The sequence below is a fragment of the Lactuca virosa genome, chromosome 2 (assembly GCF_052849685.1).
Source record: "Lactuca virosa cultivar CGN04683 chromosome 2, Lactuca_virosa_CGN04683_v6, whole genome shotgun sequence".
Taxonomy (NCBI): Eukaryota; Viridiplantae; Streptophyta; class Magnoliopsida; order Asterales; family Asteraceae; genus Lactuca; species Lactuca virosa.
This window is the reverse complement of record NC_136427.1, coordinates 145,523,753-145,667,931: the sequence shown is the minus strand read 5'-3', so window position 1 is coordinate 145,667,931 and position 144,179 is coordinate 145,523,753.

Here is a 144,179-nt window from a genome sequence, read left to right as displayed (position 1 = left end):
TTCCTAACATATTGCTTTGATGAATGCAACCCAAATGGACCATACTACTATCGGGTCAAGTACATACCAATTATAGTTATGGGCTTAGACACCTTTTCCAACAGTCTCCCACTTGGATAAGTCTAATAACTGTAATTGCCAATGTAACTTAAAATCCGATTAGCAATCGTAGCTCTCAAAAAGCCGTTGTCGAATTTTCTGACGCGTCCATTAGATAAGTGATCATATAATCCTCTGTTCTACAAGACATCATGCGGACAAATACATGGAACATAGTCATACTTATTGTCCTGCAGTTTGTTTCCCGATTTCCGATTTGTTTGACATAGAACTTAATTGAACACATTAATAGAGTTCTGACAGGGCCCGACACATAAGTCAAAACAAAATCATCGACGGGCCCAATATATCGCTTTTAATCCTCATAGGATAAAAGGAACAGATAAACTTCAACTTATATGCTTGTACTGACTATTCATTGAATCATACATAACAACATGTTTTATAACATCGAGTTACTGATGCGTTTTGGCATTATTAATGTACAATCAAGAAATAATCGCCAACTCATATATCTTGGTTTGAATATTATACAATATTATCGTCTCACAATCACCCATGATAAATTCCATGAAGTGATATGTGAGTGTGGGTTTAGTCCAATACTCAAATCTTATTTATATTTTGCTATGTCTAACACCTTAGACAATCATACAAAAACCCATTCATGACAGTCTTCTTTCATAACCTACTTCCAAAGTATGATCGACTGTGGATAGTTTGAATAATCTTATTATTCTGGAAGTCAAAACACGCAAAATGAAACAATAGTAAATAATTGACACAAGACAGTAACATTACTTATAAATAAAAAAAAACCTTTTATTCAATCATCAAATGTCAATTACATTTTAACTATTACAAGTTTCTAAAATTATATCTAATCACTAAAACTAATATCGTCCTTCAGCCCGACACTACTAGCATGCCGCAAGTGCTTAACCCTACTCAGTCCCTTCGTAAGTGGTTATGCTGGATTTTCTTCTGAAGATACCCTCTTAACCACGAGGAGTCCCTCTTCTACTTGATGTCTTATGAAGTGATATTTTCTGTTGATGTGTCTTGATCTGCTATGATCTATTGGTTCCTTGGATAAGGCAATTGCACTATCGCTATCACAGAAAATCTCCATGGGCTCCTTTATAGCTGGTACAACTCCAAGGTCTCCAATGAAGTTCTTCAGCCATATCGCCTCCTTTTATGCTTCACTCGCTGCTATATACTCTGATTCATACGTTGAATCAGCTACAGTCTCCTATTTGGAACTTTTCCAAGTTATTGGTCCTTCATTTAGGGTAAATATCCAGCCCGACTGAGAATGAGAACGTAAATTATCTTTGTCCGTCTGAAAGCTGGCATCACTATACCCTACCACTCTTAAGTCATCACTCCCACCAAGGGTAAAGACCCAGTCCTTAGTCCTTCGCAGGTACTTAAGAATGTTCTTTACCGTACTCCAGTGAGCTTTACCAGGATTCCCTTGATATCTGCTAACCATTCTCAATGCAAAGGCTACATCAGGGCGAGTACAGGTCATAGCATACATGATCGAACCAAATGCATAAGCATATGGTATTCGACTCATTTATGGTATTTCAGCATCAGTACTCGGACTTTGAGTCCTACTTAGTCTGGCATTGCTTTGGATAGGTAATTCTCCTCTCTTGGAATCCTGCATGCTGAAACGTTTCAACACCTTGTCCAAGTAGGTACTTTGACTAAGTCCTATTTGTATTTTACTCCTGTTTCTCAATATCCTTATCCCTAGAATGTAAGCAGCTTCTCCGAGGTCCTTCATAGCGAAACACTTCCCAAGCCAGGACTTAACCTCCTGTAAGGTTGGGATGTTATTTCCTATGAGCAGTATGTCATCCACATACAACACGAGAAAGCTAACTATACTCCCACTAGCTTTAACATACACACATGACTCATCCTCACTTCTCGAAAAGCCAAACTCTTTGACTTTCTCATCGAAACAAAGATTCCATCTGCGAGATGCTTGTTTTAATCCGTAAATGGATTTTTCAAGCTTACACACTCTATTAGGGTACTTTGCATCGACAAAACCCTCTGGCTGATTCATGTAAACATCCTCAGCCAACTTCCTATTAAGGAAAGCGGTTTTGACATCCATTTGCCATATTTCATAATCATGAAATGCAGCTATGACTAGTATAACCCTTATAGATTTAATTTTGGCCACTGGTGAAAAGGTCTCATCATAGTCAACTCCAGGAGTTTGAGTAAAGCCCTTTGCAACCAATCGCACCTTATAAGTGTGTACTTTCCCATCCATGTTCGTCTTCTTCTTGACTATCCATTTGCACCCGACTGTCTTACGGCCTGGTACATTGTCAACCAAGTTCCAAACTTGATTGTCATACATGGACTGAATCTCGCTGTCCATTGCCTCTTTCCATTTAGCAGACTCGGGGCCTGCCATGGCTTCCTTGTAGTTGTTAGGTTCATACAAATTTACCAGTGTACTATCACTAATAAATGTATCATCCTCAAAAGTAATATGGAAACCTTAAAACTCAGGTGTCCGTCTAACTCTACTGGAACGTCTCAGAGGTAAGGACTCATCAATTGGTTCAACTGTAGTTTCCTCCTCAGGTTGAGCACTAGTGTTTGAGGTTCCTTCATCACTTCAATTTTGAAGCTCTTCAAGGTCAATTTGCCCCCCACTGTCCTTCTGGCATATGATCTCTCTCTCGCGAAAGACTCCTCTCCTCACAACGAAGACAACATTGTCACTCGGTATATAGAAGAGATATCCAAAGGATTTATGTGGGTAGCCGATGAAAATACATCGCTCACTTCGAGGTTCGAGCTTGTCGAGGGTTTATTTTCTCACAAAAGCCTTGCAACCCCAAACTTTGATGTGTGCTAACGAGGGAACCATCCCTGTCCACATCTCGTGAGGTGTTTTGGAAACCTTTTTAGTTGGGACTAGATTAAGGATATGGGCGGAAATCTCTAAGGCATACCCCCCAGAATAAGATAGGTAGCGAAGCTCGACTCATCATAGAACGAACCATGTCTAGCAAGGTTCGATTGCACCTCTCAGCTACATCATTAACCTGTGGTGTCCTAGGTGGCGTCACATTCCTTAAGATAGTCGTGGAACTCGATACTAAGATACTCTGCTCTTCGATTGGATCGAAGCATCTTTATCTTCCTGTCCAATTGATTCTCTACTTCTTGCTTAAACTCTTTGAACTTTTGAAAGGTTTCTGACTTATGATTGATTAAGTAGATATAGCCATATCTGCTGTAATAATCAGTAAAAGTCACATAGAAGTGGTTAGCATCCCTTTGTGGTGGTTGTGAAGGGTCCACACACATCTGAGTGTATGAGATCCAACAGACCCTCACCCCTTGCACAAGTGCCAGTGAAGGGTGACTTTCTCATCTTTCCAAGTAAACAATATTAACAAGTGTCGTCTGACTCCAAAACTCCATCCTTTTGGAGTTGGGCTATGCGCTTCTTGTTAACATGTCTAAGACGACAATTCCATAAGGATGCTTTATCTAAATCATTGGAAGAATCAATATGCAACACATTATTTCCTAAGTTATGCCATTGCAAGGTAATGCTTCAAAATAAAATACACCATTGTAATAAACATTAATACTACCAATTTCATTATTAAAAGAAAAGGTAAAACCTTGTTCATACAATCTGTGAAAGGAAATAATATTCCCCGCCATATCAGACGAGTAGCAACAATTATTCAAATCTAATTTTAAACCATTACTAAGTAATAAAGAATAAACTCCAATCTTGGTGACAGGTGACTTTCCCCTATTCCCCATGATTAAGTTCATCTTCCCGTGCTCCACATCCCTACTTCCTTTTAGTCCCTACAAATCAGAACAAATGTGTAAGCCACATCCTGTATCAAGGACCCAAGAATTAGCATGTGATGAGTTATTAGATAGAATAGTATAAATACCTGTAAAAGAGGGTTTGATCTTGCCATCCTTTATGTCCTGCAAGTATTTCGGGAAGCTTCGTCTCCAGTGCCCTTTTTCATGGCAATGGAAGCACTCGGCTTCCTTTGGGTTGGAAGAGGGTGTGACATAACCAACTTTGGTTCCACTGGAAGAGGATCCAACATGGGACTTTCCCTTATAACTCTTGGAAGGAGTCTTCCTCTTCTTTCCCTTTCCATGTCCAATTGCCAAGACAGGGGCAGTTGCAGTAGGATTAAGTACAACAGATTTGCCTTTCAAACTGCTTTCAGCAGTTCTCAAGAGACCTTGAAGCTTGCTTAGTGTCACCTCCTGCTTGTTCATATGATAAGTCATACGAAACTAATCATAACATGGAGGTAAGGAGTGAAGAATAATGTTAATTTCCAATTCTTCATCGAAATTTACATTCAGCTTTAACAAGTGGTCCACAACCTTTGCATCTTTTGCAAGTGGGCTGTGATGGACTCTCCATCCTTCATTTTGGTCGTGATCATGGAGGCAATGATCTCATACCTCTCTTGCCGAGCACTTTGATGGTACCTTTCCATCAAATCCTGGTGCATTTCATAAGGCCAAAAGTCCTCATAAGACTTTTGAAGCTCAGCAGTCACGGTTGCGATCATTATACACGACACTTTGGTCGCGTCCCTCTCATGAGTTTTGTACTCAGCAATCCATTTGGGAGTAGCAGTTGATTCATCAATCTCCTTAAGCTCTTTATCAAGGACATATTATTTGTCCTCATAACGAATTTCCATTCTGATGTTTCGAATCCAATCATTGAAATTCGATCCATCGAAGATGACCCTCCCACATAAGTTCATGAGGGAGAAAGAGCCGGAAAGGATTGGGTTGGAAGCATTGTTTGAAGTAGACATCTGAAAAGAAAGACAAAGTTTAGATTAGATAAGGATCCTTAATATAACACCGAAAATGGAATATTATGGCTAGGACCAAACACAATATTCTATAATTCGGAAGAGGGATGCCGTAATCCAATTGAAAAATATTTGAAGGTAGGTAAATGACGATTTACCAATTTCCAAGAAAGCTTACCTTGTGTAGTAGCTTGAATAACTTGGCCTCAAGAAAGCTTAGCACCCCAAGTGTGATGCCTCAAATGGAATCACAAAACACTAAGAGCAACTTAGGATGAATATGGAGAGATTATGGAGACTAAAAATCGGATTCTCCTTCTTGAAAAGAAAGTGGTAACCGATTTTAGCTTTTATATATATATATATATATATATATATATATATATATATATATATATATATATATATATGTAGAATGTCAAGGGTCATGTGTAACCCTAATCCATACACATTATCCCATTACTCATCCATTTGATTTGGATAAATACTTCATGGATCAACCCATAAGCCCATCACAAATCAAACCATGGATCTTTAGCCCAACTCATATGTATCATTTTAATTAGTCTCTTTTGATCACTAAATTAATTCTTGACCAACACTAATTAAATAATATATTATACTTATAATATATTAATAAATCATAAATAACCTCTTACTAAAATATCCTTCCTAACATATTGCTTTGATGAATGCAACCCAAATGGACCATGCTACTATTGCGTCAAGTATATACCAATTATAGTTATGGGCTTAGACACATTTCCAATAGTAAGGACAAGATCCAAAAGATGGAATCCAACTTCTAGAACCATTCCATGGTCGAAGCCGATGTGGAAAGCTATACTATGTGTTTCCATGAACTGGCTGAGCTAGTACCGCACATGGTCAGCCCTGAGAGTAAGAGGATTGACCGATACATTTGGGGTTTATCACCAGAGATCTGACGCATGGTTACTTCGAAAAAGTCTGCCACAATTCATAATGCTATAGACTTGGCGCACCGTCTCACAAATGATAAGGTGAGGGCCGAAATATTGTCCATGAGCAACACTGGTAACAAAATAAAATCAGAGGACCGGTCAGGAAGGAAGAAGAGGGACAACTTAGACAAGAACGGGAAAAGATCAAGGAAGTTTGGGGTTAAAACAGAGGAACATGTTCAGTACTGAGTACCTAAACCTAAGTGTGAGAAATGCAACTATCATCATGATGGTGCCTACCCTGTCTGCCACAAGTGCAACCGAGTGGGACATTTCGCTAAGTATTGCAAGATAAACAAGGATCGTAAGGATGGTAAATTCACGTGTTATGAGTGCGGGAGTCTGGACCAATTTAGAAATGCTTTCCCGAACCTAAATAAAGGCCCCGACAACAACAATAACACCAGGAACCGGCTTGGGCCCTCAACCCACGAAAATCAAGGAGTTCAGGTTCGTGGGCGTGCATTTGTGATTAAGACAGAAGAAAATTAGAGGACCGGTCAGGAAGGAAGAAGAGTGACAACTTAGTCAAGAACAGGAAAATAGCAAGGAACTTTGGGGTTAAAATAGAGGAACATGTTCAATACTGAGTACCTAAACCTAAATGTGAGAAATGCAACTTTCAGCATGAGGGTGCGTACCCCGTCTGCCACAAGTGCAACCAATCGGGACATTTCGCTAAGTATTACAAGAAAAACAAGGATCGTAAGGATGGTAAAATGGCATGTTATGAGAGTGGGAGTCTGGACCAATTTAGAAATGCTTGCCCCGACCTGAATAGGGGCCCCAATAACAACAATAACAACAGGACCCGGGCTGGGCCCTCAACCCACAAAAATCAAGGAGTTCAGGTTCGTGGGCAAGCATTTGTGATTAAGGCGGAAGAAGCACGCCATGACCAGGAGGTGGTGATAGGTACGATCCTCCTAAACAACCACTATGCATCAGTATTATTTGACATGCTTGCGTGGTTGAAATTTCTAACGAACATGAAATTAAGGCTATGGAGATAGTTCCTGATTGTACCTTGAACCTAGCTGATAAACTGTTTAGTATTGATCTTATACCAATAGAATTGAGAAGTTTTGACATAGTGGTTGGAATGAAATGGCTGTCCAAGAACCGAGTAGATATAGGATGCTTCTAGAAAGTTATCCGAATAACCCTTCAAAACAACTAAAACCCTTGTTATTTACGGAGAGAAACCAGGCAAGAACTTAAAAATGGACTTGTGCATGAAAATTTACAAATACCTAAGGGAGAAGTACCTTGTGTATTTGGCTCGTGTAGTGGAGAAGAACCCAAACGAGAAGCATGTTCAAGACATCCTGGTGGTACAGGATTATCCTGAAGTATTTCCAGAAGATTTTCATGGACTTCCCCCACTGAGACAAGTCGAGTTTAAAATTGACTTAATTAATGGAGCGACACTTGTATCTAAACCACCATATTGCTTGGCACCTTCAGAGTTGTCTGGAAAACTCCAAGAACTCCTGATAAAAGGATTTATTCATCCAAGTTCCTCACCATGGGTTGCACCCATCTTATTTGTAAAGAATAAGGATGGGTCGATGCAAATGTGCATCGATTATAGAGAGTTGAACAAACTGATAATCAAAAACCAATACCCCTTCCACAAATCGATGATTTGTTTGATCAACTCCAAGGCGCCTCGTACTTCTCAAAGATTGACCTTCGATCAAGATACCACCAATTAAGAGTACATCTCGAAGATTTTCCTAAAACCGCATTTAGGACTCATTACGGACACTATGAGTTCCTAGTTATGCCCTTCAGACTAACTAATGCGCCAGCTGCCTTCATGGATCTTATAAAAAGAATTTGTAGGCCGGACCTTGAAAAATTTGTGATCGTTTCCATTGACGTCATACTGGTCTAATCCCCAAGTAAAGAAGATCATGAGCGACACCTCAGACTAGTGTTGGAACTGTTGAAAGACCAGAAATTATTGGCCAAGTTCCATAAACACAAATTTTGGATTAGGGAGGTACGATTTCTTGGTTATATGGTTGGAGAAAAAGGAATACATATGGATCCCACCAAAGTCGAAGTTGTTATGAAATGGGAAACCCCAAGAACCCCAACATACTTTCGATAATTTCTAGGATTGGCAGGTTATTATAGGTGTTTTATTGAGAACTTCTCTAAACTTGCACAACCATTGACTATCCTGACCCAAAAAGATAGTAAATATGTTTGGGGAGAACCCCAGGAAGATACCTTCCAATTGCTAAAACATAAGATGTGTAATGCGCCAATTTTGACTCTGCCAGAAGGTGTTGACAACTTGACAGTGCATTGTGATGCGTTGCACGAAGGCCAGGGTTGCATACTAATGCAGAAGGACAAGTTCATTGCATATGCGTCAAGGAATTGAAAATTCTTGAGAAAAATTACACAACACACAACCTAAATTTAGGAGCAGTAATATTCGCTCTTAATATCTAGAGACACTACTTGTATAGAACCAAGTGCACTATCTATATCGATCTTAAAAACCCACAACACATCTTGGATCAGAAGACGCTTAACATGAGGCAGAGGCGATGAATGGAATTAATCAATGACTATGATTATGAAACTAAATACCATACAAGAAAGGCCAATGTTGTAGCAGATCCATGAAGCATGAAGGAAAGGGTGAAGCCCTCACGAGCACATGCTTTTGGAACCCTTGTTCTGACTAGTTTGAAGTCACGGATCCTTACTGATCAAGGTGAAGCATTAAAAAACGAGAAATTAAAACATGATACTCTGCACGGCCTAGAGCAACGACTTGAAACAAGATCGGATGGAGTACAATACTTCAATAATAGAGTTTGGATACCAAAGGTAGACAAATTACGAGAGATGATCTTGAAGGAAGCCCATAATTATCGGTACTCAATCCATGTAGGAGACAAAAAAATATACTCGAATCTAAGGAAGTATTATTGGTGGCTTGGGATGAAGAAATACATTTCCTTGTAGATCAGGAAATGTATGACTTGTTCAAAAGTCAAGGCCGAATACCAAAATCCCTCTAGTTTCTTCAACAAATAAAAATACCCCAATTAAAATGGGAGCAAATATCCATGGATTTCATTACTAAATTACCAAGGACCGCGAAGGGGCATGATTCTATTTAGGTGGTGGTAGATAGACTAATATAATCCACACACTTCCTTCCCATCCAAGAAGATTAACGAATTGAAAGGCTTTCTCGAATTTACATAGAAGAAATCGTGGTACGTCACGGAGTACCCCTTTCCATCATCTTGGATAGAGATAGTCGCTTTACATCTCGATTTTGGCAGTCACCTCAGAAATCCTTGGGAACACGTTAAGACTTAAGTGTTGCCTATCATCCCCAGATGGATGGTCAGAGTGAACGAACCATCCAAGCCTTAGAAGATATGCTCTGAGCCTGTGTGATTAACTTCAGAGGAGGTTGGGATGCTCACTTGTCACTAGTTGAGTTCTCCTATAACAATAGACACCACACCAACATTCAATGTGCCCCTACAAAGCTCTGTACGGGGGTGGTGTTCCATGCTTTGTTGGTCGGAAGTCAGTGACACGTAGTTAACGAGACTGAATTTAGTTCAAGAGACCATTGACAAGATCACGATGATACTCAATAGACTAAAATCTGCCTGTGGTAGCCAAAAGAGTAATGCTGATAAGCATAGGAAACCTTTGGAGTTCCAAGTTGGTGACAAAGTGCTTCTCAATGTATCACCTTGGAAAAGGTGGTATTTTTTGGAAAGAAAGGAAAACTAAGTCCCAATTACGTCAGACCATTTGAGATCATTGAAAGGATCGGTCTGGTAGCATATAAACTCAAGTTAGATCAAGAGTTGAGCGCTATTCATGACACATTTCACGTCGCAAACCTCGAGAAGTGTTTAGATGATGAGACACTCGTAGTACCTCTGGAGGTAGTGTTAATCAACGATAAATTGAATTTCGTCGAGGAACCGGTAACAATCCTTGATAGAAATTTGAAACAACTTAACCGAACTAAGATTTCTATTGCGAAAGTTCACTAAAAATCGAAACACGAGCCAGAGTACACTTGGTAATGTGAGGACTTCATTAAGGAAAAATATCTTCAACTCTTTTCGCATGCTAACAAATAATGACATTAACTGAATTTCATGACATAATTCTTTCGAGTGGGGGATAGTATGACAACTGTCAAATTCAGATTATTCTTTGACTCGAGCATATTTGCATTTCATCATGTAGACACATCATACACTTGATCTAGTATAGTAGAAATTATGTCAAACTCATGTAGGAACTTAAGTCAAAGTTGAAACTAGGACTAGTATACTTGATTCTTCAATTTCACTTGAATCTCAAAACCACTACATAGAATGCCAATAATTCGAAAAAATGAATTAAAAACATTATTTATAACTGCAAAAGAGCCATGAAACCCTGAAATAATTTTTTGCTTCAAAAATTCAATTTATTTTGATATCCAAAGTTTTTCAAAATCCTAAAACCCTAAAAAGCTAAATTTATAAAGTTTTCCATTTAAAATTCCATAAAAATTGTTATGAACTTTATAATATGAATTTAGAATAATTAAAATTTGGAAATACAATCAAGGAAAACATAATTTAAAATATCAACATTTAACCCTAAGTTATGTGATAAAAACCAAGTTTATAAACCCATTTTAATTTAATGAGCATATTTTATAAAAATTTGAAAATGTATAAAAATTTAAAATGGATTTATTAAAAGTAATAGAAGAGATAGAGAACTTCTCTCCTCCTATAAATTTTCAGCTATACATCTCTGAAGAGAACCCTTCCCCAAAACACTAATCATTTTAATCACTCATACACACTTCTAGTTCTTCATTCTCTCTCTCATTTTCCATTCTCCACCTTCTCTCTCCCCCACCCATAAATTTTTACAGCCAAGAATACCCCTCAATCACTCAATCTTCTTCATCTAGTGTTGTTCTTCAAGGTAAAACCAATTTTACTTCACATTTCTTTCATTTTTCATGATTTGCTTACTTTTCTTCTTCTTCTACACCTTCTTCATGCCAAAATTGTGCGCATGAACACATGCACTTCGGATTTGATGATGATGGTGGTAGGATTTCACACAAAAACATCATGCATGTTGCTAGATGGTGAAGTCTCATGACCTAAACCTATATCAAATCCAAGAACTTGAGTTTTTATAAGTTTTAATGGTCATCAACGACAAACACTCGAGTTTTCTTATTAAAAACATCATTTTGAACAATCAAATCTATGCACGGTCTTCAAACCATGATGCATGTGATGAAGTCAAGCTTAAATAGTTGATATTCAAAGTTCATTGGTGAAAAGCTTTCAAATATATTCATAAACGATTTTATACACTATATATATATATATATATATATATATATATATATATATATATATTTATAACTTCATTTCTATCCAAACATGATTTTCCGCAGAATCTTAGTGATATAACACGATGATCTGGAAATTTCTAAGTATTAATTTATTTTGATTGATTTATTGTAACTTGTTTCAAGAAAATAATAAATGAAATTATGCTTGATAAAAATACTAAGAGGTTATTACGAAATGTGTGATAGCTAGCGAAATAAATTTTTTGAAGCATTATCGGTAGGATCTCGCTCAATGCAACTTGTTGTTTTGTACAACATTGTCGGTTTAAAGAAGTTACAGTTCTATTCAAATACTAGACCATTTTACGCTCTATAATATATTAAGATGAATTTACAAAAAGTATAATAACTAAGATAACAAATCGTTTGAAGGTTCGTTATTGGCCTAATCTATTTGTGTTGTGATTCGTTCTTATCCACAAAAGTGTTGGTTTTTTGGGAAAAAGAAGTTACAGTTATATTTAAATACTAGATTGAATTACGCTTTATGGAAAATTATTCATAATTGAAAACTCACGGCCTAATGCGTCTGACGAAGAGTTTGCGGTTTTGTTATTTCGATTACAGGTCGCGTGCTATTGTTTAATTGTTCCTTTTCTCGAATGGTCATAACTTTCGCATACGAACTTCATTTTCGATGTTCTTTATGTGCATGGTTTCGTAATTACATGTACTCTTTGTTTAGTGTATCATCTATGCATAATAATATTTAATACATATATCTATTTCAATTATATGTATCAAATCATTACTTGTGTATAATGAAAAAATGTTTGTTCGTCAACGATCTACACCAATCGAAGATTTAAATGATATTTCAGATGCATCTCCAAGTATAATACGCTAGTTGAGTTAAAATGATTGGAATATATTACATTAGGTCTATTACATGTGTTTTCATAGTAATTGTGTTTGACGAATGCTGATCTAATTTTCACAGTTGCCACGTTCTCCCTCCCCCTTACTAATAATTATGTTCTTAAATTTAGCTTGAACTGCTCATAGCCGAGGAACTATTGAACAGTTGGGGGGGGGGGGTATCTGTGTTTTATCTGATCCTCGTGTTCCCAAGTAAACTCTGGTCCTCGTTTAGATTTCCATCGGACTTTCACTATGGAGATGCGGCTTTATTTTAAACTTTGGATTGCTCGATCCATGATTTCCAATAGTTCTTCTATGCAATGGAGTTTAGAGTTGATTTGGATTTCATCAAGAGGAATAACAAGAGTGTCATTGGAAAAACACTTCTTATGGTTTGATATGTGAAATGTATCATGTACGTTATTGAGTTCCTGAGGCAACTTGACTCTATAGGTTATAGGACCAATTCTTGCTAGAATTTATAAGGGTCCTATATATCGTACGTTTAGCTTGCCTCGATTTTTCCAAGGAGATACTTTCAACATAAGATGGTCTCCGACTGGAATTCCAAAGGCTTACATCTTTGGTCTGTGTAACTTTTCTAACAATCACGTGCAACCTTAATTCTATCTCGTATCTGGACGATCTTATCAGTTGTCTTGTGTATGATCTCGGGGCTTATAAGCAACATATCCCTCACATGTTTCTTAGCTATTTGGGTATCACCTACTTCTACCCAACATATCGTTGATCGACATATGCGTTCATAAAGATCCTCGAAAGGTGCAACTTTAATGTTGGTGTCATAACTCTTATTGTAGGAAAACTCAACCAAAGCTAGATGAGTATTCCTTTCATTTCCAAAGTTTATCACATAAACGTGGATCATGTCTTCTAGAGCCTGAATGGTTCTTTCATTTTGACCATCTGTTTGTGGATGGTAATTCGTGCTCATATCCTGGCGCCTTCCCAAGGACTTTTGAAATGATTGCCAAAAAAGCGAAAGGTGAATCTACTATATTTATCAAAGATGATAGATATTGGTACCCCGTATAATTTGATGATTTCCTTCAGATAGGTCATGGTCAGCCTTTCCATATTATCAGTTTCTTTTATTGGTAGGAAGTGATGGAGATTAGTGCGCATATCCATAACAAACTCGATAATATTACAATAAATAGCAGTGTCCTTTTGGCTTACACACATGAGCAAGATAAAGCAGAACTTAAAAGATATTTATATTTTGGACCTGTTTTTTTAATTGATTAAAAGTTTAATAAATTAATTAGAAAATAAAGGAATATGGAATATTCCAAAAACATTTGAAATATCTAGATAACTGTAAATATATTTATAATTATTTTTAGGGTTTCAAATCACATCCCTATATAAATAGAGCTCAAAACCTGATTTTGGTAGATGTGAAAAATACCCTTCAGTCACCAAATTTTTGAATCCTCAAAACCCTAGAATTCCCGAAGGGCGGTTCCCTTGTTGTGGCCTTCTGTTCACCATGTTGTGGTTCTCCGTATATTCGAGTTATTAATTCTTGTAGCTGCTCGTTTTCGAGGATTGTTAAGATCTGCTAGTGTTTTGTGTCTTGGGTGCAATTATAGGGGAGGAACTCTCAGTTGGATTCTCTATTCCAATCAATTGGATAAAAAAGCAAGAAAACCACCAAGAAAGCAAAGGTAGGATTCGTTCTTTTATGTTCTTTAAGTTGAATAGATTTGTTTGAAATTGATCTGCTTTTTTTGAGTCGCTAGATCAGAATTTGTTGTTGTTTCCATTGACCTTGTTTTTGGTCTTTGACTAGGCTCCAAACATATTACTGGTATCAAGACGTAGGTTAACTCAAGTTTATTTCACTTATAATTTGTCTTGGATAGTATGTTAGGGTTTGTATGTTTCGGATTTCTGGTATAAATTGTTTTAAAGTGTCTAGAATTTCCATTTTAAAATCGAATCTGAAAAACGATGTTTGAATCTTTCTGGCTCTTCGCCACGTCGTGGTTGGTCCTCCACCACGTCGTGGTATTTGCTGTATGCTGAAGTGGATCATGACTGCCTCGTTGCCACCTCGTGGATACATCGTGGTGAGCTGTTGGAAACTAAAATTAATATTTTATAATTAGTCTCGTGTTTGGGTTCCCCATTATGTGGTTGCTCATTCCCCATGTTGTGGAACCCGCTTTCTCATAAATGTAAAATTCGTTTCTCGTTGCTTTATTTTATTGTCGATTTTAATATACATACAAACTAGCCTTTATAGTAAAAGATAAAGTTAATTTGATTTAATTATAAGATTAATTAAAAGATAAAAGATTATGACTTTAGAAGTAAAAGCCATATAAACCCCAAATGTGTATATATATTAAAATTGTATTTATATGTGTAACACTAAAACAAACATTGCTTTCTCGCGTGTTTCTTAAATGTGCATTGTTAGTCTTACCACGACTAGGTTGATCTACTTTATTGCTATCAAAGAGGTTTAAGGTAGGTCACTTTGATTCCTAATTAGGTTGGCTATTAAGTGGCATTTATTGCTCGCCACCCTCACCGCCTTCTTGCTTTTGAAGTAGAGTTATGAAAGGGTTTGATAGAAAAAGTGTGCAAAGTTCAAAGTTGTAAATTTATAAGTAGTAAAACAAAATCTTGTTTTATAATAATAATGTGAATCTTATGCTTCTCATGGAAATTACGCCTTGTTGTATATTCTATTTGATGTAAGCATGTGTGCTTTACCGGCTCGTCATGTGGAGAATATAGTCAAAGAAAGATATATGGTGATCGTGATTCTCAAGTGTTACTTGAGTCGCATCCCATTGTAATTTCGCATGGTCGATTCACCGTTTGGATTCATGATCCTCATCTAATCTAGTTATGATTGTTAAATGAGAACTAAAATAGATTAACATGCTATTGACATAAGTCAATAAATCTCGTTTTATAGGAATCTCATAGAGATTGAGAACGTCAATAGTTTGTCCACCTAAATAACTTCATTGTGTAATATTGGCTAATCCACTTTACATTGTAAATCCAAATATAGATCCTAGCCATTTGATTAATAATTTGATATTAAGTAATTATTTTAAAAGGAATTCTTGATTAAACTAATTATGCTTATTTTTCTTAATAGATGACTCCTGGTTCAGGTGCTACTCCTCCTCCTGCACTGAACACTTCATGAAACTTCTCACTACTCCAAATTCTTTCTCAAGATAAGCTGACAGGTCCTAACTACCTTGATTGGATTCGCAACCTAAGGATTGCTCTGAGGTACGAAAAGAAGGAGTATGTTTTGGACGAGCATCTAGAAGAGGAGCTCCTGACGTTGTTACTTAATAAGAAGTAGCCGTACATGAAAAGAATCGTTATCACTCTATAGAGGTCTTGTGTATAATGTTGGTGACCATGTATAATGAAATCCAAAAAAGTTGTGAGAACCTTGGGAATACGAAATGAACGAGCAGTTCAAAGATATGTTTCAAGAGCAAGCTTGAATTGAGAGATTCAAGGTGATGCAATTAATTCTAGGTTGCTAGCTACATGCGAATGGTTTTGTGAGTACCCATGTGCTAAAGGTAAAAGGGTACTTTGACAAACTTGAATGTCTTGGCTTCCCATTCACTCAAGAGCTGGATATTAATGTCATTCTTAACTCTTTAACTAGTGAATACAAGAAATTCACCATGACCTACTATATGAATGGTTTAGAGAAGAGTATCATGGAGCTACATGTGATTCTCAAGACAGCTGAAGAAAGCATCATTCCACCAAGGAACACAAGTTCAACCATTATTGTTCTGGCTATTAGGGAAGGTGGTGTCAAGAGAAAAAGGTTATATTATCCCAATGTGTGACACCATTCAAATTTTGGTCAAAAATAAATTGATCAATAATCGTAATTGGGATGAACAAAGTGGTAGAGTTTGTAACAAGGTTTCCAAAAACATAAAGAACACTGAAATCCGAGTTATAACGAAGAAGTTATGACCAATCGAAAATCCGCGGTAAAACCGGCAAAACACTGTTCAGTGTAAAAAGTGAATTTTCGATAAAAGGATTTTTAGCCTTAACAATCTAAATGAAACTTGTAGAATATGTTAAACTGAGAACGTTCATAAAAAGAACGTGAAAATCCGACTTCGTATGAGGAAGTTATGATTTTTCGAAGTTTCGGTTTAGCAGTAGACAGCTAAAAATTCGAAATGTAAATCGATCGATATTTAGCCGACGCAACTTAAACGAGAATCGAAGGTCTCGTTAAAAGTAGCACAACGGTAAAAATACAGGCGAAAACGGATGTCGGATGAAGAAGTTATGAATTTTTAACCGATTCCCGTCCCGGTCTGTTTAAAATAATAATATTAAAAATAAACTCAAAATCAGCCGACGAAGTCTAAACGAAAGTCGTAGAGTATGATTTTACCTACGCGTGCATATAAAGAACGTCAAAAACGGAGCTCGTATGCGAAAGTTATGAATTTCACAAGTTTTTGGCACGAAAATCGAGAAATTGTGGATAACCGAGAAATTTCGCAGGTCACTCTTCGGACACGTCATCAGCACGTGCGAACTGCCACGTGTCACCTTCGGGTTGGACCACAAATCGCCGTGTCAACATAGGATTGGGCCGCAGCCGCGGTCTAGTAGCGAGCCCACACCTTCGCATCGGACACCCCAGAGACACCCCTTCGTATGCGTGCCTTCTCCCTATTGGACCGAAGCTTGACCAATCAGAAGCCGCCAGATCCGAACCCTCGCACGTGGCTTCGCTGCTGACCGACGCGTGGCTGCTGACTCACCTCTCGCTTCGCCACCTGTCCTCCTCGGCCGAACCCTTGCACCCCTATATAAAGGGTGCGAGCCTTCTCGGATGGAAGGGTTTTTCACCTCATTTTTGGCCCTTTTTCACTCCTCTCTCTTCCATAACTTCACAAACAACCCCCAAAGCCCCGGTAACGCGTCTAAAACCCGAAGCAAGCCCCAGAGCCCCGGAATTCTCGAGAATTCATCCTCTCTCCTATCGAAACTCTGCCCGATTGGAGCCGGTTTTTCGTCAAACAAACTCTTTTCCAGGAAACGAAACGCTGCCCGAATCACCGCTTATCAAAGTGAGTTCATACCCCTATAATTTACCTTTTCAATGGTTTTTAAATTCTTTTAGGGGGGGAATACAAGTTTAACACAATATTAAATTGTGTTAATAACCGTGTGTGATAATAATCACACAGAAAGTTTCCGTATACTTTTAGGGGGGAAAGTTTCCCGCACTCAGGCTGCTAGCTACAGTTAATGAGTGACAATTGTTATCACCAGTGTAAACGCTAACAAAGCGTTTTTTTCAGGCCATCCGTCATAGTAAGGTTATAATAAAAACTACTCATTAAAAAGGTATTAACAATACTTTAGTGTCTAAACAAATAAACGAAAGTACACCTTCAAAGTACCAGTTTATAGAATACAACAACACAATGGTTTAATACAGTTTTCATTAACACCTGGTGGAGCCAGGCACACTCTCAGTTTCAAGTTTTCATAAAGGAATACAAATACAAAACAGTAATACAAAGAGAACGGTTTATGGGATTAAACCACTTATCCAATAGAACTTAGTCACTCAATCTCGGTAAACTAGTATAACATAAAAGACCTTTAGTGGTTAATTCTATAATTCCTTAGTTGCTACATCAGAGTTGTACATAAGTAAGGTTCGATTGATAGTGAAATGTGTGACTTCCGCCTTACTTCCTGTTCCTTGTTTGGTTATGGGCTTAGGGCAGATACACCCATTTAACTGTCAATTCGATATTGTGTTATGTATAATCAGTATAAACTAGGTAATTACAGAGGGAAACTATTGAGGTTATCAGCTAATCACCTCAGGAGATATAGGATTTCCTGGAGAAACCAGTGAACTTATTCAAAGAACTTAGGGTATACTTAACAGAACAAAAATACTTATGAACTCACCAGCTTAAATGCTGATCTACTCTTTTCAAATAACTTGTATTCTCAGGAATCCAGTAGGCAGGTACACTCCCGAAGCTTTTGAGAAGACTACCTAGTACCGTACCGCGACTCTTGTCTTCTGCTGTACCTACTTTAGTGTTTGAATATGTAATGTTTAAACACTTATGTAAAACTTATACTTATTAATACAGTGGTTGTTTGTACTTTGATTACTATATTGCATGTGTTGTGATACTTACCTAAAGTCCTCCGCCCCCGAATGTTTCCGCCATTCTGGTTTGGGGGTGCGACAGATTGGTATCAGAGCAGTGTTTATAGTGAACTCGGTATATCAGTCATAAAAGATATACAACTATAAACCCATTGGGATAAAAACACTCTGACCAAGAGTTATACTTTAAAAATATATTAATATTTTATAAAAGTATAAGTACATGCAGAGTATATATACCAGAATGAGTATCACAAGAAGAACAAAACTAAAGTATTTAGATGTTGGACATTGCAGCTAAACCTAGACAGTGATGTAATCATATCTGGGATCAATATAGCCTGATCAACTATATTCATCCGAGATATGACCACCATGTGTTTAGGGGAGTGATTGTAGTGTTGCGACTGGTCTAAAACTTACCTAAGTACCAGAAGAATTCTAGAACCAAACATAAAGACTAAAATACTATGGGAGTATTTTAGGATGCTATAACAAGAAAACTGAGAACTTGTTAAGTTCTTGTATCTAGAAGTCCAAGAATCAAACTCATAACTAAAATAACATGGAGGTATGTTTCATACCTTTGGGAAAATGTTAAAAAGATTTTTTCTGATAGGTCTATAATTAATAAGTGGATGCGTTAAGGTTATATATAGCCAAGATTTTATAGACTTAGAATATGTGATTTTCACTCTACTTCCTTTTCCTTGTTTGGATGTGGTTTTAGAGTAAGATTACTTATTCAAAGGTCTATTTAATTTGGATTATATATAATCGGTACACACCATGTGATTATAGAAGGACCAGAAAGAATCACCTTCGTAAAAATTCAAACTTTTCTCATAGATTCTTTAGACATTCCCATTCTCGTATACACCCGTTAGATAAACATAGTTACTCCAGCAATCAATAGAAGAGTCAAGGAGGATCCAACAGAATTTCATTAGGAGAATTCCAAGGAAAGAAACAGATAAACTATAGAAATCATTTAGTGCCTTTACCCTATTAAGGACACCCTATAGATACCAGGGGAGAACAAATCATTACCATCCAGAATAGAACAAAGAACAAAGGAAAACCACGCATGATTCATATGAAGTGTTCGAGCACCTTTTCAAATAAGTAATAACTAGTAAATCCATTCAACCTAGTGAGTTAGTGATTTCATTACTCACATTAGGTTTAGAGCTTATCCTCTTTTCCTGTCACAGCTAATAACAATAAATCAGATCACGGAATCTTAATTGATAGTGATTACTTCTCAAATTCATAAGTGTATTCTATGTAGACACCGTTATGAATTGTTTTCGAATATTTTCGAAAATTGGGAAACGATATCCAACAAACAAAGGTAACTTAGTTCGGATGATACTCGGTTCCTAACCATTCTAGAAACTTATTCCTGTTCCTTACCATGAGTGCATCATAGGGATCCAGGTCGAATCATTGAGAACAATATAGCAAAACAAAAGATTAATACATAAATACAAATGTTTAGAATACATCTAAAGACACGATAGTCGCTCACGAAATCATTTTCTTATCATGTAACAGAATCATGCCTCCAAAGAAGTGTAACCAACCCACCAGCCAAATACCAATCCTTCATATAGATGCGGCTACGTTTCAAGCTGCGGTCACAGCAGCTGTAACAGCTGTCATGGCACACCTTAATGCTAACAAAGCAAATGTTAGTAGTAATGCTATCGGTAACCCCGATCGTGGTGATGGCCAAGTACAGCCACAAGCACCTACCTGTAAGAACACCTCGAACCTTAAGCCTAATATCCTTAAACGAAAGTTCGAGAACAAGGAAGGGAATTTTTCAACTCAAGAACCTAGCAGAGGGCAACGAACTGGGGCAGTCGATACCCCCATCATCCCTGTTATTCTAGCACCTACCAAGCCGTACTTAGGAAACCTCCCACACTGCAGCAAGTGCAACTACCATCATCATGGAGTTTGCTGAGAGCTGCATTGCAATAGATGCAACATGAAGGGGCATACCGCCCGCATCTGTAGAACTCTGGTTGAGTTCATCACTTCAACTACCGATGTTGGAACCATTCCCATATGTCACCTTTGTGGTGAAATAGGACATTATAAGAGGGACTGTCCAACAGAGAAGAACGACGGGGGAGCAGGAGGATTTTAATCCCAATACATAGGAAAGCATCAAAGAACCCTGCTATAATTTGGTACGTTTCCAAACCCCGATAATTATCTATAATTATGATTACTCTTCCGTTCAAATTAAATCATAACACTTATATAAAAATTTGAAACCCTAACAGGTAAGCTATGATGACTTAGTGTACACTTAAGGGTCATTTATAATTAAGATTTGTAGACTTAGAGTGAGTAATCCTGCCTCATTTCCTGTTCCTTGTTTGGTTGTGGATTTAAGGTAGGGTTGCTCAGTCAAAGGTCTTACTAATCTTAATTATACATGACTTGTATACACCAAGCGATTATAGAGAGACCTAGTAAGGATCGTTTCATGAAAGTTCATAATTTCAAATTATCAGGACTCTCGTATTGGTAGTACCCGCCAAGTTCGAATCAAAAGGGGTTCGTAGTGATAATAACAGAATAAAACCAGAAGCGCTGAAAACTTAGGTACATAGGATATCACTCTAGTAATCATTCGTCCCAGAATGACTTAATATCTAGTTCGTCGTGAAAATTCTGACATCCTCATTCGACATGGTTTGGCCTGGCCCTTACCATGTGAAAATTCTTATGCTGTATAAGAAAACTTTTCCTTAATCAGCCCTAAGATGAAATTCTTTCAATCCATAACACAAAACCCTTAGGTTTTCTCTCGTTTCAAAACTTCAGAAGTACCCATGCGAAGAGTACCCCGCCATTCTAGCCTACTCAATAGACAGGAAACTTCAAACGAAAAGCACCGAAGTAGTCTTGGAAGTCAGTAACTACCGAAGTACCTCAATAGATCTCATAGGAAAATCATTGTACCGCAGGTCAAGTTCAAGAATAGAGACTAAGAACTCATTAAGCAAATCTATCGCTTCTAAGTATATACACAAGAGTGGTATATAAGTTAGACTTAACAAGATTAAGGATGTGTGATTCCGCCCTATCTCCTGTTCCTTGTTTGGTTGTGGACCTGGGGCAGAGTCACCCATCTGAACGTTTTGTGAAATCTAAATTATATACGACTTGTATACAGGAGGTGATGGTAGATGAGCCAAGTATGAGTCTTATCATGAACTTCAGAGCAAAAGCCTGCATTATGTATTCTACCAGGTGGAATTCAACATGAGACCACAACAATGGGTCGAGCTACTAAATGACTACGAATTTGAAATTCGTTATCATCTCGACAAAACCAATACAGTAGCTAACACCCTAAGTCAGAAAGAGTACCCAGATCATAGTGCCACTCATGGACTATGATAACCCTTTCAAATCTCTCCACACAAAGTAAGGAGGCTCAATAGGAAGCCTTGAAACCTGAAAATGTGGCAAGTAGAGAAGATAACTAGAACGTGTGAGTGCACGATATGCCAATATCTGTTATCTCCACTGAGATAATAGAATCATCTCCCAGTTCAGGCCGTCACTCAAAAACCTCTAGGAACCAGAGTAGTCATGATTCTATGGGATCGGCTATAGTAAAGAATGGGATATCCATTTACCAATTAGTCGAGTCCTTTAACACGCTAGCATTTAAGTTGTTCCATTCGAAACCTTCTGTGGTCATAAGTACAAATTCTATCTGCACTGGACTAAAGTAGGTAATACGCAACTAGCTAGAGATCCAATTTCCACACAGCACCCTCGCTGATCAGGAAATTACCCGAGAAACTACCAAAATCAAAATATGAATCAGGAAATGCCATAAAGCTTCCAGAGTTAACCAAAGAAGCTACGGCTTCGATAAAAGAAAACCCTTGGAATTCCAGGATTGATGACCTTGTCATATGAAGGTCTCACTCAGGAAGGACAAGATGCGCTTGAGAAAGCATGAAATACAAAACTCAAAGTACATAGGACCATTTGAGGTTCTTACCAGAATCGGTCTTGTACTTTTAAACTTAAACTACCACAAAAACTTAATAACATTCATCCCATCTTTCACATATCAAATCTAAAGAGGTGTCTATCCGATAAAACACTTGTTATTTCACTCGATGAAATCAAGTTAAATAAAAGTCTACACTCTGTAGAAGAACCAATAAAACCCATGGATAGGGAAATCTGAAGAACCACGCTAAGTCTTATCCCGTTAGTGAAGGTTCGCTGGATTACAAACCAGAGACCTGGATTCACTTGGGAAGGAAAGATTAGACCTAGTCCATGAGTATCACTTTAGCCTTAATTTCGGGACGAAATTCTCTCTAATGGGGGGATAATGTGACACCAGTCAAATTTTGGTCAAAAATAAATTGATCAATAATCGTAATTGGGATGAACCAAGTGGTAGAGTTTGTAACAAAGTTTCCAAAAACATAAAGAACACTGAAATCCAAGTTATAACGAAGAAGTTATGACCAATCGAAAATCCGCGGTAAAACCGGCAAAACACTGTTCAGTGTAAAAAGCGAATTTTCGATAAAAGGATTTTTAGCCTTAACAATCTAAATGAAACTTGTAGAATATGTTAAACCGAGAACGTTCATAAAAAGAACGTGAAAATCCGACTTCGTATGAGGAAGTTATGATTTTTCGAAGTTTCGGTTTAGCAGTAGACAGCTAAAAATTAGAAATATAAATCGATCGATATTTAGCCGACGCAACTTAAACGAGAATCGAAGGTCTCGTTAAAAGTAGCACAACGTTAAAAAGACAGGCGAAAACGGACGTCGGATGAAGAAGTTATGAATTTTTAACGGATTCCCGTCCCGGTCTGTTTAAAATAATAATATTAAAAATAAATTCAAAATCAGCCGACGAAGTCTAAACGAAAGTCGTAGAGTATGATTTTACCTACGCGTGCATATAAAGAACGTCAAAAACGGAGCACGTATGCGAAAGTTATGAATTTCGCAAGTTTTTGGCACGAAAATCGAGAAATTATGGATAACCGAGAAAATTCGCAGGTCACTCTTCGGACACGTCATCAGCACGTGCGAACTGCCACGTGTCACCTTCGGGTTGGACCGCAAATCGCCGTGTCAACATCGGATTGGACCGCAGCCGCGGTCTAGTAGCGAGCCCACACCTTCGCAGCGGACACCCCGGAGACACCCCTTCGCATGCGTGCCTTCTCCCTATTGGACCGAAGCTTGACCAATCAGAAGCCGCCAGATCCGAACCCTCGCACGTGGCTTCGCTGATGACCAACGCGTGGCTGCTGACTCGCCTCTCGCCTCGCCACCTGTCATCCTCGGTCGAACCCTCGCACCCCTATATAAAGGGTGCGAGCCTTCTCGGATGGAAGGGTTTTTCACCCCATTTTTGGCCCTTTTTCACTCCTCTCTCTTCCATAACTTCACAAACAACCCCCAAAGCCCCGGTAACGCGTCTAAAACCCGAAGCAAGCCCCGGAGCCCCGGAATTCTCGAGAATTCATCCTCTCTCCTATCGAAACTCTGCCCGATTGGAGCCGGTTTTTCGTCAAACAAACTCTTTTCCGAGAAACAAAACGCTGCCCCGAATCACCGCTTATCAAAGTGAGTTCATACCCCTATAATTTACCTTTTCAATGGTTTTTAAATGCTTTTAGGGGGGAATACAAGTTTAACACAATATTAAATTGTGTTAATAACTGTGTGTGATAATAATCACACAGAAAGTTTCCGTATACTTTTAAGAATTACCAAATACTTCCAAAATAACGTAAAGCCATGTTAAATTCTTTGAAAAATGTTTTATAAACTATTTCAAAATATAAATGCCAAAGTCATGTTTATATATGTATAAATATATAAATAAGACTTGAAGGGCTTAGGACTAATGAATTATCCTATATCTTTTTCCTTATTTGGATGTGGAATTAGGGTTGTATTATTTGTCCGAAGGTCGTTTCCTTCTTAATTATATATATATTATACATATATGAGTCTAAAATGTTACTCCTTTTAGTATCATTAACTTTGTATCAGGCTGAGGAAAGGTCATATTCCATGAGAATTCATGCTAATGAGATAGAACATATAAATTATAATAGGTATAATTTATGATTCAAAACTAAATATACAAGTATGATTCATGACTGTATACTTTCCAAGGAAATTATCAAATACATGTTTGGAAACTAAAAATATATTGTCAATCATTATTTCAGAATGATTGAGTTTTAATTCAAGAATATACTGTCAATCATTATTTCAGAATGATTGGGTTTTAATTCAAGAATATACTGTCAATCATTATTTCCGAATGATTGGGTTTTCAAAACTAATATACATGAACATTTAATATGCTTTTTATGAGACTCTGTAATCAGGTTGTTTAATTCATTTTAGACAACATAGGAAGTCCTGACATTATAACCAGAATCTCCAGCCGGGGATCGAAACAAGTGTGTGTAGATCTATATCGGGAATTGACAACCCCGCACTCAGGCTGCTAGCTACAGTTTGATGAGTGACAATTGTTATCACCAGTTTAAACGCCCACAAAACGTTTGTTTCAGGCCATCCGTCATAGTAAGGTTATAATAAAAACTACTCATTAAAAAGGTATTAACAATACGTTAGTGTATAAACAAATAAACGAAAGTACACCTTCAAAGTACCAGTTTATAGAATACAAAAACACAATGGTTTAATATAGTTTTCATTAACACCTGGTGGAGCCAGGCACACTCTCAGTTTCAAGTTTTCATAAAGGAATACAAATACAAAACAGTAATACAAAGAGAATGGTTTATGGGATTAAACCACTTATCCAATGGAACTTAGTCACTCAATCTCGGTAAACTAGTATAACATAAAAGACCTTTAGTGGTTAATTCTATAATTCCTTAGTTGCTACATCAGAGTTGTACATAAGTAAGGTTCGATTGACAGTGAAATGTGTGACTTCCGCCTTACTTCATGTTCCTTGTTTGGTTGTGGGCTTAGGGCAGATACACCCATTTAACTGTCAATTCGATATTGTGTTATGTATAATCAGTATAAACTAGGTAATTACAGAGGGAAACTATTGAGGTTATCAGCTAATCACCTCAGGAGATATAGGATTTCCTGGAGAAACCAGTGAACTTATTCAAAGAACTTAGGGTATACTTAACAGAACAAAAATACTTATGAACTCACCAACTTAAATGCTGATCTACTCTTTTCAAATAACTTGTATTCTCAGGAATCCAGTAGGCAGGTACACTCCCGAAGCTTTTGAGAAGACTACCTAGTACCGTACCGCGACTCTTGTCTTCTGCTGTACCTACTTTAGTGTTTGAATATGTAATGTTTAAACACTTATGTAAAAATTATACTTATTAATACAGTGGTTGTTTGTACTTTGATTACTATATTGCATGTGTTGTGATACTTACCTAAAGTCCTCCGCCCCCGAATGTTTCCGCCATTCTAGTTTGGGGGTGCGACACAATGCCAAGAGAAAAGAGAAAAGGAAAGTTGGTGCTCCTAATTCAAACGCTAAGAAAAACGTTTCTTACATACCACCCGTGAATGACCCTAAAGAAGGTATTTGCTCCTACTGAGAAGAAAAGGGCCATTAGAAACATAGGTCCCCTAAGTATCTGGAGGATCTTAAGAAGAACAAGGCCGAGGGTGTTGGCACTTCTGGTATGTTTACAATTGAATTACATTCAACCTCTACTTCTAATAATTGGATACTTGACATAGGATATGGAACCCACATTTGTTCTGATGTGCAAGGACTAACACGAATTTAGAAGCTAAGGCATGAAGAGTTTGATCGAATCATGGGGAACAAAAGCATGGTAGTTGTTGCCAACATTTGATATTACGAGCTTTCATTACCTTCTAGTTTTTCAATTAGTTTAGTAGATTGTATCTATTCGCCTTACCTGGCAAGAAACATCATTTCATTTTAGGCATTGTGGTTTGACGGTTTTACTTTTTGATTTGATAAAGATAATTCTAGTATTTTGGTTTACAAAGATAATACTCTTTATTTTAAAGCAAATCCTTAAAATGGCATAAATGAATCTGTGACTGGTGTAAGTAGAAATGATAACTTAATCTTAAATGTTAGTTCATCTACTTTGGATAAATCATGTTTATGGCATTTCTTCTTGGCCTTATAAACAAGAAGAGAATTTCCATTAGATGGAATCTTGGAACCGTTTAACCTATATTTCAATGGAGATGGACAGATCTGTTGGACATCATCCACCCGGATGTATATGGTCCATTCAGACACACCACTAGACACGGTGAAACATACTTTGTCACATTTACTGATCATTTCAGTAGATATGGATATGTTTATCAGATTAAACATAAGTACGGGAAATTTCAAGTATTTAAGAATTTACAGAGAGAAGTACAGAACCAGTTGGGCAAGAAAATCAAGATACTTTGTTCTGATAAGGGCTGATAGTATACATATATGTTTATCTGATTAAACATAAGTTCGAGACATTTGAAGTATTTAAGAAGTTCCAAAGAGAAATAGAGAACCAACTGGAAAAGAAATTTAAGTATTTTGTTTTGATAGGGGTGGATAGTATCTTAGTCATGAATTCTACGATCATCTTATAAGTTGTGGGAAAGTCTCACAACTAGCTCCACCAAGAACACCACAACACAATGGTGAGTCTGAGAGAAGAAATCGAACCTTGCTAGACATGGTTCATTCTGTGATGACTCGTGCTATACTTCCAATTAGTTTCTGGTGTTATGTCCTAGAAATTGACGCTTATATTCTAAATCTTGTACAAACTAAGAAGGTTGAAAAGAAACCATTCGAAATATAGAAATGGACTCGTCCCTCTCTTGCACAGATTAAGGTGTGGGGCTGTGAGGCTATTGTTCATCGAGAAGTGCTCAACAAACTTTAGCCTAGATCTAAAAGGTGTTACTTCATTGTTTATCCCAAATATTCTTTTGGATACTTGTTTTACAAGCCTACTGAGAACAAGATCTTTGTTGCTCGTAAGGAAGATTTCCGTGAAAGCGAGATGATATTTCAAGAAACTAGTGGGAGCCCAATTAATAGTGATGAGATTCAAGAACCAACCAATGAGGAACCTGAAGTTGACACTAGACCCCAACAAGAAGTTGAGCAACATATTGATGGATTTAATATACTTCCACCTTCACCTCGCATATCTGATAAAGAACGTAGTCCACCAGAGTTTAACTAATTCTAGATTAAGAAAGAAGATGGCAACCTATTGGACGATAACCAAGTATAGAACTTGGTTGATCCTACTAAAGGCCTTAAAACCGTTGGGTGTAGATGGGTCTTCAAGAAACATACTGACATGGATGGGAACATACAGACTTATAAAGCTTGACTAGTTGTGAAAGGTTATACTCATACCCAAGGAATTGATTATGAGGAAACATTCTCACAAGTAACAATGATTAAGTCTATTAGGATACTAATTTCCATCATGATTATGAAATATAAAAAATGGATCCAAAAAATGATTTCCTTAATGGGAAATTGATTGAGGATATTTACATGGCTCAGCTAGAAGGTTTTGTACAGTCCAAGTCTCCTAATATGATATGAAAGCTTTAAAAGTCTATTTATAGACTAAAACAACAACCTCGTATGTGGAACATCTGTATCGATGACAAAATCAAGGAGTTTGGTTATTTAAGAAATGAAGATGCAGAGTCTTGCTCTCCTTCATTTCTACCTTCGACTCCTCTCTCATTCCTTTCACAGATGAAGAATTTCCCTTGAATTCGTTGTTGCTTTTGTACTTAGGATTATAAGGCTTCTTGAAGAACTTCTTCACTTTGTTGTTGAAATAATACACCACAACCACATCCTTCGAATTCACAGGAAAACCTTTGTCTTCTAAATCAACCTTCTAAGCTACTTCGATCTCAGCTTCTTTTGTAGACACCTTCGACATCAAGGCAAGAGGGCCTCCCAGATTCATCTTCCTTTCTTCAGCTATCTCATTGATTTCATTCTCATGAGCTTTGAGAACATTGTAAAGATCTCCCAATGAGTAGCCATCGAAGATTTGTTGTGCTTTGATCATTAAGTTGATGTTTCTCCATTCCATTCAAACTCCCATCAAGAATGTGATATTGTATTCAAGTGTGGAACGTGTGACTCCATAACGATTGCATTTGAAGATCAACTCATTGAGACGATCATAGTAGAGCTTGATGGTTTCACCTTCCTTTTGCTTGAATTCTCCAAGTTCTAACAAACACTGCTTCACTGAGCTCTTTTTCGTCTTCTCACTCCCTTGATACTTTTCCTTCAAGGTATCCCAGATCTCTTTAGCCATCTTCCAATATCGGACAAAATTGTAAACGACTGGTGGAAGAGCACCACGAAGTTTGCGTAAACACTTTTTATCATTAGTTATTTGTTTATCGGCTTGCATTGCAACATCACTTGAAGAAGCAACTGTTCCATTTTGTTCCAACCTTCATGGACGGTATTTACCACTCGTAACACATCCCTATAGATCCTCGTCAATACCGTTGAGGTAGTCCTCTATGCGATCTGACCATTGCTCATAGTACTCTGGGATAAGCATTAGAATATTAGTAGAAGATCCAAGCAGATGAGAATAGCTAGACATTGTGTTCATGTTGAAATTTGTCATTGTTGTACGGACTGAAATAATGAAATGATTCAGAAAACGAAATCTAATGGATGATTCTTTCAGAAAAAGATCAGATTACACTCGATTTGTCAAACAAAACGCATAATCGAAACAAATCAGTTGATTAGATCAGTTTTTCTTAATCAAAAGTGCAGAAATCTTTTGAATCGGAAATAGCGATTCAAAACTTTTGAAAAAGACGAGAAAACCAAAAAACGACTTAATGAATCCTGCTCTGATACCAAATGTAGTTCGTTTGAATCGCGTATATAGAACGAAATCAAGAACATAATGCGATTAGAACAAAGATGTAAATAGAATCTGTTTGGCTCATTGAATTCATCTGAATGAACACACGAATACAAAAAAAGAGTAAAGTGTTCACACTCTCAAAGTTCACGAAAAATTCCTCTCGACTCCTATACTTTCCCTATTTATAGGGGCATACAGACGCATACAAAAAAACATAAGGCATAGACTTGAAAGCTTCGACTTCTACAAAATACCTTATGTGATACATACATTCGAAATACCACACGATTGTTGGGTTTTGTATACTTCAACATCCTATGGTGCACATACAACCCTAAATGCCTTGGATCTATGTTTTCTCTAATTATATATGTAATGGTATTTCCAAAGCATTAAGCCTATAACTAGCATGCAATTGACATAAACAATATGAAATACTAGTTAGGATGACATACCTTTTATGTAGCTTGAAACCTTCTTGTATTTGGCCTCAAGAGCTTAGCACCAAAAGTATGAATGCCTCAAATGGCTCACAACTCACCTAGGACAAAGGTGGCTCTTGAGAGAGAATCTCCATGCACCAAAAATACCTCCAAGAACTCCAAGATCTACAAGTGGGCGTTTTTAGACTATGGAATATGTATTTATATGTAGGATTCCAAGAGTCATGGGTATAACCTACATCCATACCCATGGGTTTTATGATCCATGGTTCATGTGGCCCAACTCTTTATGTATCCATACATAAACTTGGTCCAACATGGATCATAAGCCCAACACATATAAATATAACTAATTATCATAATTAGTCCCCATAGATTTAATTAGTCTCTTTTGATCACAAAATTAATTCCAAATTAATTCTTGATCAATACTAATTAAAACATATGATTTCATATTAATATATTAGAACTTATAATATATTAATAAATCATATATAACCTTCTCTAAAGATTCCATCCTAACAAATTTTTCTGGTGTTATGCAACCCAAATGGACCATGCTACTCTCGGGTCGACTGCATACCAATAATAGTTATGGGCTTAGACACCTAATCCAACAACTATGACTTCAAAACTAACCAGGCCTAACTCTACTTCGACACCTCATTATATACTTCGAATCTTACAGTACGGTACATTAAGATGTACACATTTGATTGGTGGGATGATAGAATGATTGGTGTAATTCCTCAATTTTTCCTATCGTCTAGCGTTTCCACCACTAATCGATTTGAAGAAGAATTGTTGTTGAAGATACGCATCGAAGAATTCCTGGTGGAGTCTAGGGAAAATTTTAAGATTATTTGGACACATTCGTATGTGTTATATCGTTTTATAATTTTAGGAAAAAAAGAACTTTGGGGAATGCGATGCAATTCTTGGGACAAGTATGAGTAGGTCTGAAAGGTAGTAAAGGATTATACTAGTGGAAGCATAGGACTTGCACTTGGATCATGGAAAGTCGCAAGGTTACCAAGGCGCTAGTAATTGATTCCATTTTATTCATGTTTGTCGTTACCATAATTTCGGTAATAACTAAGAAGATGATTGTTATTCCGACCCTAGTGGTCATATCAAATCGATTTTGGCTAAGATAAGTATGTTACATGGTTCAGATAACCAAGTTCGATGTAGCATCCGTCTTAAGCCAGAACATTGAAGTAAAAGATAATCGAAGCGATCAATAGAAGTACCACGATCGACGTTAAAGTAAGAAGTTTGTATCTAGAAGTGCTACATGATAGAATGTGATTATATCACATTAGAACATGAAGGAAGGTATCTTCCGTTCTAGAATCCGATTAAAAAAGACCTGAGTCTAAACGTTGCATCATATGATGAGAGGTCATCAGAACATGACCCATCAGTCTCTTATGATAATCGAAGTAAAGACCTTATCTTAAGTTAAGTATGTTTAAGTAGAAGCAGGAGTCTCCAATAAGGATTGAGTTTGTAACTCGAAGGTTACGATTGAAAGTCCATCATATGATAAAGAGCGGGTGCAAGATTGTACACCGCCAGCAGTCAAGAAGTCCAAGAGTTAGATACTCATTTGAAAGGACATAAGAATTACGTTTATTACCTTGGATGAAAAGAAAACGTGCGGAGTCATTATACAAGCCATGTTTTGTTGATGATTCTGGGACGTAATCATCCTAAGGGGGGGAGGGGGATAATTGTAACGCCCGCAGATTCGGGCTAGTCAATTTAGAGACAATAAGCATTAAAAATGAATTTTTGATAGAAGATTATTTAGGATAAATAATCTTAACAAAAGTTATAGTATATCTCACAAATATTTAATACATATAAAGAACGCTGAAATCCGAATTATAACGAAGAAGTTATGACTCGTTGAATTTCATGAATAAACCGACACGATTATGTGTATCGTAAAAAGTAAATTTTTGATAAATTACTTTTTATCCTTAGTAATCTAAAGGAATGTCGTATTAGTCGCTAAACCGAGAGCATGCATACAAAGACAGTCAAAATCTAACTTCATTTGAGGAAGTTATGATTTTTCTAAGATTTAGCGTAGCAGTGTACAACTCAGAAATAGAATTCTAGATCGGTCAAATTTTAGCCAAAAGGATCTAAACAAGAATTGAATATCTCATTAATAGGAGTTAAAAAATAAAAAGAAATTTAAAAACGGAGCTCGTATGCGAAAGATATGGACGAAACTTGGTCCCTACTCTTCGAACACGGCGAATTCGATACAGATTTGTAAATTTGAGATAAATGAGAATTAGGCGATAGAGTCTAAACGAAATTTATAGCACTCGGAAATACCAACACGTGGATATAAAGAACGTAGAGAATAGAGCTTGTATGTTAAAGATATAGACGAAACTTAGTCCCTACTCTTCGAGCGCGATAAATTCAATATAGATTTGTAAATCTGAGATAGAATGAGAATTAGACGATGGAGTCTAAATGAAAGTTGTAGCACTCAGAGATAACAACACGTGGATATAAAGAACATCAGAAATTGAGCTCGTACGTGAAAGATACCGACGAAACGTAGGGCCTAATCTATGATCAGACCCCTATAAATAGAGGATGAATTTTTCATATTTCCTTACTCAATTCCTCTAAAAAATCTCTAGAATTTTTCTTTCTTTCTTGTTCGATTTCTCCTTTTTTAGGGTGTGATATAGAAACTCTGAGTTGTCAAAAATCCGAAGAAAAGAAGTTTTTAGAGTCGGAGTTTTCCCTGCACTATTTCCCGGTTTTCGTTAAAAGCCCTGTAAGTTAAGCTACACTATTATACTTTCAGTGTAATTTATATTTATAGTCATAAGTCGTTATTATGAACCAATACATAAGATTTATCAGTAATTCCAATTCATTATACTGATTGATCTACTTACAGGAGAGGCGTCTAGAATGGTCAAGTTGTCTTGGTTGTTGGATTTCAGAAAAGCTATATGCCGAAATGATCCTGCCTCCCAACTATCCTGCCTGGCTGATCCTTACTTGATAGATCTTGACGTAGACGTTGAAATTAATGATGAATCTAGACTAATAATTATTCTCAATAAATATTAGACTAAGACTTAGTGATAATGATATTACGTTATGTCAAAGGAAAAGACAGTTGCTAGAAGCGAAGCGCTGTCCGAATTTCGAGTCGTCACTTTAACAAGTGAGTGCATAGTTACTTTCATCTTACACATAGATATGAAATATTTAATATAAATACATGCTATATGTGCCTATTATCTATGTTCCTGATATCTATGCTAGATGAACAATTTTTACATGTTTTACTCGATTTAAATTGTATATATATTTTTATACCTACAAATATATTGGGTAAAGATGGTAGATGAAAGATGATATAGATGATAAGAGATGAAAGATGCTATTATATGATGACAGATAGGATGACAAAAGACGTAGGCAATGATAAAATGCCACGACTTCGGAATTGTTATTTTACCAACGATGTAGTCACTTAGCAAAGTATAAGTGACAACTACCGAGCTAATTGATGATAATCCCGTAGAGCACTGGCAACTATGGACGTAGTGCCTATTAGATATATATTGACAGCTATGGACTTAGTGCCTGATAGATGAATATTGGAAGCTATGGACTTTGTTCCTGATAGATGAACATTGGCAGCTATGGACTTAGTTCCCTATAGATGAACATTGGCATCTATAGACTTAGTGCCTAATAGATAAACACTTGCAGCTATTGACTTAGTGCCTATTAGATAAACCCTGGTAGCGAAGGACTTCGTACCTATTCCTTAGGTCAAATCCTTAGGAATAAATATAAAAGAAAAACCTATTGAAACGTATCATGGAGGAATCCCTTAACTGGTACTATCACTATAGTTGATCCTTAGGGGGGATCCTTATGAATAATAGAAGATAGTGGGGATTGGGAAATTTGTTTAATTTTTTGATGATTAAACATATTGATTATAATATTGTGGGTTGAAAACCCTATGTACTCACCAGGTTTCCCAACCTGACCTACTCAGTTTATTGTATCACATGTAGCGATATTAAAGATACATTCCGTTGAGTGATTCAAGGAGATGTAGATCATTAGTTTAAATTAATGTAAGGTCTGTTTATGCTTATGTTTCTATATTAACGATAACATCCAAATGTTTTAATATAAATAAAATACATTTATTTGGAAACGCTTCAATAATATCATTATCATGTTTTCTGGGAACAAATTCCACAATGTTATTCCTCCAAAAAAGGATACTCTGATTTTTAAATAAGCATAAAAAATCGCTCTTTTCTTGTCGAGAAATTGGGGATGCGACAGTATATATGCAAAAGCCACCCGAATTTTGGGACTCATGTTTTCCTGACCATGTTTGTTTATTGGAGAAATTTTCTTATGGCGTCAAATAGGCACCCATAGCCTAGTATCATCGATTTGTTCAACATGCTACCTATATTGGTTTTCAAAAAACCCGCATAGATCCCTCTCTATTTATCCTGCAAACTACCATTGCAACAACATATATTCTACTCTATGTTTATGACATTATTCTGGACTCATCCACCACAAATCTTAGCCATATCATCTCTCAGTTCAGCTACGAGTTTTCCATGACTGACCTTGGTGACCTGAACTACTTTCTCGACATTTCAGCTATTCGATCTAACTTTGGTTTGTTTCTTTGTAAAAAAAAGTATGCTACAAAATCTTGGAGCGCACAAAAATGATGAAATGCAATCCATGTCACACCCCAGCTAAACTAGCTCATAAACTAGACTCATCAGTACCTCCAGTTATTGACCCCACTTTTTATCGCAATCTTGTCGGTGCTCTTCAATACATGACTTTCACAAGACTCGATATTATTTTTGACGTTCAACAAATTTGTCTCTACATCCATGACCCCAGGGAGCAACATATTCATGCCCTCAAACTTATAATTGTGGTACATTCACGACACCCTTAACCATGGTGTAAAGATTTATGTGTCCCTCACTACCAATCTTGTGGCATATTCAAATGCAAATTGGTGGATGTGGATGTTCAACATCATGCAAATCTACGTCTGGATACTATAATTTTCTAGTAGACAACCTCATATCATGGTCTTTTAAACGTCAAGGGATTGTCTTGATATCTAGTGAAGATGCCTAATACAGAGGAGTTACAAGTATAGTCGCCGAAACTAGTTGGATATGTAATCTGCTTTGCGAACTGCGTTGCCCTAAAAAATGTAACGATTGTCTACTGTAAGTGTCATACACGTGTCTGTGAACCCAGTCCAACATCAACGAACCAAAAACATATAAATTGACATTCACTGCGGTCGAGATCAAGTTGCTAGAGGCCAAATTCGCGTTTTACATGTTCCCTCCACTGCTCAATTTTGCCGACATCTTCAAGAAAGGGCTGTCTACTTCTATTTTTAATGAGTTTCGATCTAGCTTAAGAATTCGCCTCCCTTATCATGTTTAAACTGCAGGGAGATGTTAGTAAACGTGTATGTATGTATGTATTTGTCAGCCCATGTATTATTACACATTAGCTTAGCCCCATTCGTGTATATGTGTTTGTATATATTCTCTGTAATATCTCAATTGTTAATCAAGAGATGTCATTGCACAATAATGTTTTTTTTATTTTATGGGTAAATTGAAAATATGATTATTAGTTGAATATTTGCTTAGGAGGCCAAATACAATTGAGGTTGATTATTTGTATTTCCTACTTATTTATTCGGGTGAATTTTATATATCTTTGTAAACTTTCATAACCACATATACATTCTTGTGAAAATTCACATTACGTATATCATTGCCACTGGTAGTGGTAGGGGAGAGGGGCTTGTGCACACGGCCTATTTTTTAAGCGATCAATTTTTGTTTTACTATATTCAATTTCAGCCTAAATCTTAATGCAAAGATTGTCCATTTTTTTACTATATTCAATTTCAGCCTAAATCTTAATAAGAAATAGTTTATGTATTTTCGTTACACATTAAGGTTAAGGGCTATTTTTTTCGGCTCGCCCTGGACATTTAAATCCCCAAGACCAACCCTGACGTGTATATCCTTGTAAAACCTATAAATTCACATATATATCTAAATACATAATTTAATCATATTTGAAATATCAAAAAAATAAAAACACCATTTTTATATTGATTTTTTGTTACTAAAAAATAATTAATTTGTAAAATTACAATATTATGTGTGACAACCTGAAATTTCTATCTTGAAAAGCCATTCAATTCAATCAAAGGTCACACTAGTTTCTGTTACCTTTTAGCCTTGCTAAGGGTTATTCTAGAAGTTTTTAAGCCTTGTGCACATAGGAATTAATGCTATGTATTGTGAGTAAGGAATTTATGGGTTTCAAATTGAGCCAAGTTCATCCATCAAGGGATGTTTACAGCCCAAAGTAGGTTTACGACCGAAAACCCAAGCTTGGCCGTAAACCTGTAACACCCATACAATTCAAACCAATTCAAAACATTTTAACCCATTCAAAAACTATTAAGTTATTACAACTTGTTTTCAAAATAGTTTAAACATCAGAGTATCCCCAGAACCAAATCACAAAATCATGAAATATGAGGAGCGGTACGATCACGCCTTTGCCTTGCCACGATCACCTGATGTACCTGAAACAATAAACTGAAACCGTAAGCTCGAAATCTTAGTGAGTTCCCCCAAAATACTCGTACACACATAACCATACACATACAACAATGAACAACATACTATGGGTCCAATCAACCGTCAGGTTGGAATACCCCAGGCCCTCAACCGCTGGGTTGGAATGCCAACATACTACGAGTCCAATCATCATCGGGATGGAATACTCTCGGCCCACAACCATCGGGTTGGAATGCCCACACACCTATACATACAATAACTACTATGGGTCCAATCATCCCTCGGGAGGGAATACCCCAGGCCCTCAACCATCAGGTTCGAATGCCCACCTACTATGAGTCCAAACATCCTACCGGGATGGAATACTCCTGGCCCTCAACCATCGAGTTGGAATGCCCACCTAATATAATTACAATAACTACTATGGGTCCAATTATCCCTCGGGATGGAATACCCTAGGCCCTCAACCATCAGGTTGGAATGCCCACCTACTATGAGTCCGATCATCCTACCAGGATGGAATACTCCTGGCCCTCAACCATCGGGTTGGAATGCCCACATACTATCAAACATGTGCACCTATCAAATAACCATATAACAGTCTACAAGACAACATACTAGGGCCCTATCATCCTACCGGGATGGAATACCCTCTACTACTACTCAACACGTGCACATATAACAGGTAATCTCCTACCAGCATACAGACAGTCAGACCAACTACAGGTCACTAAGCATAGCCACATCCAATCTACCGGAATACCGATCTAACAGAGCATACCATCATATAGTCATCCTATCTACCAGGATGCCAACTACCATATCACAACAGTAACTAACTCAAATAACAAATCAAAGGGCCGACCTTGGTGCCTTAGACCCTTGGGTATAGTGAGGATAACTCACCTTGCAACTGCCGAACGGAACCACGAAAGCACAATCCCGAAGCACTACCCCAAACTCCAACACGTATAGCCATCAATGATCCATTGACATAATTATCCAAATTACCATAATACCCTTAAAGGTCAAACTGGTCAAAGTCAAACTCCTGGCCAAAGTCAACCTTCCTGATTGACCCTACTCGCCGAGTCAACCCACTGACTCGCCGAGTTCCTAAACTTCAGAAAACTCTTATATCACGACTCGACTCGCCCAGTCACCCCATGACTCGTTGAGTTCAACAATCTCTGAGTCCTATCATGTCCAACTCACTGAGTCACCACTCAACTCACTGATCTGAGTCTTAACCAGAAGAGGTTGGGGTTTTGCGTTCTGACTCGCCGAGTCCAAGAACAGACTCGCCGAGTCCACGACAATCTTCAACAGACTCGCCGAGTTGTTCCTCCAACTCGTCGAGTTCATGGCTATCTTCATATGACTCGTCGAGTCCAAGAACAGACTCTGCGAGTCTCTACAGTCCTTTATTCATACAGAGGCTTTTCGAGTCATGCAGGGGCTCCAAAGTGTAGATCCACTCTTCTAGGGCATGAATCTCATGTAAAGTTGCAAACTTTACGTGGAAACAAAGAGCTATAGGCCCAAATCAATCTAGGGCTAAGGTTTAAGACAAGGATGTTTCACCAACAAACCAAGGGCTGATACTTTGTGAGTTTCTGGACCAAGACAAGTCTAGATCTGAAGTAGCAACCTCAGATCTAGACCCCTAACCCGAAATAGATCCATAACATGCCAAAATGGCCCCAAATCTCATTCTTGAATAGATATAAATGCAATCGAGTCAAGGTAACATCTTATTACCTCCAAAATGTGCCCAAGCTGAAGTAGATTCTAGATCTACACCAATCCCTTGATGCTAGCCTTTTGATCTTCAAGCTCCCTTCTCAATATTCCTCCTCCAAAGCTCAAATCTCTTTAACAATGGAAACTCACACGATTTTAGGGTTTACTGACTCTCAAGGGCAATAAGGAGGCTGAAGAGAGGACATATGGTCCTTTAAATAGGATGCAACCCTTAAGATTAGGGTTTTCTCTTTTCAGCACCAACTCGTCCAGTCCAGCTACCGACTCGGCGAGTTGGTCGCTTAACTCGCGACCAGAACCCGCTCCGACTCGACGAGTAAGCATACCTACTCGTCGAGTACCGTCTTCAATTTACACTTAAGTCCTTCAATCATACTTCTAAATTTTGGGATGTTACAACTCTCCTCCACTTAAATTAGGCTTCGTCCTCGAAGCCTACTGCAGTATACGATTCTGAATATACCTCTTGCACTGCAGACTCCGATTTCCCAATCAACTCAGGTCCTTCCAAACCCTACCACTGTACCCCTTTTTAAATAACTTCTTCTCGTGTGGTATCCTTGCCAATACTCCCGGCCGACCACCGGCATTTTCTACTTAATGTCAGAACACATCAATCCTGTATCACCCGATGATACTGCCACCTTCCTGATATGAACACACCTTCGAGACTTACGAAAGTTAGACACCATAATAATCCACTGAGATCTGCTATAACACTAATCCACCTTTCCTTCGCCCAAAAGCGACAACCTGGATAACCTGCAATAGGGAACGAATCTTGTTCCCATCCTGAATCTATTGCCTTTTTACCTTGACAGGATACTGCATCCTACAGCTTCTAGCAACTCCCATGAATCAACCAGCTATATCACATAATCATTCGTACCTAGCTCAATCAGCCTCGGGCTGGAATGCCAGGTACGCCTATAACGGGTCCCGTCATCCCAAGGATGGTATACCCTCGCATTCCCACGTATGTTTGGCCTAATCAACCCTCGGGTTGGAATACCAAACACACCAGGTCCAATCAATCATAGGGTCCGGTTATCCTTATTATGGAATACCCTAGATTGGAATACCACTACTCACATAACCCATGCCTACAACCATACTTGAAGCCCAAGGATCCAACCTTGCAGCTCCCTCAATCTACTCTGATTCGACACAACCGAGTGTAACTCACCTAAATCTCGACATCACGTCTACTCCAAACGTACCATGACAGGGAACATTACTCTCGCGATCTCTAGGTCTACGACCTACGACTGGAATATCCTCACACGGTTCTCAGCCCGGTCTAGACTGCTCCTGAGTCTATAAACTCTGCTATCTCTAGCTCCTCTGTCCAAATCTCCAATTTGGAGCTACTCACCTTCTCCTCATCCAAGGAGACCTGAACCATGACTTCGCATCATCAGTCGGTGCCGAAATGTCGGAACCTCACTCTACATCATCCACTTGTGGAGCACGTCGCTATCCCATAACACGTATATATACTCAGAAACTGATTGCACAACGTACAATCCATAAAGAGTCTTCCGCATGCCCCTCAACATTTACGACACTTGGGAACAACCCCACTGATTGTTATTGCATAGCAGTATCCTCACTGCTCGCTCAAAGATCCACCATAGAGACAGGGTTCTTACCATAACTGGAATGCCTCATCGCACCACTTCCCGTAACCAACATCCAAACTGCGTCAGGCGACATCCTTCCAAACCACGCCCCATCCGAGAATTTCCAATTCTCCCCCACTTAGAGCACTAACTATTGTCTACCGGCGGCGAAGCTGGTATGCGACTCAATCGTCCCAATCAGAGACAACGAACTTCAAGGGATCCGAGTTCCCGGTGATGATTCTGAATCTCTGGATCATGACCTTCCTCTCTCTTGAATGCATCACCAGATACTACCCTCTATAATTTCTCAATAATAACTTCTCACTATCATCTACTATGCTCTAATAACTTATGCAGGAAACAAACAACTCATAATAACATGAACAAGATATAGAAGGAAAAGACATACCGGTTGTCACCTCTGGCGCTGTCCCGATCTCCTCAGCCACAAGCTGATAAGCACGCCCTGGAGCCTTCGGAGGCTCTGCTTGACCCTAACCCCCGTCAGTAAGTCTCAACGTGGCTGGTTCTGGGACTTGCACTGGCCTGGTAGCCAAGAGAGGACACTGGGCCTTCATATGGCCCACCTGATCACAATGATAACAAAGTCGGACTCCGGCAGCTGGAGCCTGCTGCCTGCAATCCCTGGCTATGTGGCCCTCCTTGCCACACTTGTGGCACCCAGAAGAAGATCGACAAACTCCATCATGTACCTTACCGCACTTCCCACAAGTGCGACTCCTCTGGCTTTCCTGACGATAATCAGCAGCCCTCATCCGTTTCGGCGCAGGCTGCGACTTCACCGGGGCCTGCCTCTGCTCCCTCAGCTGGAGCTCAATCTCTAGCTCGCACCGCCTGGCGGCCTCCTGCAGCTCCAACAAAGTATCACATCTCTGTGTGGACACAAACTGTATGATGTCCCTCTTGACCATGCTCAGATACCGGGTCATCTGAGCCTGCTCCGAAGCAAACTCAGGGCAGAACATTGCCCTTTCTGTAAACATCCTGGTGATCTCCGTCACCGACTCTGAATCCTGTCTAAGTTCCAAAAACTCCTGAGCCAATCTCTCCCGCTCTACCCGCGGAACATAACGAGTACTAAACATATCCCGAAACTGATCCCAAGTCACCGCAGCTCGCTGCGCGTCAGAGTATGATCCCGTAGTCAACCACCACCAATCTTTCGCCCCGAGCCTCAAAAGGTTCAGAGCACACCTCACCCTCTGCTCAGCAGGGCACGAACACGTGAAGAAACATCCCTCCACGTCCGACAACCATCTCATCGCAACAATCGGATCCTGAACTTCGTCAAAGGTAGGGGGCTTCGTATTATCGAAGTTCCGATACTGGAAGCCCCGACCGGCTCCTCCCCCTGCCGCTACTACAGCCGTTGTAGCTGCCGCGGCAACCGTCTTAGTAAGAGCTGCATAACGATCATCGAAATACTCCCTCGTAGCGGACTTAATAGTCCCAAACAACTCCAGAATCTGACCCCGGACAATCTCGACCACCTCCTCGCGGATGATCTCCCTGACCCGATCCTCTGTCAACATTGGCCCCTCCTGACCGATAATCTCAGGTGCCACTGGGGCCCCCTGATCACCCTGACCTGATCCTGATCCAGTCACGACACGCCTCATAACCACCATACTGAAAATAGAAGAGGAAAAAATATCAGACAATCCGGCTAGATAACTGGGGACCAACTGCCTTCTAAACCCTAGGGGTTGTGACTTCCTTGCTACACGTATGGGTCCTGCGCTTTCAGTAGTACGGGCCCATACTACCTTCCACACCCACCCATATTTTTCTCAAGTATCACCACAACACCCTAATAATATACATAACATAACGAATGATCAATCCTCACTCCTAGAGGAATGCTAACTATCTAATAATTGGCCTCCCGGCCTCACACAACCCGCCCATCCATGAAACTTCCACCAACCCTGGAGCACTAGTGTATGCTAGCCATACATAACGCTGGACCCCATAGACTTTCGAATACTCGATCCTACCCTAAGCCCTAACCAATAAAAATAGAACATATTGCCGAATTTAAACATTCTCAGGCTATAAGATCTTAATTATATACAGTCGTGATGCATACACAAGTAACTACAGTAATGATGTCAATCTCATACAAGGAAAACCCTAGGCTAGCAGGCATCATGAAATCAGGCAATTCTATCATGCAATTCCTGAAGATCCCTAGCCTAGTACTAGCATGATGTTCTAATCATACCACATAATCAAATAACTTGTATGGTATTTTGGGGTCTACTTACTGGCTCCGGCTGATCATACCCTCTGCATCCCCATTTACTTATTTTGAAACCATTTGAAAATCATTCCTTGATTTAAGACTGGATTCACACGCATGTTCCTCCAATTCACTCAAACCAAGGCTCTGATACCAACTTGTAACACCCATACAATTCAAGCCAATTCAAAACATTTTAACCCATTCAAAAACCATTAAGTTATTACAACTTGTTTTCAAAATAGTTTAAACATCAGAGTATCCCCAGAACCAAATCACAAAATCATGAAATATGAGGAGCGGTACGATCACGCCTTTGCCTTGCCACGATCACCTAATGTACCTGAAACAATAAACTGAAACCGTAAGCTCGAAAGCTTAGTGAGTTCCCCCAAAATACCCGTACACACATAACCATACACATACAGCAATGAACAGAATACTATGGGTCCAATCAACCGTCAGGTTGGAATACCCCAGGCCCTCAACCGCCGGGTTGGAATGCCAACATACTACGAGTCCAATCATCCTCGGGATGGAATACTCTCAGCCTACAACCACCGGGTTAGAATGCCCACACACCTATACATACAATAACTACTATGGGTCCAATCATCCCTCGGGATGGAATACCCCAAGCCCTCAACCATCAGGTTCGAATGCCCACCTACTATGAGTCCAAACATCCTATCGGGATGGAATACTCCTAGCCCTCAACCATCGGGTTGGAATGCCCACCTACTATACATACAATAACTACTATGGGTCCAATCATCCCTCGGGATGGAATACCCCAGGCCTCAACCATCAGGTTGGAATGCCCACCTACTATGAGTCCAATCATTCTACAGGGATGGAATACTCCTGGCCCTCAACCATCAGGTTGGAATGCCCACATACTATCAAACATGTGCACCTATTAAATAACCATATAACAGTCTACAAGACAACATACTAGGGCCCTATCATCCTACTGGAATGGAATACCCTCTACTACTGCTCAACACATGCACAAATAACAGGTAATCTCCTACCAGCATACAGACAGTCAGACCAACTACAGGTCACTAAGCATAGCCACATCCAATCTACCGGAATACCGATCTAACAGAGCATACCATCATATAGTCATCCTATCTACCAGGATGCCAACTAACATATCACATAAGTAACTAACTCAAATAACAAATCAAAGGGCCATCCTTGGTGCCTTAGACCCTTGGGTATAGTGATGATAACTCACCTTGCAACTGCCGAACCGAACCACGAAAGCACAATCCCGAAGCACTGCCCCAAACTCCAACATGTATAGCCATCAATGATCCATTGACATAAATAACCAAATTACCATACTACCCTTGAAGGTCAAACTGGTCAAAGTCAAAGTCCTGGCCAAAGTCAACCTTCCTGATTGACCCTACTCGCCGAGTCAATCCACTGACTCGCCGAGTTCCTAAACTTCAGAAAACTCTTATATCACGACTCGACTTGCCGAGTCACCCCATGACTCGTCGAGTTCAACAATCTCCGAGTCCTATCATGTCCAACTCACTGAGTCACCACTAAACTCACTGATCTGAGTCTTAACCAGAAGAGGTTGGGGTTTTGCGTTCTGACTCGCCGAGTCCAAGAACAGACTCGCCGAGTCCAAGAACAGACTCGCCGAGTCCACGACAATCTTCAACAGACTCGCCGAGTTGTTCCTCCAACTCGTCGAGTTCATGCCTATCTTCATATGACTCGTCGAGTCCAAGAACAGACTCGCTGAGTCTCTGCAGTCCTTTATTCATACAGAGGCTTTTCGAGTCATGCAGGGGCTCCAAACTGTAGATCCACTCTTCTAGGGCATGACTCTCACGTAAAGTTGCAAACTTTACGTGGAAACAAAGAGCTATAGGCCCAAATCAATCTAGGGCTAACGTTTAAGACAAGGATGCTTCACCAACAAACCAAGGGCTGATAATTTATGAGTTTCTGGACCAAGACAAGTCTAGATCTGAAGTAGCAACCTCAGATCTAGACCCCTAACCCGAAATAGATCCTTATCATGCCAAAATGGCCCCAAATCTCATTCTTGAATAGATATAAATGCAATAGAGTCAAGGTAACAGCTTGTTACCTCCAAAATGTGCCCAAGCTGAAGTATATTCTAGATCTACACCAATCCCTTGATGCTAGCCTCTTGATCTTCAAGCTCCATAGTCAATATTCCTCCTCCAAAGCTCAAATCTCTTTAACAGTGAAAGCTCACACGATTTTAGGGTTTACTGACTCTCAAGGGCAATAAGGAGGCTGAAGGGAGGACATATGGTCCTTTAAATAATGTGCAACCCTTAAGATTAGGGTTTTCTCTTTTCAGCACCAACTCGTCGAGTACAGCTCCCGACTCGGCGAGTTGGTTACTTAACTCTCGACCAGAACCCGCTCCGACTCGACGAGTAAGCATACCTACTCGTCGAGTACCTTCTTCAATTTACACTTAAGTCCTTCAATCATACTTCTAAATTTTAGGATGTTACAAAACCCCTTCCTTCTAGTATAGGATTCCTTCATTTCTTCCTCATTTCTCACATCTTCAAGGCTGAAAACTCATTTCTATCTCAAGTATCATCAAGAACACTTCCATTTCTCTTCAAAGTTGTAAGTGATTCTTCCATTCTTTCTTGGTATCCTTCTTATTCAAGTGAAACCCTATGATTTCATCCGTGAATTCATCTCTTTTGGGTTTAGATCTTCAAATCCCCAAGAACACACACTTGTTCTTTGGGCCGAAATCACCCTTTAAGCTTCCAAAATGTAAGTATCTCTTCCATATACTTGTTATCCATTAGAAGCACTTGATTAACAACCAAGAAACAACCATTTTATGCTTGATCTTCAAGAGTTTATGGCCGTAAACCCTTCATAAGATCATGGTAGCCGTGAACCCTTCAACCCATGGCCGTAAATCCTTCAAGTTCATGTGTTGGCCGTAAACTCCTTGGCCATGAACACATCCTTGTGTGGCCGTGAACACCCTTTATACAATCATATGTGATTGTAACATTTCATTCCTAGTGTTTCCTAGCACCTAAGGTTGTTCCCTTACATGATTAGTTGTTATATACACTGATTGTATGCCTATATATGTGATTATATGTCTAATAGGATCTAATTGTGCTTCGGGACTTCATTTGTGATCTCAAGCATCCTATATCTATCTTTCATTCGAATCACTCACTACAGGTGAGTTCATACCCCTAAACTTATCTTTTAATGATTTTAAATGCTTTTATGGGGGGGGGGGGAATACAAGTAGAAAACAATATAGTTATAGTATCAATCACATGTGATTTATAACTATGAAACAAAAGGATTTCTTATACTTTAAAACTGTGTTATCAAACAAACTGTTTCAAATCATTTTATAAACTGACATCAAGTCATCAATAACCATTCAAATGGTTAAAACTCTTTTATATGATAAAATCTTCATCGTTTTACAAAACTCTTTTAAACTTATATATTGTCAAAATCATGTCTATATAGATATAGTTATATAAATACGGTTGAAAGGGCTTAGGACTGATAACTCGTTTTATTTCCTGTTCCTTGTTTGATTGTGGACTTAGGGTATCGGTTGTTTGTCCGAGTGTCGTTTAAATCCTAGTTATATATTATGTATATATATGTAGATATAAAATTTCTTCCAATCAGTTCAATACCTTTGGGTAGCAAAGGTGTACAAACATGATCAGTCATTCAAACAACAGTACTAGTAAACTATAATAGGTATAGTTTAGAGGATTACTACTCACTATTTCTAGAACAATGAAACTTACAAGAGTCAGTTCATACATGAGTCAGTTCGAACATACTATACACTAAAATAGAAGGAACATACTATACACTAGAACAGAAGGAATATAATATACACTAAAACAGGAGGAACATACTACACTAATACAAGAACAATATAACACTAATGTGAGCCACTACTTCATGGCATGGCAATATACTGTTGTGTCACGTTTTGTAACCAGAGTCTCCTGGAGGGAGAGCGTCAATTTGTGTATAGATCTATACGGGTTTCACCATCCTACACCTTGCTGCTAGCTACAGTGGGACCTGCAGGTCTACGGGTGACGAATTTCATACCATTTCGACGTCTTCGAACGTCGTGTTTACTAGTCAATCAAGTATGGTTATAATCTCATCACATTTTACCATAATTAAACAATTGGTTTAAGGTAGTTAGTACATCTGTAGTTACTATATGGAATACTACTATACATCGTCATTTTCCCATTACATTCATATAGTGATCTTCTCACATAAACGGTAATGTAAACTATTTTCTGGTAATGATAGTCATACTTGGGAAAACACTCACTTTTACAAAAGAACAAACATACAGAACAGTCGGGTCTTGGTAGAAGACTACATTTCATTATAAGTAGAAAATATAGGATTTTCTAGGAGATACAAATATTTACATCAAACACTTACAAACATTTACATCAAACACTTACAAACACTTTCATCAAACTTATACAAACATTGACACTAAAATACTTATGAACTCACTAGCTTAAATGCTCATCTACTCTTTCAAAATAACTTGTATTCTCAGGTCACTAGTAGACAGGTACCGATGACCAGGTTTTGAGAAGACGAAGCATGTTCAATACTCGTCTTATATTTTGATTCATATTTTGGTGTCTTTCAAACTATACAAAGAACACACTTGTATTAAATTATATTATTAATGCAATGGATGATGTTGTTGCTTGTTTTACTATTGTGCATTGTTATGATACTGTACATGACGTCCTCCACCCCTGAATGTTTCCGCCATTCTGGTTATGGGGTGTGACATTATGTTTCACCCACATTGCTATTTCAACCTATTTAGTTCATGAATCCTTACAACATATTGACATTCACATTAAAATTAATTCTTTTTTTTATGATTTTACCTGTGACGTAACTAAAGAACAGGGGAAGAATAAAATTGTTTAGAGGATAATAATCATACGTCTCATAAATCGATTGTAGGGAATGAAATATACTGTTTAGCAACCGATTATTAATATTCAATCATCGGGTTTTACTAATCGAGTATGCATAATATGAAGTAACTAAGAATCATGTTGCGAATAAGAAGATCGATTATGGGAGAGATTCCAAATGAATATTTTAGTATGCCATACACATCTTGGAGCACACCAAAATGATGAAATGCAATCCATGTCGCACCCTAACTGAACTAGTTCATAAACTAGACTCATCGGGACCTCCAGTTGCTGACTCCACTTTATATCACAGTCTGATCGGTGCTCTTTAGTACTTGAATTTCACTAGACCTGATATTACTTTTGTCGTTCAACAAATTTGTATCTACATGCATGACCCCAGGGAGCAACACCTTCATGCCTTCAAACGTATCTTGTGGTACATTAAGACAACCTAAACCATGGTCTACACATTCATGTGTCCCTCACTACCAATCTTGTGGCGTATTCAGATGCAAATTGGGGGATATGGATGTCCAACATCATGCAAATCTACATCTGGATATTATATTTTTAGAGGAGAAAACCTCATATCATGGTCTTCCAAACGTCAAGGGGTTGTCTCGATATCTAGCTTAGAGGTCGAATATAGAGGAGTTGCACACGTAGTCGCCGAAACTAGTTGGATACATAATCTTCTTTGCGAACTGCGTTGCCCTACAAACAAGGTAGCAAGTTTCTACTGTGAGTGTTGTATACATCTCTGCGAACCTAGTTCAACATCAGCGAACCAAACACATAGAAATTGACATTCACTTCATTCGCGATCATGGTTCTAGATGCCAAATCCGTGTTTTACATTTTCCCTCCTATGCTCAATATGTCGAAATCTTCACGAAAGGGTTTTCTACGTCTCTTTTTAATGAGTTTTTATCCCATTTAAACTCCCTAAGAGCGGGGGGGGGGGGGGGGTAGTATACGTGTATGTATGTGTGTAGTTGTCAGCCCATGTAATATTTTTGTATATATTCTCTGTAATATCCCAATTGTTAATCAAGAGACTTCATTCCACAAGGATGTTTTTTATTTTATGGGTAAATTACACAAAAGATTATTAGCTGAAATTTATGCTTAGCAGGCCAAATATAATTCCAGTTGATTCTTTGTGTTGGCTATAATATTTGGGAGAATTTCATACATATATATATATATATATATATATATATATATATATATATATATATATATATATATATATATATATATATATATATATATATATATATATATATATATATATATATATACTTGTAAACTTTTATAATTAAATATACATTCTTATAAAAATTCTATTTTTTTATTATCTTCAATTTCAACAGCAATCTTAATGCAAAAATTGTCTTTTTTTTTACTATATTCAATTTCATCCCAAATCTTAATAAAATAATAAATAATAAAATAAAATAAAATAAAATAGTTTATGTATTTTAATTCGTTACACGTTTGGGCTACAAGCTTTTATTTTTCGACTCGTCCTGGACATTTTAATCTCCAAGACTGGCCTGACTTATGTATCATTGTAAAACCTATAAATTCACACACACACACACACATATATATATATATATATATATATATATATATATATATATATATATATATATATATAATTTAATCATATTTTAAATATTAAAAAAATAAAAACACCATTTTTATATTGAATTTTCGTTATTAAAAAACAATTAGCTTGTAACATTATAATATTATCTTTCACCTATATTGCTATTTGGACCTATTTTTTTCACGAATCCTTACAACATATTAATACCTACAATGAAATTATTATTATTATTTTTTATGATTTTACTTGTGACGTAACTAAAGAACAAAAGGAAGAATAAAATTGTTTAGAAGATAATAATCGCATGTGTCATAAATTAATTGTAGAAATGAAGTATATTGTTTAGCAACCGGTTATTAATATTCAATTATCGGGTTTTATTAATCGATTAAGCATAATATGAAGTGTCAAAGAATCATTTACTGAATAAAAAATCGATTTATGGAAGAGATTTCAAATGAATATTCTAGTAATTTAGTTATAATCTAATTTAAAGATGTTCTTAAATTTTGATTATATATCAAATATGATTAAATTGATTATCTGGGTATATATGTATGCCATGTGAATTTATAAGTTTTATAAGGATATACATGTAATTTAGTTAAAGTTTTACTACATAACTTAATTATAAAAATTGATAAAAACATATACCAAATTCTCGGTATTTATTTGGCCAGCTAATTAAGCAAAAGTAGGACATGCTTTGTCGTATTCAGTTAGGAAATCAGAGTTATAAACTCGAATATTGTAATGTTAGATTTAGGTCTTCAAAGAAAAGGAAAATTTCCCCTTCTATTATGGACACATATAAGACATAAAAGCAAAGATAATGCATGTCACATGTGGTGTGTGGTGGATCTAAGATGCAATGAATAAAACAGACAAAATATTGAGAACACGTATATACTACGTCATTGCAAACGTTCGATAAGTCGTCGGTTTTCAGAAATATAGCAAGTACAAACAAACCAATGTAAGATCAGATGGGGTTTTCGCATGACCCACAACCTGTGGAGATGACTTGGATGTCTCGTGTTAACTATATTACATGCTATTATTCTTATCATAGATGGCATTATTTTGCAAGAAAATAATTTTGTGATTTTTTAAAATTTCATTTTGTAGGGGACTATTTATAAAGAAATCGAACTCCATTTTATCAAACCTCATAAAAGTTCAAAAACTAGTTATGTGGTGATACATACGATTACAACTTTTTTTCTTTTTTGGTAGTTTTAGTGATTCCATTTCTTTTTAGGATTACATCTTTTTCTTTTTTGGAAGTTTTAGTGATTCCATTTTTTTTTTATATTTAAATATGTTTGATGACATAGGTATTGTTTATGGATATTGATGGTATAATTTTTTGGGAAATCTCCAGAAAAGTCTTAAAATTTTAGTCTAATTTATGAAAAAGTCCCGAACTAATTGTTGTTTACAGAAAAGCACAGAATACCGGTTAACTTCGAAAAAACCCTTTTTGGCCGGTTTCGTAGATTTAGCCGGTATTCTGTCCTTTTTCGTTTATTTGCTCAAAATATTAGGACTTTTCTGAAAATTACCGGATAACCAAAATATTAGGACTTTTTTTAAAATTACTATGAAATTAATGGATATTATTATTAACAAATCATATATAAACATAAAAAATATTTTTTATTATAAACAAAGGAAATACATTTGTTGCTAATTTTTAGGAATATAATGGTCGACTATGTACTTCTCTATTGTTTGTTGACCACTTCAAAGTCTCTTTATTCTTCCTATGTATCGTTGTGGGTGTGATAGTGAGAAGTACTCTGTTAGACGTGACCAACACAAGAGTTGGTAATATTTATTAATACACAATCAATAAGTGTCTACTTGCTATTAGACATGATGCTATATGATCAAATGTTATTAGAAAATATCATTACACGAACATATAGATCTTTCATTATGTTCTTTAACCTAACTACCACCTAACCTGCAAACATTACCCGGTAACAACCATAAAATTACAAACATCTATCGAGAGTGAAAAGTAAACTTTGAACGACAATTTAAATAGATAATCACCCTTCACTCGTTTCCATATAAATTATCATTCACGGTTCACTTTTCACATTTTATAGATGTGTGTTAGTCGATGGTTGTTAACATGTGAGGTATGAATGCTGGTTGGTAGTTAGGTTAAACAACATAAGAGGAACACCAACATTAGAGGAATGCTAACTAAGTACATCTCACCATAATACCCACAACAATGCATAGGAAGAACGTAGAGAGTTTGAGTGGTCAGGAAGCAATAGAGAAGTACTTAGACCACCAATTTATTCCTAGAAATTAGCAACAAATGTATTTCCTTTTTTTATAATAAAAATATTTTCTATGTTTATAAATAATTTGTTAATAATAATATCCTTTAATTTCATGGTAATTTTCAAAAAAGTCCCAATATTTTGGTTATTATGTAATTTTTGTAAAAGTCCTAAAATTTTGAGCAAACTAACGAAAAAGGACAGAATACCGGCAAAATCTGTGAAACCGGCCGAAAAGGGTTTTTTCAAAGTTTTAACCGGTATTCTGTGCTTTTCTGTAAACAAAATTTAGTTTGGGATTTTTTTTCATAAATTGGACTAAAGTTTTAGGACTTTTCTGGAGATTTCCCTAATTTTTTTAGGAATAATCACAAAAGTTATCAAATGTGATCGTTGATTATTGGAAAATGACCAAAGCTTTAGGCGTTTGTAAAAATAACAATGGTGTCCAAAATGGTCTGTTTCATACTAAGTGAAAACATACCAGAGAGTACCTTTGTTGACAAGCTGAAACTCTAAATGTTTCAGACACTCTATTTCGGACAACTTTTCAGAAATTGCATTTCCGAGTGCATTGTATCTGAAATAGATCGAGCTTAAAGTATTTTAAGGCTGATATTTCGAACTAATATTTTGAAATGATATTTCAGAAATGCATTTATGTCTTAAAAGTTTTACTAGCATATGTATTGGTTAAGTTTTTATAAGCTTATATCAAGCACCACAGATACAGTTCATCTCCGCATAAAAATTTTGTTATGATAAATCACTTTATCCAAAATAATTCGTGAAGAAAGTTTTTCCAGCCTTCATATGTAGTGTTATAATTTTGAAAAAACCTTTATATGTACTGTTACAATTACAGTGTTAATAAATACTTTTTTGATTGATGGTCCAATAATATTTAGATGCTGACATTTTTAAGTTGCATATGTCAGCTAATCTTCATATATAGCCACCCATTAAACAAAAATATTTATGTATCATGTTCTTAACAATCTTCATAGAAGGAAACGATCAGATCAAGCCCCTAGCATATGAAGTGGGAAAAACACAAGATGTGGAATTATGGTTTAGGAGGATTTTCTAGGGAAACATGTCTAATATTCTCTATGCCAATATACACTAACATGGCCATTAGACATGTCTTTCTAAATGCAATATAAGACCAAAATAATTATATAGGGAAACTTTATTCCAGAAAACATACAAAGGGTATAAAACAACGTATTTCGAAGAGAGTTTAGCTAAATTTTAACATGCAATTCCATGTCAAGATGAATGACTTGAAAATGTTACTCATGAAAAATTGGGTAGGATGTGCTTTACTATTATGTGTTACAGTCTAATGACCTATAGTCCTCTAACATTGTCGATTCCGTGTATATGTTATCCAAATGTGAACGAAATGTAACAATAATATAACCTATTCAGTTTTTAAATGGCACAAGGCAATGATGGTATCACAATGCCATGACGCAGAAGGTAATAATATAAACATCAATACATAAACCATTCTTTAGCATTGTGTGGCATGAATCTAATATCTTATGAATCCAAAATTTATGATGAAATCACTCGTTGGAAGGTATATGTTATTGAGAACGACATCTTTGAAGTAAATGATTAAATGAAGAATGGTGTTTTCAATCTACATAATATTACACTTGTGCATATAAAAAAATGAAAATGTTATGGTATGCTAAGTTGATTGATATAATTGCCTCACCTCTCTCTTCACATTAAACATAATATATATATATATATATATATATATATATATATATATATATATATATATATATATATATATATATATATATATATATATATATATATATATTACAAATACAAGATAAGGGCCATTAATCTAAAAGGGTCGGACTATGGAAAATACACAAATAGAATATAATAACATCTAACAGCCCCCCGCAGTTTGAACGGGAGATAACTGACCAACGTTCAAACTGTCTCGGAAATCTAAAAATAATGAAGATGGTAGGCCTTTAGTGAAGATATCCGCATATTGAGACTTGGAAGGAACATGTAGAACTCGTATCTGACCCATGGCAACTTTGTCACAAACAAAGTGTATATCAATCTCAATATGTTTTGTGCGTTGATGTTGAACATGATTATTGGACAAGTATACATCACTGACATTGTCACATCACAGTAAACAATAGTAGCACGGGTGGTAGGACAATGTAGCTCTAATAATGAATTACGAATCCAAGAAGTCTATGCCACAACATTAGCTACTCCACGATATTCAGCCTAAGCATTAGAACGTGAGATAGTACCTTGTCTTTTGGAAGACCAAGACAACAGATTTTGTCCAAGAAACACACAATAAACGGAATTCGAACGACGAGTTTTGGCACAACCAGCCCAATCAGCATCAGAATAGGCGATAAGACCATGAGAGGGAGTGGAGTATAGTTGTATGCCGTGATCAATAGTACCACGCACATAACGCAAAATACATTTTAGAGCTATAAAATAAGGCTCGCGCGAGTCATTCATGTATAAACAGATTTGTTGAACAGCATATGTAATATATGGTCGTGTGAAAGTGAGGTATTGTAGAGCACCAGCAAGACTGCGATATAAGGTGGGATCAGTGACCGGAGGACCTGAATCATCCAACTTGGCAAGAGACTCGGTTGGAGTTCTAGTTGATTTGCAATTAATCATGTTGGCTCTAGTGAGAATTTCAAGAGCGTACTTTCGCTGAGATAGGAACATACTAGTGGTGTATGTGGTAACGGAGACCCCTAGAAAATAATTAAGATCCCCCATATCAGTCATAGAAAACTCAGCACCAAGGGTGGTAGTAATCTACTGTAAAAACGATGTAGATGAGGCTGTAAGAAGAATGTCATCCACGTAAAGAAGAAGGTACACAGTGTTAGGACCCTGCTTATAAATAAACAAAGAAGTATCAAAACGACTATTAGTAAAACCAAGTCGTAACAAGAGTTGCCCAAATCGTTGGAACCAAGCCTGCGGTGCTTGTTTGAGACCATACAGAGATCGTTGTAAGAGACAAACATGATGCGGAAATTTGGGGTCACGAAATCCCGGGGGCTGGTGCATGTAGACAGTCTCATGTAAATGCCCGTGTAGGAAATCATTTTTTACATCAAGTTGGCGAACATGCCATTGTTGAGAAACGGCTAAAGTTAGTATCGTACGTATAGTGGTTGGTTTAACCACCGAACTAAAAGTCTCATCACAGTCGATACCCGGTCTCTGACTGCGCCCATTAACTACAAGACGAGCTTTATATCGAGATAAATTACCATCATCATGTTCCTTCTTTTTAAACAACCAGATGCAATTAATAACATTAACATTAGCAGGTGTAGGAACTAATACCCATGTTTTGTTAGAAATAAGAGCTTGAAATTAATCTTTCATGGCATTAAGCCAGTTGGGACCATTAAATGCCTGTAAGTAAGTGGGAGGAAGAGGAGAGACATATTTAGTAAGATGGTTGAGTTTATGAACTGGTTTGGTGATGCCTACACGAGACCTAGTGATCATGGGGTGAGTGGACTCGACTGAGAAGAAAGGGGGTGGCGTTGTGGTGGTAGTTAGAGGAATGTCTGGGGTGGCAGACCCTGAGGGAGGAGAGGATGTGGAAGACGTGTTGTCGGAAAAAGAAGTATGTGGAGTAAAACGGATGATCGAAGTGACCATCAGAGCAGATGCAGAGTTGGGATCAACAGAAGGGGTAGATGGTGAGGGTGAGTGAATAAGAGACGATAGAAATTGAGAGGCGGTAGGATTGGGAGTGTCAACAGAGTCAAGAACAGAATAAGATAGAGAGGCATTAGGAGTCATAGACCCGAATGGAAAAACAGTTTCATCAAATGTGATATGGCGGGAAATGATGATAGAATTGGTGTGAAGATTAAGACATCGATACCCTTTATGATGACTTAGGTATCCAACAAAAATACATGGGGTGCAACGTGGACAAGGTTTATGGGGAGTAGGAATGTGTGGATAACATAAACAACCAAATATTCGAAGATTCGAGTATGATGGTGTGGAATTGAAAAGTTTTTGGTGAGGAGAAATATTTTCAAGAGTGGAAGACAAAATAATATTGAGTAGGTAAGTGGCCATAAGGACAGCTTCAACCCAGAATGTCGACGGAAGGTGAGAGTGAAATAATAGAGTACAGATTGAATTGTTTATAGTGTGAATCATTCGTTCAGACTTGCCATTTTGTTGGGAGGTGTATGGGCAGGAGAATCGCATATGAATGTCATGAGTGTTGCAGAAATCAGGGAATTTGGTGTTTTTGTATTCGCCACCATTATCACATTGAATATACTGAATATTTTTCTTAAATTGATTTGAAATATAAGCCCTAAAGTGAACAAATTTATCAAAAACATCAGATTTAGCTTTGAGAGGGTAAACCTAAGAATAGTGAGAATATTGATCAAGAAACAAGACATAATATATAACATGGGTTTACACACTTTTATCATTTCGTTGATTTCTTCTTCATATCAATGGTCTATCAAGTTACATATGGAATGAAAATGGTGCGTACTCTTCCAGAGTTGTTTGAATGGAAAGTGTTCGATCGAGCGTTGATAGTCAATCCCCTTGATGGATTAATGAAAACAAAACCATTTGCAAGATATCTTTATTTAATTGAATTATTTACTCTTTATGAAAAAACTCTCAGTGCAATTTACTTTTTATGTGATTGAGTTTTATGATTGTATTATCAATTTTTATGTTTATGTTATTAAATTTTGAACAATGAAATACAACTCTTCTAATCTAGCATACATATTTATAAATGTACCAATCTATCGCAACGAACATTGACATTTATGAATTTGTCTAAGTCAGATCCAGTGGTGGACGCAGTACAAAATATAGCACACGTGATTTTAAGGATAGCATGCAGAAAAATTACATTATGCATAAAAGTTTACCAAAAAAATTTACATTGTGCTGCAAATATGGAGGGGTTGCACCAGCCACAACGGGAACCCCGTAAATCCACCCCTAATATTTATAATTTTCCCACCTAACTCTCCTTTTATTTTTGGAAATTTTAGCATAAATATGTATATTTTTACTAACTTTTGACATATATAAATATATACATATGTTGTATATATATAATTAAATCCAAGTGCGTATATGTTCTTCTTCTCCGTGAGAGTTTCAAAACGATATACCGTATGTCCAAAATGGAGTATATGTGAATGAGATATCGATACTCAAAGTTGAGTATTTTGAGAATAGAAGTTAGCAAGAGAGGTGGGTGTGGGAATGAGTCTCACACTGGTAGAAAGATCTCACTCAAGTGAGTTTATAAGCTTGAATGAATGATAGACTTACAAGCATGTGTCTATGGTTTTACGCCAACTCCTACCCGTGTGCAGGGGGTGCAGGGGGATGCAAATCTTAGATTTTGTAGGCCAAATTCACCGATCTTGTGCATGGGCGCGACCTACAGATACGAATGCAACTCCGAAAACTCGGGCCTGTACAACCCTCATTTTTGCTAAACTTTACAATTTTGGTCATTTGTTTGAATTTTTGGTAACTAATGCATTTATTGCCCATTCATTGTGCAATTAATGGCACAATCAATTCCCTAATGACAAATTGATTTCTTCTGTTACAAACTAGTATAAAAACGAACCACTACTGCCTCATTCGACACACAGATACAAATACTCATCTTCTTCCTTCTTTTCTTTGCAACTATTTCCAGTGATTCTTTCAGGCAAGTATCCATATGTGGCAGTACACAATGTTACGGTTGTTGTACCATGGAAATAGACGGAAAATCTGTTTAAGGGATTCGAGTCCAACCCGAGCCCCATCCACTGCGTTTATTACTAACGTTTTCTTGCAGATTATTCGATTTAGAAAGAGGTTTTTCGATTCAAGAAACGACGCCCAATAACAAACATTTATGAGCTCTCATCTTACATATAAACAAATTAAAATCATACCATAATTTACACCAAAAGGTGTTGGTGTTGAAAACTATTCCAAACAACCATCATTTGGCTGCCCAAAACAACTTTTAATGGGCTATCAAAACAGCTCTGAAAACTTATCAAAATAGCCATGAAAGCTGTCAAAGAACATCTATGTAAGGGTTGTCCAAAGCAGCCTTTTCGTCTTTGTGTTTTTCAGCAAAAGACTTCATTTTAGAACTTTAACACCCACACAAAGTTGTTGAAAAAAATCTTACACAGATCTTTCTTTTATATAAGAAGAAGAAGAAGCTAAAACTCTATAGAAAACCTTCAAAATCAAATCGTAAATTTTCTACGCATATTTTCCCAAAATATGTATAACAACTTGCTCATGTTAGATTTTTAAGAAGAATATGATGAAGATAGCACAAAAGCTTTGTACAAGTAGCTCTGATACCATTGTTTGGGAATGATGACTATATACAAAAACAACATGCAATAGAAGCTTACTAATAAAAACTTACAAGTAAGTCATTTTCTTCCAAAGAGTATCCAATATACAAGAGAGTTAGCAACTAAAAAAATATAAGGACTAGAAATTGACCATGTCCTTGTGATGGAGGACCCAAAGGAGAATAACTATATCAAGTGCACACCTAAATCTCCAATATGGAAGACCTTTCTATAAGTCTTCAAAGCTTCACTTAAGAACACCAATAACACACACCATGTGTGTGTGTGTGTTCGGTTTTAGGAGAGAAAGAGCGAGAGAGAGACAGAGAGAGAGAGGGAGAGAGAGAGAGACGGTGAGGCTAAGTGTTGTTCATCTTTAAATAACATATGTCATACATATATTACTTGCTGTAAATCATGAAGGAGTCTTTCATGCTTACACCAAAAACCAAATCAACTTTAAAGTTAATGCTTCCATGCAAAAGTTACATTTAACCCCTTCATGGTTTATTAACTACAATCTAGTTGTCACTTCAATTAATTAAACAAGATTATAATGGCTGCTCTTTAACTTTCTAGTTTGAAGTTAACCCACATTACGTTTAACAAACTAGACTCTCATTTCCTTCGATCTTTGTTTTGGACTTTGCGTGCCACCCAATTAGAAATAAGTTATAATTATGTGGCAATTAACATATCTCCAACTATTGGGGTTCACTAATTTAATGTGTTGTGTTTGAGTTCTGATGCTTTTCGTAGATATATGTTATATGTCTTCACTTGTATATGCGAACTGAGTGTTTATGTTCATATTTTTTGTTTACTTAGGCTTCACTGTTTGTTAGTTAAGTGATAGGCTATTGTTAGCTTAGGTGTCCTGACCTCATTAGGTAGTGCCTTAGTGAATTTCTTCTGTCGTAGTATATATAAGAGGTTTAGTTAGATATAGAGGGTAATCTTTGCTAGATTGGTTCTGTCATCATTTGTATAGAACTTTTCTTTTACTCTCTAATGAAATTGATGATCTTATTTACTTTGACGTTTTCATTTGATTTGATCTTTGCTATTATGCTTTTATTGGTTTAGAATCTAATTGTTTCTGTCAAGTGGTATCAGAGCAGGATTTCTTTGAGCTGTTTTTCAAATCTTAATTTTGTTTGTAGTTTTTCGAGTTTTTAGGTTTTTACTTTGAATATTTGATTTTTTTTTAGGTTTTTTCTTTGAATCTTCGATTGAATAAAATAGGGAGAAAGAAAAGAATGATGTAAATAAAAATGAGTGAGATGATATGTATTTATATGTATTTTTTTTAAATGTAACCTTTTAACCAACGATCTTATGACCGTTTCCTTTTTCCTTATATTGAGTTGTATCTAGTAGTCTAGGAGAAGCAACAAGGCGTTGGTATGGGGTTGTATCTTCATGGGCTCCATGCCATTGATGTAACAATTGGCAAAAATAGGTCAGAGCTCGGTGGTTAAACCACTGCAAATCCTCATGAATTAAGACCTATTATATGTAATTTTGTATTTATGAAATGTATTAAAAATATTATACTCATCATTACATTCAAAATGTTTCAATTTGCTCAACGAGTTGTAAATCGTTAACAAATGGAGCAATTTTCACAAAAATTAATACTTTTTCTTGCGCTAAAATTTTATTTTTTGCAACGAGTATACTTAGAACCAATTTATGTTCGAAATTGGACAAATTATACTCTCAGGACTTCGTGTATATAAAGAACGTAGAAAATGGATATCATATGCAAAAGATATGTCCAATTATATGAAACCAAATAACTATAACACTGCTATTTCTTAATAATGAAAACTGAATTGATCCGTTGAAGTACTTGCACATCTCATATGGAAATTCCGAGAAGGTTTTTGAACTTAGACCTAGGTCTAATACTTGATTCATATTTGCCATATTTTTAACCCGATTATTTATCAAATTTACGAAAATTGTCAAATCAAGACGTAATAGATGCAATACTTTAATCGTCTTTTTCGGGAGTTCTACATATCAAAATTTAGTTCCTTTTACATTTTTGGAATCCTCACATTGAGACTATCATCCGACACTTTCGAAATACGTTTGTGATGTCAGGATCTTAACATGCAAATCGAGGCAATTAAGGAAATGATGACATCATGATTAAGCCACAATCATGACATCACCTTAAGTACCACAAGAACATGTATTCTTGACTAAATCACCACCCATGCACTATTTCCCTATCTTTCACAAGATTTTCCCCCTCTCTCACAAACTATCACTAGTACAATTTCAAAGAGTGTGCATCTAACCAAAGGAAATCCTACAAGCTTTCTTCACTCGTTCAAGTGCCTCCTATTTAATTATGAATCAGATTTTTAGATCTTAGATCACAAATAACACACAATCTCTCTATATTTTTCCTTTTCTTCTCCCTTTCTTTCTCTCGGCCTAGAAAACCTCCACTAGAGGTGTGTTTTTCGGTCACCACACCAGGGCAAAATCCCATCCCTTGTTCCTACACCTTTGCTCGTCAATCATTGCAGCGAAACACATCCTCCTCCTCGTTGTTGCTGCTCCCTTTCTCCCTTCGAGTTTACTTCTGACAATAGGAATGAAACAGTCGAGGAAAGCTGCAATAATAGCCCTCGTCGCCACTATCGACGCTGACATCCACCCTCCTGCCACCTTTGTTTCTTCCTTCCTCAATCATCCAAGCACAAGTGACAAGTCCTCCATATTCTGGTTTTAGAACAATCCCGAGAATCATCCAAGTTCAAAGGAGTTGGTTTGGAGTTCCTCACATAAAGCTTTGCAAAACCGAGCCCTGATCTTCGAATCTAACACATATTCATGCAACTAGGGTGAGTATTTATGACCCCATTTTATATATTAATGATTTTCGGAGGAAGATATATACATCTCTCGGTTTTACGAAAGTTATGATTATATGTGTTCATTTATGTTAAGGTACTTATATTTTGTTTATTTACATTTCCATTATGATTATTTCGATTATCTACATATTTGTTATGTTCAATATACTAGTTAAATGTTATAAATCATGTGAATAAAATTCTTCACATTTTGTGTACATTTTTATGTCATAAAATGTTAGTTAAGACAAAAAATGGTTAAAGATTTGTATATATTCATTTATAAAATTTTATGAAAAATGATTATGATTTCTATATGTATATAATGTTTAATACACAAAAATATTATGATTTACATATAAAAATGTGTTATATATAAAATAATAAAAAATTATGTTCATATATGTTTTATATATAAAATCGACCTATTGAAATATTTAAACCCATGAAATAATGGTGTATATGTATATATACATATTTAATGAAACATGTATTGTACATGTATATAAAAGTCTCATACATGATAAATGGACAAAAATAAGGCTTTTTACTTTTTTTTGAACAACAAATCTAATATATTCCTAGTCTACATCTTAATTTTACATATATCCACGACGAGATTTGAACCCTTAACCTCAAGAAAGGAAACAACATCTGATACCGTTGGGCTAGAATCCCTTTGGTTAAGGTTTTTTTACTTAAAATGATGATTTTAGTATAGACACATTCAAGGTTTTTTTCGAAAATCTTCAATTATTTTGCATTTTAAAAATGTTTTTTTATCTACAAAATGAGTGGCTAGTAATGCGTCTCACGGTCTCACAAAATTAGGCCGTCCTACATGAACCTAACTATATATATATATATATATATATATATATATATATATATATATATATATATATATATATATATATATATATATATATATATATATATATATACAGGGCCGGTCCATTGTTTTTTACTACCCAGGGCGAGATAAAAATTTTTATGCCCTTATTTATAAAAAAACTAGAAAATCAAAAGTGCAGTGAATTTTATAATCAAACAAACAATACAAACAAAACCTACAAAAATCACCTAAAACGATGTTTCTTGAGTCATATTTTGTAAAAACATTTCTTACTTTACAATTAATCAATATTTTGTAAAAATTCACTTTCAATACTTAAAATTGCTATCCATTCAATCTTTCTTGAGTCATAATACTTCTGATACGAACAAAGATACAACCTAAACAAGAAGTCAAGAACACAAGGCAGCAGATTTTGAGCAAACCACAATGACTTTCAATACAAAGCAGCCTCCTGATTTACATTACAGAAACAAGAAACAAAAACAAAAAAATTAGAAAGGATCAATGGAACTTGAGTAATTTGTAAGCAAGTCTGAAATTTACCTGAATTAAACAACAAATAGAGGATAAAGATTAAAGGAAACAGATTTCAAACTTAATCAGAGGCAAAACCCAAGCTCAAACAAAGGTGAAAATTCCTTTTCACTGAAAAATCAAAATCAGAAATAGCAACTAATGTTAAATCATAATCAGAAAAATCGAAATTAATCAAATACAATGAAACACATAAATCATAATCAGATTGTAAAATCGAAATCAGAAGAAAGGAAGTAGAGAACTAGAGAAGTCACCCAAATCAGAAGAAGACAAAATCGAATCCAATAGTCCTTTTTCATCCGGCTTTCATATATGTGATATAACTCCTTATCCTGTATTCAAACTAATCACTTAATCAGATAATGAACAAATGATGATTGATTTCAGGAAGTTTAGAAATAAATAAGAAACAAACGATGGCAAAACGAACTCACCGATTTACAACCTCAATCTCCCAAATCAATTGAACAGTTGAACTTTTGAGACACTTTCTTCCGTTTTCCTCTTGTTTTAGGGCAGAAAAAAAGAACCCAATCAAGCACAGTGAATCGATGATCGAACTCCGAGCGAGAAGTTAGAAAAAAAAAGTCGATTGAATCGAACCCAATCAAGCAGGCTAGTAGCATTAGTCGATTTACAGTAATTGAGAATAAGAGAGGGATAGAAATTGGACCAAGAGAAATAGATAGTTCAGCGATTTTGCAGCCTCGAAACACAACAATACGATTTTCAAGGGTTGTCGTCACCGAATTGACGATTGAAGTTCTCAAGATATTTCCCGCTCAATCATGTCTTCCGCCTTCACTCCTGCATCCGGACGCGTTTCTTCTTGGACTGGAGCACCTGGACTTCACTTTTGGGCTAAAATATATATACATATAGTACATCTTATTGGACAAATATTATGCCCCTTTTACTTGATGCCCTGGGCCTAAGCCCAACTCGCCCATGTATTGGGCCGGGCTTTTATATATATATATATATATATATATATATATATATATATATATATATATATATATATATATATAAACCAAATACACAAACTACGTAAACTAAAATGGGTTAACATGGTTATAAACAAAATGGTATAAAAGTTAATCGTATGTGATATCAAATTGATAACCTCTATTATTTGTATATCTGTGTTCAAACTATTTATTATTGGTTGATTTCACGTAGGATGACATCTGGATTTTTATCAAAATGCAGCTGTTGCTGCTTGATTTTTGTCAGAAAATTATATTATAAAACTAAATCCTACGTATGGCAGACTTTACAACTTTAGTTTTAAAGTTTGTTTTGCTATATTTTAACGATTTAAACAATTTAGTCAAATACATTTCCAACTAAGTTTGGGACTTAAACACACGTACACAATTCAGGATCTGTGAATTAGATGATTCTGTATATGAGTTTTATACTCTTCATAAACTAAGGACATGAAAACCTAGTAAAAGCCCTCATTGCTATAACCTATTGGTATAGATGTATACGGATCGGCAACCCCGTCTGTGGTTTCTAGCTACAACTACTGTCTAACGAGTCAAAACGGACGTAATTGTTCATTATCTTCATACTTTCACAACGTTGATGAAACATTAGTGATAATATCGGCACATCCTTCACCGTGTTTGTCAGAGGCTTCTCGTCTGTAGTTCGGTTATTGGCTCATTATAAATCCTGAAAATTCAGTCTAGCATGTGCATAATTATTTTGGGAACGATTTACTCAAATGGTTAAGTGTTGAATATTTATTTATATAAATAAATAACTCTTTACAAAGACTCGACACGACATTTTATTGAATTATAACTTCAGTTTATTAAGTTATAGGTATAAACAAATATATTGTTCTTGTATGGGATTACTGTAACGTCCCAAAAATTAAGACTAAAAATTTTTATTTTTAAATTAGTAAAACCATTATCCAAAACCACATCATAAAAACCATAGTAAATCAAAGTGTATCAACAAACATTCCAATACATCAGAGTAATATAAATACGGAACAATGTGGTGTGCGTACTGCAATCATCCCAGGCTCTTCCCTTCGAACCAGAAGTACCTGAAACATAAACTACAAACCGTAAGCAAAAGTTTAGTGAGTTCTCCAAAATACCACATACCATACATATTAAACATATAATGGGCCCTGCCCGACATCGAGCCCCTCTTGAAACAGATCTGTCAGTCTTCAGGCCCTGCCTAGCATCGGGCCCGCCCGGTATACATACAAACATATAAACACTTGCAAAAATCACAAAGATAAATAGAGCACCATATAATCATCATGCCCTGCCCATAATACATATAAACAGATAACACGTGCAAGAGTCACGCATACAACTAGCATCCTAAACATAATAAACCATGGGCCGGAGTTGGTGCCTTCGTGTGACAACTCGAACCTTTTTCGTTAACGTTAGTCAATTTCGTTAAATAAATTTTGACTTTTCATTCAGTTCCGTCAAATCCTTATGGTTTGGGAAAAATCATTTAAGATATATAATCTAATTTTATATAAGAGTCGGAACCAAAATCGTGCGAAAACCCGGGTCTCCTTCGAAAATCAACATAAATCGGTCTGACTGGTGTTCACGGTCGTGAACCCGATCACGACCGTAAACCTGATCACGATCGTAAACCCATTCTCGGTGGGTGGACCCCACCACCGACCATGAAACCCCCTATATATATGAACTCGTACCCCTCATTTACACTTTTATGGCCGCGAACCCTCTCTCTCTCTCTCTCTAAAAATCGTCACCCGAAAACACTAGATTTCTCTTCATCTAGCACTCCATCCGCCTTAAAACTCGTTTTGGAGCATCAAAACATTCGTTTTTCATCAAATCGAACTTTGTTGTTCTTGAGTTCACGGCCGTACACCCTTCAAATCTTCAAACCTTCAAGGACCGCAATCCGTTCACGGCCGTGAAACCTTCAAACATTCATATCTCCTTCAAGAACACCATTCACGGCCGTAAACCCTTCAAAGGACTGTTCACGGCCGAGAACAGTTCACGGCGGTAATCCCATTCACGGCCGCAAACCTTCCCAAGTCGTGCACTTGGCTGAAAACCCACTTTCTCCGATCAATCGAGTCCCGGTAACATTCCTAAACCAAAAGCAAGTGTTTTTCCAACACTATAAATAATGGTTTCGCTAATAAATGCATATGTGTATTTAATTGATATTAGGATCCCGTTAAGTGCCGCGTACATCAACCCGAGGGTCTTCACTCCCAGTTTCGTTGTCCGACATTTCACGCAACCAACAGTGAGTTCATACCCCTATGCTTTTACTGTTTTTAATATTTTCAAGGGGAGAGTACAAGCCAAACACAAATAATTTTTGAGAATTTATACAAAAAGGATTCTAACTCGATTAAAACTGATGCAATTGATACATCCATACGTTTTTCACATTTTATAAAATATTTAGATATTTTATCCCTTTTGTATTATGCTGAGAATAAGAGACGTTTTCAACTTACTGCCAAATTGCATAGTTTTCAGATCAATTCATGAACCAAATACATAACATTCATGCAAACTATAATATGTATAGTTTGGGGTTTCAATATCCAGTTATAAAAATACAGATTTTATACATTGTTAAACATATAAACTATGACAGGTTTAGTTTATGATATTCATTTATATCTCTCGGATAACAAGAATTCATTACCGAATAATTATTTAAGTATAATTATTACTCTATAAAGTATACAAATTGACTTAATTACAAAGAACAATACATAACTATATGTAAACTAGCAAATACAGGATTGTGAGACAACTCTTCATTTGTACCTTTCGAGGTACATGTTAAATCCTATCTTTTGGTATAATCAGAGTCTCCTGGAGGGAGAGCGTGAGAGTTGTGAATAGATCTATTCGGGACTGAGAATCCCACACCTAAACTGCTAGCTACAGTTAGGCAGGCATTCCTGGGGTGACCAATATCATACCGTCCGACACCTAAAGAACGTCGTAGAGCTCATCAGTCATATCAAGCATGGTTATACGAACTCACAATAGTATAAACTAGCCAATTGTTTACGGAAATTCATTTCTTCAATTAGTTTTATTTATATTAATAGAACTATCATACATCACAACTGGAGGATTCCAGGAACTTCGAATACAAGGTTTTATTTTAGTAATAAAACTATTATACATACTGGTGGTAGCCAGGGTTTTTCATACAAAACTCATCTTACAAGACATCTAGTAGTAACCCAGCATACAAATTAATATGTTTCATATACTACAACATGATACAGTAACAAACAATCTTAGTTAATTCTATAATTTCTTAGTTTATGCATCAGGGTTATGTATGAAGAATATTCGATAGACTGTGGGATGTGTGATTTCCGCCTCATTTCCTGTTCCTTGTTTGGTTGTGGGCTTAGGGCAGATCCACACAATCAACCGTTTGTTCGATATTGGTTTATACCTGACTAGTATGAACTAAGTGATCATAGAAAGAACTGGTATTATCATGCTTTTACTAAAGAAAATATTGGATTTTCTTGCAAACATATGAAAATTTTCACAGATTCATCAACAGGTTTTCATCACAAAAACATTGCTTATGAACTCACCAGCTTTTATGCTGATACTCTCTTTTCAAAATCGCTTGTATTCTCAGGAAATCAGTAGTCAGGTATCTCAGCAGACTTTTGAGAAGACGGAGCATATAGAGTCACGTCTTTATATTTTGTTATACTTTTGATGTATATGAATATGAATCAAACTGATGTAAATACATTTTATATATATATTCAATGTAATGGTTGTGTTTACTTTGATTACTATAATGAAATTGTTGTGATACTACGCATGACGTCATCCACCCCCGAACGTTTCCGCCTTTTCGGTTTGGGGGTGTGATAGATTTGTATCAGAGCTCTTGTTTATAGTGAACTAAGTATACCGAGCATTACACGGTATACAACTGTAAACACTAAAGGGGCCGAAGCGCTCTGAAACTAAAAGTATACTTTAAAATTTAAGTATTTTACAAAAGTATACAAGTATACATATGTACAAGAAACTATAACATAGAAAGAACTATATAAAAGTATTTAGGGCAAGTTGGACATTACGGTTATACTTGAATAGTTATGTAGTCATACGTGGGGCCAATATAACCTGATCAACTATATTTGTTCGAGATATGACCAACATGTGTTTGGGAGTGACTGTGGTGTTGCGACAAGTCTAAAACTCACCAAATCATATACTAATGAAACACATAGTTAAAATACTATAGGAGTATTTTATGATTCTATAACACAGCACAAGTAGTACTAGTCCTCACAAATGAAAGGCCTGCAATTCCTTGTTTATGATAGTAAACCTTTATTGTAGATCCCTGTTATCGCAGTACAGTTTAGCTATATCTTGCTCGAAAATATCCAATTCATGATCAGCATAGAAGGTTATCGTCATTTTTCCCTTGTATCTTTTAGAGAAAGATGCCTCCCAGGAAGAGACCCAACAAGCAGAACAACGATCATCCACCGCCGCCACCTCCTCAGTTCGATCTTGTCATGTTCCAGGCAGCAGTTACATCCGTTGTGGCTGCTACGATGTCACAAATGAATCCGGGTGGCACTGGCGGATCAGGAAGTGGACCGAATCCCCGTAATCTTGACGGTGGCCAGGGACACCTGAAGGAGTGTTCCTACAAATATTTCATGAATGCGAAGCCCAAATCCTTCGACGGCAATGGAGGAGTCATTGCCCTAACCCGGTGGTTCGAGAAGATTGAATCAATTTTCAAGATTTGTGCATGTTCTGAGGCTAGCAAGGTGAAGTTTGCTGCCTGCACTTTCACCGATATAGCATTGACTTGGTGGAATAGCCGGGTCAAATCCCTAACTCTGCCAGTAGCCAATGCCATGGGTTGGGAGAGTTTAAAAGAGCTACTGCTGTCTGAATACTGCCCAAGGAGCGAGATACAGAAGTTGGAGCATGAGCTCTGGAACCTGAAGATGAAGGGTTCTGACATTGCCACTTATACAGCTAGATTCTGCGATCTGGCTCTCCTATGTCCGGGGATGGTCAACCCGGAAAGCAAGAAGATCGAGAGGTACATTTGGGGATTGACGCCCCCAACTCATGGAAATGTATTGGCTGCTAAACCTCTCACATTCGACAGCGCCAAGTGTTCAGCGCAAACTGTTATAGATCACATGATTGATCTTGATGCAGTGACAGCCATTCCCGAACCACCCAAGGCGAGTGGTGGAAAGAAAAAGTTTTGGAACAAGCGTAAGGGCCAGTCTTCGCAGGAGCCCTCCAAGAAACAACAAGTAGTGGCAGTTCATGCTGCTACTACTCCTGCTACTGCCCCTACAGTTCAAGCACCTGCCAGTAGATATGTTGGTACCCTTCCAAGGTGTGACAAGTGCAACTTTCATCATCATGGGCAGTGCCACGAGATGTTGTGTAATAGTTGTGATAAGAAGGGACACACAACTCGATTTTGCAAGACACCAGCCCAACCAACCAATCAGGCTCCTGGAGCGGGCGTTGGTCAAGCCTGTTATGGCTGTAGGGAGATTGGGCACTTCAAGAGAAATTGCCCCAAGACAACAACAACTGGAAACACAGGGAGAGTGCTAGCCATGGGCCAGGAAGAAGCGGTCGCTGATCCCACCATTGTTAGGGGTACGTTCCTCCTCGACAACTCTTATGCATGCATTCTTTTCGATTCTGGTGCGGAGAGAAGTTTTGTTAGTCATGCATTTCAGCATCTTCTCAAGCATAAATCCCAACCTTTAACCGAAACATTTACCGTCGAGATGGCTAACGGAAAGAAATAGATCACTAACGACGTATTCATAGGTTGTACCCTTACCCTAAACGACCATTCCTTTCCAATCAACCTTATGCCAGTTTCCATAAAAAGCTTCGATGTCATCATCGGCATGGATTGGTTGAGCCCCTTTAATATGAAAAAGCCATTCGCCTCAATCTACCCTCGAGCGAAGCCCTCATGGTCTATGGTGATAAACTCAGCTCGAACCTTCGTATCATTTCATGCATCAAAGCCCAGAAATATCTGCGAAAGGAGTTTCATGTATTCCTAGCCAATGTCATTAACGAAAAGCAGGAAGTTAAAGACCTCGAGAGCATCCCCGAAGTCTGCAACTTTCCTGATGATTTCCCCGAAGATCTTCCTGGAATCCCTCCCGAGCACCAAGTCGAGTTTCAAATCGACTTAATCCTCGGAGCTACCCCCGTGGCCAAATCTCCTTACTGTCTAGCGCCGACAGAAATGCAAGAGTTATCCATCCAGATCAATGAACTACTCAACAAGGGATTCATCAGACCAAGTTCCTCACCTTGGGGAGCCCCGATCTTATTTGTGAAAAAGAAGGATGGGTCCTTTCGGATGTGCAGAGATTATCGTGAACTGAACAAACTTACCATAAAAAACCGTTATCCCCTACCCAGAATCGATGACCTCTTCGATCAACTCCAAGGAGCCGGTTATTTCTCAAAGATAGACCTGAGATCAGTGTACCACCAGTTGCGAGTCTATGAGAGTGATGTTCCCAAGACAGCATTTCGAACTCGCTATGGTCACTACGAGTTTGTAGTAATGCCCTTTGGTCTAACCAACGCACCCGCAATATTCATGGATCTGATGAATCGGGTGTGCCGCCCTTTTCTAGACAAGTTCGTAATAGTATTCATTGATGACATACTTGTCTATTCTCGGAGCGAGGCAGATCACGGGCAACATTTAAGGCTAGTGCTTGAAACTTTGAGGGCGGAGAAGCTATATGCAAAATTCTCAAAGTGTGAATTCTGGATCAGAAAAGTAACTTTCCTCGGTCACGTGGTTAGCGAGGAAGGCATACACGTGGACCGTTCCAAAATCAAGGCGATTGAGAATTAGTCAGCACCGAAGACGCCCACAAAAATCCGTCAATTCTTGGGTCTTGCTGGCTATTATCGCAGGTTCATCCAAAATTTCTCCAGGAATGCTAAGCCTTTAACCACCCTGACTCAGAAAGGTGTTCCCTTTAGTTGGGGAGAAAAGCAAGACACTGCGTTTCAAACATTAAAGCAGGCCCTATGTAGCGCACTTATCCTGTCTGTGCCTGAAGGGACGGAGGACTTCGTAGTCTACTGCGATGCATCCAATCAGGGCCTAGGATGTGTGCTCATGCAACGAGGAAAGTTTATTGCCTATGGCTCGAGACAGCTGAAAGAGCATGAAGTCAATTATACAACTCACGATCTGGAGTTGAGAGTAGTGGTCTTCGCACTAAAGATTTGGAGACAATATCTCTACGGGACCAAGTGTATTGTCTTCACCGACCATAAAAGCCTACAACATATCTTCGATCAAAAAGTGTTGAACATGAGGCAATGACGATGGGTAGAGCTACTAAGTGATTATGTGTGCGAAATACGTTATCATCCCGGCAAGGCCAATGTGGTAGCAGATGCCCTCATCCGGAAAAAGTATTCAGGTCGTAGAGTGAAGGCACTTACAATGACCATCCATTCCCATGTGTCTGCACAAATCAGAGAGGCTCAGTTGGAAGCCTTAAAACCAGAGAAAGTGGTGGATGAAGCGTTGAGGGGAATGAAAAAGAACTTAGAGATCAAGGGAGATGGAGTTTATTATTTTATGAACCGGATCTGGACCCCGAAGTTCGGCAGTTACAGAAAGGTTGTCATGAGCGGAGCTCACAATACTCGATACTCCGTTCACCCAGGTTCGGATAAAATGTATCTGGATCTCAAAAAGTTGTATTGGTGGCCAAATATGAGAGCACAGATCGCTACCTTCGTGGGCAAGTGTCTGAATTGCGCCAAGGTGAATGTGGAATATCAAAAGCCCTCAGGTTTACTTCAGCAGCCAGAAATACCTGAGTGGAAGTGGGAACGAATCACAATGGACTTCATTACCAAACTACCTATGACCCCGAGTGGCCTTGATAGTATCTGGGTAATCGTCGACAGATTGACTAGGTCTGCCCACTTCCTGCCAATTAAAGAAACATACAAAATAGAGAAACTGACCTGAATCTACATCCAAGAGATAGTTCTTCTGCATGGTGTGCCTGTGTCCATTATCTCCGATCGGGATAGCAGATTCACCTCGATATTTTGGTAGTCACTGCATAAGGCTCTTGGAACTAAGCTGGATATGAGCACAGCTTACCATCCACAGACCGATGGGCAGAGTGAGAGGACCATTTAGACATTGGAAGACATGTTGAGACCATGTGTTATAGACTTTGGCAAGTCATGGGACACCCATTTGCCCTTGGCCGAGTTCTCCTACAAAAACAGCTATCATTCTAGCATCAAGGTTGCACCGTTTGAAGCCCTCTATGGCCGTAAGTGCAGATCCCCTCTGTGTTGGGCTAACGTGGGTGACACGCAACTAGTCAAAGGTCAAGTTCCCGATAGCACTCTTACAGGCCCAGAGATCATTCGTGAAACCATAAAAAAGATCGTACAAACCGGGAACGACTAAAAGCTTCAAGATATAGACAAAAGAGCTACACCGATAAGAGACGAAAACCTTTGGAGTTCCAGGTTGGTGACCGCGTCCTGTTGAAGGTCTCACCCTGGAAGGGCATGATACGCTTTGGAAAGAGTGGAAAGCTAAATCTGAGATACATAGGACCATTCGAGATCCTCGCTAGGATCGGTCCCGTAGCATACAAACTTCATTTACCCCAAGAACTTAGCAACATTCATCCTGTCTTCCACGTGTCGAACCTTAAAAAGTGTTTAACCGAAGAAACCCTTGTGATCCCTCTTGATGAGATCGAGATCAACGAGAACCTTAATTTCGTGGAAGAACCAGTCGGAATTATGGATCGGGAAGTCAAACGAACAAAACAAAGTCGCATACCGATAGTGAAGGTCCACTGGAATGCAAAGCGGGGACCTGAATACACTTACGAGCGAGAAGATTCAATGCAACAGAAGTATCCTCATCTTTTTCCGAGTCCATGATTTGTATTCTACGTTTGAATTTCGGGACGAAATTCCCTCTATCGGGGGGATGATGTGACAACCCGAACCTTTTACGTTAACGTTAGTCAATTCCGTTAAATAAAATTTGACTTTTCATTCAGTTCCGTCAAATCCTTATGGTTTGGGAAAAATCATTTAAGATATATAATCTAATTTTATATAAGTGTCGGAACCAAAATCGCGCGAAAACCCGGGTCTCCTTAAAAAATTAACATAAATCGGCCTGACTGGTGTTCACAGCCGTGAACCCGATCACGGCCGTAAACCTGATCACGGCCGTAAACCCATTCTCGGTGGGTGGACCCCACCACCGACCATGAAACCCCCTATATATATGAACCCGTACCCCTTATTTACACTTTTCTGGCCGCGAACCCTCTCTCTCTCTCTAAAAATCGTCACCCGAAAACACTAGATATCTCTTCATCTAACACTCCATCCGACTTAAAACTCGTTTTGGAGCATCAAAACATTCGTTTTTCATCAAATCGAACTTTGTTGTTCTTGAGTTCACGGTCATACACCCTTCAAATCTTCAAACCTTCAACGGCTGCAATCCGTTCACGGCCGTGAACCCTTCAAACATTCATATCTCCTTCAAGAACACAGTTCATGGCCGTAAACCCTTCAAAGGACTGTTCACGGCCGAGAACATTTCACGGCCGTAATCCCCTTCACGGCCGCAAACCTTCCCATGTCGTGAACTTGGCTGAAAACCCGCTTTCTCCGATTCAATCGAGTCCCCGTAACATTCCTAAACCAAAAGCAAGTGTTTTTCCAACACTATAAATAATGGTTTCGCTAATAAATGCATATGTGTATTTAATTGATATTAGGATCCCGTTAAGTGCCGCGTACATCAACCCGAGGGTCTTCACTCCCAGTTTCGTTGTCCGACATTTCATGCAACCAACAGTGAGTTCATACCTCTATGCTTTTACTGTTTTTAATATTTTTAGGGGGAAAGTACAAGCCAAACACAAATAATTTTTGAGAATTTATACAAAAAGGATTCCAACTCGATTAAAACTGATGCAATTGATACATCCATACGTTTTTCACATTTTATAAAATATTTAGATATTTTATCCCTTTTGTATTATGCTGAGCATAAGAGGCGTTTTCAACTTACTGCCAAATTGCATAGTTTTCAGATCAATTCATGAACCAAATACATAACATTCATGCAAACTATAATAGGTATGGTTTGGGGTTTCAATATGCAGTTTTACAAATTCAGAGCTTATACATTGTTAAACATATAAACTATGACACGTTTAGTTTAAGATATTCATTTTTATCTCTCGGGTAACAAGAATTCATTAACGAATAATTATTTAAGTATAATTATTACTCTATAAAGTATACAAATTGATTAAATTACAAAGAACAATACAGAACTATATGTAAACTAGTTAATACAGGATTGTGAGACAACTCTTCATTTGTACCTTTCGAGGTACAAGTTAAATCATATCTCTTAGTATAATCAGAGTCTCCTGGAGGGAGAGCATGAGATTTTTGAATAGATTTATTCGGGTCTGACAATCCCACACCTAAACTGCTAGCTACAGTTAGGCAGGCATGCCTGGGGTGACAAATATCATACAGTCCGATCCCTGAAGAACGTCGTAGAGGTCATCAGTCATATCAAGCATGGTTATACGAACTCACAATAGTATAAACTAACCAATTGTTTACGGAAATTCATTTCTTCAATTAGTTTTATTTATATTAATAGAACTATCATACATCACAACTGGAGGATTCCAGGAACTTCGAATACAAGGTTTTATTTTAGTAATAAAACTATTATACATATTGGTGGTAGCCAGCGTTTTTCATACATAACTCATTTTACAAGACATCTAGTAGTAACCCAACATACAAATTAATATGTTTCATATACTACAACAAGATACAGTAACAAACAATCTTAGTTAATTCTATAATTTCATAGTTTATGCATTAGGGTTATGTATGAAGAATATTCGATAGACTGTGGGATGTGTAATTTCCGCCTCATTTCTTGTTCCTTGTTTGGTTGTGGGCTTAGGGCAGATCCACGCAATCGATCGTTTGTTCGATATTGGTTTATACCTGACTAGTATGAACTAAGTGATCATAGAAAGAACTGGTATTATCATGCTTTTACTAAAGAAAATATTGGATTTTCTTGCAAACATACGAACATTTTCACAGATTCATCAACAGGTTTTCATCACAAAAACATTGCTTATGAACTCACCAGCTTTTACGCTGATACTCTCTTTTCAAAATCGCTTGTATTCTCAGGAAATCAGTAGTCAGGTATCTCAGCAGACTTTTGAGAAGACGGAGCATATAGAGTTACATATTTATATTTTATTATACTTTTGATGTATATGAATATGAATCAAACAGATGTAAATACGTTATATATATATATATATATATATATATATATATATATATATATATATATATATATATATATATATATATATATATATATATATTCAATGTAATGGTTGTGTTTACTTTGATTACTATAATGCCATTGTTGTGATACTACGCATGACGTCATCCACCCCGAACGTTTCCGTCGTTTCTGCTTGGGGGTGTGACACTTCGACCCGCTGAACATAGTGAGGAAACTCACCTCAGGCTGTTGAGTCTCTCAAATAAAGTCTCGGTCTGCTGATCCGGAAAATCCATGAGATAACGTAGTCGATAATACCCAATTAATAATTGGGTCGTAATCCAAAATCAAGAGTCTAGATCACTTGTCCAACATCTAGGGTAAAAGACCATTTTACCCTTTTTCATAGTTGGACAAAATCAAAGCCCAACCCTTTTGCTCCCTAAAGGCCGAATTTCCTACATGGCACCCAAAGCCCAATATGCCCCAATCTAGAAAAGACCAAAGTCCAGAAATTATCGTCAGGAGTTAAGGGGCCAAGCCCAAATGAAACACAGCCCAAAAACCCAAGCCCATAACTCCGTCGGCGTAGCCTAGCGTACGCTCGGCGTACCAGGCTCGTATGCCCTGCGTACTCTATCGATTTGGAAACGACTTCGCAGCCAGTACGCCCCACGTACTAGCCTGGTCCCAAACCTTTGGCCAAACGACTTAATCACTTCACAACTTATCATCCAATCCACAAAATATCATCATATTAAGGTCCTAACCTATAAAGTCGAAGGCTTTAAGCCTTTTCATGGCTAAAAACACCTTAAGGTCCAATTCTAGCATCTTAGCTCCATAAAATGAGACATCAACTTTGCATGTTTGCAAAAATCCCATCAAGGTGACATTTTTATGCATTAGGGACCTCTAAAACGTCTGATCTAGACACTAAGCTCCTAGTGCAACCTGTACTCACAAGGAAAACAAAAGGGACTAAAATAGGCCATGAATCACCCCAAAATAGATCTACACAAAGAGTTGTCAAGATAGAAACTTTTTTCCTTCAATAGCTTGCAAAAGAGGTGACAACTCTGGATCTCTAAGTTTCACTCCAAGAAATGAATCTTCAATGACCTTCTAGCTCTTCAAAATGCACAAGAAAACACTAATATCCTTCACAAGCGCTCAAGAACACTAAAATGGTGGCTAAGGGTCGAGATTAGGGTTTCAGAGATATGGAGGATGATAAGAGGCAAGGATCAAGGGACATAATGAACTTATATAGCGGTAAAACCCTAAAGATTAGGGTTTCTAGTTGTCCGAAGTACACCCCGCGTTCTTCCACATATGCCCAGCGTACATGGGTGCATCCGCGATCCACCGAAGAGCCAGTACGCTTAGCGTACCCATAAGGTATGCCCTACGTATTGAGCTAGGGACCAAAATAAAATGTTTTTTCATAAAGGGTTAAAATGAAACATACTAATACTTTCAAATGTTACAATTCTCCCCCACTTGAATCAGACTTCGTCCTCGAAGTCCGCCGCCACAAATAACTTGGGGTACTGCTCCCTCTTCTCGTCATCAAGCTCCCACGTCCATTTTGAACCTTTGCGATGCTGCCACTAAACTTTTACCAACTCAACAACCTTTTTCCTCAAGGTTTTTGTCTTTCTGTCAAGAATCTTCACCGGTCTCTCGATATAATTCAGGTGATCATCTACCTGAATATCCTCAAATGGAACCACCACAGAATCATCCACTAAACATTTCTGCAACTGAGTGACGTGGAACGTGCTATGGATCTGACTAAGCTCCTTGGGAAGATCCAAGCGATAAGCAACCCGGCCTACCCGAGCCAAAACCCTGAAAGGATCGATGTACCTAGGGCCCAACTTGCCCCTATTCCTAAATCAGAGGACACCTTTCGAAGGTGACACCTTCAGGAGAACCATATCCCCAACCTACAACTCTAGGTCTGATTGGCACTTTTCAGCGTAGATCTTCTGCCGGCTCTGAGCGGTCTCGAGTCTACCCCGAACCTACTAAATCAACTCCGTAGTCTTGAGAACCACCTAGGTACTCCCCATAACTCGCTGACCGACCTCGCCCCAACGTATCGGGGTCCTACATTTCCTCCCACAGAGCATCTCAAAAGGAGGTCGATCAATGCTGGGGTGAAAACTATTGTTATATGAAATCTTCGCCAAATGGAGATACTCCCATCGAAATCCAATGAACACGCCCGAAGTATATCCTGAAAGGTCTGAATAGTCTGTCCGCTCTGTCTGTCAGTCTGCAGGTGGAAAGTCATGCTGAAATGTAGACGAGTTTCCAACTCCTCATGGAACCTCTTCCAAAATCTGGAAGTAAACCGAACGTCCCTGTCTGAAACAACAGAAATCGACACTCCATTATGTGCCACAACCTCCCTGATGTATATGTCGGCCAACTTCTCTGTAGAGATACTCTCCGGAATCGGAATAAAATACATGTTCTTGGTCAATATATCCATGATGATCCAAATCGAATCCACTCCGTGCGCAGTCTGAGGCAACTTCGTAATGAAATCCATGGTAATATCCTCCTATTTCTAAACGGGAATGTCTAATGACTTCATCTTTCCGTGACGTCACTGATGCTTGCCCTTAAGTTTCCTGCAAGTCAAGCACCTCTCCACATACCAAGCTACATCCCTCTTCATACAGGGCCAGCAATAATCAAGACGAAGATCTCTATACATATTCGTTTCCCTGTGATGAATGGAGAATCTCGATTTTTGTGCCTCCTCTGTCAGAACCTGACGCACACCACCCCAATAAGGAACCCACACCTTTGATGGAGAGTCAATAACCCCCGGCTATCATAATCGAAGGAAGCCACTTGACCTATTATGCGCTCACTCTTTCGGTGCTCATCTTTCATAGCATCAATCAGAGCCTCTCGAATCTGATCTAGATGTGGAGTAATCACTGTCATCTTCATACAAATATCCCTGATCGGAGTCGCGACCGCCTTGCGGCTGAGAGCATCGGCCACCACATTGGTCTTCCTGGAATGGTAAAGGATCTCACAATCATAATCCTTCACCACATCCAACCACCAGTGCCTCCTCATGTACAGGTTCGGATGATTCATCAAATACCTCAGACTCTTGTGATCCGTGTAAGTAGTACAACGGACCCAATGGAGGTAATTTCACCAAATCTTGTGGGCAAAAACCACTGCCCCCGGCTCTAAATCATGTGTCGGATAGTTTGCCTCATGAGGCTTTAGCTACCTTGAAGCGTAAGGAATCACGCGACCCCTCTGCATCAGAACTACACCCAAACTCGTGATCGACACATCACAATAAACCATGAAATCCTCGACACCCGTGATCGGCACCTCACACAGTCTCTATCTCATGGTCTCAAAAGTTGCATGCTGCTCCTGCCCCAAACAAAAAGCGACAGTCTTCTTCATCAACCGAGTCAGAGGAAGAGAAATCCTGAATGAACCTCCGATAGTAACCTGCCAACCCAAGGAAACTCCAAGTCTCAGATGGAGACTTCGGAACCTCCTATCCCATCAGGACCTCGACCTTAGCCGGGTCGACCAGAATACCGTTCTGGTTGACAAGGTGACCCAGAAACTACACCTCGCACAACCAAAACTCACACTTGGAGAACTTCATATAAAGTTTCTCCCCCATCAAGGTCTCCAACACCGTCCTCAAATTCTCCTAATGCAATTCCTATGCCTTAAAATAGACCAGGATGTCATCAATAAACACAATCACAGACTGATCAAACATCGGCCTGCATTAGTAGTTCATGAGTTCCATGAACGCGGATGAAGCATTGGTGAGCCCGAAGGCATAACCACGTGTTGGATAAGGTGTCTAAGTCCATAACTATTTCTGGTATGTACTTGACCCGACCGGGCATGGTCCATTTGGGTTGCATAGCACCATGCAATTGGATAAACTAAAATGAGAGAAATAACACTTATGGTTTATTAATATATTATAAGTTCTAATATATTAATAATATTATTTAATTAGTTTGATCAAGAATTAATTTAGAATTAATTTAGAATTAATTAAGTGATCAAAAGATAACTAATTAAATATATGGGTAGATTATGTAAATCTTCCATATCTTATATAGTGGGCTAAGAGGCTCCATGGATTAGTAAGTTGGGTTCCACCCATAGGATGCTCCATGGATGCTTCATGGGAGTTACAAACCCATGTGTCATGGAAATGAAGAGTCATGACACATTAGGGTTTACATGGTGTAACCCTAGATGTGTCAACACTATATAAGAAACCCATTCTCCACCAAAATTGGCTACACTAAGAAACAAGAGGGCTAGAGCCGATTTTGCAAGTGTAAGATTATCTCAAAGTTTACTCCTTTGCATTTGGTGTTGTGTGAAGCATTTGAGGCATCACACTTGGGGTGCTAGGCTCACAAGGTTTCAAGGATCATAATCAACAACAAGGTAAGTTATTCTATCTTTCATTCAAGTTAAAAATGTTCCCCATGTATGCTAGATAGGAATATAACCTTGGAATTCAACTTTGCATGATTATTAGACAAACATAGATCCAAGGTTATTAGGGTTGCATGTACACTTAGGAAGTGTTAGAATGCTTAAAACCCATCACCACGAACTCATAATGACCATAACGAGTCCGAAAGGCCCTCATATAATGATAACTCGAATGAAGATCAATCTTGGAAAACCAAGATGCACCCTGAAGCTGGTCAAACAAATCATCAATCCTTAGGAGTGGACAACGGTTCTTCACCGTTAGCGTATTCAGCTCCCGGTAGTTAATACACATCCTGTGCGACCCATCCTTCTTCTTCACAAATAGGATAGGGCTCCCCATTGAGAACTGCTCGGTCGAATGAAATCCTTGTCTAACAACTCATGTAGCTGGGTAGACAACTCCCACATCTCTGGAGGAGCTAACCGATACGGTTCTTTGGCTACCAGAGCCGCACCCGGAACAAAGTCTGATGGGTTTTGAGCATTACAACATTCCTATGTGCACATGCAACCCTAATTGCTTTGGATCTAGGTTTTTCTCAAGTTATACATGCAAATTAATTTTTCAAAGCAAGAACCCTAGATCTACTATATAAAATCAGAATCTATATAAATTAGGGTTTAAATGAATACCTTTCTTGTTAACTAGTAGTAACAAGCAATCATCACTTCAATTCCTTGACCTTCGAAAGCCTAGTGCCCCAAGCGTTGCACCTCTAATGGAGTCACAAACACCACAAGCAATGAATGAGGGACAGGGAGTATGAAATCGGCTAGGGTTTCTTCTTAGGAATCAAGTGGCCGATTTCATGAGGCTAGTGGTTCCTTTTATAGTTGAGGTTGCTAGGGTTTTTAACTGGAAACCCTAATTCCCTTGCTTAGGCCCTAAGCAATCCATAGACCCCCATATTATAGTCCTTGGATGAAAACTCTATGGGCTTCCCATAGATTTTCATCCACTCCTTATCAATAGTGTCCATTAGCCCGAACTACAACTATCACTGATTTACATAATCAGTCCCCATTTAATCAGTTTCTTTTGATCACTAAATTAATTCCAAATTAATTTATGATCAATACTAATTAAAAAATATGATTTTTCATTTAATATATTATTCTTATAATATATTAATAAACCATTAAATAACCTCTTACTCCAAAACTCATCATGTCCAGTTGCTATGGTGAAGGCAACCCAAAAGGACCATGCTACAATCAAATCAAGTACATACCAATTATAGTGATGGGCTTAGACACCTAATCTAACAGTCTCCCACTTGGATAAGTCTAATAACTATAACTGCAAGTACGACTTCAAAATCTGATTAGCAATCGTAGCTCTCAAAATCCGTTGTCGAACTCTGACCTAGTCAATGATGCTTCCTTTAGATAAGGGATCATACAACCCTCCGTTCTGCAAGATATCGTGTGGAAAAAGTCATGGAACATAATCATTCTCAATGTCCAAGAGTTTGTTTCCCGACTTCTTATTTGTTTGACATAGAACTTAATTGAACACATCAATTCAATCCTGACCGGGCCTGACACATAAGTCAACACAAAATCATCGAGGGGCCCAAGATATCGCTTTTCCCGTTAGTACAAAAGGAACATATAAACGTTGACTTATATGCTTGTACTATTTATTTACTCATCAAATCGTACATAACAACACGTTTTATAACATCAAGCTACTAATGCGTTTACGCATTATCAATGCACAACCAACTCGTAAAAAATAACTCATATATATCGGTTTAAAGATTATACGATATTATTGTCTCACAATTACTCATGATAAATTCCATGAAGTGATTCAAATGAGCGTGAGTTTAATCCAATACTCAAATCTTATTTTAGAAGTACTTGTGAACTTTGTAGGAAACTTTTGCTATGTCTAAGCACTTAGACAATCTGCAAACCAATTAATGACAGTCTAACCTCATAACTTACTTCCAATGTATGATCGACTGTGGATAATTTGAACAATCCAATTATTCAGGAAGTAAAACATGAAGAAGTGAAACAATAGTAAACAATTGACACAAGATAGTAAACAATACTTATATATAAATCTCCATTATATAATCACCAAATTTCAAATACATTTAACTATTATAACTCTCTAAACATCTATTCAATCACTGAAACTAATATCGTCCTTCAGAACAATGCTCCTTGCATGCTGTAAGTGCTTAACCCTACTCAGACCCTTTGTGAGGGGATCTGCCAGATTCTCCTCTGACGATACCCTCTTGACTACGAGGAGTCCCTCTTCTACCTGATGTCTGGTGAAGTGGTATTTTCTATCGATGTGTCTGGATCTACCATGATCCCTTGGTTCCTTGGTTAAGGCAACCGCTCCTTCGTTATCACAGAAAATCTCCATGGGCTCCTTGACGGCTGGTACAACTCCAAGGTCCCCAATGAAGTTCTTTAACCATATGGCCTCCTTCAACGCTTCGCTCACTGCTATGTACTCTGATTCACACGTTGAATCAACCACGGTCTCCTGCTTGTAACTTTTCCAAGTAATTGCTCCTCCATTTAGGGTAAATACCCAGCCCGACTGAGAGCGGAAGTTATCTCTGTCGGTCTGAAAATTGGCGTCATTATACCCTGTCACTCTCAAGTCATCACTCCCACCAAGTATAAGGACCCAGTCCTTAGTCCTTCACAGGTACTTAAGAATGTTCTTAACTGCTGTCTAGTGAGCTCTACCCGGGTTCCCTTGATATCAGTTAACCATGCTCAACGCAAAATCCACATCAGGGCGAGTACATGACGTACATGATCGAGCCAACGGCGGAAGCATATGGCACTTGACTCATTTCCTCTATCTCGACATTGGTACTCGGACTGTGAGTCTTACTCAGCTTGGCATTGCTCTATATTGGAAGCTCCCCTTTCTTGGAATTCTCCATGCTAAAATGTTTCAACACCTTCTCCAAGTAAGTACTTTGACTAAGTCCTATTAGTCTTCTACTCCTATTTCTCAAAATCCTTATCCCCAGAATGTAAGCAGCTTCTCCTAGATCCTTATGGGTTTTGTATACTACAACATCCTATGGTGCACATACAACCCTAAATGCTTTGGATCTATGTTTTCTCTAATTATACATGCAATATTGTTTCCAAAGCATTAAGCCTACAACTAGCATGTAATTGACATAAACAACATAAAATACTAGTTAGGAGTTTACCTCTTTATGTAGCTTGTAGAACTTGTTGTATTTAGCCTTTAAGAACTCAGCACCCCAAGTGTGATGCCTCAAACAGTTCACAACACACCTAGGACAAAGGAGAACTTGAGAAAGATTTTGCTAGCTCCAAAATCGACTTTAATGAACTCCAAGAACTCTAGTCACGATTTTGGGTGCTAAGGGAGTCCTTTTATAGTGTGGGAAAGTCTAGTGTTACCATATTAGTTTAGCCCATCCTAAATAACAATTGGCCCACACTATAATGATCATTGATTTACCAAATCGATCCCCATATATTTAATTAGTCTCTTTTGATCACAAAATTAATTCCAAATTAATTCTTGATCAATACTAATTAAATAATATGATTTCATATTAATATATTAGAACTTATAATATATTAATAAATCATAAGTAATCTCTTACTCAAGTATCCATCCTATCAAATTGTCTTGGTGATATGCAACCCGAAATGGACCATGCTACTCTCGGGTCAAGTACATACCAATCATAGTTATAGGCTTAGACACCTAATCCAACAGTCTCCCACTTTGATAAGTGTAATAACTATTATTGCAAGTACGACTCCAAAATCCCGACTAGCAATCGTAGCTCTTAAAAGCCGCTGTCGAACTCTGACCTAGTCAATGACGCGTCCATTAGATAAGGGATCATATATTCCTCCATTATAGATATCATATGGACATGAGACATGGATTATAATCAATCTCTCTGTCCGTATGTTGTTTCCCGATTTCCGATTTATGACGACCGACTAATTGAACAAATCAAATCAGTCCAGGCTTGGCCAAGCACTTAGGGTTGTCATCACTAAATCATCGAGGGGCCCACAGATATCGCATTTATCCCACATTGGGTAAAATGAATGGATAAACTTCGACTCAAATGCTTGCTTGTACTTACTCATCAAATGACTTACAACAATATGTTTTATAACACCAAGTTACTGGTGCGTTTACATATGTCAATGTGCAACAGACTTGTAAACTACAACTCACATGTATTGGTTTCAAGAATATAAGATATTATCGTCTCATGATCACTCGTGATAAAATCCATGAAGTGATACAAATGAGTGTGGGTTGAATCCAATACTCAAATCTTATTACAGGAGTACTCATGAATACTGCAGCAAACTTGTGCTATGTCTAACACCTTAGACAATCCTACAGACCCATTCATAACAGTCTTGCCTCAATACCTACTTCCAAAGTATGATCGACTGTGGATGGTTTGAATAACCTAGTTATTCGGGAAGTCAAAACATGCAAAGTGAAACACAAGAATAATCGAATCCAATATGGTCTCACAACTTATGAATATATATAAAATGCCTTTTATTTAATCACCATATTGATTACACATTATTCATTGTATAATGTTTCGATTAATCAACTTAATACTTTAATTAAAACAATAGTTATCCCATGCTCCAAGCATGTACACTATGTTTGCCTATGGTCCTTTCTTTGTGAAATAGATCAATTGAACACATCTTCAATGAAACCCATTTCACAATTCCAAATCCTTACCGTAAATGTAAGAATACCAAATTCTTGCCATTTACTATAATCTGTTAGATTCTAAACTTATATGCAATGATCCTCTTGTAATGACTATGCATAAAAGTCACAGAGACTTGGCAACAGACATTACAAAGTATTCCAATGGAGAGCAATTCCATGGAAACGAAGTCTCACATTCAAAGTACATTCATTTGAACATCCTTCTTGCATTAAGTTTTCTAATCTTACATAGATTTTATTATTAACTTCCACTTATGGCATAATTTCCATATTCCCATTTTGACTATCATTTCTGAACAAGAGTTACCTCTTCTCAGAGTATGTCAATATGGTCCTTCCAAAATTCAAAATATACTTCCAACTGTCCATAAGCAACCAATCTTTGGCGAACCTTAGATTATCCTTAACAGTTGTTTAACAACTTTAGTCATATCCAGTTCTATTCCTTTTTTCCTCTTAATGCCCTAGGCATTTGGAAAATTAGAACACGAGAATATTATAGCATATGCAATCGATCCAATACCTGAAGCATATGGGACACGATTCATAATGTCTTACATAAAGACATGATACTTGATCAATCTTTTGCTATAATAATTCTATTTGCCATGTTCTCACAATTCAAACTATGAAGAGAGATGCCGTAACCATAATCGAATTTGAGAACACAATTAATATTTCCAACATAGCATTCATATATATCCTTGACTAAATTTGATTAAAAAATCTCAATCTAAGCTTTTAGATTTGAAATGAAGTATGAATTCCTCTCCCTTAATTATAGCAAAACAACTTTTCAAACCCTGCATCTTTGCAAATTGAAACCTTTGTTTTCTATAATTAACATTGCTAACTCGCAACACTTAACGTAATAATTGTGCTTCCACTAGCATAATAATTACATTCTTATTAGCATAATACTTATGCTCCCACTAGCTTTGACATGTACCCAGAAATCAGCTGAACTTCTAGAAATCAATACTTATTGACTTTCTTACCAAAGTTCAGATTTCTAATACGAGATGCTTCGATAAGACTTTATCTAGGCTTCTCAAAATCATACACCTTTCCTTAGAACTTACAGCCATAAGTCTGAAATATTTAGACCTTTTTCCATTTCTCACAATTCGAACTATGAAAAGGGATACCGTAATCATAATCGAATTTGAGAATGCAAATAACACAATTGCTATCTCCTTAAAATCTACTTAGTGAAAGCGTTTCCTCACAATCATTTTCATGAATTGGAGAGAAACCTTATGACACTTAGGTTTTTTATGGTGTATATGTTCCTATCCATGTGAATCTGTCATAACCATAATCACAAGACAAGGTTAGTGACAAATCCAAACTCATATGAACTGAACTTGTTCAATCTTAATTTCTTGCCACCTGGCAGCACAAGGGCTTACCATTGCTTCCTAGGTTCTTATGCAAACAACGGAGAACTCATAGAACTCACATACATAGTCAACTTTAACTGGAATGGGCACAGAATCAAGAATATGTCAACAAAATAGGTTACAAACCTCAGGTCATGTGCTAGTGATTAACAACAACTTTACTCTTGTTTAGTTCTTGAACATTTTCAAGATCTTTAAGACTCCTACTGACCTTTTGACATATAATATTCACTTTATCAAGGAACATTATTTGACAAACAAATATTCAAGAGTTAGTGTGGATTCTAACCAAGACTAACACTTCTGACAATTGGTCTTAGTCAGTCTTTGTTTTATCCAAAACATCACAACTTACCAATTTCAAATGTGCAAGAGTAGAAAACATTTTACTCTACATTTGATAACTGTTATAAATCTTCTTAAGATTATGTCACTCAAGGCACAATCTTAGAGTATGACTCTAAGACTTGTTTTGGAACGAAGTATGACTCATCTTCTTGATTTAACCATTTCAATAATTCATGATTCCTCTTCTTAGCCATACAAATGCACTAAGATATCCTTAGAGGATCAATTGTGATATGGTTTTCCATAATCATTGAGGTGATCATAAAACACGATACTAAAGTACTCTCCAATCTTTTCAGATTGGAGAAACTTTTATCTTTCTGTCTAATTTGATTCTTCTCAATCGTTCTGCCATACATTGAAACTTTTTCAATGATTCAGAATTACACTTAATCTTATAAGCATAACCATATTTACTAAACTTTAGTAAATCATAACGAATAGTCTTATCATTCTTTGTGGTGGACCTGATCAGCGTACAACCAAGTGTACCTGATCCCCTAGTCCTTCACTTGACTCACATATAAATGTGAACAAGGAATTAGTCTTAACTTACCAAAGATGAAAATTCTAATTCATCATACAATACAAGTTGCATGATTCCAAGTTTCTATCCAACTGAAACTTGGTTGATGAGAATCTTTCCTTATTTGGTAAATTTTGACACTACCACAAACGAAAGAATCAAATCCATTTTCCCAATATTTCTAGAAACATACAAACATCAATTTTTTTTACAAATGTCATTGTAAGGAGATATAAGATAAGATAAAATCAACAAAAAATTTATTTGTTTATAAAATGTGGAAAAAACCTTTCCTTACGATGCAAATACATATGAAAACTATGTTGTTATCTATTCCTAAGCAATCTATCATAACTCTTAAGCAACAGCTTAAAATTCCGATCATCGAATCAGGCGATCAAAAATCATCTCTTCACGATCAGATTCAGCTTACTCTTCCTTTAAGCTTCCTTTTGTTTCTTTCGATCCTACAAAACATCAAAATATAATTACATTACATCATGTATTAAGAATCTCCGAATAGGAACTTAATAGAGTTAGATAGTGGGCTTACCTGAAGCAGAGTCAAATTTTTTGACGTTACAATCCTTGCGATCTTTCAGGTAAATATGGCAGCTTCGCAACCAATGCCCCTTCTTTTGGCAATAGAAATAAACAGACTCTTTTGGAATGGTACACATGACTATCTCAGACTTAGCCTTTCTCTTTACCATTTGGTCAAATAACTTGACCATGGACGATCCCTTTCCATTGGGAAGAGAAAGCTTTTCTGGACTTCCAATGTTACCATTGTCAATGTCCATGGAAGTTTGGGAAGTAGATCTTTCATTCAAATTTTCTTGACCAGTGCGCCAAATCATTGCTGATTCAGCAGCAACAAGAAAATATGTTAGATCAATAGGGGTCATGTCATGATCTCCCATATAGTAGTCCTTAAAGAACCCGCTATATGACTCGGGAAGTCACTGAAGAACCCAGTCAACAGCCAACTTCCTTGAGACTTCGACACCCAACGCTCCCAGCCTGTCAATATGTAACTTCATCTCCAAGATGTTGGCACATACATACCTCCATCTTTGTGTTTGCTTGCCAATAACGCTTGAGTGACTGGGATGTTTAATCTCGCTTATACCCTTCAAGTTTGTGACTGGGATGCCGAGGATCACAAACAAGGTGTGAATAACCATGCAAATTAGCTTGATACTCTCGATGTCATTTATCACCTAATCAATGTGCCGGTTAACCACACATGCTCCATTAATCTATGAAAAACATCAAGCTACCCTTTGCCACGTACTATCAGTCCCAGTTTAGTGTGTCGGTTAACCACACGCACTCCACTAACGACTTAACAAGGTGCAAAGTGCAATTTCATGGGTTAGCACCAAATTCACATTTTTCCTAAGTAACTAAGATTGGAAATTTATAAGTGTTTAGTTACTTGGTAGTTTTATTATACTTTTAATGAGAATTAATGTCCTATCCTACCCGTTCGGCTAACAACCCACCACCAGTCAAGGAAGCGGTGGGTGAGAGTGGACACCCATTAAACCGTCATTTTATAGGCAGTAACCTTATACCCCCCCCCCCCTTATAGACCGACTTCATGAATAAGGCCTACTAACGGTAAGACCGACTTTTTACTTATACATATAATATATTAAACTTTTAATATTATAATAGTATAAGGGTGTATTTTAAACTTTTAAAATACTAAGTTGGTTAATCTATTAATTAAACTATACTCTTAATTTAATTAAACTTAAACCATGTCATTATGAAATTATTAATTCTCTTTTAATTAAACACTTTAATTAATTATTAATAAATTCCATAAAAATGTAATATGAATTATTCAAAACATCAAGATGCTAAAACAAAATTTATACTATTTAATTTATTATTAAGTTATGAACCCATGAGTTACACTTTTGAAAACTTTTCAAATAACTTTAGTTTTAGAATACAATGTCTCATAAAAAAACTTTTCAAATTCCAAAACTTGAGGGCTAATTTTGTAACTCTTGAAAACTTTTAGAATTCCATAAAAGAGACTTTCCAAGTTCCATAACTTGAGGGCAAGTTATGAAACTCTTCAAAGCCATTTATAACAAATTTTATAACCTTTGAAGACTCTTGGAATTCATAACTTAAAGAGTTAATGAATGAGACTTTTCACATTCATAACTTATGGAAGTTTCAAAACTCTTAAGATCATAACTTTTAAAAAAGACTTTTGAGTTCCAAAATTTTATGACAAAATTTGTAACTCCCTAAAAACATTTAGATCAAACTTTTAAAACAAATAAAATAATCATATCATTCTATCTTTTAATAAATTGACCTAATTCAACTCTTGTAGTAAAATGACTCAAATTTTACAAATAATTAGTTTTTCATAAAATCAAGTAATTATCTTAAAATTTGACAAACTTCATATTTTTTTTCTTTCAACTTTGAAAATCAAACATTTGCCTCATTATAACAGAAAACAACCCATGTCTCTGATACCACTGATGGGTTTTGTATACTACAACATCCTATGGTGCACATACAACCCTAAATTCTTTGGATCTATGTTTTCTCTAATTATACATGGAATATTGTTTCCAAAGCATTAAGCCTACAACTAGTATACAATTGACATAAACAACATAAAATACTAGTTAGTAGTTTACCTCTTTATGTAGCTTGTAGAACTTGTTGTATTTGGCCTTTAAGAACTTAGCACCCCAAGTGTGATGCCTCAAACGGTTCACAACACACCTAAGACAAAGGAGAACTTAAGAGAGATGTTGCTAGCTCCAAAATCGACTCTAATGAACTCCAAGAACTCTAGTCACGATTTTGGGTGCTAAGGGAGTCCTTTTATAGTGTGGCAAGGTCTAGGGTTACATCCATGCAAACCCTAATGCTCATGACCTTTCATGTTACTTAGGCTCCATGGTTTAAACCTCCATGGACTATCCATGGACTACCATATTGGTTTAGCACATCCTAAATAACAATTGGCCCACACTATAAGAATCATTGATTTACCAAATCAATCCCCATATATTTAATTAGTCTCTTTTGATCACAAAATTAATTCCAAATTAATTCTTGATCAATACTAATTAAATGATATGATTTCATATTAATATATTAGAACTTATAATATATTAATAAATCATAAGTAATCTCTTAATCAAGTATCCATCCTATCAAATTGTACGGGTGATATGCAACCCGAAATGGACCATGCTACTCTCGGGTCAACTACATACCAATTATAATTATGGGCTTAGACACCTAATCCAACATAGAAAAACACTTCCCAAGCCAGTTCTTAACCTCTTGCAAGGTTGGGATGTCATTTCCTCTGAGTTGTATGTCATCAACATACAATACTAGAAAGCTAACTATACTCCCACTAGATTTGACATACACACTGGACTCATCTTTGCTTCTCGAAATCCAAACTCTTTGACTTTCTCATCGAAACAGAGATTCCATCTACAAGACGCTTGCTTTAATCCATAAATGGATTTCTCAAGCTTGCACACTCTATTTGAGTACTTCGCATCTACAAAACCATCTAGCTGACACATGTAAACATCTTCAGCCAACTTTCCATTAAGGAAAGCAGTTTTTACATCCATTTGCCATATTTCATAATCATGAAACGCAGCTATGGCCAGCATAACCCCTATAGACTTGATCTTGGCCACTAGTGAGAAGATCTCATCATAGTCAACCCCCAGGGTTTAAGTAAAGCTCTTCGTAACCAGTCGTGCTCTGAACGTGTGTACTTTCCATCCATGTCGGTCTTCTTCTTGAAGATCCACTTGCACCCGACCGTCTTACGACCTGGTACAGTGTCAACCAAGTTCCAAGCTTGATTGTCATACATGGACTAAATCTCGCTGTCCATTGCATCCTTCCACTTTGCAGACCCCGGGCCTGCCATGGCTTCCTTGTAGTTGTTAGGTTCATCCAAATTTATCAATGTACTATCACTAATAAACGTATCACCTTCAGCAGATATATGGAAACCATACAACACAGGTGGAACACTAACTCTATTGGAACGTCTCAGAGGTAAGGACTCGTCAACTGGTTCAACAGGAGTCTCCTCCTCAGGTTGAGTGCTAGTGTTAGAGGTTCCTTCATCGCTTGACTCTTGAAGCTCTTCAAGATCAATTCGCCTCCCACTGTCCTCTTGACATATGAGTTCTCTTTCTTGGAAAACCCCTCTCCTTGCTATGAAGACCACGTTGTCACTAGGTCTGTAGAAAAGATATCCAAAAGATTTCTGCGGGTAGCCGATGAAATTACACCGCTCACTACGAGGTTCAAGCTTGTCGTGAGTCTCTCGCAACCCCAAACCTTGATATGTGCTAATGAGGGAACCTTCCCTGTCCACATCTCGTGAGGTGTTTTGGCAACCTTCTTATTAGGGACTAGATTAAGGATATGGGCGGCAGTCTCTAAGGCATACCCCCAGAATGAGATAGGTAACAAAGCTCGACTCATCATGGAATGAACAATGTCTAACAAGGTTCGATTGCGCCTCTCAGCCACACCATTAAGTTATGGTGTCCTAGGTGGCGTCAATTGTGAAACAAATCTATATTCCTTAAGATAGTCGTGGAACTCGATACTAAGATACTCACCACCACTATCGGATCTGAGCATCTTTATCTTCTGGCCCAATTGATTCTCCACTTCTTGCTTAAACTCTTTGAACTTTTCAAAGGTTTCCGACTTGTGCTTGATTAAGTAGATATATCCATATCTGTTATAATCGTTGGTAAAAGTCACATAGAAGCGGTTAGCATCCCTTGTGGTGGATCTGTAGGGCCCAGACACATCTATGTGTATGAGATCCAACAAACCCTTACCTCTTTCACAAGTACCAGTGAAAGGTGATTTAGTCATCTTTCCAAGTAAACAAGATTCGCACGTGTCATCTGACTTTAGGTCAAATGACTCCAAGACTCCATCCTTTTGGAGTTGGGCTATGCGCTTCTTGTTGACATGTCCAAGACGACAATGCCACAAGCATGCCTTGTCTAAACCATTAGACAAATCGATATGCAACACATTATTTCCTAATTTAACTACAACCATCATAGTTTCATATACACCATTACAAGGCAATGCTTCAAAATAAAAAGTATCATTATAGAAAGCATTAATAGAACCAACTTCATAATTAAATGAAAATCTAAAACCTTGTCTGTACAAACCATGAAAAGAAATAATATTCCTCGTCATTTCTGATGAGTAGCAACATTCATTCAAATCTAACCCTAACCCACTACTAAGCACTAAAGAGTAAATCCCGATCTTAGTGACAGGCGACGATTTCCTATTCCCCATTATCAGGTTCATCTTCCCATGCTCTACATACCTACTTATTCTTAGCCCCTGCAAATCAGAACAAATGTGAAAACCACATCCTGTATCAAGGACCCAAGAACTAGCATGTGATGAGTTATTAGATTGAATAGTATAAATACTTACGAAGGAGGGCTTTATCTTCCCATCCTTGATGTCCTGCATGTATTTCGGGCAGCTTCATTTCCAATGCCCCTTCTCGTGACAGTAGAAGCACGTTGCTTCTTTAGGATCAGATGAGGGAGTGGCAGAACCGGCTTTACCTTTAGATCCATTTGAAGAAGATCCATCATGAGACTTTCCCTTGTGGTTCTTAGAGGGAGCTTTCCTCTTTTTCCCTTTTCCATGTCCTATAGCAAGGAACGGGGCATCAGCAGTAGGAGTGGACTCAACATCTTTGCCTTTAAGTCCACTTTCAGCAGTTCTCAACAAACCTTGAAGCTTGCTCAAGGTGACTTCCTCCTTGTTCATATGATAAGTCATCTTGAGCTGATCATAACAGGGAGGTAAAGAGTGTAGGATTACATCGATCGCCAACTCTTCGTCAAAGTTGACATTCAACTTGAGCAAACGATCGACATACCTTTGCATCCTTTGCAAGTGGATCGTGATGGACTCTGAATCTTTCATCTTGGTTGTTATCAGCAAGGCGACAATCTCGTACCTTTCTTGACGCGCACTTTGATGGTACTTTTCCATCAAATCTTGGCACATCTCGTAAGGTCAGTAGTCCTCGTAGAACCGCTGCAGCTCAGGAGTCATAGTGGCTACCATAATACACAAAACCTTTGTCGCATCTTTTTCATGAGCCCTATACTCAACTATTTGTTCAGCAGTAGCTTTGATTTCATCAATCTCTTTGAGTTCTTTGTCGAGAACGTATTCGTTCTCCTGGTATCGCAAGGCCATTCGAATGTTGCGAATCCAATCATTGAAATTGGATTCATCGAAGGTGACCCTCGTGCAAATGTTCATAAGAGAGAATGAGCTTGAGCAGTTGGAGTTCGAGCCAGAAGCGTTGTTTGAGCCATACATCTGAAAAAGAAAAGGAACAAAGTTTTGATTAGATAAAAAATCCTTAATATAACACCCAAATGAAATATTAAGGCTAGGACCCAACACAATAATTCACAATTCGGAAGAGGGATGCCGTAATCCAATTGCAAATTACTTGAAGGTAGGTAAATGACGATTTACCATTTCCACCACAAAAAAACGAAATAAAGAATTAGGCTTTAAATGAAATGAAATTCCTAGATTCTTTTGAGATTCATTGAACTTTTCAATGGCATGTTTAATCTCGATTATGCCCTTCAAGTTTGTGATTGGGATACCGACGATCACAAACAAGGTGTGAATAACCATGCAAATTAGCCTGGCACTCTCGATGTCATTTACCACCTAATCAATGTGCCGGTTAACCACACACGCTCCATTGATCTATGGTATTTCTTGAGCTACCCTTTGCCACACTTGTTAGTCCAAGTTAGTGTGTCGGTTAACCACACACTCTCTACTAACGACTTGACAAGGTGCAAAGTGCAATTTCATGGAGTAGCATCATTTTCACATTTTTCCTAAAGTAACTAAGATTGGGAATTTATAAAAACATTTAGTTACTTTATTATTATCATTATACTTATTAATGAGAGAATTAATGTCCTTTCCTACCGGTTCGGCTAACGACCCTCCACTAGTCAAGAGTGCGGTGGGTAAGAGTGGATACCCAATGACAGTCATTTTATAGGCTGCTTCCTTAAACACCCCTTATAGACCAGCTTCGTGAATGATGCCTACTAACGGTAAGACTGACTCATCTTATATATATATATATATATATATATATATATATATATATATATATATATATATATATATATATATATATATATATATATATATTAATCTATTAATAATAGTATAAGGGTTGTATTTTAAACTTTTAAAATACTAGGGTTTTAGAATTTATATTTCAAAATTAAAACGTTTAATTAAATCTTAAATTCCAAAACTTGAGGGAAAATTTTGAAACTTTTCAAAAACTTCTAGATCAATTTTTAAATAATTAAACTGATGAGAATAATATTCTCTATGATCGATAGATTCAAACAGATATCAATAAGACAATAACAAGTAATAGAAAACGATGAACACAACTATGAATCAAACGAGTGTCGAATGATTAAAACAACAACACCTCAGAAGAGCTCGATGAAGAACTTCTACTTTAGAGGCGTGCTAGGGTTACAATACTTGTTAAAGGAAATATTCAAGAAGCGTAATTAATATAATGCATGCATGCACTATATATACTAAACCCTAAAAAAACACAGCTGGACAGGCCCAAACCGTGAATACATATGGACTGAACTAACTAAGCCCAATGGCGCAACCCATAGACTCAACAATCTCCCCCTTTGCGCCAATTGAGGCGAGAGATCACTTCGGTTGAGTAACGGTGACTTTATTTACAGTCTTGAACAGCTTTGGAATGATGGCAAGAAGAGTTTGCTGAAAGTTAATGTACCACCGAAGCATATCTGAAAACATCTTCTTGTCTGCTTCACAGTTCTGATTGCACCTGTGTATGATATCGAGAATATGCTCTAAGGAGGAAGTGGAGAACAGGTGTTTGTCAACAAGAGCGAACAGGCTTTTTTGACCTTCGCCCCTGATGAACATGACTGTATGAAACTGTCGGTCGATTTTTCCCTTCATCATCTCGTTGATGTCGCTTGCCTTTCCTATTTGCTTGATAGTGGGCTTCCTTCTCAAGGCAGAGGCGATTTCCTGATCCATTTTTGCGACTTCAAGAATATAGCACACCAGCATTCGCTTAATGTGATCAACGATAGGCTCATACTCTTGTTGATTAGTCAACAAAATATTGTTCAGGAGAATCCAGTCATGAGGATTCAAATTTGGAAGATCATCTAGGGAGATCATGTGAACCGAACTGTCTGAGCCTCGGGTCACTTTGAATTTGACATTGATAAACTTCCCTGTTGAAGTGGGTTTCAATACCTTGACTGTTGTGATCTTCTTTTTACTCCAGGTCAGGTATTGCGGTTGAGAGAACGTAAGATAGTATTCGATTAGGTCTCGATCAACCTTCGGGTCAGAAGAGGGGATGGCAACTGTTGACTCAAAACAATGAAAGATAAATTCCTTTTGGGTGATTGGCACATCAAATTGAGAATCCTTGGAATTCTCAAGATCAAATGAAAGGACCGGTTCGAGCCAATGTCTGCTTGGAGCTTCAATTACCTCCTTCAGAAGCTTTTCCATAGTCCACAGAGGGAACATAGATTTTCTATGGTCTAATACATCGTTCGCTTCTTTTTGTTTCCTCTCCCTTTCAACTTCTTCCTTTGCTTTTCGAACCTTTTCCATAAGCTCTTGATCATTTGGCTTTATTTTGAGGTTTTTGGTTTTGGAAGCTTTTTCTTCTGTATCAGCCACATCATCGATTTCATTCTCATCATTATCACAAATTTTCTTCTTTTGTTTGTTTGTCATACTGCCTGAAGCTTCATTACCCTTCAGTTCAGCATTGACTTTCGGTTGGGTGATGGGTTTGCTTTTTGGAGGTTGTTATGATTGACCCTGGGTAACATTTTCTCCCCCTTGTTTCGGAGGGACAACGGGCTCTGAAACACCTTCAATCCTGCTTAGAATGTATAGATCAGGTCTCAATTTCTCAGCCAAGTGGCGTCGAACCGAGATTTTAAGGACCGAGTCATGTGCTTCCAGAAGATGTAAAAGAAAAGAATGCACATCACCAATAGAGCTTTTGACGACTGCTTGCTCAGACTTAAGTTCTTCAATTTCCTTGGTTGCCATCTTGAGCTTTAAGTTCTGAGTTTTAAGCTGAGAATTTCGACGATCCAGCTCATCCATTATCTTGCTTTCCACAGCTAGTTCGGCTTCAAGTTGAGTAAGCCGTTCATCAACAGATGTGTGAAGCTCGGTGTTGGCAGACTGAATGGATTTTCGTGTTTCCTCAAAGTGCTTCTTTTCAGCTTGAAGCGAGCAGGTAAGAGTATCAACATAAGCATTCAGCATTTGAGCATTCTTCTGAGCTGCAACCTGAAGAGAATCAAGAAAAATTTGAGTATTAGAAATGAGTTTTTCGACGTTTGCGGTTGCTTGCTTGCAATCTTTGGTGGAGTCTTCAACTGCAATAGAAGCTTTCTGACTTGTGGAAGTGGAAGAATCTATAGCTTTGACAGCATTTGAAATGGAAGTGTCATGCTCCTTTACAAAGGTTGCCAATAGAGCCTTGATAGATGCTTCAGAGTACGCATTACTGGAAGTAGAAGAGGAAGAAAGCAATTAGTCAATCTTATTATTCAGATCCTTTATCTGCCTCTTTGTGACAGGAGCGTCATCATCATCATCGCTCTGTACTCGATATGGGCTAAAATAGACAGAATCAAATTCCATTTTTGCTCCTCCAAGAACAGTGTCAGATTCGTGTGAGGGAGGTGGGGATAGAGGTTTTGAGGTAATTAGGGTTTCAGAATCGAAAGTAGGTGCCCCCGTATCAGATACGTTGACACGAACGTTAGATTCGGTTGTAGTAGTAGTAGTTGTGGTAACTTCGGTGAATAAAGGGTTGGGAATGGGAATTGAAGTTGTAGTTGAAGATGAGATGGGAGGTGGGAACATAGCAATGGTAATAGGAACCGATTGTGTAGGAGAAGGAGGAGGTGAGTTTCGGTTACCTTCATGAGTTGGTGAGGGTGGAGGCGAAATTACCTCGAGGTAGAGTTTCATGTTGAGAAACGTCATCATCACTAGAATCTGGTTCGGGAAGTGGGTCTGATGGAACGTAGTCAGAATCACTTAAAGAAGGAGAAGGAGCCTTCGGCTTGTATGCCTTCTTCTTAGTCTTTTGTTTCTTTCGAGCAGTAGGGGCTGCTTGTTCAGACTTTCGCTTCTTAGGAGTTGAAACTTTTGAGGATTGACCTTCCTTCTCCCATTTTCTTTCAGGCTTCTTCCCTCTTTTCGCAGGTTTATCTGCTGCGTCCAGTGAGTTTTGCATCTCGGGTGTAAGCTGCCTTGGTCCTGTAGGGGGTAGCTTCTTGTACTCAGCTATCACTTTGCTTTCACTGGAAACACACCTGTACATGGATTACGGAACCGAACCAATAAAAAGAAACTTCGATGTATCAGAGACAATTATCTTCGTCGTGTGGAAAGTAGCAATAGACGACATCAGTGAGTCCGCCATTGTTGGAACGTGAAGCTTCTTCATCGCCCATTGAGTAACAAGAGTCCAAAACCTAGCGCAAGAGATTTTAGAGTAGCGTGAAGTAGAACTAATACTTTGAACCATTTGTGACCATAAGATAGATCCAAAGTCCATGTTGATCCCATGGTACATACCGTAGAAAAGGGTCATGAACGCCTTGCTCGCTCCATCAGAACCTGCAACCCTCTCCGATAAACCCTTAGAGAGGAGGGTAAAAAGACCGTTCCACTAAGGAGGAAGGCATGATTTCTTGAACTTTGTGAGAGTGGTGAGAACCTCAGTGTACCCCATATCATAGAACATTGTGAAGACTTGAGTGTTGGTAATGGAATCAGGGTTGATTATGGAGTCATCGAAAGCAATCCTTAGTAACAGACAAAACCTAGCTTTTGAAATCGACATCTTTTGATTAACGATCTCAAAGAAAATTCGCTCCTTGGCTTTATCGTAGACAGAGGTTGAGTAGACCTGAGAGAGTAACGAGATTGGAAAATACTCCACCTTGGTTAGGACAACTACAAGTGGTGAATATTTGAGGCATTCAACCACTTGCAACATGTAGGGATCATACTGGAAAGGTGAGAGATCAATGATGAGGTTTTGATTTGGTTTAATGGTGAGAAGAGAGGACTGGGCAGTTTGTTCATGAACAGATGAAGATTCAGCCATTGTTGCAGGTGTGAAGAAGAAAATGAATAGTAAAAATTCGCCGGTGTGTTCTTGAGAGAGTTGTAAATTGGTAAAGTGGTACAAGGGGTGTGAGAAAACCTTATATACCATCTCTAGGAGTGAGAAAGAATCCACAGTAATGATGCGACGATCTTTTAAATCGGCCCCTGAAAAAGCGCGATTTGACAGTTGTGTTTCCCTAGGAAGACGTCATCAGGCGTGATGTTAGGAACCGTTTCAAATTCACACGCCCGTTGAAAATCTTATCCAATGACTTGGTTTGAAATCTTATCTTGTTACCGCCGTTTCAACTTCAAAAACGTTTCAAATTCCTTTTCAAACTGTGACAACCCTTTCGCTTCATAAAAGGATGGCAATGTTCGCGCCTTAACATAGTATGCCACCATAGCATTTACAACCGAAGCATAAAATCTAAAAAAATGCCATTAGTACCACGAACAAGAATTGGGAAAATCATAATGATCTTCGTGCAAGATTGTGCCACTAGAAAAGAAATAAAGCAAAGTATTTGTGGGATTTAAGTGATGTCTATTTAGACACGAAACTATGGATCCCGGGCACGAATCTCTTCCTTCAAAGTCAAGAGAGACTTAGAAGTGTCTGTGTGGTTTCCTGTTGAAATACGATCAAATGTTTATTATGAAACATTGAACAGTATCTTTTCAAATTTAAGCTATAAGGGGTGGCTCAGCTTCAACTGAACTTCAGTACTTGACATAAGATCGAAAGTTGGATGAAGTACTTGTGAGACCAGTGTGGCCTATTAAACAAGTAGGTTAGAGAATATTTTTAGTGACTTGGTGAGTTTTGTAGAAATCTCAAAAACAAAAATAAACTGGATCTTATGGGAAGAAAAGCCTTGATGTTAGACAATTTCATAAAGATCGCACAAAAATTAGAAAGAGATTTCTTGGTACCTTCCACTAAAGTGGTTTCGTTAAAACGTGGGTGAAAATTACAACATTTGATTGTTCACCGTCAATTCGTTATAGGTGTTGGATTTTGGGTTTCACTTAGCACGTGGTGAAACGAAGCTAAGCTTACTAACACAGATGTTGTGTAACCATAAACCTCAGTGGTAAATTCTGAGAGTCTCAAGGGTTACGATTAGGAACCGAAGAATTATGGAAAAAAATGATAAGGAGGTTAAAGAACCGAAAGTACCTCTGCTATATAGAAAGGACCGAGCAGACAACTCTTAACTCAATGTGAGACGAGTAAGGTAGCTCATGACATAAGTGATTTTATCAGCCTGATTGGGAAGATTTGATTGGTGTATATGAAATCAGTAAGGCTTCGCTGGAAGTCTTGGAGGCTTTGGTCGACATGCAACAGCATGCTTCTAGGGACACTTAGCTAGTACAAAGATAAAGAGATTTATACCCGTCCCAGCTCCATCGTTTGAATGATCCATGATACCTCTCAGTGATATTTTTGATATTTTTGATTTTGATAAAAAGCACCAAGAACAACAATTTTTTTTTTTTGGATTTTATGAATTTTCTGAAACAGAAATAAAAACAAAAAGGAAAATATTTTTGAGTTTTATGAATTTTCTGAAAAAGAAATAAAAACAGAAAGAAAATATTTTTGAGTTTTATGAAAAGAAATGAATTAAGAAAAGATATACATAGTGTACAAAATATACAACCGAAACTTCACCTAAAAGTAGTGAAGTGAAATAGACCGAGCGTTCGGTTCATTTCGGTTCCCGAAAAAGCAGGAGCCGAAATAGACCAAGCGTTCGCTCTATTTCGCGTTCGGTCCATTTCGGTTCCTAAAAATTCTGGAGCCGAAATAAACCGAGCGTTCGCTTTATTTCGCTTGTTCAGTTTTAATGAGGCGAAAGCAGTTTCGGTACTGATTCAGCTTCCATCATTCCTAAGCCATTGCAGTATTTTATTAAAGCTTACTTCAGGTAAGGCTTTCGTAAAGATGTCAGCTAGTTGATCAGCAGATCTAACAAAGTGGATTTCCACATTACCATCTTCAACGTGATCTTTGATAAAGTGGTATCTTAGTGTTATATGTTTCGTCTTGGAATGTTGCACTGGATTATGACAAATCTTGATGGCGCTTTCAGAATCGCAGTAAAGAGGAATCTTGTTCATATTCAGGCCATAATCTCTTAATTGGCTTTGGATCCAAATGACCTGGGAAGTGCAAGATGCTGCAGCAATATATTCAGCTTTGGCTGTAGAGAGTGAAAAGCATGTTTGTTTCTTGGACTGCCAGCTGACGAGTTTACCATCGAGGAATTGACATCCACCTGTAGTGCTCTTTCGGTCCAAACCGCATCCTCCAAGATCAGCATCAGAGAATGCTTGAACGAAAAATCCTGATTTAGCAGGATACCACAGACCGAGAGATGAGGTTCGCTTCAAATATCTGAAGATGTTCTTAACAGCCACCATATGAGGTTCGCGTGGATTAGCTTGGAACCTGGCACAATAACAAACAGAAAACATGATATTTGGTCTACTGGCTGTTAGATACATTAGAGACCCTATCATTGGCCGATAGAGGGTCATATCATCAGCCGGTTTCTCCAAAGATGATGTTAACTTCGTTCCAAATGCCATAGGAACCTTTACTTTGGAATCTCCCATCATGCCAAACTTAGCCAGTAGGGTCTTCATGTAAGCCTCCTGATTGATAAATATGCCTTCGGGTCCCTGTCTAATATTCAAGCCAAGGAAAAAGTTAATTGGAACCATTGAACTCATCTCAAACTTAGTCTCCATCAACTTCCTGAATTCAGCTGTGAGGCTGGGATTCGTGGAACCGAAGATGATATCATCGACGTAAATTTGGACGATCATTAAGTGGTCACCCTCTTTCTTGCGAAAGAAGGTTGGGTCAACCGAACCTTGTTTAAACTTGTACATTTTTAGAAATCGAGTAAGCGTTTCATACCAGGCTCTAGGAGCTTGCTTCAAACCATAGACGGCTTTATCCATAATATAGCAATGATCAGGATACCTTTCGTTCACGAAACCCGGTGGTTGCTCAACATATACAGTCTCCTCTAGTTCTCCATTCAAGAATGCACATTTGATGTCCACTTGAAAGACTTCAAAATTCTTGTGAGCAGCGTACGCCAGCAAGATCCGAACTTATTCTAACCTTGCTAGAGGAGTGAAGGTTTCTTCGTAATCTATACCTTCTTCCTGACAATATCCCTTGACTACCAGCCTTGCCTTGTTGCGAATTACATTCCCCTCTTTATCCATCTTGTTCCTGAATACCCATTTTAATCCAACCACAGATGCATCCTTTGGTGTGGGAATCAGTCTCCACACTCGTGGAGTTCATCTTGCATTGCCTGTACCCAATCGAAGTGATCGAGTGCAATATTAACCGTTTTTGGTTCTATTTTCGAGACGAACGAATTAAACATGCAAAATTCTACTTGAGAGAACAGAGCAGTTTGCTTCGCTTTTATTTGAGACCGAGTAAGAACTCCTTCAGATGTTTCACCGATTACTTGAGTTTTTGGATGATCTTTTGTCCATTTTGTGAGAGGAGGGTAGTCTGGATCATAAGCAGGATCCAATTCAGCATTTATTTCTATTTCGAATTCTGATTGAGAGTCTTCGTCATTTGTATTGTTATTCTCCCCCTCGAATGACGAAACAATCTCAACATCCGGTCCAAAATTCTCCCCCTCGATTGGACTTTCAAGGGTCATTGTTGGAGATGGGTTCTCCCCCTGGAATGGCAAATCAGGTCGCCTTGGTGTAGATGAACTCTCCCCCTGGAATGTAGAACATTTATGAGTAGCTTCGCTCGATCTTTGGGGTTCGCCTTGATCTCGAGGTTCGCTAGGACCTGGCTGTTCGGTTGGTCCTTGATGTTTGCTTTCCATTTCTTTTGCTGCTTCATTGATAATTTTCTTCAAGTTGTCGATCTTGTTCTCAGCTGCCTTTGCTTCAGAATGAATTGTTCTCTCTGGTTCATCAAAGAGCAACATGTATTCTTCAAATATATTGGAAATTGGAACTGAGACTTGACCTGATTTTGGAAAGATTTCCTCCGTTGGTCCTTTGTTGGATTGAATTTCTTTACGTAATCATCATCAAAGGTGACATAGTAGGTTTCTTCAAGTTTCTTTGAACGTTTATTCAGAACCCCATAGGCCTTTGAAGTTAGCGAGTAACCAAGAAAAATCCCTTCATCTGCCTATACATCGAACTTGTTTCGGTACTCTTTGGAGTTGAAAATAAAGCACCTTGAACCGAACACATTGTCACACCCCCGAACCAGACGGCGGAAACGTTCGAGGGCTCGTGTGACTTAAATTGAAATATCATCACAATGAATATACATGAAACATAACATAAACATCACCACGCATTAATACATTACAACCGTCATTGTTTACATCAAGTACATTGTTTACATTACATAATCCCAAACATAAATTGTTTATCAAATGACATCACACAAAAGACATTCAGACACACGCTTGATAATTCTTCATTCTAACGGTTACCTAAGAACACAAGTTATTTTGAAAACGGTCAACATATATAATGTTGGTGAGTTCATAAGCAAGTTTGATATGAAAATGTTTTGTATTGTTTGTAAAACCCAGAAAATCCGATATTTTCTGAAAACATAAATTGTTTACGAAAAAGGTGTGATGATCCATAAGTATACGTGTGAAAGATTTCACAACATGTAAAAGTGAAATGTTTTTCATAATAGTTTCTTGTATTATAGTTGTTGTTAGTAAGAGTGAATAATGTTGTTCGCTCGGAAAACCCGATGTTTTCCGATATAAATAGTATGATAGTTTTGTATTATTGTATCGTCACAGCACACGAACATGATTTCCCAATGATTACTTAGATGGTAATGGATCTCTATGTGAGTCGTTATAACCATGCATAATAATGACTATTTTGCCTGTCTTGGCATTCTAGCGAATGCCGGTCTTGAATTAAGATTTTGTCACCCTAGACTGGCCGAGTCTAACTGTAGCGAACAGCTTAGGTGTGGGTTAGTCACCCCCGTATAGATCTATACACAAACTCTCGCTCTCCCTCCAGGAGACTTTGATTATAACTACAGACTACGATCGACACTTATTGGTTTCACCCGTTATTTCTCACTAAATCCAAAAGAATTTGAAGAACATTGTTTTACAACCCGATTTATGTTTACTTGAATAAAGGTAAGCCTAACAGACGAAGAGAAGAGGACTACGGAGGCCCACTAACTTTCTATGTTATTACAGGCTGTCGAGTATGCTACGGACACGTTATAGCCCATTAAACATATTATGAATGTTTAAGGTCTTATTAGCAATACAAGTGGACCATTAAGGCCCAATAGCATGTTAAAGCTGATAAAGGCCCACTGGGTATGTAATTGGATCACCGGAAGCCCAATAAACATGTGTGATTATATTGGGCACAATAATCATGATATTGGGCCATAAAGGCCCAATAGCACGAATAGAAGATATTTGAGCCCAACCATTGAATCATTTATAATTTATTGATTTTAAATTCGTAATGTAGCTATTTGTTGTAAGTGAGATGTTTATTCGAAGTGTTAAAATGTTTTGACATTTGATTTATAACAAAGCTTGGTTATATATATATATATATATATATATATATATATATATATATATATATATATATATATATATATATATATATATATATATATATATATAAAACCATTCGTTATAAACTTAATATTTTTAACCCAATAATTTAATATTCGTCTAATTGGCCCAAAAACATTTAGTTTGACCATTTCAGCCCCTTTATCTATAAAAATGGCACTTTTAGTTCCCTTTTATGAAAATTGACATTTTTGGTCCTTCAACCGTATTTCTTGACGTTTTAGACCCAAACTTTATTTAAAATAATAAATTCAGCCCAAAACTATTGTATTTGCCATTTCCAGCCCTTAGTTGAAAAAAGTTTACATTTTTGGCTCAATTTCCTTAAGTTTTACAATTTTGACCCTAAAGTCGAAAACTTTGCATTTTTAGTCCAATTTTTACATCAAAGTCATTTTCAGCCCTTAAAACAGTTTTATTCACGTTTCAAACTCATAGTTTGTTAACTTTTCCATTTCAGCCCCTCAAATACTTCATTTTTCGCAACTTTGGGCCCAAAACTCGTAAGGCCCAAATTTAAAGCCCATTAAGCTAAAATTTATGTTTTTGACCCCTAAACAAGTGTTATTTTATAAAAGTTAGATTTCTATGTAAATAATACCATTTTGTCTTTATAAAACCGAGAATATCATATTTTACCCAAACTTTTATTATTTTTGCAAAAATGACACTTATAAGGATTTTGACTTTGTTTTCACTTCTTGAACCTAAAGATCCTTAGATCTTTGAAGTAAGTTGTTTATTATGTACATTGTTTATGTATTCTTCACACTCCAGCCATAGATTTCAAGATTTAGCAAATAATATCATATTTTCACAACATAAACCAAAGAAATCACATATAACAAGCATACACACATAGATCAACACATAGTACTTGTATTCTCCCCCAAAAACAAGTAAAAACCGAAAACAAGGGTGTATGAACTCACCTTGCTTTGTTGCCCTAACAAGCTCCTTGAAGAGACCTCGAATTTGAAGAGTTCTATGGAGTATGATCAAGAATTTAAGGTTGTAAGAAGAGTGATTAAGTGTAGAAGGAAAACATGGTTGCAAGATCTTACCACTAGTATGTATCTTGAAGTGATTTTTTGATGAAATTCTTCTTGAAGCCCTTATGATTTTTGAAAATTTGGAGGAAGGATGAAGATGTTCTTGAGAGAGTTTGAAGTAAATTGAATTGGTGATGTGTGTGTGTGGGTAGCCTCTGTCGAAGATAAGAAGAGAGAGGGGAGGGGAAGAAGTGAAGTGACTCTTATGGATGCATGTTGGTCCATGCATGGAGATATGGTGTGCAATATGGAGGTGGCACCTCCCAAAGTCAACCCTCCCCATAATACTTTTTTATACTTGGGCCGATATCTTGGGCTAGGAGGAAGGAAATAGATTAATTTGGCCCACTTCTTATCTTGGTTCAAAATTTGGAGGTCCATAAAGAAGTTTTCGGCCCATTGGGCCCTTAGGGTGGTTCACGGCCCAATTAGCATAAAAGATTAGGTTTGTGGCCTATTAGGGTTAATTAGGCTAGTTATGGCCCAATAAGGCTAAATGGAGTAGTTTATTTCCATTTTAGGCCCAATATGGCCCAAAATGTCAAATATCATGAAGGTGGGTTGAATTAGAGCCCAATTAAGGGTTCTAAGCCCAAACTAGTCCAATTGGAAACTTATTGGTCCATTACGCCCAATAAGGAAATCCTAGTCCATAATGGACTAAAACCGGGATTTTTAGTGTTTCCAATCTTTTATTGACTATTTGAAGTGTTTGCATAGGGTGATTGATGGAACTTTGGTGTTATTGAATAAACATCATGTATACTTTCAAGTTTTAGTCACAAATGTTATCATTGTTAATGTTTACAAAAGCATTAGAATTCCTAGTTGTGACATCATCCCCCCGTTAGAGGGAATTTCATCCCGAAATTCTTTTTGAAGCTAGATTTGAGAATGCGAGAATAGGTGAGGGTACTTTTGCTTCATCTGGTCTTCGCGTTCCCATGTGAATTCCGGTCCACGTTTTGCGTTCCACCGAACTTTCACAATTGGAATGCGACTTGGCTTAGTACGCTTCACTTCCATGTCCATGATTTCAACTGGTTCCTCGATGAACAGGAGATTCTCGTTGATTTCTATTTCTTCCAATGGGTTGACAACAATTTCGTCGGATAAGCACTTCTTCAAACTGGAAACATGGAACACGAGGTGTACACTGCTGAGCTCACCAGGTAGCTGCAGCCTATAGGCCACTAGACCGATTCGGGCAAGAATCTCGAATGGCCCAATGTACCGTGGGTTTAGTTTTCCCCGTTTCCCGAAACGAATCACCCCTTTCCAGGGAGAGACCTTTAACAACACCCGATCCCCGACTTGAAATTCCAAGGGCTTTCGCCGTTTATTAGCATAGCTCTTCTGTCGGTCTCGTGATGCTTGAAGTCGAGCTCTGATTTAAACCATCTTCTCTATCGTCTCACGTATGATTTCTGGTCCTGTTAATGCATTGTTTGGTGTCTGTCCTCTTGCTAGCTGAGTGTCACCTACCTCAGCCCAACACAACGGTGATCTACATTTACGCCCATATAATGCTTCAAAAGGAGCAACTTTGATTCTGGTGTGATAACTATTGTTGTACGAAAACTCAATTAAAGGTAAGTGGGTATCCCACGACCTTCCAAAGTCTATCACACATGCTCGAAGCATATCTTCAAGCGTTTGAACGGTTCGCTCACTTTGACAATCCGTTTGTGGGTGGTAAGCAGTGCTCATGTCGAGTTATGTTCCCATAGCTTTCTGAAGTGATTGCCAAAAGCGTGAAGTGAATCTACTATCTCGATTTGAGATGATAAATATTGGTACTCCATGGAGTCTCACAATTTCCTTGATGTAGATTCTTGTCAATCGTTCCATCTTGTATGATTCCTTTATTGGCAAGAAATGAGCGGATTTTGTCAACCTATCAACTATTACCCATATGGCGTCCAATCCATCCGTTGTCTTGGGTAATTTGGTCACAAAGTCCATGGTAGTCCTTTCCCATTTTCACTCGGGTATTACCGGCTGTCGTAATAGTCCCGAGGGCTTCTGATATTCTACCTTGACTTTAGCGCAAGTGAGGCACTTGCTAACGTAAGTGGCAATATCTGCCTTCATGTTAGGCCACCAATAATGTTGCTTGATATCCAGGTACATTTTATCTGAACCAGGATGGATGGAGTATTCTGTCTTATGGTCCTCATTCATGACTACCTCTCTTAATCCTCCAAGTTTAGGAACCCAAATTCGGTTCATGAAATAATATGCTCCATCCTCCTTGACTTCGAAGTTCTTTTCCATTCCACGCAACGCTTCGCTTGTTCTGTTTTCTGTCTTCATGGCATCAAACTGGGCTTTTTTGATCTGCGAGGACAGATGGGATTGAATGGTTATTGAAAGAGTTTTCACACGACGATTTGAGTATTCTTTCCGACTTAAGGCATCAGCTACCACGTTAGCGTTGCCTGGGTGGTACTTGATTTCGCACTCATAATCGTTTAGCAGCTCAACCCATCTTCGCTGCCTCATGTTTAACTTCTTTTGATTTAGAATGTGTTGGAGACTCTTGTGATCGGTGAAAATGGTGCACTTTGTACCATAAAGGCAGTGCCTCCAAATCTTCAAAGCAAAGACCACAGCCCTGAATTTGAGATCATGGGTGGTATAACTCACCCCATGTGTCTTTAGTTGTCGGGATGCATATGCTATCACCTTCCCACGCTGCATGAGTACACAACCTAAACCCTGATTCGAAGCATCGCAGTAAACTACGAAGTCCTCAGTTCCCTCTGGTTATGATAGTACTGGTGCACTACAGAGAGCTCGTTTCAGAGTTCGGAAGGCAACCTCCTGCTTTTCTGTCCATTCAAATGGTACGCCCTTTTGTGTAAGCATGGTAAGTGGCTTGGCTGTTCTGGAGAAGTTCTGAATGAATCTTCTGTAATAGCCTGCAAGACCCATAAATTGACGGATTTCTGTGGGTGTCGTTGGGACTGTCGATCCTTCAATGGCTTTGATCTTAGAAGGGTCCACATGTATCCCTTCTTGGCTGACAACATGACCTAAAAAGTTTACGCTACGGAGCCAGAACTCACACTTAGAGAGTTTTGCGTATAACTTTTCGGCTCGCAGGGTTTCCAAGATTTGTCGGAGATGTCGACTATGTTCCTCTTCGCTTCGAGAATAGACCAGAATATCGTCGATGAAAACGATGACAAAGTTGTCGATGAATGGTCGGCAAACTCGATTCATCAGGTCCATAAATGCGGCAGGGGCATTCGTTAGACCGAAGGGCATTACAACAAATTCATAATGTCCATAGCGAGTTCGGAAAGCGGTCTTGGGGATATCCTCTTCCCGGACCTTGAGTTGGTGGTAGCCGGATCACAGATCTATCTTAGAGAAGTAATTTTCTCCTTGAAGCTGGTTGAATAGATCGTCGATTCGTGGAAGTAGGTAGCAATTTTTGATAGTGAGCTTATTCAGTTCTCTATAATCGATACACATCCTAAAGGATCCGTCCTTCTTCTTAACAAAAAGGACCGGAGCTCCCCAGGGTAAGAAGCTAGGTTGGATGAATCCTTTGCTCAAGAGTTCGCTGAGTTGGCTTGACACTTCTTGCATCTCCGCAGGAGCCAACCTATAGGTCGATTTGGCTATGGGTGTAGCTCCTGGCACAAGGTCGATTCGGAACTCGACTTGTCTTTCTGGGGGTATCCCCGGAAGATTTTCAGGAAAGATGTCAGGGAAATCGCAAGCCACTGGGATGTCTCGAATATTGATCTCTTCCTTGGATTTATCCACGATGTGAGCTAGAAACGCAAAGTCCTTCTTTTGTAGACACTTATGTGCCTTAATAAATGAGATAAGACGAAGGTTTGTACTGGGATTGTCTCCGTATATAATTAGGATTTCGTGGTTAGGGAGATGAAGGCGAACGACCTTCTCTCGACACATAATTTCGGCATGATGGGGGCTCAACCAATCCATGCCGATAATCACATCAAAACTCCTAATAGTTACAGGCATCAAGTTTATTTGAAATACGTGGTGATTTAAGGTTAGGGTACATCGTACGTAGATTTCCCCAGTTGATTATGTTTTCCCATTAGCCATTTCCACCGTAAAGGTTTCATTAAGCTTATGGGGTTGTTGTTTTAGCAAATGTTTGAATTTATTACTCACAAAACTCCGCTCTGCCCTGGTATAAAAAAGTATGCATGCATATATGTTGTTAAGGAGAAACATACCAGTGACAACAGCGGGATCCTGAACCGCTTCTCCTTGACCCATGGTTAGCACTCTCCCTGCTCCTCCATTCCCTTGGTTGTTGACATTGGGGCAGTTTCGATGGAAATGCCCAGTCCTTCCACATCCATAACAGGTGTGGCTAGCCCCAGCGTTGTTGTCGTAGTTGGTGTTGGTGTTGTTGTTGTTATTGTTGTTGTTGCGGTTGTTGTTGTTGTTTCCTTGTTGCTGGTTCTGGAGAGGATAGGTCCTACAGTATTTTGCCGTGTGACCCTTTCGGTTGCAACTGGTACAATGCATCTCCTTGCATTCACCATTGTGATGAAGATTGCACTTATTGCACTTTGGGAGATTTCCGAAATACTACTTAGGGGCACTTGGGGTGGATGAGGCTGGAGCATGTGGTGTGGAGGGAACTTGGGTGGTTGCAGCATGAACTATTACTGTTTGTTGTTTCTTCGACGACTCTGAGCCTTGTCGTCCCTTCCTCTTGTTATTCTTTCCTTTCTTGTTATCACTCTCCTTCTTGCTTTCAGTTTCCCCTCCAGATTCAGCCACAGGCTCCGCAGGTCCGTCCTCGATCCCATCCTCTTGTTCCTCCTCGAGTTCCTCCTCAGACTCGTAGTCCGTATCTGTGTACTCGTCGGGCCCAATGTCGTGTGCTGCCCCTTGTCCTTCCTCGGGGTTGTCTTCAATCATTCTGTGGGCCACCAAGGCCTGGTGAAACTGAATGCCTTGATGCTCCTCTTCCATGGTGACTGTGATGAGGAACACGTAAGGAGGGTATATAAATAAGCTATTATTATTCCTAAGATATTTTAGTTGTTATAAAAATTGGGTTGATGTTCTCCTCTTGGTTAACAAAAGGGTATGCCTTAGGTTTATTGACCATCGCGATCGCCCCAGGGCATGTGATAGTTGTATTATGAAGGAAATGTAGTTGATCAGGCTACATTCATCCCTAATACAACTGTGAACAGTCCTGGCTTAACCGAGATGTCAGGATTTTCCAATCATCTTATTCGAATTGTTATTATGTTTATTTGTCTAAGACGCACAAGTAAGAGTGTTTATTATTATATTTTATTTTTTTTGTTCAGAGTTATTTAGTCCCTCTGTGGGTTTATAGTTGCATATCAATGTGTGGTTAGATATGCCAGTTCACTATAAACAGAGCTCTGATACCAACCTGTCACACCCCGAACCAGACGACGGAAACGTCTGAGGGCTCGTGTGACTTAAATTGAAATATCATCACAATGAATATACATGAAACATAACATAAACATCACCATGCATTAATACATTACAACCGTCATTGTTTACATCAAGTACATTGTTTACATTACATAATCCCAGACATAAATTGTTTATCAAATGACATCACACAAAAGACATTCTGACACACGCTTGATAATTCTTCATTTTAACGGTTACCTGAGAACACAAGTTATTTTGAAAACGTTAAACATATATAATGTTGGTGAGTTCATAAGCAAGTTTGATATGAAAATGTTTTGTATTGTTTGTAAAACCCAGAAAATCCGATATTTTCTGAAAACATAAATTGTTTACGAAAAAGGTGTGATGATCCATAAGTATATGTGTGAATGATTTCAAAACATGTAAAAGTGAAATGTTTTTCATAATAGTTTCTTGTATTATAGTTGTTGTAAGTAAGAGTGAATAATGTTGTTCCCCCGGAAAACCCGATGTTTTCCAGTATAAATAGTATGATAGTTTTGTATTATTGTATCGTCACAGCACACAAACATGATTTCCCAATGATTACTTAGATGGTAATGGATCTCTATGTGAGTCGTTATAACCATGCATAATAATGACTAATTCGCATGTCTTGGCATTCTAGAGAATGTCGGTCTTGAATTAAGATTTTGTCACCCTAGACTGGCCGAGTCTAACTGTAGCGAACAGCTTAGGTGTGGGGGAGGCACCCCCGTATAGATCTATACACAAACTCTCGCTCTCCCTCCAGGAGACTTTGATTATAACTACAGACTACGACCGACACTTATTGGTGTCACCCGTTATTTCTCACTAAATCCAAAAGAATTTGAATAACATTGTTTTACAACCCGATTTATGTTTACTTGAATAAAGGTAAGCCTAACATACGAAGAGAAGAGGACTACGGAGGCCCACTAACTTTCTATGTTATTACAGGCTGTCGAGTATGCTACGGACACGTTATAGCCCATTAAGCATATTATGAATGTTTAAGGTCTTATTAGCAATACAAGTGGACCATTAAGGCCCAATAGCATGCTAAAGATGATAAAGGCCCACTGGGTATGTAATTGGGTCACCGGAAGCCCAATAAACATGTGTGATTATATTGGTCCCGATAATCATGATATTGGGCCATAAAGGCCCAATAGCACGAATAGAAGATATTTGAGCCCAACCATTGAATCATTTATAATTTATTGATCTTAAGTTCGTAATGTAGCTATTTGTTGTAAGTGAGATGCTTATTCGAAGTGTTAAAATGTTTTGACGTTTGATTTATAACGAAACTTGGTTATACGTATATATATATATATATATATATATATATATATATATATATATATATATATATATATATATATACATATATATATATATATATATATATATATTTAAAACCATGCGTTATAAACTTAATATTCTTAACCCAATAATTTAATATTCGTCTAATTGGCCCAAAAACATTTAGTTTGACCATTTCAGCCCCTTTATCTATAAAAATGGCACTTTTAGTTCCCTTTTATGAAAATTGACATTTTTGGTCCTTAAACCGTTTTTCTTGACGTTTTAGACCCAAACTTTATTTGAAATAATAAATTCAGCCCAAAACTATTGTATTTTCCATTTCCAGCCCTTAGTCGAAAAAAGTTTACATTTTTGGCTAAATTTTCGTAAGTTTTACAATTTTGACCCCAAAGTCGAAAACTTTGCATTTTTAGTCCAATTTTTACATCAAAGTCATTTTCAGCCATTAAAACAGTTTTATTCACGTTTCAAACTCATAGTTTGTTAACTTTTCCATTTCAGCTTCTCAAATACTTCATTTTTTCGCAACTTTGGGCCCAAAACTCGTAAGGCCCAAATTTAAAGCCCATTAAGCTAAAATTTATGTTTTTGACCCCTAGACAAGTGTTATTTTCATAAAAGTTATATTTCTATGTAAATAATAGAATTTTGTTCTTATAAAACTGAAAATATCATATTTTACCCAAAATTTTATTATTTTTGCAGAAATGACACTTATAAGGATTTTGACTTTGTTTTCACTTCTTGAACCTAAAGATCCTTAGATCTTTGAAGTAAGTTGTTTATTATGTACATTGTTTATGTATTCTTCACACTTTAGCCATAGATTTCAAGATTTAGCAAATAATATCATATTTTCACAACATAAACCAAAGAAATCACATATAACAAGAATACACACATAGATCAACACATAGTACTTGTATTCTCCCCCAAAAACAAGTAAAAACCGAAAACAAGGGGGTATGAACTCACCTTGCTTTGTAGCTCACGGTTTTGAAGAAAAAAAATGGAAGGAGATGTTGTTGTTTTTGGCCCTAACAAGCTCCTTGAATAGACCTCGAATTTGAAGAGTTCTATGGAGTATGATCAAGAATTTAAGGTTGTAAGAAGAGCGATTAAGTGTAGAAGGAAAACATGGTTGCAAGATCTTACCACTAGTATGTATCATGAAGTGATTTTTATATGAAATTCTTCTTGAAGCCCTTATGATTTTTGAAAATTTGGAGGAAGGATGAAGATGTTCTTGAGAGAGTTTGAAGTAAATTGAATTGGTGATGTGTGTGTGTAGGTAGCCTCGACCGAAGTCAACCCTCCCCATAATACTTTTTTATACTTGGGCCGATATCTTGGGCTAGGAGGAAGGAAATAGATTAATTTGGCCCACTTCTTATCTTGGTTCAAAATTTTGAGGTCCATAAAGAAGTTTTCGGCCCATTGGGCCCTTAGGGTGGTGCACGACCCAATTAGCATAAAAGATTAGGTTTGTGGCCCATTAGGGTTAATTAGGCTAGTTATGGCCCAATAAGGATTAATGTAGTAGTTTATTTCCATTTTAGGCCCAATATGGCCCAAAATGTCAAATCTCATGAAGGTGGGTTGAATTAGAGCCCAATTAAGGGTTCTAAGCCCAAACTAGTCCAATTGGAAACTTATTGGTCCACTAGGCCCAATAAGGAAATCCTAGTCCATAATGGACTTAAACCGGGATTTTTAGGGTTTCCAATCTTTTGTTGACTATTTGAAGTGTTTGCATAGGGTGATTGATGGAACTTTTGTGTTATTGAATAAACATCATGTATACTTTCAAGTTTTAGTCACAAATGTTATCATTGTTAATGTTTACAAAAGCATTAGAATTCCTAGTTGTGACACACATGGAAGAACTTGACATTTGGCTTGCGATTATTCAAGATTTTGTATGGAGTGATGGAAAATCTCTTGTTGAGGAAGGTTCGGTTCTGGGTATAGCAGGCAGCAGCAATTGCATCAGCCCAGAAGTACAGAGGTAGAGAAGCGAAACTGAGCATGGTTCGGGCCGCTTCACACAACGAACGGTTTTGCCTTTCAACTACGCCATTTTACTGTGGAGTATAGGGAGCAGAGAAGTTATGAGACACTCCCTTTTCAGCGAGAAATTCTTCAAACTCTTGGTTTTTGAATTCCAGCCCATTGTTACTTCGGACATTTCTAACCACCTTTCGCAATTGAAGCTCCACTTGCTTTATAAATGCTTTGAGCTTTGAAGTTGCCTCTGATTTCTGTTTAAGAAAGAAAACCCAGGTGAAACGTGAAAAGTCATCAACAATAACTAAAATGTACTTACTACCACCGATGCTTTCTATGGCCGAAGGACCACATAGATCGATATGAAGAAGCTCAAGAAGTTCAATGATCTTTGTGTTGACAATTGTGGGATGAATCTTTCGGCATTTGTTTCCCATCTCACATGCTGCGCACAAGTGTTCCTTATCAAATTTGAGAAGTGGAAGTCCTCGTGCATGATCACCGATAACCAACTTGTTGATATCCTGAAAGTTGAGATGTGAGAGCCTTCGGTGCCATAGCCAACTTTCGTCAGAGTGTGCTTCGTTAAAAGGCATACATCTGGCTTTCCTCGAATTGGGTTAAGATTTAGAGGATACATTTGTCCTTTTCGCTTGGATTTTAAGAGGACAGCCTTCGTCTTCTTTTTCAACAATCTTCGAACCTTCATCATCGAACGAAACCTTCAACCCAGTTCCCACAACTAGTTGAGAGACACTGATGAGATTGTGCTGCAATCCCTCTACATATGCTACCTTACGGATTGAGAATTCACCATTTGTGATCATTCCGTAGCCTTTGATCGTGTCATAGGAATTATTCCTGTATTTGACACATCCACCATCGTTAAGAGCCCGAAACTCCCTTAGCTCTTCCCTCCTTCCTGTCATGTGACATGAGTAGCCACTATCAATGTACCATTCGTCGTCGAACTGCTCGTCACTTATAACCTGCAAAAATCAAGCAGATTTAGGAACCCAAAGTTGCTTGGGTCTACGTGAGCCTTTTATAGAACAGGGAATAGCAATATAAAGATCAACCATATAAGTTCTTTTTATTAATGTGGTTTTGTCTTTCCTTTTGATGGTAAAGACCTTGAGTTTGTTTAAATCAGATTGAGGATTTTTGTTTTGACTCTTAACAAACTTGTTTTCGTGTTTCCTAGGGTTAGTTGACGTCTTCTTTATTTGTGTTTTGTCTTCAGAGACGAGCTTCCCTTTTCCCTTGCTATCCTTGACATCCTTGTTAGGATTTCTCTTTGGTTGAGAATGAGGAGGATGGGATTTAGGACCAAAACTTGTCTTTCGGTTCTTATCAAGGCTAGTCTTGGGAACAAAACTACTCTTTCGGTTCTTGTTGCTGCAAGATTTGGGACCGAAAGTAGACTTTCGTTTCTTGTCACCACTTGATCTGGGACCGAAACTAGGTTTTCGGTTCGCTTGACTACAGGATTGGCAGTGAGTGCATGGATCAGAATTATCCTTTGATCCTGGTTTCGCCTTGAGATTTGACGCCTTTTCTGTACGAACATAATTGGAGTTCTGGGAGTTCCAAAACTGCTTCCTTTCATTCAGATTCTTTTGATATCTTTTGTTTCGCTGACATTGTTGTTCAGAAAGCTGCTTTTGAGACTTGTGTATGTTTGCCCTTGGCTTCGATCTCTCAGCATGAGTTTCGCTCTTCAATGAAGAGGTTTCGCTTGCAGCCGTCATTGGTTCGCTTCGGATTTCTCTGGTACCACTTGTGCTTGGTATATCAGAGCTTGCAGGCTTGTTGAGTCGTTCTGCCACATATCTGCCTTTAACCCTCCATGATGTTCTTTCTGATAAACCGATAGTCTCATCTGCATTGTCGATTGGGGCGTACCAAAAATAATTATCACAACCACCTGCGTTATCTTCATTTACTATGGTTGTAAGTTCGGATGTGTGTTTCTGAGTAACCCCTGACGTGGTGTATACCTGATTTGGTACAATTTGTACCTTTTGATAAACCACTGCCTTCGGTTTCAGAACTTTGGATTTATCTTGGGACATCCGAGCGAACTCAACCGAATTCTCAGATATAAGACCTTTGGTAGGTTCGGTTTCGCTTTTGACAAATTCTGAATAGTCAACCACATCCTCTACAGAAATTTCACTCATATCACTGTCCTCGTCAAATTCAGAAGTGTTTTCTACATTTATCTTGTTTTCTGAACTTAACTTGGTACTCAACGAATCAAATTTCTATATAGTTTCGGTCTTGATTTTCAATTTATCATTCTCGTCCAAAAGATTTTTAAGCATGTCCTTATGATCTTTGGACTTGATAAAGGACTCAATTTTGTCCAGACCAACCCTGTAAGCGTCAGAGATATTATCTGAAGAAACAATAGATTCACAGTTATAACCATCAATATCAACTTCGTCCTCCTTTAACTCCAGGAAGGGCAAAATCATTTTGTGAATCTTTTTGCCAATTTCACAATCTAAATGCAATTGAGTGATATTTGTATATAAACGTTTAGCAATCAAGCAAAAAAATGTTTCTTTGTTTCAAAAGTTTCAAGTTATCACGTTGCAAATAAATAACTTCATCTCTCGTCCTAACTAACTCTAACTCCGTCTTCTCTATCCACATCCTTCGCTCCTCATTCTTGGATGTCACCCTGCTAATTTGATATGTTAGGTTAGCATTTGTGAGGCGTGTTTCATTAGACTGCCACTTAAATTAGAAAATTTGAATTTGAATTCGTTTAATTCCTTTTCATAGTTTGTTACAGGTATTTTAAGTGATTCGAGAATGGATTATACCTTCTTGATCAACTGATCGCAGTCGTTGATCCTTTCGCTCACAGGTTTGGCAGCAAAACACTTATCTTCCTTCAGATTCGCCTCATCATACTCGCCTTTGGTTGTGTAGCCCCTCATTTGTGACACTCCAGCTTGTCACCATCAAGCATCTCCTTGCAAACTCAGTGCTATCTTCTTTCGCCACAAATGCCTTGCCGTGCGTGGGTTTACGTACTTCTTCATCTTCAGAGTCTGTAGACCAGACCTCTACGCCACCGAACTCATTATCAACAACGTTCTCCTGCACAATCAAAGCATTCATTGAACTGTTAGAGGCTTTCTTCTTCTTTATCTCCTCCATCTTGCGCATGTGGTATGCTTATGTTGGATTAATGTCTAAGTCTATAACTATATTTGGTATGTACTTGACCCGACCCGGCATGGTCCATTTGGGTTGCACTTCACCGACACAATTTATATGGATAGTCTTTTGAGAGTAGTATATTTATGATTTATATTAATATATTATAAGTTCTAATATATTGATATATAATCATATTATTTAATTAGTATTGATCAAGAATTAATTTATAATTAATTAAGTGATCAAAAGGAACTAATTAAATATGGACTCTTAGATATATATATATATATATATATATATATATATATATATATATATATATATATATATATATATATATATATATATATATATATATATATATATGTGTGTGTGTAGTGGGCCAAGTTCATTTAGGTTGGGTTAAGTCTTCATGGATAGTCCATGGAGCTATAACCCATGGATCCTAGGAAATGAAAGGTCATGGGTATTAGGGTTTAACCCTAATCCTCCACGCTATATAAAGGGTCTTATGGTTCATGAAATTAAGCTAATGGCTAGTGTGGATACACTAAAGAGGGCAATAACTGATTTCATAGTGTGAGCCAAGTATCCATATTCTCTAAAGGTTTTCCAAGGTGTTTTGGTGATTTGTGATTCCACTTGAGGCTTCCACACTATTGGGGCTAAGCTCTTAAAGCTTGAAGACATCAAGCTACATCAAAAGGTATGTCATCTAACTAGAACTTTGTAGTATAGGTGCTTCATAATATGCTAGTTAGGATGAAACCTTGGAATATTTAATATTTGCATGTATAATAGAGAAAACATAGATCCAAGGTTTATAGGGTTGCATGTACACCATAGGAGTGTTAGAATGCTCAAAACCCAACAGTGGTATCAGAGCCATGGGTTGTTTTCTGTTATATTGATGCAAATGTTTTATTTTCAAGTTGGAAAAAAAAAGGTAAAAAAAAAAACATGACGTTTGTCAAATTTTAAGATAATTACTTGTTTTTGTGAAAAACTAATTATTTGTAAAATTTGAATCATTTGCTATATGAGTTGAATTAGGTCAAATTTAGTAAAAGATAAAATGATATGATTATTTTATTAGTTTTAAAAGTTTGATCTAAAGAGTTTTTTGAAACCTCCATAAGTTATGGATATGAAAAGGTTTTTAAAAAAATTGATTCAAAGTTTTTTATGGAGTTACAAAACTTGGTCTTAATGTTTTAAAGAATTCCATAACTTGTTCTTAAGTTATGGAACATGAAAAGTTTCATCATAAAACAAGTATTTAACTCCATAAGTTATGGAATCCAAAAGTTTTCAAGAGTTACAAAACTTGCCCTCAAGTTTTGGAATTTGGAAAAAGTTTTTTATGATAAAAAAAAAGAATTGAATTCAAAAACTCTTGGGTTCATAACTTAAACAATTAATTAAATGGTTTTAATTTTGAATTTAATAATTGGAATTATGATGTTTTATTGAATAATTCAATTAACTCTTATGGACTTTATTAATAGATAATTAAAGTGTTTAATTAAAAGAGAATTAATAATTCCATAATGACATGGTTTAAATTTAATTAAATTAAGAGTCTAGTTTAATTAATAGATTAAACCACCAAGTATTTTAAATGTCTAAAATACACCCTTATACTATTATAATATTAAAAGTTTAATATATTATATGTATAAGAGCAAGTCGTCTTACCATTAGTAGGCCTCATTCACGAAGTCGGTCTATAAGGGGGTATAAGGTTACTGCATATAAAATGGCAGTTTAATGGGTGTCCACTCTCACTCACCGCTTCCTTGACTGGTGGAGGGTCGTTAGCCGAACAGGTAGGACAAGGACTATAATTCTCCCTTCATTATAAGTATAATGATAAATACTAAGTAACTAAACACTTATAAATTCCCAATCTTAGTTACTTAGGAAAATGTGAATAAGGTGCTAATCCATGAAATTACACTTTGCACTTTGTTTAAGCTGTTAGTAGAGCGTGTGTGGTTAACCGGCACACTAACCTGGACTTAACAAGGTAGGCAAAGGGTAACTTAATGTTTATCATAGTATCGTTGGAGCGTGTGTGGTTAACCGGTACATCGATTGAGGGGTAAATATTAAGGGTACCAAGTATATTTGCATGGTTACTTCACACCTTGTTTTGTGATCCTCGGCATCCCAGTCACAAAACCTGAAGGGCACACTTGAGATTGAAACATGCCATTGAAAAGTTCAATGAATCTCAAAAGAATCTAGGAGTTTCAAAACTAATTAAAACCTAATAATACATTTCGTTTATCTTGGTGGAAATTGGTGAATCGTCATTCACCTACCTTCAAATATTTTATAGCTTGGATTATGATATCCCTCTTCCAAGTTATAAAATAGTTTGTTGGGTCCTAGCCTTAATATATCATATTGGGTGTTATATTAAGGACTTAAATCAACTTTACGTGAATTTCTCCCATTGTTGATGTCTGGTTTAGACAACAATGATCTTCCCAAACCAAGCTTTCCTAATGAATATGACTTCCCGAGTTTGGCTCATGGAAGTCATACTTCTCTTCCTCCACCTCCTCCAATTATTCTCCCTAACCCACAAGCTCAGGGTCACTCAAGCCCTAATGGAAAGCAAGGTCTATGTGTGATCACATCTTAGAGATGAAGTCACATATTGACAAGCCGGGAGAGTTGGGTGTCAAAGTCTTGAGAAAGTTGGATGTTCAATCACTTTCTAAGTCACATAGTGAGTTCCTTTGGGACTACTATGAAACAGACTATGACATGAACCTTAATGATCATATCTATTTGCTTGGTGCTGCTGAATCAGCAATGATTTGGAACGATAGTAAAGCAAATTTAATTAGAAGATCAACTTCCCAAAAACTTTATGGACAGTGACAATGGTGACACTGGAAATCCAGAAAAAGCATTCTCTTCCCAATGGAAAGGGATTGGCCATAGTCAACCCGGTTGACCAAATGGTAAAGAGAAAGGCTAAGTCTAAGATAGTCCCATTACCAAAGGGTCCATATGTTTATTTTGCCAAAGGAAGGGGCGTTGATTGTAAAGCTGCCAAATTTACCTAAGGATGTTAAAGTCAATAAGTTTGACTCTACATCAGGTAGAGCCCATTATCTAACTCTGTTAAGTTCTATTCTGAGATCCTCATTACATGATGTGACTGGGTCACATGTTGATGTTTTAAGAATCAAAGAATAGAGAGAAATCTTAAAGGAAGTATATGCTGATTTTGATCGCGAAGGTGGATTTCGATCGCATCAGAATTTTGAGCAGTTGCTTAAGAAGTTATGATATATTGCTAAGGTATAGATAACAACAATTTTCCATGTGGATTGTAAGGATAAGTTTTTCCGCAAAGTTTTAAAATAAAAGAAAATTTGTATAATTTTATTTATTTGAAGTATCCTTACAATGGCATTTGTAGAAGATTGTTGCTTATATGATTCCACTGACACCAATATTGGAAAATGGATTTGATTCTTTCATTTGTGGTAGTGTCTAAATTTACCAAATCAGGAAAGTTCCTCATCGCCTAAGTTTCAATTGGACCGAAACTTGGAATCATGCAAGTTGAATAGTATGATGAATGAGAACTTTCAAGCATTGGAAAATCAAGACTAATTACTTGTTCACATGGATGTGTGAGTCAAGTGAAGGACTAAAGGGATCGAGTATACATTCTTGTGCACTGGTCATGTCCACCACAAAGCTCGTTAAGACTATTTGATTTACTAAAGTCTAGTAAATATGGTTATACTTACAAGTTTAAGTATAATTCTGAAACATTGGAAAAGTCTCAATGTATGGCAGAACGAATGGGAAGAATCAAATTAGGCAGAAAGATAAAAGTTTCTCAAATCTGAAAAGATGGGAGAGTACTTTAGTATCATGTTTGTGATCATCTTAATGATTTAGAAATCATATCACAATTAGTCCTCTAAAGGTCATCTTAGTGCATTCTTATGACTAAGAAGAGGAGTCATGAATTGTTGAAATGGTTAGATCAGGAAGATGAGTCATACTTCGTTCCAAAACAATTCTTAGAGTCATACTCCAAGATTGTAACTTGAGTGACATATCTTAAAGAAAGGTTTAAAACACTTGTCAAATGTAAGAGTAAAAGTGTCCTACTCTTGTACATTTGAAATTGGTAAGTTGTGATGTTTTGGATAAAACAAAGACCAACTAAGGCCAATTGTGTGAAGTGTTTGTCTTGATAAAGAATCCGCACTATCTCTTGAATATTTGGCAAGATAGTCTTATATGTCAAGAGGATAGTGGGAGTCTTAAAGATCCTAAAAATAATTTCAAGAATTAATCAAGAATAAAACCTGAGGTTCTTCACTAGCACACGACTTGAGGTTTATAACCTATCGTGTTGACATATTCTGTGCCCATTCCAGTTAAAGTTGGCTTTGCATAGGAGTTCTGAAAGTTCTCAATTGGTTGCATAACAACTTGGAAGCAATGGCAGGCCCTGTACTGCCAGGTGGCAAGAAGTTAAGATTGCATAAGTTCAGTCCATATGAGTTTGGATTTGTCATTATTCTTGTCTTGTGACTACGGTTTTGACGATTCACATGGATAAGAACACATACACCATAAAATCTAAGGGTCATAAGGTTTCTCTCCGATTCATGAAAATGATGGTGAGGAAACACTTCCACCAAGTAGATTTGAAGCAGATGGCAAAAGGTCTAAACAATTGAGACTATGATTACGACATCCCTTTTCATAGTTCTGAAATTGTTTAGACACAAATGCATGCTATCTAAGGAAAGGTGTATGATTTTGATATAGTTTTATCAAAGCATCTCGTATCAGAAATCTGAACTTTGGTAAGAAAGTCAATAAAGTATTGATTTCTAGAAGTCCAGCTGATTTTTGAGTACATGTCAAAGCTAGTGGGAGCATAAGTGTTATGCTAATAATCATCATGTTAGTGGGAGCATGATAATTATTGTTAGTGTTGCAAGTTAGCAATGTTAATTATAGAAAACAAAAGTTTCAATTCGTGAGGCTGCAGGGATTGAAAAAGTTGTTTTGCTATAATTAAGGGAGAGGATATACTTCATTTCAGTTCTAAAGGCTTAGATTGAGACCTTAATCATCTTTAGTCAAGAATATATATATATATGAATTTCATGTTGGATTGGTTCAACTTAAGGAAATTCTATATATTGCATTCTCAAAATTCGATTATGATTAAGGCATCCCAATTCATAGTCAAATTTTGAAAACATGGCAAATAAAAATATTGTAGCAAAAGACTGATCTAGAATCATGTCTTTATGTGAGACATCATGAATCGTGTACCATTTGCTTTGGGTACAGGATCGATTGCATGTGCTATAATATTTATCATTTCTAAATTTTTCCAAATGCCCAGAGGCATTAAGAAGGGAAAAGGTCTAGAATTGGATATGACTAAAATGATTAAGCAATTGTCGAGGACAATCTAAGGTTTACCAAAGATTGGTTGCTCAGGGACAGTTGGAAGTATAGTGCTAATTTTGGAAGGACCATATTGACATATTCTGAAAAGAGGCATCTCTTGTTCAGAAGTGATAGTCAAAATGAGAATATGGAGTTGTCTCTTCATAGGTGGAAGCAATCTGTGTAAGGTTAAAGAAACTTAATGCAAGAAGCATGTTCAAAGCAATGCGCTTTGAATTTGAGATATCGTTTCCATGGAATTTCTCTCCATTCGAATACTCTGTAATGATTGTTGCCAAGTCTTTGTGGCTTTGTGCATAATCATTACAAGAGGAACAGTGCATATAAGTTTAAAATCTAAACATATTTCGATAAATGTTAGGAATTCTTACATTTACGACAAGGATTTGGAAGTGTGAAAAGAGAATCATTGAAATTATGTTCAATCGATCTAGTTCACAAAGTAAGGATCATAGATAAACATAGAGTGCATACTTGGTGTATGGCAAAGCTATTGTTTAGAAAAACATAATGTACATGCTTGGAGCATGGGACAACTAGTGTTTTTAATTCAGGTATAAAGTTGATAAAACTGAAACAATGAATAATGAGTAATCAGTATGGTGATAAATAAATGTGGTCTATTTATATTCATAGGGTTTGATACCATATATGATTCATTTATTCTTGTGTTTCACTTTGCATGTTTTGACTTCCATAATAACTAGGTTATTCTTCCGGAATGACTAAGTTATTCAAACCATCCACAGTCGGTCATATGTTGGAAGTAGATATGAATCAAGACTGTCATGGGTTGGTTTGTAGAGGTCCAAGTTGGTGGACAAAGTGGTGTTACAACACCCATGAGTGCTCATAAGTTCTGAGTATTGGATTCAACCCACGTTCATTTGAATCACTTCATGGATTTTATCACGAGTGATCATGAGACGATAATATCTTATATTCTTAAAACCTAGAGATATGAGTTGTTACTATGAGTTGGTTATACATTGATTGCACGAAAACACATTGGTAACTCGATGTTATAAAACGTGCCTTTGTGTATGATTCAACAAGTAGTAGAACAAGTCATATGAGTCGAAGTTTATCCATTCCTTTTACCTTCGGGATAAAAGCGATATCTGTGGGCCCCTCGATGATTTAGCGATGACACATGTGAGTGCTTGGCCAAGCCAGGACTGATTTGACTTGTTCAATCAGTCAGTCATCATAAATCAAAAAATTGGGAAACAACAAATGGACAGAGAGAATGATTATAATCCATGTCTCAGTCCATATGATATCTAGAATGGAGGAATATATGATCCCTTATCTAATGGACAAGTCATTGACAAAGGTCAGAGTTCATTGACAAGATCAGAGTTCGACAGCGGCTTTAAGTGCTACGATTGCCAGTTGGTTTTTGAAGTCATACTCAATAATAGTTTTAGACTTATCCAAGTGGGAGACTGTTGGATTAATGTCTAAGTCCATAACTATATTTGGTATGTACTTGATCCGACCCGACATGGTCCATTTGGGTTGCACTTCACCGACACAATTTATATGGATAGTCTTTTGAGAATAGTATATTTATGATTTATATTAATATACTATAAGTTCTAATATATTAATATATAATCATAATATTTAATTAGTATTGATCAAGAATTAATTTATAATTAATTAAATGATCAAAAGAACTAATTAAATATGGACTCTTAGATATATATATATATAGATATATATATATATATATATATATATATATATATATATATATATGTGTGTGTGTAGTGGGCCAAGTTCATTTAGGTTGGGCTAAGTCTTCATGGATAGTCCATGGAGCTTTAACCCATGGATCCTAGGAAATGAAAGGTCATGGGTATTAGGGTTTAACCCTAATCCTCCACACTATATAAAGGGTCTTATGGTTCATGAAATTAAGCTAGTGGCTAGTGTGGATACACTAAAGAGGGCAATAACCGATTTCATAGTGTGAGCCAAGTATCCATATTCTCTAAAGGTTTTCCAAGGTGTTTTCGTGATTTGTGATTCCACTTGAGGCTTCCACACTATTGGGGCTAAGCTCTTAAAGCTTGAAGACATCAAGCTACATCAAAAGGTATGTCATCTAACTAGAACTTTGTAGTATAGGTGCTTCATAATATGCTAGTTAGGATGAAACCTTGGAATATTTAATATTTGCATGTATAATAGAGAAAACATAGATCCAAGGTTTATAGGGTTGCATGTACACCATAGGAGTGTTAGAATGCTCAAAACCCAACAGCTTCATCATCTTCACCCTCCTTCTTCTCTGATAGCTTTCTTAACATGCAATCTTTGGCAAAGTGGTTTTTGCCATGGCAGAAGTTGCAATCGTATCTGGACTCTCCTACCAGTTTGCTCTCCTTCTTCTCTTCTTCTTTTTGAGGATTATTTTTGATCTCCTCTTTCGCCTTTTCTAAGTTATAGCTTCCCTGCCAGTTTCGGTTCTTGGCAATAGGGAACTTTTTGCGAGCAAACCGTTTCGGGTTGGAAACCATCATTGCATACTCTTCGCTTGTCAGATCACATTCTGACATTTCTGACTCTTCTTCATCTTCTGCCACATTCTTCTCCTTAGAGAGAAGGGCCAAGGATCCCATACCTGACACCACTTTCGCTTCCTTTGTCACAACACTTTCAAGAGACTTGAGAATACCCACCATATTCGCTAATGAATAGGTTTTAAACTGCTCGTGATCCTTCACAGTTGATACCACAGCCATCCATTCGGATCTTAAACCATTCATAAATGTGACCTTCTGTTCGATCACTTCTCTTCCAATACCGTGCTTGATCATCTTGCTCAAAAGATGGTTGAAATGATCGAATGCCTGAATAAGTTTTTCATCTGGCTTTTGTTGGAAAGCACCGAACTCAAAGAGCAATAGAGTTTGGATAGAATGCTCTAGGTCCTCATCAGTGGAATACAGCTCTTTAAGTCTATCCCAGATCTCTTTTGCCGTGGTGCAAGGGCTGACTAAACGAAAAGTATCAGACTGTAAAGCAAATCTGATCATTCTCATGGCTTTAACATTACACAACAACTTATCTTTTTCATCTTGAGGAATCTTGTCCACATCAGTTAAGAGTTTGTTGTACTCCTTTTGAGTCTTAATAGTTCTATTTGTTCCAGAATGAACAAAAGGACCCAATGTTATTACTTCCCAGATAAGATAGCCATTGTCTTCAGAACCAACGACATAGTCCTCAAAGTGATGCATCCAAACTTCATAATCTTGAGTGTATAGAATCGAGATTCTGGTTGTGGATCCAATGTTGTTGGAGATATTGATCGGATTGGTTTGTGAATCTTAGTGAGACATGATGACCGTTTTCAGATATCTGCTAAGAAACAGACTCGTAAAGATTGAATAGGGTAATATCGAGATCTATGAGCAACGTCAATGAAGGAATGACGGCTTAACAAATCCAATAAAAGTGGAAACCCTAAGAAAATTCTTCAAACAGAACACATGCGTATGATTTACACAGCCTCCTGCTCTGATACCAATTGATGAGAATAATATTCTCTATGATCGATAGATTCAAAAAGATATCAATAAGACAATAACAAGTAATAGAAAATGATGAACACTACTATGAATCAAACGAGTGTCGAATGATTAAAACAGCAACACCTCAGAAGAGCTCGATGAAGAACTTGTACTTTAGAGGCGTGCTAGGGTTACAGTACTTGTTAAAGGAAATATTCAAGAAGGGTAATTAACATAATGCATGCATGCACTATATATACTAAACCCTAAAAACAAAACACGGCTGGACATGCCCAAACCGTGAATACATATGGACCGAACTAACTAAGCCCAATGGCGCAACCCATAGACTCAACATAAACTAATCACATAATTTTAAACATTATCTTAAAATTTGACCATTATCTTTTAATTAGATGAGGATATTGTTGGATTAGTGTCTAAGTCCATAACTATATTTGGTATGTACTTGACCCGATTGGCATGGTCCATTTGGGTTGCATGGCATCATGCAATTGGATAGACTAAAATGAGAGAAATAACACTTAAGGTTTATTAATATATTATAAGTTCTAATATATTAATAATATTATTTAATTAGTATTGATCAAGAATTAATTTGGAATTAAATAAGTGATCAAAATGAGACTAATTAAATATATGGGTTGATTGAGTAAATCATTCATACTTGTATAGTGGGCTAATGCTCCATGGATTATCAAGTTGGGCTAAAACCCATAGGATGCTCCATGGGTGCTCCATGGTGTTTTTGTACCCATGGATCATGGAAATGAAAGGCCATGACAATTAGGGTTTACATGGTGTAACCCTAATTGTGACAAACTATATAAGCATCTTATTCTTCACAAAATCGGCCACTATGTATGTATGGTGAGGGCTAGCCGATTTCATGAAGTGTATGATTTCTCTCAAGTTATTCCAGGTGCATTTTGATGTTGTGTGAACCATTTGAGGTGTCACACTTGGGGCACTCGGCTCTTAAGCATCAAGGAATCAAGCTACATAAAAAGGTATGTCTTCTAACTTGTTTTATTACCCAAGTATCAAAGATTGTATGCTAGATAGGGTAATACCTTGGAATATTCATATTTGCATGTATAATAGAGAAAACATACATCCAAGGTATTTAGGGTTGCATGTATACTTAGGAGTGTTAGAATGCTCAAAACCCAACAGTGGTATCAGAGCCTAGGCTTGTTTTCAATTATACTTGATGCAAAGTGCTGAAAAATGCTGAAAAAATTGATTTTCGGGCTGTCTGGGCACTGGACTCGCCGAGTCCACTAATGGACTCGCTGAGTCCATGAGGAAACTCATCCTACTCGTCGAGTAGGTTCATACACTCGACGAGTAGGACTCCCTGAGAGCATATTTTCGACTTTTAAGGCTGGAATTCGACTAGAATCATTACCCTAAGCCGTTTTTGAACTTATAAACTTGTTTTTAATGTGGTAATGTTCATTCTAATCCAATTTCAAAGATAATTGTCAATAGATTCATGTTTTGTATTAGTTTAGTGGTTAGTCTAATTACATGAAAAAAGTTTGATTGAATTATCTTGTTCTTATGAGTTGCTTAGATTAATAGAAAAGTTATGTGAAATTGTTGTTTTCAATCCAAATTAATCTAAGAGTTGGTTCTAAAATGTGTTTTTGTAACTTGTCCTCAAGTTATATGAAAAGTCACATTTAAGATTCATAAAACTCATAAATATTTCCATAGGTTATGAATAAAGAAAAGTCATATTCTTTTAATAGTTTAAAGTCTTCCATAACTTTTCCTCAAGTTATGGAACTTGAAGAGTTTTTTCATTAAAAATACTTTAAACACATACGTTATGGAATTGAAAAGTTTTGTAGTGTTCAAAACTTGCCCTCAAGTTTTGGAATTTGTAAAGTTTCCCCATGAATACTTTAATTCCAAGTTAAGACCTTATAATTTTAAAAGTTAAAATTCAACCCTTACACTTTATAGTATTATAAGTTAATAATATATATATATATATATATATATATATATATATATATATATATATATATATATATATATATATATATGTATGTATAAGAGCAAGTCAGTCTTACCATTAGTAGGCCTCATTCACGAAGCCGGTCTATAAGGGGGTATAAGGTTACTGCCTATAAAATGGTAGTTTAATGGGTGTCCACTCTCACCCACCGCTTCCTCGACTGGTGGAGGGTCGTTAGCCGAACGGGTAGGACAAGGACTAGAATTTTCCCTTCATTAAAAGTATTAATGATAAATACTAAGTAACTAAACTTTTATAAATTCCCAATCTTAGTTACTTAGGAAAATGTGAATTTGGTGCTAACCCATGAAATTACACTTTGCACTTTGCTTAAGTCGTTAGTGGAGCGCGTGTGGGTAACCGGCACACTAACCTGGATTTAACAAGGTAGGCAAAGGGTAAGTTAATGTTTATCATAGTATCGGTGGAGCATGTGTGGTTAACCGGCACATCGATTGAGGGGTAAATATTAAGGGTACCAAGTATATTTGCATGGTTATTCACACCTTGTTTTGTGATCCTCGGCATCCCAGTCACAAAAAAATTTGAGAGGGCACAATCAAGATTGAAACATGCCATTGAAAAGTTCAATGAATCTCAAAAGATCTAGTAGTTTCAAAGCCAATTAAAAACCTAATTAAATTATTTCGTTTTCATGGTGGAAATTGGTGAATCGTCATTCGCCTACCTTCAAATATTTTATAGCTTGGATTACGGCATCCCTCTTCCAAGTTATAAAAGTATTGTGTTGGGTCCTAGCCTTAAAATTTCATATTGGGTGTTATATTAAGGACTTTAGATCAACTATCTTGAATATCTCCCAAAAGATGTCTAGTTCAGACATCTATGATCTTCCCAAATCTCTTGGAACTTCACTTCCTCCACCTCCTCCAATTATTCTCCCTAAGCCACAAATTCAAGGTCACTCAAGCCCTATTGGCAAGCAAGGTCTATGTGTGATCGCATCTTGGAGATGAAGTCACATATTGACAAGCCGTGAGAGTTGGGTGTCAAAGTCTTAAGAAAGTTGGATGTTCAATCACTTTCCAAGTCACATAGTGAGTTCCTTTGGGACTACTATGAAACCGACTATGACATGACCCTTAATGATCTTATCTATTTGCTTGGTGCTGCTGAATCAGCAATGATTTGAGGACTAGTAAAGCAAATTTGATTAGGAGATCAACTTCCCAATGGACATTGACAATGGTAACATTGAATATCTAGAAAAGGCTTTCTCTTCCCAATGGAAAGGGATCAGCCACAGTCAACTCGGTTGACCAAATGGTAAAGAGAAAGGCTAAGTCTGCGATAGTCCCATGTAACATTCCTAAAAAGTCCATATGTTTCTCATGCCAAAGGAAGGGGCACTGATTGCGAAGCTGTCTATTTACCTGAAAGATCATAAGGTTGATCAAGTCAAGAAGTTTGACTCTACTTCAGGTAAAGTCCACTATCTAACTCTGTTAAGCTTCTATTATGAGATTCTTATTACATGATGTGACTGGGTCACATGTTGATGTTTTTTAAGAATCAAAGAAAAGTGAAGAAACTTAAAGGAAGTATATGCTGATTCTGATCACGAAGATGGATTTCGATCGCATGGTTTGGTGATCATAATTTTTGAGCTGTTGCTTAGGAGTTATAATATATTGCTTAGGAATAGATAACAACAAGTTTTTCATATGCTTTTGCACTGTAAGGATAAGTTTTTCCGCAAAGTTTTAAAATAAAAGAAAAAATTTTGATTTTATTTATTTTAAATATCCTTACAGTGGCATTTGTGAAAAAAATGGTTGTTTATATGATTCCATTGATAGCAATAATGGAAAATGGATTTGTTTCTTTCTTTGTGGTAATGTCCAATTTACCAAATAAGGAAAGAATCTCATCACCCAAGGTTTCAGTTGGATAGAAACTTGGAAATCATGCAAGTTGTATAGTATGATGAATGAGAATTTTCATCTTTGGAAAATTAAGACTAATTCCTTATTCACATGTATATGTGAGTCATGTGAAGGACTAAGGGATCGAGTACACATTCTTGTGCACTGGTCAAGTCCACCACAAAAGATCGATAAGACTATTCGTCATGATTTACTAAATCCTAGTAAATATGGTTATACTTACTAGTTTAAGTATAATTCTGAAACATTGGAAAAGTTTTGATGTATGGCAGAACGAATGAGAATAATCAAATTAGGCAAAAGGATAAAAGTTTCTCAAATCTGAAAAGATGGGAGAGTACTTTAGTATCATGTTTTGTGATCATCTTAATGATTTAGAAATCATATCACAATTAGTCCTCTAAGGAAATCTTAGTGCATTCCTATGGCTAAGAAGAGGAATCTTGAATTGTTGGAATGGTTAAATAAAGAAGATGAGTCATACTTCGTTCCAAAAACAAGTCTTAGAGTGATACTCCAAGACTGTAAGTTGAGTGACATATCTTAAAGAAAGGTTTATAACACTTGTCAAATGTAAGAGTAAAAGTATCCTAGTTTTGTACATTTGAAATTGGTAAGTTCTGATGTTTGGATAAAAAAAGACCAACTAAAGCCAATTTTGTGAAGTGTTTGTCTTGATAAAGAATCCGCACTTTCTCTTGAATATTTGAAAAGTGAGTTTTATATATCAAGAGGACAGTGGGAGTCTAAAAGATCCTGAAAGTATTTCAAGATCTAATCAAGAATAAAACCTGTAGTTTCTCACTAGCTCATGACTTGAGGTTTATAACCTATCATGTTGACATATTCCTACTTCTGTGCCCATTCCAGTGAAAGTTGGATTTGCATATGAGTTCTGAGAGTTCTCAATTGGTTGCATAACAACTTGGAAGCAATGGCAGGCCCTTGTGCTGCCAGGTGGCAAGAAGTTAAAACTGCACAAGTTCAATCCATATCAGTTTAGTTTTGTCACTAACCTTGTCTTGAGATTATGGTTTTGACAAATTCACATGGATAGGAACACATACACCATAAAATCTAAGTGTCATAAGGTTTCTCTCCGATTCATGAAAATGATGGTGAGGAAACGCTTTCATTAAGTAGATTTTAGGAAGATAGCAATTGTGATATTTGCATTCTCAAAGTCGTTAGTGGAGCGTGTGTGGTTAACCGGCACACTAACATGGACTTGTGAGGAATGGCAAAGGTCTGAACAATTGAGACTATGATGACGGAATCCCTTTTCATAGTTCTGAAATTGTTTAGACACACATGTGTGCTATCTAAGGAAAGGTGTATGATCTTGATATAGTTTTATCAAAGCATCTCGTATCAGAAGTCTGAACTTTGGTAAGAAAGTCAATAAAGTTTTAGTTTTTAGAAGTCCAGCTGATTTCTGATTAGATGTCAAAGCTAGAGGGAGCATAAGTGTTATGCTAATAATCATAATGTTAGTGGGAGCATGATAATTATTATTAGTATTGCAAGATAGCAATTTTAATTATAGAAAACAAAAGTTTCAATTCGTGAAGTTGGAGGGGTTGAAAAGTTGTTTTGCTATAATTAAGGGAGAGGAAATTATACTTCATTTCAATTCTAAAAGATTAGATTGAGGTTTTAATCATCTTTAGTCAAGGATATATATGAATTTTGTGTTGGAATGACTCAACATAAGGAAATTCTATATATGGGTCCATTATTTGCGTTCTAAAATTCGATTATGATTACGGCATCCCTTTTCATAATCTGAATTATGAGAACTTGGAAAATAGACATAGAAATATTATAGCAAAAAGACTGATCTAGTATCATGTCTTTATGTGAGACATCATGAATCGTGTCCCATATGCTTCGGATATAGGATCGATTGCATGTGCTATAATATTCATGCTTTCTAAATTTTCCAAATGCTCTGGGCATTAAGGGGGAAAAATCTAGAATTGGATATGACTAAAATGATTAGGCAATTGTCGAGAACAATCTAAGGTTTACCAAAGATTGGTTGCTCAGGGATAATTGGAAGTATAGTGTTAAATTTTGGAAGGACCATATTGACATACTCTGAAAGGAGGCAACTCTTGTGCAGAAGTGACAGTCAAAATGGGAATATGGAAATGTTTCATAGTTGGAAGTTATTCAATTTGTGTAAGATTAGAAAAACTTAATGCAAGAAGAATGTTTCATGGAATTAATCTCCATTGGAGTACTCTGTAATGTTTGTTGAAAAGTCTTTGTGACTTTGTACATATTCATTACAAGAGGGTAGTGCATATAAGTTTAAAATCTAACAGATTTCGGTAAATGATAGGAATTTGGAATTCTTACATTTACGATAAGGATTTGGGAGTGTGAAATTGGAATCATTGAAATTATGTTTAATTGATTTATTTCACAAAGTAAGGATCATAGACAAACATAGAGTGCATACTTGGTGTATGGCAAAGCTATTGTTTAGAAAAACATCGTGTACATGCTTGGAGCATGGGACGACTAGTGTTTTTAATTCAAGTATAAAGTTGATAAAACCGAAACAATAAATAATGAGTAATCAGTATGGTGATAAATAAAAAGTGTTTTATTTATATTCATAGGTTTTGATACCATATTGTATTCAATTATTCTTGTGTTTCATTTTGTATGTTTTGACTTCCAGAATAAACTAGGTCATTCTTCCGAATGACTAAGTTATTCAAACCATCCACAGTCGGTCATATGTTGGAAGTAGATATGAATTAAGACTGTCATGAGTTGGCTTGTAGATGTCTAAGTTGTTGGACATAGCAAAGGGTGCTACAACACTCATGAGTGCTCATAAGTTTTGAGTATTGGATTCAACCCGCGCTCATTTGAATCACTTCATGGATTTTATCACGACTGATCATGAGACGATAATATCTTATATTCTTCAAACCTAGAGATATGAGTTCTTACTATGAGTTGGTTGTACATTGATTGCACGAATACGCATTGGTAACTCGATGTTATAAAACGTGCCTTTGTGTATGATTCAACAAGTAGTAGAACAAGCCATATGAGTCGAAGTTTATCCATTCCTTTTACCTTCAGGATAAAAGCGATATTTGTGGGCCCCTCAATGATTTAATGATGACACATGTGAGTGCTTGGCCAAGCCAGGAGTGATTTGATTTGTTCAATCAGTCAGTCATCATGAATTGGAAATCGGGAAACAACAAATGGACTGAGAGAATGATTGATAATCCATGTCTCAGTTCATATGATATCTAGAATGGAGGAATATATGATCCCTTATAGGGATGAGCAGCGGAAGCGGGTACCTGCTTTCGGAACCGGAACCGCCTCAGAACTGCCTGTTCTAGAACTGGAACTGCCTTAGGCAGTTCCGGTTCCGGTTCCTAAAGTCTAGGAACCGCCTTAAGCGGTTCCGGTTCCAATTTTCATTTTTACGAAACCGATACCTGCTGGATACCCGGCGGTTCCGGTTCCAATACCGGGTACCCGGAACCGGCGGTTAACCGGAACCGGTACTGACGGGTACCCGCCTTTTTTCTAAAAAATATATATATAATTTTTATATTTTGGTGATTTTCTATTTAAAAAATAGGGGAAAAATACTTATACCTGAGTACCTTATACCTTAGTCGTTTTTAGGGTTTTGGTGATTCATTCTTAGAAATAACGCCGACACCCGAACTCTCTTCTTCTCGTCACTCTCCCCTCTCAAACCAGTCATCGTCGTCACTCACATTACCGATTAACCAGAAACACCACATCAATCTCTTTTCAATTGTCATCCGCCCAACATCAAACGCCATCCGTTGTCACTCTCGTCAAAGTCGTAACCTAGGCTGTTCAATCGCCACTCATCCGTGTTCAATAGGCTCAGTCGAAGGTTCAATCTGCAACTATTCTCCCAGTTCAGTTATCACCACACTCCACTCATGCCGGTTAGATTGAAGACGACTAGTTCGTAAGACGTAAAACGTCGACACTTCCCATGTGAGAATCTTGTTTTCTTTCAATTTTTCCCAAAAAATAGATTTTCTTTTTGTTTTTGTTTTTTTTTAGCGTTTTGTCTAGTTGAAGTTTAGTGTTAGTTAGTGAAGATTGTGTAATTGTGTTTGTTTGTTTGCGTATGGGTTTTGGTTAACTTGAAGCTTAATGGGAGTTTGTTTCTTGTATTTTCCTACTGATTTCAGTTCAATTCTTCTTTGTTTTCGAAGAGAATGACATGTTGACTAGAACTTGACAACTTATTTGCACCTGTGGAACCCAATGACATGTTGACTAGAACTTGACAACTTATTTGCACCTGTGGAACCCATTTTAGATGCTCAAAAGCAAGCAGGTGAATTGTTTAGAGTTACAGACACATGGTTTTTAGTTGGCCATATATGTGATATATATTAGATAGTCCCCGTTAAAATACATATTTTTCAATTAACAGGATCTGGGAATTTTGATGGTTATATCATAGCAATTTCCCTTGGATTGACTTCCATTTTGAAGTAAATCTTATGCTTACTCTGGAATCTTGTAATTTTTTGAATTTCATATTAACTTCTCACCATTTAATAATGTGATTTATGTTCTGATTGTGCAAGATCTTTTCTTGATACACCATACACATTCCAGCTTTCCAAATTAAAGTTAAAGCTACGTTCTGGCCTTATGACTGTTATATTTGAAAAGGTAAATCATTCTTGTGTTATACACTAATCATTTATCTCATAAATTTACTGATATATATACATTTTTCAGTGTCTCCATGTTAGCCTGGCAGAAAGATCAAAATTTTCTGAAGGGGAAATCCAAACATTTATGTTAGTAGATGCTGATCGAACTATAAATATGTCCAACCGTTTATGAGATAAATGATTAGTGTATAACACAAGAATGATTTACCTTTTCAAACATTTATGTCAGTAGATGTTGATCGAACTATAAATATGTCAAACCATCAGAACACGCATAAATATATATTAAGGAGTCTCATAATCTACAAGCTTCCTGGTATCATCGCAACTCTCCTTGACTCGGGTACGGATCCTCTGCTTCTAGTAGTACGGGCTCATACTACCTTCCACATCTATACGTACTTTCCTCAAGGATCGTGTTGAATTCTCCAAGTCACTCCTTATCCATACATACAATCCTCAACAAGACAAGGCTCCCAGCACTAAATCTCTTCTTAGGTTTTCCAAGGGAAAACACCACAATACTCCCTGCCATCAGCTGCAGAAGGAACTCCCCCTAACATCCTCTAACTACCTCACAAATATAATTACATATTGCCGACACCAGATAATTCTTCGAATGAAAGGTCTCACACTACAATGGTTGGACTCAAACAAGAGTTGCGCAATAGAGTTAAAACCTAACCTTCTAAAATTATTTAATCTCAACAATATGCAACTTAGTATATTTGCTTACTAGTTAGCTTAAGTTAATGGGAACTCCTAAAAGCACAAAGCAAGCAACATTCGAGCAATCGGAACAAGCATAACCTAAACATGCCATCCTATCACTGACTGATCAGTACTAGCATGCAAGTCTACAAGCTCATACATTAGGCATATAAAGGCATCTCTCCTAGCATTCTATCTTTAAAATCCTGAGCAAATCCTTAGCCCTAACTAGCATATGATTCACAAATTCACACATCAAAGCGTATCATAAAACATGTATGGGTATTTTGAGAAAACTTACTTGAGCTCGGTCGATTGCATGCACCACACCCTTTCTTTTATTAGAAAATCCTTTTATAAAATATTTCTTTTTGAAAATTTTACCAAACCCTCAGTTTGAGTTCAGACACACCCGACAGTATGCCCGAATCCCTCAAACTAAGGCTCTGATACCAACTTGTAACGTCCTAAAAATTAAGACTAAAAATTTCGATTTTTACATTAATAAAACCATTATCCAAAACCATATCATAAAAACCATAGTAAATCAGAGTGTATCAAAAAACATCCCGGTACATCAGAGTAATATAAATGAGAAATAATGTGGTGTGCGTACTGCAATCATCCCAGACTCTTCCCCTTTAAACTAGAAGTACCTGAAACATAAACTAAAAACCGTAAGCACAAAGCATAGTTAGTTCCCCAAAATACCACATACCATACATATCAAACATATAATCGGCCCCGCCCGTCATCGCGCCCCACCCGACATCGAACCCCGCTCGGAACAGATCTGTCAGTCATTAGGCCTCGCCTGGCATCGGGCCCCACCCGGTACACCTACAAACATATAAACACATGCAAAAATCACAAAGATAAATAGTACACAATATAATCATCAGGCCTCGCCTAGCATCGGGCCTCGCTCGGTATACGTATAAACACATAACACATGCAAGAGTCACGCAGACAACTAGATTCCTAAACATAATAAACCATGGGCCTACAATGGTGCCTTCGACCCACTAAACACAGTGAGGAAACTCACCTTAGGTTGTTGAGTCTCTTAGATAAAGTCTCGGTCTGTTGATCCGGAAAATCCTCGCGCTAACATCATCAGTAATACCCAATTAATAATTAGGTCTTATTCCAAAATCAAGAGTCTAGATCACATGTCCCACATCCAGGGTAAAAGACCATTTTACCCTTTTTCCTACTTGGTCCAAAATCAAGGCCCAACCCATTTTCTCCTTAAAGGCCCAATTTCCTAAATGGAACCTAAATCCCAATATGGCCCAATCTAGAATAGCCCAAAGTCCATAAGTTATCCGTAGGAGTAGGGGCCAAGCCCAAACAAAACATAGCCTAAAGACCCAAGCCCACAACTCCTTCGGCCCAGCCTAGCGTACGCTCGGCGTACCAGGCTCGTACGCCCTGCGTACGCAATTGATTTGGAAAACGGCTCCCAGCCAGTACCCTCAGCGTATCCAAGAGTCGCTCTGCGTATTCGCCTGGTCCAAACCTTTGGCCAAACGACTTAATCACATTAGAACATATCATCCAATCCACAAAATATCATCATATTAAGGTCCTAACCAATAAAGTTGAAGTTTTTAAGCCTTTGCATGGCTAAAAACACCCTAAGGTCCAATTCTAGCATCTTAGCTCCATAAAATGAGACATCAACTTTGCATGGTTACATAAAACCCATCAAGGTGCATTTTTATGCATTATGGACCTCTAAAATGTCCAGAACTAAAGACTAAGCTCCTAGGATAACCTTTACTCACAAGGACAAACAAAAGGGACTAAAATAAGCTATGAATCACCCCAAACTAGATCTACACAAAGATTTTTCAAACTAAGAACTTTTTACCTTCAATAGCTTACAAAAAAGGTGACAACTCTGGATCTCTAAGCTTCACTCCAAGCAATGAATCTTCAATGACCTTCTAGCTCTTCAAAATGCACAAGAAAACACTACTATCCTTCACAAGAGCTCAAGAACACTAAAATAATGGCTAAGGGTCGAGATTAGAGTTTAGGAGATATGGAGGCTGATAAGAGGCAAGGCTCAAGGGACATAATGAGCTTATATAGGGGTAAAACCCTAAAGATTAGGGTTTCTAGTTGGCCGGAGTACACCACGTGTTCTCCCACGTACACCCAACATACGTGGGTGCATCTGTGATTTACCGAAGAGCCAGTACGCTCAGCGTACCCCTAGGTTACGCCCCGTGTATTGAGCTAGGGGACCAAAATGAAAGGTTTTTGCATAAATGGTTAAAAGGAAACATACCAATACTTTCGGATGTTACAATTACAAGTGTTGAACATGTTGCATCTTATTCTTTTATAATTCATTAGTCTAAACACACTTTTGATTATAAAAATTGACCCAGTCAAAACTTATAAAGCCTAATAACATTATTGTTGACTTATTTTTTCAAACGTATGTATCTTTAGGGACATAGCAGCTGGAGGACACACCCTGTGTATCATGGGAGGAATTATTTTCTTGTTTTAAATGTCTGGTCGAAGTGATATGCATTTTTGTTTTATTTTCTCTTGCGCTTTGCTGAACTAATGTTAGTATTTATCGCAATTTGGGATTTGTTAAACAATGTAATTCTTGGTACTTTCTTCATGGAAGAATGTAATGTTATATAATCCTTGTATTATTCAATGTTTGTTGTTAACTATGATCTAACGTTTACGTCGCAACCCCGGTTTTTCCAACGTCGGTCGGGGTGTGACAATTGAGGTTGCTCAAGTCGGTCTCTCAATGCTGTTACCTGACCCATATCCAACAGCCTTAAATGTATAATAATTAAAGAGTAAAGTTAGTATAAATGTAATTATTAATGGTATAATAGTACCATAAGGCTACATGGAGTGGGCTTGACATCTACTCGACAAATCTAAGTTTGACTTGGTAAACACCGCACCGCGAACTTGGCATGCTGAGTTCAACGACCTAACTCTGCAACTGATTACCGATGAGAGATAAAGTTTTTAAAATTTCAAGATTTTTATCCTTTTTTATAGAATATTACCGCTTTTTTATAAAAATTGAAAAGTTTAACCTTTTACAACCTTTATAAATACCAATAACTAACTTATTTTATTACACACAACAACCCTCAACTTTTTCACTCAAAAACTCTCTAAATTTTGTGAAAAAAATGGCTTCCCCATCCAACCAAAATAAAACAAAAAGACATATCACTTCGACCAAAATTAAAGTGATCACCCTATTTATTTACCTCCTAATTATCATTATCCTAATTCATACTACACTTACATCACCTACCTTCGTCCAAAATTAAAATGATCAACTTATATATTTACCTCCTAATTATCATTATCCTAATTCATACTACACTCCATATCATATTCATAACCAACCATAATTCTAATCTCAATCTCAATCTTAACCCCAATTTTAATTCCAATCTCAGGAACAATCCCAACCGAATATGGAGATCAACCCGTTTGATCACCCTCCCGACTATCAATTACAATTCTGATCTCAAACCCAATTCGAAACTCACTCTGAACCCGAAGTCGTACCCGAAACGGATTTCGAGCCGAAAGAGATTCAACCTCATTCGGAACCCAAGAAAAAAAAGTAAAAACACCTTCCAATTACTGGACACCGGAGGAAGAAGTGGCGTTTGCTCGTGTGTGGGTAGATGTTTCGGAAGACCTAAACGTCAGGAAAAACCAAGATTCACAAACTTTTTACCGGAAAGTTACTAGGCGTTTTCTCTCGAAAATGAAGATCAGAGACTACTACAGATTAAAAAGTTCAAATTTACTAGAAATGCAGGAACATCAACAAAGTTGTCATTGAGTATGTCAGGATTAACCTCAACGAAGATTAGTTATTGATGTTCCAAGAGCTAATCGTCCCATTGAAAGAGTCCAAGCTAAACAAAAGTGTAAAGGGGCCGCTAGTAGTTCGATTGATATCAAGTAAATGACAAGTAAAATGGACAACTTGAATACTGCTTTGGAACGATACTTGAGTGTTGCACATAGAAAAATCTTGTGACAAGGCGATCTTAATGAAAAATACTACTCATCTTACGCGAAATAGAATTGGCGTTAGATGAGATTTCAAAAAATATATAATTGGCGTTAAAGGCTAGAAATGAGATATATATATTGTAACACCCAAATTTTCAAAACAATTTTTCATTTCAAAACATACTTTCCACCACATAAAAATCACAAAATCATAATAAATCTCTGTATCATCACAAAACATGTCCCAAGATCTCATATAAATAAATCCTCTCTCGTGTGTACGAATCATGACGGCGCCTTCCCGCGATCCTCACTAGTACCTGAAACACATCACACAACAACTGTAAGCATAAAAGCTTAGTGAGTTCCCCAATATACCACATACAACACATACGCCACTCGAGGCTACAATACGACCCTCCGGTCCGATGTGTCTCAACGGGACCCTCCAGTCTCGTAGCTCGTTGGACCCTCTGGTCCGGTCATAGCTCGTTGGACCCTTCGGTCCGGTCTGTATCGTTGGACCCTTCGGTTCGATCTCTATCGTTGGACACTTCGGTCCGGTCTATATCGTTGGACCCTTCGGTCCGGTCTATATCGTTGGACCCTTTGGTCCGGTCTATATCGTTGGACCCTTCGGTCCGGTCTATACAAAACATAGCATACATATAACACGATGCACATAATCTCATACATACACATAGCATACAAGACCCTCTGTTCTACACATAAATACCACTCTAGGTAATGTATAGTGAGAAGACTCACCTCGGATGTCTCGGATAATATCCCGCCCGTGTATATACTGATCTAGCCTCTGCCTATACACATAACATAATCATCTCAATCAATCACGACTCTCTAGACTAGACTAGACTCTCACATGTCCTCTAATAACGCTAAAAGGCTATTTTATCCTTCAAACAATCCACAAGTTCCATTGTTGACCAAACCCAAAAAGTCAACAAAAGTCAACGGTCAACCCTTGACCAGACTCGTCGAGTGCACAAATGTGACTCGGCGAGTTCAGTCGTGAAATCGAGTCCTCTATCCCCCTTCTGACTCACTGAGTCATTCCCCCAATTCGGCAAGTCACTCACTATGTGATTCACGGGAAACCCCAACCCTACTCGCTGAGTCTGCCCTTGGACTCGGCGAGTTCATGTCATGTACAAACTCAATTGACCTCCTGAGGTCAGATCTGTTCCTTAGAACCATAGATCTGACCTTCCCAAGCCTGATAATCACGTAAAGCTTGGATCTTGACACTCATGTGACGCCTAGGAGGCTTTACTTGGTGATTTAGCCCCAAAAACAACAACCTGAGCTCATTGCCTCCATAACTCAACATAAAGCAAGCTGGAATAAGCTCTTTAGACCACTATGGGTCCAGATCCGAAGTCTCAAAGTGAATAGGGGCCATATTCTCACAACTCCTTCCAATAAAAGACATAAAAACTCTACATCTATGGATTCCTTCAACAAAACAGATAAAGGGGCGACATAATACCTTAAAGATGAAGTCTTTTGCTCGAAATCCCCAGATGCACAACCTCCTTGGTCCCCTCCAAGCTGGAATCACCTCCTTCTTGTAAGAATCAATCACAAAGATCAAGAAATGGCTCCTTTCCTCTCACAAACGCTCTAGCTCTTTTAGGGTTTCTCTCTGGGGTTTGGTAGCCGCAAGTGACGGCCCTAAGGCCCTTTAAATAGGTCCCAAACCCAAGAAATTAGGGTTTCATTAAACAGTGTGGACTCGCCGAGTCCACGTATGGACTCGTCGAGTCCAGTCATTAATCCAGTCCAACATTGTGCGGCTCTACTCGGCGAGTCTAAGCGCCTACTCGCCGAGTCCCTCTCCAAAACTCAAAAATAATTAGATAAATACAGTACCTAGAAATCCGGATGTTACAATTCTCCCCCACTAGAATCAGACTTCGCCCTCGAAGTCTCTCTCAGCAAATAACTCTGGGTACTGTTCACGCATCTCTAACTCCGGCTCCCAAGTCAGCTCGGACCCCTTCCGATGTTGCCACTTGACCTGAAGCAATGACACCTCCTTGTTTCTCAAAACCTTGATCCTCCTATCCCGAATCGCGATCGGCCTCTCAACATAGTTCAGGCTCGCATCCACCTGAATGTCCTCAAGGGGAACCACTGCCGACTCATCGGCGATACACTTCCTCAACTGAGATACGTGGAAGGTATCATGAATCTAACTCAACTCCGCAGGTAGTTCCAAACGATACGCTACTCTGCCCACCCTGGCGATCACCCTGAAAGGACCAATATACCGAGGCCCCAACTTGCCTCTCTTCCTGAATCGGATCACTCCTTTCCAAGGAGATACCTTCAGGAGGACGAAGTCACCAACCTGAAATTCGAGCTCGGACCGTCGTCTATCCGCATAACTCTTCTGACGGCTCTGGGCCGTCAGTAACCTCTGCCTGACCTGCTGAATCTGCTCGGTCGTCTGAAGCACAATCTCCGTACTACCCATCACACGTTGCCCGACCTCACCCCAGCAAATGGGAGTCCGACACCTCCTCCCATACAACAGCTCAAAGGGTGGCATACCGATGCTCGAATGATGGCTGTTGTTGTAGGAAAACTCTGCCAAGGGTAAATATGTGTCCCAACTCCCTCCAAAGTCCAATACACATGCCCGAAGCATGTCCTCGAGCGTCTGAATCGTCCGCTCACTCTGCCCGCCTGTCTGTGGGTGGTATGCGGTACTAAAATGCAGCCTCGTACCCAACTCCTCATGAAACTTCTTCCAGAATCTGGAAGTGAAACGCACATCTCGATCTGAGACGATCGAGATCGGCACTCCATGCTGTGATACCACCTCCCTCAGGTACAACTCTGCCAACCTCTCAGCGGAAAAGCTCTCACTGATAGCAAGGAAGTGAGCGCTCTTCGTCAACCTGTCCACAATCACCCAAATTCCATCGACGCCCCTAGCAGTCCTCGGCAATTTGGTGATAAAATCCATGGTAATCTGTTCCCATTTCCATTCGGGAACCTCCAACGGCTGCAATTTACCATGCGGTCTCTGGTGCTCGGCCTTAACTCTGCGACAGGTCAAGCACCTCTCTACGAACCATGCAACATCCCTCTTCATACAGGGCCACCAATACTCTCTCTTCAGGTCCAAATAAATCTTAGTGGCCCCGGGATGGATCGAGAACCTCGATCTATGCGCCTTCTCCATCAAGATGGTACGCGTTCCACCCACGAACGGTACCCAAATCCGAACCTGAAAGGTCATAAGTCCTCGACCATCGGTAACGAACTCCGATACCTGTTCGATAACCCGCTCTCTCTTCCGGTTCTCCGGCCTAATGGCCTCAGCCTGCGCCCCTCGAATGGTGTCCAACACCGGAGTCATCACTGTCAATCTCATACAAACATCTCGTATCGGGGCACTCTCCGCCCTGCGACTCAGGGCATCAGCTACAACATTAGCTTTGCCCGGGTGGTATAGGATCTCGCAATCATAGTCCTTCACCACATCCAACCATCTCCTCTGACGCATGTTCAGGTTGGGCTGATCCATCAAATACTTCAAGCTCTTATGGTCCGTGTATATGGTACACCGAACCCCGTACATGTAGTGACGCCAGATCTTGAGGGCGAACACTACTGCCCCCAGCTCCAGATCGTGGGTGGGATACCTCGCCTCGTGAGGCTTCAGCTGTCTCGATGCGTATGCTATCACATGCCCTCTCTGCATTAGCACCGCTCCCAGCCCCGATATCGATGCGTCACAATACACCACAAAGTCCTCCATTCCCTCCGGAAGGGCTAACACCGGGGCTTCGCACAGTCTCTGGCGAAGTGTCTCGAAGGAGGCCTGCTGCTCTGGGCCCCATGAAAAAGCAACACCCTTCCGGGTCAATCTGGTGAGTGGCACGGTGATCTTGGAGAAATCCCTGATAAATCTCCTATAATAGCCGGCCAACCCGAGGAAACTCCTGATCTCGGTGGGGGATCTCGGCACCTCCCAACTCATCACTGCCTCAATCTTGGCCGGATCGACCAAAATCCCATTTTGGTTAACGAGGTGCCCTAGGAACCAGACCTCTTGTAACCAGAAATCACACTTGGAGAATTTGGCATAAAGCCTCTCCGATCTCAAAACTCCAAGTAACTCTCTCAAATGCTCCTCATGCTGCTCTCTGGATCTCGAATACACCAATATGTCATCGATGAACACGATCACCGAACGATCCAACATCGGTCTGCATACTCTGTTCATGAGATCCACGAATGCCGCCGGTGCATTGGTGAGCCCGAAAGGCATCACCACGAACTCGTAATGCTCGTAACGAGTCCTGAATGCTGTCTTCTGGATATCCTCATCTCGTACTCTCATTTGATGATATCCAAACCTCAAGTCGATCTTGGAAAACCAAGACGCTCCCTGCAACTGATCGAATAAATCGTCGATCCTCGGTAAGGGGTAACTGTTTTTGACCGTCAGTTTGTTCAGTTCCCGGTAATCAATGCACATCCGGTGTGAACCATCTTTTTTCTTGACAAAAAGGAGCGGCGCTCCCCACGGCGAGCTACTCGGCCGTATAAACCCCTTCCTCAGCAGCTCCTGAAGCTGCGAGGATAACTCCTCCATCTCTGGTGGCGCAAGGCGATAGGGCGCCTTGGCGATAGGTGCTGCCCCCGGAACCAAGTCAATACGGAACTCTACCTGCCTCTCGGGAGGTACACCCGGCAACTCCTCGGGGAAAACATCCGGGAACTCACACACTATCGGAACCTCATCGACCGACCTCGGTCTCTCTACATCTACTCTCGTATCCACCACATAAGCCACAAACCCACTACAGCCCTGTTGTAGACTCTGCCTCGCTCTAGCGGCCGAACAAAATGCTGAGCCAGAACGGGTACCCTCGCCGTACACCGTAAGTACTCCCCCACTGGGGTCTCGTATCGTCACCAACTGTCGCTCGCAGTCTATCACAGCCCCAAATCGGCTCAACCAATCCATGCCTACTATGACACATACGTCCCCCATAGCAATCGGGACCAGATCTATCGGGAACTCGACACCGAAGATCTCGAGTACACATCCTCGAATCACATCAGTAGCATACACTGCTCGCTTGTCGGCTATAGAAACTCGTAGAGGTCGACTCAACGCCTCTCGCTGAACACTGATGTGTCGACTAAACGCTATCGACACAAATGACCGACTCGCACCCGAGTCAAACAACACCAAAGCAGGTACAGAACACACAAGAAATGTACCTATGCATACCTCAAAATAAGCATAATATCACAAACTCAATATAAACTGAGGAAAGAATGCATACCAGCTACCACATCGGGTGCTGCGCGGACCTCCTCCGCTGTCAACTGGAAGGCTCTCCCGCGAGCCTTTGGCGCCTCGGCCTTCGCTGGCCGACTCTCTGTAGCTCGAACAGCAGGCGCAGATCCCTGCGCTGATCTCTGCAATAGTTGTGGGCACTCGGCCTTCCGATGGCCGGTCTGGTTGCAATGAAAGCAAACCGTGAATCCCTTGGGGCAGTCCCTTGCATAATGCCCCTCCTTCCCACACTTATAACACACCCCAGCTCTGCATGTCCCCTCGTGGCTCTTGCCGCACTTTCCACAAGTGCGGCCCTTCGGACCCCCAGATCTCGAATCAGCGGGCTTTGCCCGCTTGGCTGCCGGCTGAGACTGTGCCGGTCGCCGATCCATCCTCTGAGACTCGGCCTCCTCCCTGGCCTGCGTCTCCAGCTCAATCTCCCTCTTCCGGGCATTTTCCTGGAGCTCAGCAAATGTCCGATAAGTCGAGTTCGACACGAACTCCCGTATATCCCTCCTCAAAACACCCAAGTACCGGCTCATACGTGTCTGCTCAGTAGACACCTACTCAGGGCAGAACATCGCCCTCTCATGAAACTTCCGGGTAACCACAGTAACCGAATCAGTACCCTGTTTGAGGGTCAAGAACTCCTGAGCCAATCGCTCCCTCTCCACCGGAGGAACATACTCATCTCGAAACATCATGGTGAACCTCTCCCAGG